The following is a 144,179-nucleotide window of genomic DNA, read 5'->3' on the forward strand; positions in this document are numbered from 1 at the left end:
GTGGTGGTGGTGCTGGCTCGGGTCCTGTCGTCTCTGGGAGCCTCGCGCTGTCCGTCCCTGTTTCCTTACTCCTGGGCGGGCCTGGGAGGAGAACCGATCCCCCCGGGAAGGGAGTGGCTGTGGGATGCACCGGCGGGAGTGAGGGGATGCTTGGTGTTGGGGGGGTGTGGGGAGCACCAGCGGGCGCCAGGTCCCGCAGGGAGACCGTGTCCTGTCGGCCGTCGGGGTACGCCACGTAGGCGTACTGCGGCTTTTCGTGGAGGAGATGCACCCTTTCCACCAACGGGTCTGCTTTGTGCGCCCGCACATGTTTCCGGAGCAAGATGGGTCCAGGGGCTGCCAGCCAGGTCGGAAGTGACGTTCCAGAGGAGGACTTCCTAGGGAAAACAAGGAGGCGCTCGTGAGGCATTTGGTTAGTCGTGGTGCACAGCAGGGACCGGTTAGAGTGAAGGGCATCCGAGAGGACTTCCTGCCAGCGGGAAATTGGGAGACTCCTAGACCATAGTGCAGTAGGACGGTCTTCCAGATCGTTCCGTTCTCCCTTTCTACCTGCCCGTTCCCCCGGGGGTTGTAACTGGTCGCCCTGCTCGAGGCTATGCCCTTGCAGTTCGTCACTCATGAAGGAGGACCCCCTGTTGCTATGGATGTAGGCGGGGAAACCAAACAGTGTAAAGATGGTGCAGAGGGCTTTAATGACTGTGGCCGCGGTCATGTCGGTGCAGGGGATGGCGAAGGGGAAACGGGAGTATTCGTCAACGACGTTTAGAAAGTACGTGTTGCGATCGGTGGAGGGGAGGGGGCCTTTGAAATCCAAACTGAGGTGTTCAAAGGGTCGGCAGGCCTTTATCAGGTGCGCTCTATCTGGCCTGAAAAAATGCGGTTTGCACTTTGCGCAGGTTTGGCAGTTCCTGGTGACTGTTTGGACCTCCTCGATGGAGTAAGGGAGGTTGCGGGCCTTTATGAAGTGGTAGAAATGAGTGACCCCCGGGTGGCAGAGGTCCTCGTGGAGGGCTTGGAGACGGTCCACTTGTGCGTTGGCACATGTGCCACGAGATAGGGCATCGGACGGCTCGTTCAGCTTTCCGGGACTGTACAAGATCTCATAATTGTAGGTGGAGAGTTCGATCCTCCACCGCAGGATGTTGTCGTTTTTTATCTTGCCCCGCTGTGCATTATCGAACATGAAGGCTACCGACCGTTGGTCAGTGAGAAGAGTGAATCTCCTACTGGCCAGGTAATGCCTCCAATGTCGCACAGCTTCCACTATGGCTTGGGCCTCCTTTTCCACTGAGGAGTGGCGAATTTCTGAAGCGTGGAGGGTACGGGAGAAAAAGGCCACGGGTCTGCCCGCTTGGTCAAGAGTGGCCGCCAGAGCTACGTCGGATGCGTCGCTCTCGACTTGGAAGGGGAGGGACTCGTCGATGGCGCGCATCGTGGCCTTTGCGATATCCGCTTTGATGCGGCTGAAGGCCTGGCGTGCCTCTGTCGACAGGGGAAAAGGAGTGGACTGGATTAGTGTGCGGGCCTTGTCTGCGTATTGGGAAACCCACTGGGCGTAGTAAGAAAAGAAGCCCAGGCAGCGTTTCAGGGCTTTGGCACAGTGGGGGAGAGGGAATTCCATAAGGGGGCGCATGCATTCGGGGTCGGGGCCGATCACTCCATTACGCACTACGTAGCCCAGGATGGCTAGACGGTAGGTGCTAAACACGCATTTTTCCCAGTTGTAGGTGAGGTTGAGGGCGTTAGCGGTCTGGAGGAATTTGCAGAGGTTGGTGTCGTGGTCCTGCTGGTCGTGGCCGCAGATGGTGACGTTGTCGAGGTACGGGAGCGTGGCCCATAAACCGTGCTGGTCAACCATTCGGTCCATCTCCCGTTGGAAGACCGAGACTCCGTTCGTGACGCCAAATGGAACCCTTAAAAAGTGGTATAGCCGCCCGTCTGCTTCGAAGGCAGTGTACTTGCGGTCACTGGGGCAGATGGGGAGCTGGTGGTCGGTGGACTTAAGGTTCACGGTGGAGAAGACCTTGTATTGTGCAATCTGATTGACCATGTCGGATATGCGGGGGAGAGGGTACGCATCTAGCTGCGTGTACCTGTTGATGGTCTGACTATAGTCTACGACCATCCTCTGTTTCTCCCCGGTCTTCACGACTACCACCTGGGTTCTCCAGGGACTATAGCTAGCCTGGATTATGCCTTCCTTCAGCAGCCGCTGGACTTCTGACCGGATAAATTTTCGGTCCAGGGCGCTGTATTGTCTGCTCCTAGTGGCGACGGGCTTGCAATCCGGGGTGAGGTTCGCAAACAAGGAAGGCGGTTCAACCTTGAGGGTCGCGAGGCCGCAGATAGTCAGTGGGGGTATAGGGCCTCCAAATTTGAATGTTAAGCTCTGGAGGTTGCATTGGAAATCCAACCCCAGGAGGGTGGGAGCGCAGAGGTGGGGGAGGACATACAGCCGGTAATTTTTGAACTCTCTCCCCTGTACCGTTAGGTTTGCGATGCAGAACCCTTTGATTTCAACGGAGTGGGACCCCGCCGCCAGGAAAACTTTCTGGGTGCTTGGACGAATTACAAGGGAACAGCGTCTTACCGTGTCCGGATGAATAAAACTCTCCGTGCTCCCAGAGTCGATCAAACACAGCGTCTCGTACCCGTTCACCAGCACTTTCGCCGTTGCTGTCTGGAGCGTCCGGGGCCGCGACTGGTCCAGGGTCACCGATGCCAAACGTGGTTGCTGCATCTGGTCATTGTCTTCAGACAGCGTGAAGCCGTCCATGCTGGGGTCCTTGCCTGTCAGCCAAGATGGCGGCGTCCATGGATCGCACGCGGTCGGGGGTGGACAAAATGGCCGCTCCCATGGATCGCACGGGGCCCGCGGGTAACAAGATGGCGGCGCCCATCCCCCCCTTGTGGCGTCCGGGGTCCAAAATGGCGGTGCCCGTTGGCCGCACATGGGTCGCTGGGGGGGTGGAGTCCGTGGTCCCGTTTCTTCCCCGGAGATTGCGGCGACCCCCCGGGACTGGCACACCGCTGCGTAGTGCCCCTTTTTGCCGCAGCTTTTACAGGTGGCCGAGTGGGCCGGGCACGCTGCCGGGGGTGTTTCGGCTGCCCGCAGAAATAGCAGCGGGGCCCCCCCGGGTGGTCTGGGGTTCTGGCCGCGCAGGCTTGCGGGGGTGTTGGGGGTCCCGGGGAGTCGATCGCGGCGGGGGTCCACGGAGCCCAAGGGGCTGTAGTGCGGTCGGGGGCGTAGGCGCGGGCATTTTGAGAGGCCACATCGAGGGAGGCCGCCAGGGCCCGAGCCTCCGTGAGTCCGAGAGAGTCTTTTTCTAAAAGTCTCTGGCGAATTTGAGATGATGCCAAACCTGCTACATAAGCGTCTCTGATCAGGAGGTCCGTGTGCTCATTCGCCGTTACTGCCGGGCAGTTGCAGTTTCTTCCCAGAATCAGTAGAGCACTGTAGAATTCGTCCAGCGATTCCCCGCGGATGTCGTCTCGTCGCGAGCTGGTGGTGTGCGTAGACCTGGTTGACGGGCCAAATGTAGATCCCTCTCAGCATGGTGATCGCCCCTTGGAAATCTTCCTCGTCCTCGATGAGCGAGTAGATCTCAGGACTCACCCTGGAATGTAGGACCTGGATCTTCTGGTCTCCTGTTGGTCTGCCGGGGGCTGTTCGGAGGTATCCCTCAAAGCATGCCAGTCAGTGCTTAAACGTAGATGTTGAGTTAGCTGCTTGGGGGCCGATTCGCAGGCACTCCGGGGCGATCCGGAGCTCCATAGTCCTTTTTAAGTGTGCTCAATAAATTGTGGCACCATCGATAACACACAAGGCGAGATGTAGTGAACTCAATCGAGGCTTTATTGAGCAGACTTGTTCCCCAGCAGCTCAGTTACAGAATGCGGCTGCTGGGAGAACCTGTGTTCTTATACCCCGCCTTTCTGGGTGGAGCCCAGTAGGCGGCAGATCCAATCAGGACCCAGTATCTATCCACCAATAGCCTCTCGGCATCATGGTGTACCGTATTACCCCTAATACATAACACCACACCTATATGCCATTGCAGTCCCACACCAATTTGGTTAACTGTTAAATTTGGATTTAGATTTGTTTTATTGTCACATGTACCGGGGTACAGTGAAAAGTATTGCTCTGTGTAAGGTCCAGGCAGATCATTCCACACATGAACAAAAAACATAAGACATACATAAAGGGTGGCACGGTAGCATAGTGGTTAGCAGTGTTGCTTTGCCGCGCCAGGGTCCCAGATTTGATTCCCGGCTTGTGTCACTGTCTGTGCGGAGTCTGCACGTTCTGCGGTGGGTTTCCTCAGGGGCTGGTTTAGCACAGGACTAAATCACTGGCTATGAAACCAGACCAAGGCAGGCCAGCAGCATGGTTCAATTCCCGTACCAGCCTCCCTGAACAGGTGCCGGAATGTGGCAACTAGGGGCTTTTCACAGTAACTTCATTTGAAGCCTGCTTGTGACAATAAGCGATATTCATTTCATTTTCATTCATTTCTCCGAGTGCTCCGGTTTCCTCCTACAAGGCCTGAAAGACATGCTGTTAGGTGAATTAAACATTCTGAATTCTTCCTCTGTGTACCCGAACAGGCGCCGGATTGTGGCGACTAGGGGATTTTCACAGTAACTTCATTGCAGTGTAAATGTAAGCTTACTTGTGATAATAATAAAGTTTATTATTATTAAATACACAACGTAAATATATAGGCACAGGCAATGGGTGAGCATACGGAGAGCTACTCAGTAGAGATGTGCAAAGAGATCAGTTCAGTGCATATGATAGTCATTCGGGAGTCTGGTAACAACGGGGAAGAAGTTGTTTTTGACCCTGTTAGTGCGTGTCCTCAGACCTTTGTATCTCCTACCCATGGAAGAGGTAGGAAGAGAAAATAACCCAGGTGGGAGGGGTCTTTGATTATGCTGCCCGCTTCCCCAGGCAGCGGGAGGTATAGACAGTCAATGGATGGGAGGCAGGTTCGTGTGATGGACTGGGATGTGTTCACGACACCGACGTTTCTTACAGTCTTGGGTCAAGCAGTTGCCATACCAGGCTGCGATGCAGCCAGATAGGATGCTATCTATGGTGCATCTATAAAAATTGGTAAGAGTCTGTGTGGACATGATGAATTTCCTTAGATTCTTGAGGAAGTATCGGCGCTGTTGTGCTTTCTTGGTGGTAGCGTCAACGTGGGTGAAGCAGGACAGTTGCTCCCTGAAGTGACATAGCAAGTTAATCAAGGGTAACCCAGGAGGGGCAATAACTGTTCTCCTTGCCTGAGACCCATATCCTGAGATTGAAAATTAAAAGTAACACAATGGGCTGAATTCTCCATAGCCCGACTCTGAAATCGTGATCAGCGATCAGGTGGAGATTGGATTGCGACGGCGGATTCGGAGCAGGCACCGGTTTGACGCCAGTCCGTCATGCTCCATGCCCTCCAAACCGGCGTCATCGTGACGCGCACGGTTGGTGCATCATCGGCCGGCCCTCCCGCGTTGCTCTGTCCCCGATGGGCCACGTCCCCGACGGCCTGTGCCACATGTAGTCCCAGCGGTCGGGAACCTGGCATGCCAGCTACGGAGAGTGTCCAGCGCCGCCATACTCGTCTGGAATCCATGCTGCTGGGGGGACTGTTGTGGGGTGGCCAGAGAGTGGGCTGCGGTTGGCGGGTTAGGGTTCGAGCACGGCCGGCTACATGTTTTACGGCGCAACCGGTGCAGGTCGTCAGCCCTGCACATGCGCAGCCGATTCTCCGGCTGTTTTCGGCATGATCCCCAGGAGTTTCACGGGACGCCGGCGCTAGCCCCTCACCGATACCGGAATCGGTGAGGGGTTTGCGTTGATTCTCCTGTCGTGACCCTTCCGCAGATTCTCTGTTCGTGCTGGCACTCAGCCTCAAAAACGGAGAATCAGCCCACTATGCATTAATTTTACACATCATTGTATACCTGGTGGCCTTGTTTTATGGGCAGCTGGAGGTCAGGTCAGGCCACCTGTATGATGACAGTTTAATTCAGCCAACAACTGAACGCTTAAGACTGTGTTTTATTGTGTTGTACATGTGATAAAACGTGTGGTGTGAATAAATGAAACAGACCATTTCAGTGGTTACTTACAGAGATGAATTGGCATAAATCCAATGGTACAAAGTCTTTTCTGCCTACAATCGCAATAAGTGGCCAAAGTTATTTTAGACTGAACACAAGCCAAAAGTTGCTGTGTGGATGGTATTGATATGATTGAGAAACATGAACACCCACAAGTACAGAAGTTGCATGTTTACCATTCATCAGACCAAAATATATCTGACAAGCTGCAGGAATACTAAGATATGCGAATGTAACTTACAAAGTGACACAATAAGAATGAATCCATTGTGGTTGGATGGATTTGTTTATTGTCACTTGTACCGAGGTACAGTGAAAAGTATTGTTCTGCGTGCAGCTCAGACAGATCATTCTATACATGTAAAGTAAATTAATAGGGCAAACATGAAATGCACAATGTAAATATATAGACACAGGCATCGGGTGAAGCATACAGAGTGTAGTACAACTCAGCAGAGAAGATGAATGAAGAGATCAGATCAGTCCATAAGAGGGTTGTGCACACTGGCACCTCTGACAACCCAAAGGGTCCTTTGTCATCCGAACTCCCACAATCCCCAACAGGCTCTTGAACACCGCTTCCCAGAAACTGTCCAATTTCGTACATCCCCAGAACTCGTGGACATGGTTTGCTGGCCCCCTCCCACACCTCTCACACACATCCTCTACTCCTGGAAGAACTCACGCATCCGGGCCCGAGTCATATGGACCCCACCCCCCCATCGTCGCATATTTTTGGCATTTGCCGTCCAATTGTAATGCAACAATCTGTTAACAGCAGGCAAGAAGCTGTTTTGGAATCTGTTTGTGCGTGCTCTCAGACTTCTGTATCTCCTGCCCGATGGAAGAAGTTGGAAGAGTGAGTAAGCCAGGTGGGAGGGGTCTTTGATTATGCTGCCCGCTTTCCCAAGGTCGCGGATGGTGTAGACAAAGTCAATGGTTGGGAGGCAAGTTTGTGTGATGGGCTGGCGGGGTTCGTGACTCTCTGTAATTCCTTACGGTCTTGGGCCGAGCAGTTGCCATACCAGGCTGTAATGCAGCTGGATAGGATGCTTTCTATGCTGCACCTGCAAAAATTGATAGGAGTCAATGTGAACAAACTGAATTTCCTTGTCTTCCCTGTACAGGTCAAATAATTCATGCTTAATGATTTCTTCCTTCAGTTTCCCCTGTTTTCCCCACCTATTATCATTTTTAAACTATGTTTCTGCCCCTTTTATGTTCCACTGTGCCTTTGTGCATCTATTCTTTCAAACCTCTTTATCATTTTAATATGATCACACCTCAATTTGCTAAACTCAGAAAAATACAAACAAATTTACACAACCTGTCTTCCGAAAGCAAACCATCAAACTCTGGTTTCCTGGTGAATCTGAGCTTAAGACATAAAGATCTGTACGATAACATCAGATGGGATCTGACCAAGTCTCTCTCGCACCCCTGAAGTATTACTTTATCTCCTTTGTATTCCAACTCCCTTGAGATAAGGGGCAATATTATAATGGTCTTTTAAATCTTTGCTAATCGTTTACTGTTTACATACATACCAAAGCTGTTGTAGTTCATTTTTATGTTTCTCGCTATTTATTTTCATATTCCATTTTCGAATTCTTCATCAGATTTTTGAGCCTGAGGTTTTCAGGTGGCGGAGTCTCATTTCCAACCAACTCGAGAGTTCCTTGCCAATGCCGAATGCCTTCCAGGCATTTCTTTTTTTTACATATATTTTATTCCAAACACATGCAACAAAACATCCACATACCACCAACAAAGCACAGTAACATCAGATGCCGTTTGTTCAATTTCCCCCCTTTCTAACCCCAATTTAACAAAATCCATCACCGGGCAATCAGAGAGGCGAAGGCCACAACATTGGCCCCCTTCCTCTCCTGCACACTGGCAATCTGACACCCCACAGGGTCCTTTGCCATCTTAACCCCCACAATCCCCAACAGACTCTCGAACACCGCCTCCCAGAATCTGTCCAATTTTGTACATCCCCACAACATGTGGACATGGTTTGCCAGCCCCCTCCCACACACAACCTCTGCTCCTGGAAGGACCCACTAATCCGGGACTGGGTCATATGGACCCCCCCACCCCCACCACCACCACCACCACCCACCCTCTCCCCATCGTCGCATATTTTCAGCATTTGTCGTCCGATTTTAATGCCACAAATTTGGGAGCGCCAGTCCCCCCCCCCTTCCCCCCCACCTCCGCCTCTGCAACAGAGTCCTGCTAACCCTTGGCAACCTGGCTGCCCAGACAAACTCCGAGATCATCTTGTCCACCCTCTGAAAAAAGGTCCTCGGAGAAAAATTGGGAGGGACTGGAAAATAAACAGGAACCTTGGCAGTACATTCATTTTTAATCACCTGCACCCGTCAAATGTGGGGTGTCCCACCTTTAATGGTTCTTTCCAACCTCCTCTTCCAAGCCCGTCAGATTCCACTTGTGCAGAGTGGCCCAGTCCTGCGGCATCTAAATCCCCAAATACCGGAACCTTTAAACGGCAGGGCTCCCAGATTTACCCACCGAGCAGAGGCATTTACCAGAAATATCTCACTTTTCCCGACATTCAACCTGTACCCTGAAAAGTCACCAAACTTCCCCGACAGTTCCATGATCCTCCCCATACTCTCCAATGGGTTTGCCACAAACAGCAATAAATTGTCGGCATACAACAATACCCTGTGTTCAGTGCCTCCTCTCACAATCTCCTGTCACTCAGTGGAAGCCCGCAAAGCTATCGCCAGGGGCACAAACGCAAACGTGAACAGCAATGGCGAAAGTGGACTTGTCTCATTCCCCCTATGCAGTGCAAACTATCGCAAATTCTTTTAATTAGTTTCCACACTTGCCATGGGGGACACATACAGTAGCCACACCCATGCCATAAATTTCAGTCCAAACCCAAATGTCCCGAGAATCTCGAACAGGTACTCGGACAAACGACCACCTCCAGCTCTCGCCCTCCCGAGGGGGTCATCACTACATTTAACAACCTCCTGATGTTACTGGGGAGCTGCCTCCACTTCACGAACACTGTCTGGTTCTCGGAGACCACATCCAGCAAACCCCCCTAGAACCGTCTCACCAACAGCTTGTCCAAGACATTAACATCCATATTCAGCAACGAGATGGGTCTATAAGACCCACACTCCATTGGGTCCTTTCCTTTCTTTGGAACCAGCAAAATGAATGTCTGCGCCAACTCACCCTCTCCACCTTCATTAAACATACTCAGAAGATGGGGAGCCAACTCGCAAATTGCTTATAAAACTCCGGCGGGAGGCATCCAGCCCGGCGCCTTCCCCGACTGCATCACGCCAATGTAGTCCATTACCTCCTGCAACCCCAATGGCTCCTCCAATGCCTGCCGCTTCCTCTCCTCCAACTCCAGGAACTCCAACCTATTCAGTAACTGATTCATGCCGGCATCTTCTCCTCCAGGCTCGGATCTATACAGCCCTCGATAGAAGGCCTCAAACACCTCATTAATTCACTACGGCTCCGACCACCTTTCCCCCTGCTGCCCTCACCTGCACAATTTCTCGACGCTGCCTGCCGCCGCAACTGGTGGGCAAGCAAGCGACTCGCCTCCTCCTCTTACTCACATTGCACTGCTCATGCTCACTGTAGCTGCCCCACCGCCTTCCCTGTTGTCAACCGATCAAACTGTCCCTGCATCTTCTTTCTTTCTGCCAGTAACTCCCTAGTTGGGGCCCAAGAGTACCTCCTATCAATCTCAACTATCTCCTCCAATAACCTTTGCCTCTCTTCTCTCTCAGTCCTTTCTCTGTGGGCCTTAAACAAAATGACTTTGTCCAGAATCACTGCCTTCAAAGTCTCCCAAAATATGGCTGCCGAGACCTCCCCATTTTGATTGAGCTCCACATCGTTCCTGATAAACCCTGCCACCTTACCACAGAACTCCTTATCCACCAATACATCAAATCCATCCTACAACCCAGTCTCTGCACCCGCTTTAACCTAAGCCTCACGTCCAAAATATGAGGCGCGTGGTCCGAGATCACAATCCCCACATACTCCGCCCCCACCATCCCCAACAAAACCACTTAACACACCACGAAAAGGTCAATACGGGAATATCCCAGAAGAACATGTGAGAAGAGGAGTACTCCCTCTCCCCCGGGTGCCTAAACCCCCTCAGGTCCACCATCCCCATCGGCTCCATAAACGCTCACCACTCTCTCGCCTTTTCCGATCTTCCCCTTAGAGAATCCCTGCAGTGGACAGAAGAGAAATTGCATGAGGTGTCTAAATCCAGACACCAAAGGCCACCATGGTAAGTTCAAGGGATCCCAGAGCAGAGAGGGTAGGGAAGGGCTGGGGGTGCAAAGGGGGGTGATCTGCGTCTCTGAGAAGAGTGGGGTGGAGGTGAAGAAGCTCTGGAGGGGGGACCTTAAGAGGACGGTGCCTGACTTTAGAAGGCGGTTCTGATGGAGGGGCCCACCCACTTCCCACACAAAATCTAAGTCTGTTGCTTTTTGTGTTTCCCCCATGCAAGGCCAATCATCTCGCCATCTAAAAATTGATGACGGTGGGAAATGGCCCTTAGGTGGCCAATTGTTGTTTATTTGTCTGCCTCAAAAGGGGCAAGGGCAGGATTCCCATCCAAGGCCTTGTCCAGCCCAGCGTACAACTGCTGTGTGGTCGGAGTGGGCAAGAACCCGGGAGGGAATCCCGTTCCTTAATTTCACGCACCACGGGCGTCATTCTCCGACCCCCCGCCGGGTTGGAGAATCGCCGGGGGCTGCCGTGAATCCCGCCCCCGCTGATTGCCGAAGTCTCCGGCACCGGAGATTCGGCGGGGGCGGGAATCGGGCCGCGCCGATTGGCGGGCCCCCCCGCTCGATTCTCCGGCCCGGATGGGCCGAAGTTCCGCTGATAAATTGCCTGTCCCGCCGGCGTGGATTAAACCACCTTTTGAACGGCGGGACAAGGCGGCGTGGGCGGGCTCCGGGGTCCTGGGGGGGGGGGCAATCTGGCCCCGGTGGGTGCCCCCACGGTGGCCTGGCCCGCGATCGGGGCCCACCGATCCGCGGGCGGGCCTGTGCCGTGGGGGCACTCTTTCCCTTCCGCCTCCGCTACGGTCTCCACCATGGCGGAGGCGGAAGAGACTCCCTCCACTGCGCATGCGCGGGAATGCCGTCAGCGGCCGCTGACGCTCCCGCGCATGCGCCACCCGGGGATGTCATTTCCGCATCAGCTGGCGGGGCAACAAAGGCCGTTTCCGCCAGCTGGCGGGGCGGAAATTCCTCCGGCCCCGGCCTAGCCCCTCAATGTTGGGGCTCGGCCCCCAAAGATGCGAAGCATTCCGCACCTTTGGGGTGGCGCGATGCCCGTCTGATTGGCGCCTTTTTGGGAGAATTTCGCCCCACATCTCCGACCTAAAAATCTGGGGGAGTGTAAAATTCTGGCCTTGGTTCCCCTTTGCTGAATTCTAAAAGGCTCCCAAATCTCCGGCTTACCACAATGTCTTGTGTCTTGCAACTTTATAAGTCTGTTCCTTTATCTAATACATTTTTTAACTGCCATAAACAATTCCAGCTAATGTTTGTTGCTCCTCGCTGTTTCTTAGTATCACCCAAACTGATTCTACATCTTGGGCACGATTCTCCCCTACCCGGTGGGGCGGGGGGTCCCGGCGGGATGGAGTGGCCGGAACCACTCCGTCGGGCTGCCCCAAAGGGTCTAGGCCCATGCCGGAGTATTTTCTGCTCCGCCGGCTGGCGGGAAAGGCCTTTGGCGCCACTCCAGCCGGCGCCGAAAGGTCTTCGCCGGGCGACGCATGCGCGGGAGCGTCAGCAGCTGCTGACATCATTCCCGCGCATGTGCAGAGAAGGGGGTCTCTTCTGCCTCTGCCATAGTGGAGACCATGGCGAAGGCGGAAGAAAGAGAGTGCCCCCACGGCACAGACCCGCCCGCGGATCGGTGGGCCCCGATCGTGGGCCAGGCCACTGTGGGGCACCCCCCCCCCCCCCCCCGGGGCCAGATCGCACCGCGACCCCCCCCCCACCCTAGGACATCAGAGCCTGCCCGCGCCGCCTTGTCCCACCGTTCAAAAGGAGGTTCAATCCACGCCGGCGGGAGAGTGTTGACAGCAGCGGGACTTCGGCCCATCGTGGGCCGGAGAATCGCTGGGGGTGGGCCCTCCGATCGGCGCGCCGCGATTCCCGCCCCCGCCGAAACTCTGGTGGCGGAGAATTTGGGACACGGCGGGGGCGAAATTCACTCCAGCCCCCGGACGGGTCAGAGAATCGCGCCCCTGGTCCTTCCAATCTATTCTGCCCTACCCGGCGGGGCGGGGGGACCCGGCGGGATGGAGTGACGTGAACCGCTCTGGCGTCGGGCCGCCCCAAAGGTGCGGATTTCTCCGCATCTTTAGGGGCCAAGCCCTCACATTGAGGGGCTAACCCCGCGCCGGAGTGGTTGGCGCGCCGCCGACCGGCGGGAACGGCCTTTGGCGCCACGCCAGCCAGGGCCGAAAGGACTTCGCCGGGTGGCGGAAGACCGCGTATGCGTGGGAGCGTCAGTGGCTGCTGACGTCATCCCCGCGCATGCGCGGTGTCCTCCGCGTCGGCCATGGTGAAGACTGTGGCCCATGGAGGCGGAGGGAAAAGAGTGCCCCCACGGTACAGGCCCGCCCGCGGCTCGGTGGGCCCCGATCGCGGGCCAGGCCACCGTGGGGGCACCCCCTGGGGCCAGATCGCTCCGCGCCCCCCCCAGGACACCAGAGCCTGCCCGCGCCACCTTGTCCCACCGTTCAAAAGCAGGTTCAATCCACGCCAGCGGGAGAGTGTTTACAGCAGCGGGACTTCGGCCCATCGTTGGGCCCTCCCCAGGACCCCGGAGCCCGCCCGCGCCGCCTAGTCCCGCCGAGAAGAGAGGTGGTTTGATCCTCGCCGGTGGGACAGGCATTCCAGCAGCGGGACTTCGTCCCATCGCCGAGGGGGGGTGGGGCTCGCCGACCGGCGCGGCGCGATTCCTGCCCCTGCCGAATATCCGGTGCCAGAGAATTCGGCAACCAGCGGGGGCGGGATTCACGGCAGCTCCCGGCGATTCTCCAACCCGGCGGGGGGTCAGAGAATCCCGCCCCCATTTCACTACTGTACTGATTTAACCTGATATTAACTGTGCAAACCCATTGTCTTTTCCTTTTTGCCTAGTCTGCCTACATTTCAAATACTATTGAATATACAGTTCCCAACCTTGGTCATCCTGCAGCATGTCTCCGTAATGGCAATTATATCATACTCGTTTACTTCTATTTCTAACATCAGTTCATCTACCTTGTTGCGAAAGCTCTGTGTATTCACAGAGTGCCTTTAATTTTATGTCTTTAATCATTTTTAGAAGAGTCATGTGACTCTTTAAATCATTTTTATATTTTTCCGCCATTTGATGCTGAGCTTAGTTCCTGCTGCTTTCCAATTTCACTATCGTTGCCAACTTTGCTTCTTTCCTATCTGAGCTCCTCCTCAGGTGTCCACCTCCCCCTGCCAAGTCCCCCTGCAAGGATATTGGTCTCAGTTCTGCTATGGTGTCATCCATTCCCCTGGTGTCAGCCCCACCTGCCCCAGAACTGATCCGAATGCCTCTGAAATCTAAAGCCTTCCCTCCTGCACCATCTCTCAAAGCTCATGTTCATTTGCTGTACTCTTCTATTTATGTGACTCACATGACACAGAGTAATTCTGAGATTACTGCCTTTGAAATATTGCTTTTAAACTCTTTTCCCGCTCTCTAAAATATTCTTTCAGGACCTCATCCCTCTTTCTGCTTATGTTGTTGGTACTGATATGGACCATGACATCTGGATCTTCATCCTCCCCCATAAGCATGTCCTCCAGCAATTTAACAACCTCCTTGACTCTGAGACTTGGAAGGCAAAGTACTGTCTTGGAGTTATGTCTATGGTAACAGAAATGCCTGTCTATCCCCCTAACTATTGCATCCCTACTACTCTTGCTTTTTTACTCTTCTTGCAGAAAGAGGAATGGCAGGACAGCTCCAGCCCCTGGAGTATATTTCCTGTTCCATCTGGGAATTCCAGGTTGTTTTCGGTGTCCAGAATGATGATTTGTGTAGGAGGTGTTATCAGCTGCAGCAGTTGAGCTCTGGGTTTCAGAGCTTAAGCAGCAGCTGGTGTCACTGCGGCACTTTCGTAAGATTGCGAGAATTGTGCATGGCAAATTTATAAATGGGTCATCCCACAGTTTAAGAGTGAGTAGAGAGAAAGAGAATGGAAGATCACCAGACAGTCAAGATGAAATAATCCCCTGATTGCCTCTCACTCTCCGACCAGTATTGAGTTCAGAATACTGATGAAAGTGATGATTGACCTGGGGATTGCAGCCAGGGTTGAGTCCTTGGCACCATGACTGGCTCAGCTGTAAATCAGGCACAATGAAAGACTGGAAGAGCAATTTGATAGTTAGGAAAACAGACAGGTGTTTCTGCGGCCACAGATGTGAATCCAGGATGGTATGTTTCCTCCCTGGTGCAAGGGTAGAGAATGTCTAATGTCATAGGTCAACGTATGTTTCAGATGAACAGTTTTTGAAATTGAATTTTAAGTGTACGTTTACTGGGAAAAGCCCAGGTAACAATCTAGAAGCCAGAAAACCACTCAGAATTAATTACAATTCAAACGCTAACCGGACTACAAAAGGTAGTCTTACTTAGCTAAAGAACTGGAGACATGGTGGGCGGGATTCTCCGACCCTCTGCCAGGTCGGAGAATCCCCGGTGAGAGGTGTGGGGCGAAATTCTCCCCAAACGGTGCGATGTCCGCCGACTGGCGCCCAGAACGGGGCCAATCAGACGGGCATCGCGCCGCCCCAAAAGGTGCGGAATGCTCCGCATCTTTGGGGACCGAGCCCCAACATTGAGGGGCTAGGCCGGCGCCGGAGGAATTTCCGCCCCGCCAGCTGGCGGAAACGGCCTTTGTTGCCCCGCCAGCTGGCGCGGAAATGACATCCCCGGGCGGCACATGCGCGGGAGCGTCAACGGCCGCTGACAGTTTCCCACGCATGCGCAGTGGAGGGAGTCTCTTCTGCCTCCGCCATGGTGGAGACCGTGGCGGAGGCGGAAGGGAAAGAGTGCCCCCACGGCACAGGCCCGCCCGCGGATCGGTGGGCCCCGATCGCGGGCCAGGCCACCGTGGGGGCACCCCCCGGGGCCAGATCGCCCCGCGCCCCCCCAGGAACCCGGAGCCCGCCCACGCCGCCTTGTCCCGCCGTTTTTTGGGCGGGGCAGGATCGCCGCCACGCTGGGCGGGGCCGTTGGCAGCGGCCCCCCCCGCGATTCTCCAAGCTCCGATGGGCCGAGCGGCCGTCCATTTTTGGCCAGTCCCGCCAGCGTGAATCACTTAACTCACGCACCGGCGTGACCTGGCAGGTGAGTATGCGTCGGCGGTCCTCAGGGGGGTGCGCGGGGTGATCCGACCCCGGGGGGCCCCCACAGTCTGCGGGCGGGCTTGTTCCATGGGGACACTTCTTCCTTCTACACCGGGCCCCTGTAGGGCTCCGCCATATTGCCCAGGAGCCAGCGCAGAAAAGTGAACCCCTTGCGCATGCGTGAGAATACGCCGGCCGATCCGCGCATGCGCGAACCCGTGCCGTCCCTTCGCCACTGGCAAGAGCAGCGCCAACCCCTCTGGCATCAGCCTAGCCCCCTAGAAAGGTGAGAATTCCTCACCTTGGGGGGCCATTGACACCGGAGTCGTTGGCGCCGGTTTTCCCGCCGGCGTGGGGACTACGTCCCCAGAAGGGAGAATCCCGGCCATGACTTCTCCCATTATTCCTGTAAAAGATATATAATTCACATGGTTTCCCAGAATTAAGGAAAACTTTGGAATTAAAAGGTAGTTACTTTTCCACATGGAATGGGCAGTGTGTGTCGCGTTGCCATGGAGATAGAAGGAGCTTAGTGAGATTCTTCATTTTACATTTATCTCTGTGAAGTCTGTTAGATATAGGCAGCAAGCAAAGCTGGTTGACGTTGGAATGCAAGAAAGACAGTGTCAGCTTTGGGTCTAATGTAATTTGTAGCTCCTTGGAAATCAAGAGATCAAGCCAGGCCTATATCTGAAGTAGAATAAATTTTAGATCTTTCATCCATGACACAACCTGCAATTGGGAGCTGGCATTCAGTATGAGACATGAAGTTGATAAAGGAAGAAAAATGACTGGAAGATTTGTTTAGCTGGAAAAGAAGAAATCGACAGTAATCCTCAATAAAAGGCAGTGAACCTTGTTGCAGTTTGAGTTCTGGAAGTGGGCTATTAAAAACCACGAGTGTTTTCTGATGTATTGAGTCACCATGCAGCAGTTACAGGGAGGCCCATGCTTGTCCTGTGAAACCCAGAGTCATGACATTGATGAAGTAATTGGAGGATCGTTGACCAAAATGGAAGGATCTGCATGAAATTTTGCATCTTGTTGAACGTCTGGAACATTTTTTTTTAAATTTCTTCACGTATACACTAAAGTTTGCTTTTTTTCACATTTTTTTTTATTCTCCTCCTTTTTCACATTTTCTCCCACATTTACATCCATCAACAATAAACAATAATCAGCAAGATATGTCAGTCCCCATAATAACAACGATCCCATCTACCCACCAACCCCCAAACCTCAACCCGCATGTTTACATAAACAAATGGCAAAAAGGAATCAGGGATTACCCGTATGTAAAACTCCTCCTCCCAACCTCGGTTCCTTCCCCCCAACTTTCCACCCCGGCTAGACCACTCGGACCCTGTTCTGCCAGGCTCCGATGGCCGCAGCCCCTCCCCCCACCTCACACCCGTTCACTGGCCGGCACACACCGGCCAGCGTGGAGGCCCCCGCCCGGGTCCCTTTCCCACTTGCCCGGCCCTAGGAAAGCCCAAAGATCCCCTTTTAGCACACAAACCCCACATATCCAATTACACCCCAAAGAACTCTCATTTCGAGTGAAAGTCCCGTCCCTTCCCTTGTCCAAATATATACCACATTGGCTCCTTTAATCTCTACACCCGCGCGCAGTGATACAAAAAAGAAGAAAATACAGTCATGAGGTTACATCGGCACATGGCCATTCCTCAATTTGTCAGTTCTGCCACAGTCCTTCTGATTTCGCAAACTCCTCGGCTGCTTCCGCCGTTCCAAAATAAAAGTCCCTGAGCTTGTAAGTCACCCTCAGCTTCGCTGGATATACAATGCCGCACCACACCTTGCTAATGTACAGAGCCCTCTTCACCCGGTTGAAGGCAGCCCGCCTCCTTGCCAGCTCCACTGTAAAGTCCTGGTATACACGTATACCAGCTCCAGCCCACTGCACCACCCGCTTCTGCTTGGCCCAGCTCAGGACCTTCTCCTTCACCCTGTACCTACGGAAGCACAGAGTCACTGCCCTTGGCGGCTCACTCGCCTTTGGTATAGGCCTCCACGACCGATGAGCCCGATCCAGTTCATATCGGGAGGGATCCTCCCCCTCCCCCAATAATTTTGCCAGCATCGCGGCAAAGTACTCAGTCGGCTTCGGTCCTTCAACTCCTTCGGGCAGCCCCACAATCCTCAAATTCTGTCGCCTGGATCTGTTTTCCAGGTCTTCCATTTTTCCTCGCAGATCCTTGTTAGTATCCATCACCTTCCGCATCTCTTTCCCCATCGAGGCAAGTTGATCACCGTGCTGCAATAACGTCTCCACTTCCTTCAGCGCCTCCCCTTGCTCTCGCACCTCCGCCACTGCGCTCGCCACCTCTGTCCTCACCGGGGAAACCGCCTCCTCCACCAGCACACTCAAAACCTCCCTCATCTCCTTCCTCACCGTCTCCATGCATTTCGCAATCTGCGCCAACTGCTTTTCAAATTCCGCAGCCATCACCTTAGTTATATCTTCAGCCGTAAGCAGTGCAGCCTTCCCTGGTGCTCCAGCCTCCATTTTTCCTGGTGACCCCGCGGTGACCTTTCCACTCCCCGATGGACATCCAGCTGTTTTTTTTCGGCCGTTTTCTTGCTCACCCTCGACATTTTTTTTTGTTCCTTTTTTCCTCCTGTATCTCCACTGTGCCTCCTCCGTGCCTTCTCCCTTCTTCTGCCGCCTCCGCGGACCCTGGGACCGGGCTTAAAGCCCCGAAAATGCCGTTGCCGATCGGGAGCCCTCCATTGTGCGGCCGCCTCCCGCCCGCCGCCACCGGAAGTCACACTAAAGTTTGCTTTGTTAAACATCATGAAATCTAGGGCAGCACGGTGGTGCAGTGGTTATCATTGCTGTCTCACGTTGCCAAGGACCCGGGTTCAATTCCCGGCTTGCGTCACTGGTCTGCACGTTCTCCCCTTGTCTGCGTGTGTTTCCTCCGGGTGCTCCGGTTTCCTCCCACAAGTCCCGAAAGACGTGCTTGTTAGGTGAATTGGACATTCTGAATTCTCCCTCTTTGTATCCGAACAGGCGCTGGAGTATGGCGACTAGGGGCTTTTCACTGTAACTTCATTGCAGTGTTAATGTAAGCCTACTTGTGACACTAATAAAGATTATTAGATTATTATAACTATTAATTTAACAGTAAGAACATAAGAACTAGGAGCAGGAGTAGGCCATCTGGCCCCTCGAGCCTGCTCCACCATTCAATGAGATCATGGCTGATCTTTTGTGGACTCAGCTCCACTTTCCGGCCCGAACACCATAACCCTTAATTCCTTTATTCTTCAAAAAACTATCTATCTTTATCTTAAAAACATTCAATGAAGGAGCCTCTACTGCTTCACTGGGCAAGGAATTCCATAGATTCACAACCCTTTGGGTGGAGAAGTTCCTCCTAAACTCAGTCCTAAGTCTACTTCCCCTTATTTTGAGGCTATGCCCCCTAGTTCTGCTTTCACCCGCCAGTGGAAACAACCTGCTCGCATCTATCCTATCTATTCCCTTCATAATTTTATATGTTTCTATAAAATCCCCCCTCATCCTTCTAAATTCCAATGAGTACAGTCCCAGTCTACTCAACCTCTCCTCGTAATCCAACCCCTTCAGATCTGGGATTAACCTAGTGAATCTCCTCTGCACACCCTCCTGTGCCAGAGGAGGGTCCTTTCTCAAATAAGGAGACCAAAACTGAACACAATACTCCAGGTGTGGCCTCACTAACACCTTATACAATTGCAGCAGAACCTCCCTAGTCTTAAACTCCATCCCTCTAGCAATGAAGGACAAAATTCAATTTGCCTTCTTAATCACCTGTTGCACCTGTAAACCAAATTTTTGCGACTCATGCACTAGCACACCCAGGTCTCTCTGCACAGCAGCATGTTTTAATATTTTATCATTTAAATAATAATCCCTTTTGCTGTTATTCCTACCAAAATGGATAATCTCACATTTGTCAACATTGTATTCCATCTGCCAGACCCTAGCCCATTCACTTAGCCTATCCAAATCCCTCTGCAGACTTCCAGTATCCTCTGCACTTGTTGCTTTACCACTTATCTTAGTGTCGTCTGCAAACTTGGACACATTGCCCTTGGTCCCCAACTCCAAATCATCTATGTAAATTGTGAACAGTTGTGGGTCCAACACTGATCCCTGAGGGACACCACTAGATACTGATTGCCAACCAGAGAAACACCCATTAATCCCCACTCTTTGCTTTCTATTAATTAACCAATCCGCTATCTATGCTACTACTTTCCCCTTAATGCCATGCATCTTTATCTTATGCAACAACCTTTTGTGTGGCACCTTGTTAAAGGCTTCATGTAAGGGCACCAGTTTGGGGGCGTTGGTAACTGCGCCGCTGCCATTTCCACCGGCACGGTATTCCACCAGTCGAGTGGTGGTGGCGGCCCTGAAAGTTTGGGGCCAGTGGAGGTGGCATGTGGGAGCAGTGGGAGCATCGGTTTGGGCCCCAATCTGTGATAATCACTGGTTTGCCCCAGGGAGTATGGACGGGGGTTTCTGGTTATGGCGGAGAGTGGGGTTTGAGAGGATGGGGGATATGTTCATAGAGGAGAGCTTTCAGAGTACGAGGGCGTTGGAGGAAACGTTTGGGTTGGCGAGGGGAAACAAATTCAGGTATCTGCAAGTACGGAACTTCCTTCGTAAACAGGTGTCAACCTTCCCGTTCCTACCGCTAAGGAGGATTCAGGACAGGATAGTTTCCAGAGGGCAGGTAGGAGAAGCGAGCGTCTCGGACATTTATAAGGAGCTTATGTGGTCGGAGGAGACGCAGACCGAGAAGCTGAAGTGCAAGTGGGAGGAGGAGCTGGGAGGTGAGATAGAGGATGGTCTATGGGCAGACGTGTTGAATAGAGTCAACACGTCCGCAACATGTGCCAGGCTCAGCCTGATACAATTTAAGGTTGTTCACTGGGCCCGGATGAGCAGATTCTTTTGGGTTGAGGACAGGTGCACAAAATGTGCGGGAGGACCAGCGAATCATGTCCTCATGTTTTGGACATGTCCAAAGCTTAGGGGATTTTGGCAGGGGTTTGCGACATCATGTCCACGGTGTTAAAAACAAGGGTGGCGCTGAGTCCAGAGGTGGCGATTTTCGGGGTATCAGAAGATCCGGGAATCCAGGAGGAGAAAGAGGCAGACGTTCTGGCCTTTGCTTCCCTGCTGGCCCGGAGACGGATACTATTGGCATGGAGGGACTCAAAGCCCCCGAAGTCGGAGACCTGGCTATCGGACATGGCTAGCTTTCTCTGTTAGGAGAAAATTAAGTTTGCCTTGAGAGGGTCACTGTTAAGGTTCACCCGGAGATGGCAACCGTTCGGCGACTTCTTTGCGGGAAATTAATCGTCAGCAGACGGGAGGGGGGTGGGTGGTGGAGTACTTTAGATTAGAGTAGGGGGTCAATAAGGGTGGGACCTGTACGAGAGGTAAATGGCTTTTGTACTATGTTTATGGTTTCATGTATATTGCTTATTTTGTTGTTGTTACTATACCGAAAATACCTCAATAAAATGTTTATTAAAAAAAAAAGAATTTGGAATGCACTGCCAGAGAGCATGGTGGAGGCAGGGTCAATTGAGATTTTCAAAAGAAAATTGAATTGTAACCTGAAAAAGAAATAATTGCAGGGCAATGGGGAAAAGACAGGGGAGTGACATTAGGTGAATTGTTTCTTCGACTACCAAGGCAGATATGATGGAACAAATGGCTTCCTTCTGTGCTGTAACCATTTTATGATTCTATAATTCCAAAAGCAATCCAGTTTTTGACATCAGTTTACATTAGGCCCCAATAATTCAACAGTTTGCAGAGAGCACTCTTCAGTTTGACCAAGTTTCTTTCAACTATATATAACATTATAATATAAACACATTTTTATTAATGTCATCGATATAAATGGTTTGCAGTTAGGCAGAAGATTTTCAGGACAATTCCTGGCTGTTCGAGAGATATGCACTGCATTCCCCATCTCCTGGGGAACTCTATAAGAGTAGAGTATATTTGGAGAAGAGAGAACACACCCATTTTTTACAGTACTGTCTGCAGTATTCAGGGAAGAATAAAGTATATAAGGAGGCTGCAAATAGATACATAGAACATACAGCGCAGAAGGAGGCCTTTCGGCCCATCGAGTCTGCACCGACCCACTTAAGCCCTCACTTCCACCCTATCCCCATAACCCACTAACCCCTCCTAAACGTTTTGGACACTAACGGCAATTTAGCATGGCCAATCCACCTAACCTTGCACGTCTTTGGACTGCGGGAGGAAACCGGAGCACCCAGAGGAAACCTACGCAGACACGGGGAGAACATGCAGACTCCGCACAGACAGTGACCCAGCGGGGAATCGAACCTGGGACCCTGGCGCTGTGAAGCCACAGTGCTAGCCACACGTGCTACCGTGCTGCCCATATAGATATAAATAGGTTAAGTGAATGGGCAAACACCTGGCAAATGGAGAATTAAGTCAGAAAATGTGAAATTGGCCATTTTGGCAGGAAAAGTGAAAAAGAAACATATTGGGCGAAATTCTCCATTATCGGCGGAAAGTACGCCGATCGGCGCAAAAAACGGCGCAAATCCCACTTGCGTCACGTCATAAAAATGGGCCGATAATCTGCGGCCCGAAATGGGCTAGCAGCGGCGTAACGGGATCCGCGCTTGCGCAGTGGTTCACGCCGTGCAGCGTCATACGCGCTGCACGGCGTGACGGCTCATAAGGCCGCGCAGCTCCCCCCCACCCGACCGGAACAGCCGACCGCAACACCCGACTTGATGGCTGGCCGTCGCTCAGCCCCGAGGTTCGAGTCACGCGATGTGGAGGCGCTCCTGGACGCGGTGGAGCAGAGGAGGGACGCCCTGTATCCCGGGCACGGCCGCAGAGTTGCCCCACGCCACAGCCGGCGTCTGTGGAGGGAGGTGGCAGAGGCCGTCACCGCTGTGGCCCTAACACCACGGACAGGCACCCGGTGCCACAAGAAGGTGAACGACCTCGTCAGAGCAGGCAGGGTGAGCCTCCCCCATATCCCCCCTCCCCCAAATCCCCCCCTCCCCCATATCCCCCATATCCCCCCTCCCCCATATCCCCCCTCCCCCATATCCCCCATATCCCCCTCCCCCATATCCCCCCCTCCCCCATATCCCCCCCTCCCCCATATCCCCCCTCCCCCATATCCCCCATATTCCCCCCTCCCCCATATCCCCCCCTCCCCCATATCCCCCCTCCCCCATATCCCCCCTCCCCCATATCCCCCCCTCCCCCATATCCCCCATATCCCCAAGTGAATCCAGCCCTAACCTTAACCTCTGCAATGCACGCGCAACCGATGGCGTGCATTCATATACCTGCCTAACACTGTTGCCTTTTACCCCTGCCACCACCTCCCCCCCCCCCCCCAACAGGAGAAGCGCGCACACAACAATAGGGAGCATGTGAGGACTGGAGGAGGGCCCACTGATGAGAGGCCACTGACCGTACACGAGGAAAGGGTCCTGGAACTGGCTGGCGGACCTGAGGACCGGGAGGTTGCTGATGCAGAGGTCGGGGCCCCACGAGCAAGTGAGCCACCAACAGCCCGTCCCCATATCCCCCCTCCCCGTATCACCTGATCACTGCCTGATGTCTAACCATGCATGCTTCATTGTGTATCGCAGGACCAAATGTCCAGGCACCCATCCCCACAGATGCAGACCGCCCGCAGGATGCCCCTCGGAGACCACAGGAGACGGAGAGACCCGCACCCTCCAGCATGCGACGCCCGCAGGATGCCCCTCGGAGACCACAGGAGACGGAGAGACCCGCACCCTCCAGCATGCGACGCCCGCAGGATGCCCCTCGGAGACCACGGGAGACGGAGAGACCCGAACCCTCCAGCATGCGACGCCCGCAGGATGCCCCTCGCACACCACGGGAGACGGAGAGACCTGGAGCAACAGGGAGACGACACCCCCGTCACGTGCGGGAGCGACCACCCAGCGATGAGGGGGGCAGCCACAGGCCCCCGTCACATCCGAGCCAGGACACCACTACCCAGGACACCACTATCCAGGACACCCCTACCCGGGACACCACTACCCGGGACACCACTACCCGGGACAGCACTATCCAGGACACCCCTACCCGGGACACCACTACCCAGGACACCACTACCCGGGACAGCACTACCCGGGACAGCACTACCCGGGACAGCACTACCCGGGACAGCACTACCCGGGACAGCACTACCCGGGACAGCACTACCCGGGACAGCACTACCCGGGACAGCACTACCCGGGACAGCACTACCCGGGACAGCACTACCCGGGACAGCACTACCCGGGACAGCACTACCCGGGACAGCACTACCCGGGACAGCACTACCCGGGACAGCACTACCCGGGACAGCACTACCCAGGACACCCCTACCCGGGAAGACGAAATACCGGACAGTGACGGTAGGGCAGCACGGTAGCACAAGTGATTAGCACTGTGGCTTCACAGCGCCAGGGCCCCAGGTTCGATTCCCCGCTGGGTCACTGTCTGTGCGGAGTTTGCACGTTCTCCCCGTGTGTGCGTGGGTTTTCTCCGGGTGCTCCGGTTTCCTCCCACAGTCCAAAGACGTGCAGGTTAGGTGGATTGGCCATGCTAAATTACCCGTAGTGTCCATAAGGGTTGGGAGGGGTTATTGGGTTGCGGGGAAAAGGTGGAAGTGAGGGATTAATGTGGGTCGGTGCAGACTCGATGGGCCGAATGGCCTCCTTCTGCACTGTATGTTCTATGTAATCTATGTGACTCAGAGTGGATGGGTGGAGACGAACCCCCACCCCAAAGTGCCATGGACTCAGAGTGGGACGAAGAGCACGACACAACGCCACTGCTGTCACCAACACCCTCCACCATCGCAGAAACTTTCACCACGGTTGGGCACTTTAGTGATGAGGCGTCTGGTACACTCACTGGTGCGCACAACACAGCCGTCCCGGTACAGCAGGTGGAGGTAGGAGCAGCAGAGGGACCGGGCGGTCGGAGGGCAGCCCAGGCCAAGCGAACATCTGCCGCCCAGATGGATCCCGGGTTCCTGCAGTTACCACACCCACACATAGATCCGATGCAACCACCGACACGGAGACGAGCGAATAGGGTGACGGGTGGCTTGCGGCGGCTGCGGTCGCAGGTGGAGGAGTCCACCCGCGTCCAGGAGCTGCGAGTGGTCCCGGTCATGCGTGCCACCCAGGCTGACACCGCACGGGTGGCGTCCGCGGTGGAGGCAATGGGTGCGACGGTGTCAGACATGGGGAACGGTTTGCGAGGCCTGGGGCCTTCCGTGCAGACGGCGTCTGTGGCCCAGGAAATGGCTGCCCTCTCACAGGAGGCCATGAGCCAGTGCCAGCGCCAGATGGCAGAGGCGCTCAACGCCATAGCCCAGTCTCAGCAGGCCATGGCCCAGTCTCAGCAGGCCATGGCCCAGTCTCAGCAGGCCATTGCCCAGTCTCTGCAGGCCATAGCCCAGTCTCTGCAGGCCATGGCCCAGTCTCTGCAGGCCATGGCCCAGTCTCAGCAGGCCATCGCTGAGGGCATCGGCGCCAGTGGCCATGTGCGAGCCGGCGTCGCACTGTCACAGACAGGGTTCGACAACCCCCTGGGCTCCATGGCTGCAAACCTGCAGACCCCTGTCGATACCAGCACGGGCCTCCAGGACTGGCAGCGCCAGATGTCGGGGGCGCATCGGATGGCCAGTCCGTTCGCATCCCCCACCCATGTAGAGGCCTGGGGGCCATCGGGCACCCCGAGGGAGGAGGAGGTGGTGTGGTCCGTCCCGGCTCCCTCTGTAGGGGAGGTCCCGGTACACCGCGACACCTCGGACTCCCCCCCTTCCGTCCCAGGTGCATCGGGTGGGCAACGGGCAGGACAGGCTGGCAGCTCGCCATCCCAGTCGCCCGGGCCGCAGCCTGGCCCATCTAGGCCAGGACGCCCCAGGAAACGGCCGCCAAAGGGATCCAGTGTCAGAGGGCAGGAATCACAGGAGTCCACCTCCAGTTCTGCTGTACCGTCTGGGGAACCACGTAGACGTAGTCAAAGGGCCCGTAAGGCCAAACAATTAGACACTGAGTAAGTTGGCACGGGTGCAGGGCACAGATGAGTTTTAGGGGCTAGGGCACGTGCATGAACTCCTTTGGTTATTAAAGTCAATGTTACACCTACCGAAGCTGCCTTTGTGCTCTGTCCAAAGTGTGCGGGCGTGTCATGTACGTTGAGCGCAAGTGTGTGTGTGAGGGGTGGTCTTACCTCAGCCCCAGGTGAGTCTGCCCCCTTCCCCCTGGGCCGCCATCAACATCCCCCGGGCAGAGGACGGGACCGTGCGCTGCAGTGTCACAGCCGCATGCAGGGATGGTCCGGGTGGATGGTGGTACTGTGGCCATGGGTCAGACATAGTCCAACGATGTAGAGCCAGGAGCTCATCGGAGGCGGGTTGTCATCATTCTCCATGGCCTGCGATAGACACGCGTCCACCCGCAACTGGGTGAGCCCGGCCCGTTGTGCCGCCGGTGGATCGGCAATTGGGGGTGGGAGGGTGGTGTGCATGCGGGTGGGGTGTGTGGGGTTGGGGAGGGGGGTGAGGGTGCTGGGTGGGTGGATGGGTGGAGGGTGTGGGTGGTCGGCTGTTGTCATGGTGTGCGGTCTGTGGCCATACTACCCGATTCCCACGCCCATCTAGTCAGTGAAGCGGGCGGCTATCAGTCTGTCCCATGCCCGCTGGGCCAGCCGGTAACGGTGGACAGCCACCCGCCTGTGTCTACCCAGTCTGCCCTGACCATTGCCCCCATCCCCCTCATCTGGGGAGGACTGGGCCTCTTCCTGCTGCTCCTCCACTCCGCCCTCCTCTGCCTGCGGCACATCGCCCCTCTGCTGGGCTATGTTGTGCAGGACGCAGCACACCACAATGATGCGGCCGACCCTATCTGACCGATACTGGAGGGCGCCCCCAGAGAGGTCCAGGCACCTGAAACGCATCTTCAGCACGCCAAAGCACCTCTCGATCACTCCCCTTGTTGCTACATGGGCATCATTGTAGCGGTTCTCCGCCTCATTGCGTGGCCTCCGTATAGGCGTCATCAGCCACGATCGCAATGGGTAGCCCCTGTCGCCCAGCAACCAGCCCCTCAGCCGGGGATGGCGTCCCTCGTACATGCCGGGGATGGATGACCGCGACAACACGAATGAGTCGTGTACACTGCCTGGGTGACGGGCGCAGACGTGCAGGATCATCATGCGGTGGTCGCAGACCACCTGTACGTTCATTGAATAGGTCCCCTTCCTATTAGTGAACACGGCCCTGTTCTCTGCAGGTGGCCGCACGGCGACGTGCATCCCATCGATCGCGCCCTGGACCATGGGGAACCCGGCAACGGCAGAGAAGCCCACGGCCCGGGCATCTTGGCTGGCCCGGTCCACGGGGAAGCGGATGTAGCGGTGCGCCATGGCATAAAGGGCATCTGTCACTGCCCGGATGCACCGATGCACCGATGTCTGCGATATGCCGGACAGGTCCCCACTCGGTGCCTGGAATGACCCCGTTGCATAAAAGTTCAGGGCCACCGTAACCTTGACGGACACGGGGAGAGGGTGTCCCCCGCCAGTGCCACGCGGTGACAGGTGTGCCAGCAGGTGGCAGATGTGTGCCACGGTTTCCTGGCTCATCCGGAGTCTCCTCCTGCATTCCCGGTCCGTGAGGTCCTGGTATGACTGCCGGGGCCGGTACACACGGGGCGCCCTCGGGTGCCTCCGTTGCCGTGGGGCCGCGACGTCCTCCTCCCCCTCCTCGTCCTGTCGGTCAGGTGTCCCTCCAGCCTGGGCGGCTGCCGCCTGCCCCTCTGCGGCAGCCTGCGCCGCCTCTCTGGCACGCTCCTCCTCCTCATCCAGGGCAACATAGACATGAGCGGCTGCCACCACGGCGGCCAACATCGCTGGATGGTCTGAAAACATGACGGCCTGGTGGGGGGGGGAGGGGAACGACGACATGTCATCATTGCCCATATCCCCTCCTCCCCCCAGCCAGGTGGCATGGACCGCATGGGTCCAACTGTTGGAGGCTGGCATCTGGCCAGGTGGACTAACTCATTTGCCCTCCCATCACCCAGCCCGGCACGGACCCCCTCCCCAAACTCCACCCCGGCACGGACCCCCTCCCCAACCTCCACCCCGGCACGGCCCCCCCCCCCCCCCCAACCTCCACCCCGGCACGGACCCCCCCCCCAACCTCCACCCCGGCACGGACCCCCTCCCCAACCCCCAACCTCCACCCCGGCACGGACCCCCTCCCCAACCCCCAACCTCCACCCCGGCACGGACCCCCTCCCCAACCTCCACCCCGGCACGGACTCCCCCCCCCAACCTCCACCCCGGCACGGACCCCCCCCAACCCCCAACCTCCACCCCGGCACGGACCCCCTCCCCAACCCCCAACCTCCACCCCGGCACGGACCCCCTCCCCAACCTCCACCCCGGCACGGACCCCCCCCCAACCTCCACCCCGGCACGGACCCCCCCCCAACCTCCACCCCGGCACGGACCCCCTCCCCAACCCCCAACCTCCACCCCGGCACGGACCCCCTCCCCAACCTCCACCCCGGCACGGACCCCCCCCCAACCTCCACCCCGGCACGGACCCCCCCCCCAACCCCCAACCTCCACCCCGGCATGGACCCCCTCCCCAACCTCCACCCTGGCATGGACCCCCTCCTCAACCCCCAACCTCCACCCCGGCACGGACCCCCCCCAACCTCCACCCCGGCACGGACCCCCTCCCCAACCTCCACCCCGGCACGGACCCCCCCCAACGCCCAACATCCACCCCGGCACGGACCCCCCCCCCAACCTCCACCCCGGCACGGACCCCCCCCCCAAACCTCCACCCCGGCACGGACCCCCTCCCCAACCCCCAACCTCCACCCCGGCACGGACCCCCTCCCCAACCTCCACCCCGGCACGGACCCCCCCCCAACCTCCACCCCGGCACGGACCCCCCCCCAACCTCCACCCCGGCACGGACCTCCCCCAACCCCCAACCTCCACCCCGGCACGGACCCCCTCCTCAACCTCCACCCCGGCACGGACCCCCTCCCCAACCCACAACCTCCACCCCGGCACGGACCCCCCCCCCAACCTCCACCCCGGCACGGACCCCCCCCCCAACCTCCACCCCGGCACGGAACCCCCCCCAACCCCCAACCTCCACCCCGGCACGGAACCCCCCCCCCAACCTCCACCCCGGCACGGACCCCCCCCAACCCCCAACCTCCACCCCGGCACGGACCCCCTCCCGGCACTCCCCCGGCGCCCAGCCTACTCTAACCACCCCCCCCCCCCCCGCCGCACACACACACACACACAAGCCAAGACACACCTCTCCTCACGCAATCAGTCTGCGGCCACGCCATTTCCTGCCCAGAGCCAACCCCCCAGGCCGTCACTCACCTCCTCGCTGGTCGGCGTGAGCCTGGAGCACCGGGTCACGCCGATGAAAAGGAGGTTTGATTCACGTCGACGTGAACGGTCATCACGTCGACGGGACTTCGGCCCATCCGGAAGGGAGAATATCGGCAGGCCGAAAATTGGCTGCCTTGCGCAGACCCGTGACATTTTCCGCGGCAGCGGCGCCATTAACGCCCCGCCGACTTTTCTCCCTTCGGAGACTTCGGTGGGGGCGGGGGCGGGATTCACGGCGGCCAACGGCCATTCGCCGACCCGGCGGGGGGTCGGAGAATGACGCCCATTATCTATCTGATGAGAGATTGCAGAGCTCGGAGGTGCAGAGTGTCTTCATGCATAAATTACCAAAGTATACAGTACAGCAATTAGGAAAGCTAATAGAATGTAATTATTGTGAAGGGAATTGAATGCAAAACGTAGGGAGGTTATGCTTAATTTATATTCACCGCTCGTGAGGCCATATTTGGCGTACTGTGTACAGTATTGGTCACCATATATAAGGAAGAATGTCAATTCACTGGAAACAGTTCAGAGAAGGTTTACCTGACTAATACCTGGAATGGGTGGGTTGTTTTGTGAGGAAAGGTTAGACAAGCTAGGCCTATATCTGTTGGTGTTTAGAAGACGAAGAGGTGAGTTGATTGAAACACAAGGGGCGCGATTCTCCACTCCCACGCTGAATTGGCCATGCCGTCGTGCACGCCGTCGAGGTTCACGGCGGCGCGGAACGGCCCCGGTCCCGACCGATTCAGGCCCTGACAATGGGCCAGTATCGGGGCCGCGTCATCTACCTGCGCCAGGCTTGTCGCCCGCGTAAAAGCAGCGCCTAATAGATGATGCGGCCGGCGCCGCATAACGGACGTCATCCGCGCATGCGTAGGTTGGCCGGCGCCAACCCACGCATGCGTGGTTGCCGTCCTGTCCAAATCCGCCCCGCAAGAAGATGGGGGACGGATCTTGCGGGGCCGCGGAAGGAAGGAGGTCCTCCTTCAGAGAGGACGGCCCGACGATCGGTGGGCACCGATTGCGGGCCACCCCACATTCAAGGTGAAGCCCGGTGCAGGATCCCCCCTCGCCCCCCCACAGGCCACCCCCCCCCAGCGTTCACGCACCGCCCATGACTGTAGCGACTAGGTGTGGACGGTGCTGGGGGGAACCCGCCGTTTTGGCCTGGCCGCTCGGCCCATCCGGGCCTCAGAATCACAGGGGTGCCGGAGAATCACCATTTTGGGTATCTCCGGCGATTCTCCGGCCCGCGAAACTCGACTGGCCCATTCTCGCTGCTCGGGAGAATCGCGGGAGGGCGTCGGACCGGCGTCCCCGGAAATTTCGGCGGCCCAGGCGATTCTCCCAACCGACGAGGGAGTGGAGAATCGCGCCCAAGGGGCGGGATCCTGCGAAAACCAGCGAGGCGGGTAACTCCGGCGCAAAGGAGTGGCATGAACCACTCCGGCATCGGACCGCCTGAAGGTGCGGAATCCTCCGCACCTTCAGGGGCTAAGCCAGCGGCAGAGTGGCTTGCGGCGCGCTGGCCAGCGTGGAAGGGGCTTAGCGCCATGCCAACCGGCGCTGAAGGGCCTCCGCCGGCCGGTGCGAGTTGGCGCATGCGCGGGAGCGCCAGTGTGTGCTGGCGTCATCCTAACGCATGCGCAGGGGGGTTCATCTCCACGTCGGCCATCACGGACTGTTGCAGCAGCCGACGCGGAGGAATAGAGTGACCCCACAGCACAGGCCCGCCCGAGGATCGGTGGGCTCCAACCGTGGGCCAATCCACCATGGGGGCATCCACTGGGGCCACATCCCCCTGCTCCCACCCGAGGACCCCGGAGGCCAGGTCCCGCCAGTAAGTACCTGGTGTAATTTACGCCGGCGGGACTGGCCAAAAACGAGCGGCCACTCGGTCAATCGCAGGCCGGAGAATCGCCGGGGGGGGGGGGGGGCGCTGCCAACGGCCCCCGACTGGCGCGTCGCGATTCCCACCCGCGCTAAATCCCCGGCGCTGGAGAATTCGGCAGCAAGCTGGGGTCGGATTCACGCCACCCCCCCCCCCGGCGATTTTCCGACCCGATGGGGGGGGTCGGAGAATCCCGCCCAAGATCCTGAAGGGGCATTGACAGGGGGTGGATGTAGAGAGAATCTAAAACTCAGGGTCACTGTTTAAAAATAAGACAAGTCACCTATATAAAATGGAGATGAGGCAAATTTATTTCTCTCAGGGGGTTGAGAGTCTTTGAAACTCTCAGTGGGCAGTGGAAGCAGAGTCTTTGAATATTTTTAAGGCAGAGATGGGTAGAATCTTGGTAAGCAAGGGGGTGAAAGGTTATTGAGGTTACTATCAGATCAGGATGCAGATTTGAGGTTTCTATCAGATCAGCCATGATCTTATTGAATAGCGGTGCAGGCTCAAGGGGCTGAATGTCCAACTCCTGCTCCTTGTTCACATGTAACATATGTATTTAACGAGTGGATGAATGAGTGAATGAGTAAACATAGGTGGGTCAGGTGAATAAGTGGGTGAGGAGGGTATGGTGGCCTGGTAGATGGGTGGATAGGTGGGTGAGGTGGGTAGGTGGATGAGGAGTGTAAGATGGGTGAGGTGGATTTTCTTTTGGAGGAGAGTGAACAGCTAGAGGTTGTTTTCCACATTAGCATCAATGACATAGGTGGGAAAAGGGATGAGGTCCGAAAAGCATATTTTAGGGAGTTAGGAATGGAATTATAAAGCAGGACTTCAAGAGCAGTAATCTCAGGATTACTCCCAGTGCCGCATGCTGGTGAGCGTAAACATAGGGCGATTTGGCTGGAGAGTAGGAGAGAGGGCTTTAGGTTCCTGAGGTATTGGGACTGGTTCAGGGGAATGTGGGGAGTTATACAAGAAAGACGGGCTACACCTTAACAGGACTGAGACTACTGTCCTCACTGGGAGGTTTGCTAATGCTGTTGTGGAGGGTTTAAACTAGATTGGTAGGGGGATGGGAACCCGAGGGGAAACACAGAGAGAAGAGAAGAGAATAACTGGCAGTGGGAAGTAGAGAAGTATTAACTGGTAAAGTGGAGAGATCAAATTGTAGTATCAAGATAAATAGAATAATGGGAGAGTTTGATAGAATTGGAGTTGGGAATAGTTGGTCATTAGATGGAGTCAAAGTAAGGCAGCGGGGGAACCTAAATCAGGGTTAATGTGCATGCATGTTAATGCACGGAGTGTAGTTAATAAGATTGGTAAGTTAGGTGGATTGGCCATGCTAAATTGCCCCTGAATTGGAAAAGAAAAATAATTGGCTACTCTAAATTTAAAACAAAAATGGTAGTTGCTCAGTGAACCCTTCCTCTGGAAGGTGCACACATGTGGATATCAGGCAGGAATAGGGTCAGACTCAGTGTGAAATTTCTCACAGTTGAAAATCTGTCAATTATCAATACTCAAGTATGAAGAACAGCCACTGGTGAAGTAAAGTGCCTTTCAAACCAGACTTGCGGACATTACCACCATGGCCTCCTTCTGTGCGGTAACCATTATCAACATCTGTATCAAACAGGCAAACTGAAGTAATAAAGGTGCTGTAAAGTTCATGAAAGTGACATGTTGAGGCTTATATTCCAACCCAGTTCTACTCCCGCACCTAATGGGGCACTGTTTCTATGGCTAGTAACGCCTGGAATAAGTTGTTAAGGCGCTTTAGGGGTACCACTTCACATCAAGTGTGGCAGACCAGGGCCGGAGTCCTCTGGCTGTTCACTGGTGGCGGGATTCTCAGGTCCTGCCAGTAGTGCACCCACACCCTTGGCCATCAACTCCTGGGGTGGTACTTGTACCCAGAGCTACTGTCTCAGAGGCAGGAACACTACCAACTGAACCACAAGGCCTCCTATAGAGGCTTGTATGCCAAAGCTAAAATCATAAATATTTCAGGGATTGCAAGACTGGATCTAATTTTAAAATCATTTTAATTTTAACTTGCAGCAGTTTGCCTAAAAATACATTGCCCATTAATCGTTTTTAAATCAATTCTCCAGGTTAATTACCCCATTAGACATTTATTAGGACACTGCACTGACACTTCCATACTGAAGGATTGTTGAAGGTGCCACATTTCAAATGAACTGTTACCGATGCCTTGTTGAGCTGGTTGTAAAAGACTTTGTAGTAATTTTTGTAGAATAACATATTTTTCCTGACATGCTAGCTAGCATTCCTCCCTCAATCTGCATCATCATGACATAGACAGCAGGTCATTTATTTCATTAATTGTTTGCGGGACAGATCGCTAAGAGCACATTTGTTGCTGTATATTTGCATTACAACAGCAACTGAACGTCAAAATTTTGGGGTTGCCTGGCTATGTGATAAAGATGTTATAAAGGCAAGTTAGAGTAGAGTTTCCATTTGTCTGCATTAATAATATCAAAGTAATCCAGGTGGAGTCAGTTGGAGCAATTCAAAAGATCAAGGAATTTTAAATGTAAGTCAACATACGCAAAATACTTACATTTGTGTTTCTTGATTCTTATTTAAAATAAATTTAGGGTACGCAATTATTTTTTTTCAATTAAGGGGCAATTTAGGTGTCCAATCCACCTACCCTGCACATCTTTGGGTTGTGGGGGTGGTACCCACGCAAACACGGGGAGAATGTGCAAACTCCACATGGACAGTGACGCGTGGCCGGGCTCGAACCCGGGTCCTCGACGCCGTGTGTGTTTCTGGGATCTTTAATGTTGGCTCAAGATTCAATCTTTCTGGATGAGAGTGGCACGGTGGCACAGTGGTTAGCACTGCTGCCTCACAGCATGAGGGTCCCAGGTTCAATTCTCAGCCTTGGGTCACTGTGTGCAGTTTGCACATTCTCCCCGTGTCTGCGCGGGTTTCATCCAAGTGCTCCTGTTTCCTCCCACAGTCTAAAGATGTGCAGGTTAAGTGGATTGGCATGCTAACTTGCCCCTTAAGTGTCCAGGGATGTGTAGGTTAGGTTAAGGGGTTATAGGGATAGGGTGGGGAATTGGGCTTGGGTGAGTAGGGGCTCAATGGGTTGAATGGTCTCCTTCTGCACTCGAGGGATTCTATGATTCTACATATAAGGCCTCCTGCAAAATGGTCCAAGTCCCCTCCTGTTACGGCTCCCTACTGGGACAGAACTGTGCTGCATCCGATTCCCCTCCTACACCTCTGAGCATGAGCTATCCAGGTGATTACCCAGGTGATTAGGGGGCGGAGCCTCCTCCCAATTGGAGGAACTCCCCACGGGATATAAATCCCAACCTGGGAGCAGGTTGGAGAAGGTGATTGTTGTATCTAGTGTGAGAATAAAGAGACTTGTATCCTGTCAGCCTGGCCTCTTGAGAAGTCCTTGCCTCCGCCTACAACACCCCCAGGTCGAAATTGCAACATTCCACTAACTGTCCTGGTTGGGAACGTTCTTTAAATTGCATTCTTTCTTAAAAGCAATGGCGCAGGTGTTTGGGAGAAATTGGAAAAAAAAGCGAAGGAGAATGAGAGAGACACCAAAATGTTCAGATGACATGTTTCCTGACACCATCACACTCTGGGCACCCTCATAACATTGGAATAGATTACACTTCTTCCTCCTTTTCAAGACAAGATTTTAAAAAAATAATCTATTTACAATTACACTAACTGTGCAACTTAAAAATCAAATAAACAAATCTCTGTGAATATGCATAACATACTTGCCATGAATACAACAGACCCCAAATTATCTTTTAAAGCTATCGCTATAAATCAAATCTAACTACCGTTTTACAAAGTCTTCCTATGTTCGTCTCACAGGTTTTGCTATGCAGTCAGGTCTTGGACTGTCGGATTTCAGTTCAGGACTTAATAATATATCTTGAGCTGCATTTTTGTTTTGTTCTGGTCCTTGTCATCCATCTGGTTAAAAGGTCGGGGAGATCCCAATGGCTGCCCTGCAAAATCCCTGGTTTCTTTTTCTGAAACTGATACTGCAGGACCGAAGTCTAAACAGCTTAACACTCAGGCATAAGTTTGTTGTCAAGTAGATCATGCTCAACAGCGCATAGTGGTAAATTGTTGTTTTTCAGACGAGAGGATAGTAGACAATGCTGTTCCCCAAGGGTCAGTGTTAGCAACACTGCTTTTTTGCTATAAATAAATGACTTGAATTTTGGAATTCAAAGTAAAATATCAAATTTTGCTGATGGTACCAAACTTGGGAGTGTGTCAAACAGTGAGGATGATACCAATAGGACTTAGATAGGCGAGCAGAATGGGCAGACCAGTGAGAGATGGAATTTAATACAGAGAAGTGTGAGTGATCCATTTTGATAGCAGTACCCAGAGAGGCAATATAGCCTTAATGGTATAGATTTAAAGAGTGTTCAAGGACAAAATGTCCTGGGGGCTCGTGTTCATAGATCTTTGAAGATGTCAGGACATATTGAGAGAGTAATTAGCAAAGCCAATGGGATCTTGAGCTTCATAAATACAGGCATTGAGTACAAATTTTAGCAAATTAATTTCTAATTTATGGGAACTAAAATACGAGAAATGGACTACTTGAAAGCAGAGCAGGAACATAAATTAGAAATGAATTTGATAGGGGTGGCACGGTGGCACAGTGGTTAGCACTGCTGCATCATGGCACTGCGGACCCGAGTTTGAACCCGGCCCCGGCTCACTGTCCGTGTGGAGTTTGCACATTTTTCCTCGTGTCTGCATGGGTCTCACCCTCACAACCCAAAGATGTGCAGGGTAGGTGGATTGGCCATGCTAAATTGCCCCTTAATTGGAAAAATAATGATTGGGCATTATTAGTTTGGTAACATTTTCCTTGCAGGAAAGGACCTCAACTTTCCAAGGAAGAAAACAAAAATATATAATGGGGAAACCTGGGCAAGGATTGGAAGAACCAAATTCTGCACATAGTCCAAGAAAGTGCAGGAAAGTAATAACCCAGTCGGGGCCCATAACATCATCTTTTTAGCGTTGGGATGTGTCAATGTGTCATGTGAGAGTACCTTTAAGAACTGGGTGTTTAGCAAATAGCTGTAGTGGATGTACCTTTAAGAAATGGGTGTTTATCAAATAGCTGCAGTGATGTCAGAGTGTGGGTGGAGCTGGGCTGTCTTACTTTCACTTTCGTTTTAGAGCAGGCAGCTACAGTGTGTTTTAGTTTTGTTTTCAGAGCAGGATAGCTGCGGCAAAGCAAGCAGCTGTTTAATGATCTCTCTCTACAAGCTACAGACTGTCTTCAGCTCATTTGAGGATTTCAAAGTAATCCCAGTTTCTGTAGAGAATTTAAACCTGCTGTCTTTCTGTAAAAAAGGGTATTTTGAACTTATGAATGTTGTTAGGAAAGTTGTGAAGGGTTACTTATCGAATATTATATCTGTGGGGATTATTGGTGTTGATAGTTGTTAAGATGTTTACTGTGGGTTTATAAAGTGATAACTGAATTCATAAATACACATGGTTTTGCTTTAAAAGTACTTTAGATCTCTGTTGCATCACGCCTGTAAAGTAGGCCTTGTGCTCCCCATAACCACAATCTATTAAAAGTTGTAGGTCAGGCGAACTCCATGATACACTTTGGGGTTCTCTAAACCCTGACCCATAACAAATGTTCGTACCCGTAGCTTTGCAGGAGAAGCACTGCACGGGTATCAGATCCAGAAAGTTGCAATACTTTTCATTCTTAGGCCAGCATTGATGAATCATCATAGAATCATAGAATTTACAGTGCAGAAGGAGGCCATTCAGCCCATCAAGTCTGCACCGGCTCTTTGAAAGAGCACCCTACCCAAGCCCACACCTCCACCCTATCCCCAGTAACCCCACCCAACACTAAGGGCAATTTCGGACACTAAGGGCAATTTAGCATGGCCAATCCACCTAACCTGCACATCTTTGGACTGTGGGAGGAAACCAGAGCACCCGGAGGAAACCCACGCACACAAGGGGAGGATGTGCAGACTCCGCACAGACAGTGATCCAAGCCGGAATCGAACCTGGGACCCTGGAGCTGTGAAGTAATTGTGCTAACCACTATGCTACCGTGCTACCCCTTTTAAATTATATATATTTTAAATTTTTCCAATTAAGGGGCAATTTGGCGTGGCCAAGCCACCTACCCTGCACATCTTTGGGTTGTGGGGGTGAGACTCATGCAAGCACGGGGAGAATGTGCAAACTCCACATGGCCAGTGACCCAGAGCCCGGATCGGCCCCGGGTCCTCAGTATGTTAGGCAGCAGTGCTAACCATTGCGCCACTGTGCCGCCCGTAAAAAAATATTCTGTAAGATAGTTCAATCAGAATTATGCACTAGGTGTTGCCCTGTCAAGACTTACTGAAACAGAAAAAATTGATTTTGCAATTAGCTTCTATGGTATGAGCATTTCGGGCGGGTTATCCTTCCAGCGGGGAACCAGGAAACGCGAACGGACAGACAATCATGCCAGCTGAAAATCGACTGGGTGCCCGACAGAATAACATGCTCTGGAGCCTCGACAACTGTGTGAGTGGATTTCACTCCGCCGTCAGCGTGGGCATGCAAATTGTACAGTAAACACCCTTGGCATATCATTAATGGGCCCGACTCAGCATTTCCCAGACCCTTCACGATGCTCCGCCTCCGACGGCGAGGTTCACTTGCGGTATTTAAAATTGGGACACAGGCACCGTGGCTGCTGAGAGAGAGGGGGTATGAAAATCGTTCAGCATTGCTATAATGTGCTGACAGTTGTGTCGCTGGCCGGCGGCTTCTGTCAGGGCCGGGGGGAGTAGCAGGGGGTGGTCTGATGGTGGGCCGTGGGGTTGGGGTGCAGGGGCCTGGATCACCATTTCCGCAGGCTGCAAAGCAGCCATGCAGTTGTGCAAGCTGCTGACTGCCCACTGTGAACTTAGCGCCATGGGTTGTATGGGTGCCTCCCCAGGCAGACGCCTCTGGCCCCTGCCGACCCATTAATTGGTTGAGTGTGCTCCAGCGCAACCTGTGCCATCTTCTTGGCTGGGATGAGGGTGTGCAGGGATCCCGACCCCAGCGAATCACATGCCAGCGTTGGTTGGATTTGTACTGGCTCCCGGAGGAAACCCATGCGCACATGGGGAAAATGTGGGGAGAACATGCAGACTCCACACAGACAGTGACCCAAGTCGAGAATCGAACCTGGGACCCTGGAGGTGTGAAGCAATTGTGCTAATTGCTGTGCTACCGTGCTGCCCCTGAAAAGGAGAGGAGTTCCGACAGTGCTGGTAAATGGCAATAACTGGACACATCGGCTGGGATTCTCTGCTCAGGGGTCTAAATGCTCCTGCCAGTGGAGGTTCAGGCCTGGTCTCCGCTGGTGCTGGGAACACGCCGTGCGGGATTCTCCCTTCCCCGACGCCCATTTGGTAATCGGCGATCGGGCGGAGAATCTATGTTGATGTCGAAATCGGGAGCGGCGCCTGTTTGAAGCAGGTTCTGTATGCTCCGCCCTCTTCAAAATGATTGCATCGTGTAACACGCCGCATGCATTTGGGACGGCCTTAGCGTGTCACCTGGAGGCCGATGGGCTGAGTTCCCAACCTCGCGGTTGACGAGTGATCTCAGCGGTTGGAAACGCTGCGTGGTGGCTGCAGACTTTCTCCACGCCGCCATAGTCGGGCGGGAGCCATGCTGCTGGCCAGGGGTCTTCTGCGAGGGCTGGGGGTACTGGTAGGAGCTGGCCAGGGGAACACTATCTGGCAGGTTGGTTTCGCACATGGCTGGCGCCATGTTTTAAGGCGGTTGCGCTGTAGGTTGTCGCCTTGCACATGCACGGCCACGGACCTGGACATTTTCCGACCGTTTATATAGTGGGAGCTGGGGTTTTACGTGGTGCAGCTGGTCGCCCCTCACCGGTCGCAGGATCGGTCAGGAGGCGCCGCAGGTTTTTTACACATAAAATGCCACAGGTTTCCGCACTTAAGCTCAAAATTGGAGAATCCAGCCCTAAGTGTTGATGCCAACGCAGAATAAGTGGACTCCCCACACGCACACTCATCCCAACAAACAAGATGGCACTGGTTACGCTGGACACTATACAATCCATGGCACTAAGTGCAAAGTGGACTGTTTGCGGTGTGCGCAGCTGCCTGGCTGCCTCGCCAGCTGCAGCAATGGTGTTCCCTACCCTTCCACCCCGATCTCACTGCCCACCTCCTGGCCACTCCCCACTACTTGCCCAAGCCCTGGGTGGCACAACTGTCAGAAAGCTATGGTGATCTTGGACACCTTCTGCACGCCATCTCTCTCCCTCAGCAGCCCCCACGCCGGTTTCATGATTTTTAAAAGCACAAGTGAACCACGCGGTCGGGGACTCGGCCCATCAGAGGCTGAGAATAGTGGAGCATCCGGAGAATACCGGGTCGGGCCCACTAATGAGATGCAAATGGGTCCACTGTAATTGTGGTTTGGAACGCATTTACATTGCTGTCAAGGTGCTGGAGCATTGCAATTTGGTGTCAATATTGGCGCATGCCGTTATTTTGTGTCAGAGCCAATTCTCCGCCCAATCGCCTTTCCCAATTTCGACATCGGTAACAGAGTATCCCGCCCCCCAACTTTTGGGCGACCACCATTCTCCATCTGATGGGAAATCCTGATACCGGCACCAAACCATAAAGAATCTACTCCATAAATTCAAAATGTGTCCTTCCGAAAGCATTTCCTGGATGATGGAAATGTTCCAGACCACTGGCTGCAACTGTTCATCAGCTAAACCGGAGCTGCCCAAACATGGCCTTCCTGAGCTCCATGCGCACTATTCCACTTTTAAGTTCAATGAAAAACGCCGGGTTTTTTGATTAGTCAAGTTATTTCCTGCTGTTTTACAATTTCTATGACATAACCCTGAATTACCCATTGGAATGTTCGGCAAATGATATATGGCTAAACCAGAGCAAAGCAGATGTGGTTTGGTGTTTGGGTTGGTGATTTCCTTCTCTATGTGTGGCCAAAGGGCTGCTCAACACACCCAGCGAATATCCACCTTTGTCTGTTGCATTCCTGGACAATTGGAGCAAGATTGGCAAGATCTCCCAATGACCCTTCCAATTTGTTAGTTCCCATTGATTGTTCTGTCCCCTACATCCCACCTCCCCTGGTTTGGTCATTTGTTCAGCACTGTCAGTGTCCAGTCCTGATGAAGGGTTAACACCCCGCAACATTTACTCTACTGTTTCTAATCCTGTTGAGTATTTGCAGCATTTTGTTTTTTAAGAAACAATTTTATTGAGGTATTTTTGGCATTGTAAACAGTTACAGTGTACAGTAATGTGCAAATATCAACACAAAGCAGAACCATAGTGCAAAAGACCACTCCTCTCTCATAAACAGTACCCGCCTATTTATCCCTCCTATTCTACTCTAATCTACCCCCTCCCTCCCCCCCCCCCCCCCGCTGACATTTGATTCCCCGCGAAGAAGTCGATGAATAGTTGCCACCTTCGGGCGAACCCTAATACAGATTCTCTTAAGGCAAACTTAATTTTTTCCAGCCCTAAAAAGCTTGACATGTCCGAGAGCCATGCTTCGGTCTTTGGGGGCTTTGAGTCCCTCCATGCCAGCAATATACGTCGCCGGGCTACCAGGGAAGCAAAGGCCAAGACGTCGGCCTCCCTCTCTCCCTGGACCCCCGGGTCTTCCGAGACCCCAAATATTGCCACCACTGGACTCATCACCACCCTAGTTTTCAGTACCTGGGACATGACGTCCGCAAATCCCTCCCAGTATCTCCTTGTTTTGGGCATGCCCAGAACATGTGACGTGATTCGCTGGCCCTCCCGCACACCTAGCGCATTTATCCTCCACCCCCAAAAATTTACTCATCCGGGCCACCGTCATGTGGGCCCGGTGGACGTCCTTGAACTGAATCAGGCTGAGCCTAGCACATGGTGCAGTTGAATTTACCCTACTCAGGGCTTCCGCCCATACCCCCTCCTCCATCTCCTCGCCGAGTTCCTCCTCCCACTTAAGCTTCAGTTCCTCTGTCTGGGACTCCTCCCCTTTCATAAGTTCACGGTAAATATCCGAGACTTTCCCCTATCCTACCTCTCCCCTAGACACTACTCTGTCCTGGATCCCATTTGGCGGGAGATGTGGGAAGGATGGGACCGGTCTACGTATGAAGTCACACGCTTGCAAGTACCAAAGGTCATTCCCTCTGACGTCCGAATTTCTACTCCAAGGCCCTCATTCTCGAGAAGCTCCCCCCCAAGAACATATCGCCCATCCTTCCCACCCCCGCCCGCCGCCACGCTCGGAATCCACCATCCATACTCCCAGGGGGCGAATCGGTGGTTGTCGCATATTGGAGACCAGACCGATGCTCCCACCTCCCCTACATGCTTCCTGCACTGGCCCCAGATCCGCAGGGCTGCCACCACTACCGGACTGGTAGAGTACCTGGCCGGCAGGAGCGGTAGGGGGGCCATGACCAGGGCTGCCAAACCGGTGCCCCTGCACGAAGCTGCCTCCACTCGCCCCCAAATAGACCCCGTACCCACCATCCAACTCCTTACTATGTTGGCCGCCAGTAGTAGTTGCTGAGATTCGGCAGCGCCATCCCCCCCTCGCTAAGGTTCCTCTCAAGCATTGCTTTCTTCACCCACGGGGACTTCCCCGCCCAGACAAAGCCCATAATAATCTTGTTGACCCTTTTGAAGAAGGACCGCGGGATGAAAATCGGGAGGCACTGAAAAATAAACAGGAATCTTGGGAGGATTGTCATCTTTACCGTCTGCACTCTTCCCGCAAGTGATAGCGGGAGTGCATCCCATCTCCTGAACTCGCTCTTCATTTGTCCCACCACTTTAATTAAATTTAGCTTATGCAGCCTGCCCCAGTCTCGTGCCACCTGTATCCCTAAGTATCGGAACCTTTCTCCGACCATCCTAAATGGCAGCCCCTTCAACCTGTTCTCCTGGCCCCTCACCTGCACTACAAACATCTCACTCTTAGCCATGTTCAGTTTGTACCCTGAAAACCTGCAAAATTCTCTCAATATTCCTAGTATACTGTCCATCCCAGCTAGCGGGTCCGATACGTACAGGAGCAGGTCATCCGCATACCGCGATACCCTGTGTTCCACCCCTCCCCACATCATTCCCTTCCACCCCCTCGAGCTCTCAGGGCAATCGCCAGAGGTTCTATGGCCAGTGCAAACAGCAACGGGGAGAGTGGACATCCCTGTCTGGTCCCCTGGTGTCGTCTAAAGTACTCTGATGTTGTCGGATTCGTCCTCACGCTAGCTTTTGGGGCCTGGTACAATAGTCTAACCCAGTCAACAAGCCCTCCCCAAACCCAAACCGTCCGAGAACCTCCCACAAATAGTCCCACTCCACCCGGTCAAAGGCCTTCTCGGCATCCATTGCCACCACTGCCTCTACCTCTCTGCCCTCCGGGGGCATCATGATCACATTGAGTAGTCTTCTCAAGTTGGCTACCAGCTGTCTGCCTTTCATAAACCCTGTTTGGTCCTCCCCGATCACCTCCGGGACACAGTCCTCTATTCTAAGCGCCAAGACCTTAGCGAGGAGCTTGGCGTCGACGTTGATCAGGGAGATTGGTCTATATGACCCACACGCTTCCAGGTCTTTATCCCATTTTAATATCAGCGAAATGGTAGCCTGTGACATCGTCGGGGGTAGCATCCCTCTGTCCCTCGCCTCATTAAATATCCTAGTCAGCACCGGCCCCACTATCTCCGAGAACTTTTTGTAGAACTCCACTGGGTATCCATCCGGCTCCGGGGATTTACCTGACTGCATGGCCTTCAAGCCCCCCGGTACTCCCTCAGCTCTGATTGGGGCCCCCAGTCCATCTACCAGCCCCCTACCCACTTTTGGGAAGGTCAGTCCGTCTAAGAAACACTTCATCTCCTCCGGCTCCCCAGGGGTTCCGAGGTATAGAGCTTGCTGTAAAGCTCCCAAAACACCCTGTTCAACCCTGACGGGTCATCCAATCTGTTCCCCATACCTTCCACTATCCTGCCTATTTCTTTGGCCGCCTCCTTCCTCCTGAGTTGCTGCGCAAGCATTCTACTCGCTTTCTCCCCATGCTCATAGACCACACCCTTTGCCTTCCTGAGTTGTTCCACTGCTTTGCTCGTGGACAACACTCCCAACCCGGCCTGCAGTCTCCGTCTATCTTTAAGTAGGTCCTCCCTCGGGGCCTCTGCGTATTCCCTATCTGTCCGGTGGATCTCCTTGACCAGTCTGTCCATCTCCGCTCAGTCCTTTCTATCTCTGTGGGCCCGAATTGAAATCAGCTCCCCCTTACCACCACCTCCAGCACCTCCCACAGGGTCGCTGCTGAGACTTCCTCTGTGTCATTAACCTACAGGTAGTCCTGCATGCACTTCCGCAGTCTCTCGCACACACCCTCCTCCGCTAGCAATCCTACGTCCAACCTCCATTGCGGGCGCTGGTAGTTCCCTTTGCAGACCTGCAGATCAACCCAGTGTGGGGCATGATCCGAGATGGTGATCGCCGAGTACTCCGTGCTTTTTACCTCGCCTACACAGTCCCTGCTCATGATGAAACAATCGATTCTAGAGTATACTCTATGAACATGCGAGTAGAACAAATATTCCCTTCTCGTCGGCCGTCTAGCTCTCCATGTGTCTACCACTCCCCTTCCACCCCTCTGCTCCATGAACCCCCTCAGTTCCCTTGCCATCGCTGGGAGCCTACCCGTTCTGGAGCATGACCTGTCTAGTCCGGGGTCGAGGACCGTGTTGAAGTCCCCACCCATGATCAGCTTGCGTGAATCTAAGTCTGGGATTTTCCCCAACACCCTTTTAATGAAGTCCGCGTCAACCCAATTTGGAGCATATACATTCACCAGGACTACCCTCACCCCCTCAAGCGTACCCCGGACCATAAGAAATCTACCCCCTCCGTCTGCAATTGTGCCCCCCACCTCAAATTGAACCCATTTATTGATCATGATTGCCACCCCCCTGGACTTAGAGTCCAAGCCCGAGTGGAAGACCCGGCTGATCCAGCCCTTCCTTAGTCTGGTCTGGTCAGTCACTTTCAGATGTGTCTCCTGCAGCATGAATACGTCCGCCTTCAGAGCCCGCAAATGCGCGAACACAGGTGCCCTCTTGACTGGCCCGTTTAGTCCTCTGACATTCCAGGTGATCAGCCTGGTTGGAGGGCATCCCCTTGCCAATCAACCATCCCCCTTCTTGGACCCGCCCCCAGCCCATGTGCCGCACCCCTCCCAGTTTGCCTCCTGGCAGCTCCCACCCCCAACCTCCACTCTGTTACCTACTTTAGATCCCACCCATGTCAGCAAAATAACTTCCTCCCCCCCCAACAACAACACCCCTCTGTAACCCGACCCCTGCCATATATTGGCTGTATGCATCCCCCCCACCAGACCATCTTGACTAGCTTCCCGTGAGCCCGGTGACTCATCCCTCTGGCGCCCACTTGACTCGCTCCCATTGTTCCCCAGAGCCCATCCCCCCACCCATCCCCCTGATGTGTCCTGCTCGAGCAGTCTCCCTGCAGTAAGGGAGTTCAAACAAAAAAGGGCAATCAAACAAAGACCCGAGACCGCTCTAGCTGTAATGCTGTTCCAGCTGTGTAAACAGATGAGTGATGAGTATTTGCAGCATTGAATAGTTGCAGCATTGGCTGATCTTATTTTTATCAGCGTTACATTGGATTAAGTACATTTTTTCCCTCAATTTGTTTGGCAAGAATATTAACTAGTTTGTTTACTTAGATTGGTTTGGAGTTTCAGATGAGAATGTTTTGTTTAATTCCTCAGAGTTCCTCATTTTGTAGCCACCTGGGTTGGCCACTTCCCGACTTAAAATGGAGGTCCGCAAAGACTACAGGGAAATTCAGACAACACAGGCAAAAACTAGCAAGTGCAAAAGTCCTGTGTATTAGAACTTGCAAAAGCCCAGACAGCACTGAAACTCACAGCCATCTGCATACTAATGAGCGATCCCCAGGAACAATCGAAACATTTAAGGTGAATAAGGCCAAGCCAGACTCCTCGGCGCCAGCAGGAGTCAAGGAAGGCCAATGGACATTCAGGGACCGCTCAGCGATCAGGGAACAACTCCAGTATTGGAGAAATCGATCCAAGTGATCGAAACGTAGTCCAATCACTTGGAACCAGATACGGGGTCTGCCCCGAATGGCGCGAAGCCTCTGGGGACTATAAAGTAGAGTCCCCAAGTTCAATTTGTCCTTCTTGGCAGGGTTACTCAGCAGCGAATCAACCCTCGAGAGTGAACTGCCCAAGCTGCCGCATCAACCAAGTAAGTCTCCAGTCAACGCACGCTATGAGATAGGTGCTCTTAGCTACCAGTCCATACCAGCTTTTGAATCCTGCAGACTCAGATTGGACGAAAGGCCATTTGTTCCCCTGACCTGGTGGGCCAATTCCGAAGCTAAGTATAGGCCTTTTAGTGATAGAGAATAGTCTAGAAAGTGGAGTTTATGCATGAGTAGCGATTTACTGTGTATAATAAATGTGTTTTGATTTGAAACTTACTAACTGGTGTGTTGAGTTATTGATCAGTACTTGAACTTGAACCTCGTGGCGGTATCATAAAGATACCTGGCGACTCTAGAGCAAAGGTTATAGAAACAGAGCAAATTAAGTAAAGATACAACGGCAACATTTAAGAGCCAACCAAAAGTTAGCAACATTTACTGGAGACATCCTGACGGAACCCGAATTAGAAGTGGCCTAACCACTCCGGGAGAACCCAAAATTTGAATTAGAATCCAATTGGGAACAGAAAAACCACAAGTGTTCAAGCAGTTCTGATCAATCCTCGTAATTCGGAAGTGTGTTACTGCATGCGTAACTAACAGGGCTATAAGATAAAACTGATAGATTTTTGTTGTGAAAAACTGTCGGGAGTTTGTATTCCGGAAAATAGCGAAAGCCGTACCGGTAATTACAGCACTGCCTTAGTACCCCTCGTTCCAAATTTTAAGAGAGTATTTAGAGAGGAAAGATGGCAATGCAGGCAATGGAACGCCTCATGAACCCTGAAGAATTTGTGGTCGCAGCGACCAGCAGCAGAGTAGGACAGTGTCCCGTTTGGGAAGAAGAGATCAGGAAATATCTCAAAGGGAAGGGATGGCCCCTTTGGAGTGAATTCTGTGACAATGAGGAAACAGGACCCGGGAGTATAGGACATACTTGGTGGGAGAACCTGTCAGAGATCCATAAGAAAAGCTTGGGAAAAGCTCGCAAGCCGATGGCAATCTTGTCCTGTCTGGCACAATTGCGAGGCACAGAGGAGGTCGTTCGGACGCTCCGCAAAGAGATAGAGGAGACACATCGAATGAGCAAGGTCGATGTTAGCGAGATCGAGAAAGAGAATATAGATTTAAGAAGGAAGTTGGCAGCAAATGACAGAGGGGTGGATGATGCCAAGTGGGCAAACCAGTCTTGTCTAGCGCATCTGAGCAGCTTCCAAACCCAATATGAGAAGGCCTATCAGGACATGCAACATGCAGTCCTGGTAAGAGAAGAGACAGAGAAACAGGTAGAGGCATTGCAAAGGCAGTGCAGTGATCTAAAAGCAGCGTTAAGAGCACCCCATGCTGCCACCACGGAGCACAGACAAAGCTCATTAGATCATGCGAAATGCAGGAAGCAGATTGCGGAACTGCAGTTTTTGCTTTCAGTACAAAATAGGTTTCAGAGCACCTTTGGATCCCAATTAGATGAGGAAGACGGCCCTGATTAGCAAGAATTAAATGAAACCGTGCATAGGTATGTTCAGGGAACATGTGCGCAAGGAAAACCCCAAAAGAGAAAAGCACCACAACCCGCCATAGAGCAGATAGATCAGGCACCCATGAATCCAGTCACTACCACCGTACAGTCAAATCGGAAGGAGATGCAGAATTCCTTTACACCACCCCCTTAACCGTGACCCAATTACGGGACGCGAAAAGATCACACCGTTCCTCCCACCTCAGACCCCCACCACATCTTTGCTAGAGTGAAGCAGCAGGCGACCATGTACGGCCTGGATGAGCGTGAGCATGTGAAGCTCACAGTTTTAAGCTTAGACCCCTTGGTTGTAGCAGCCCTTCCCGACCCGCAGATTGTAGGAGGAGGCACCCTTGCAGAGATGCACACGGCGATCCTAGACGTGATCGGTTACAACAGAGGTGACCCAGTAGAAGGCCTGAATAAGTACAGACAGAAAAAGACAGAACACCCCGCAGCGTTTGCTGAACGTCTGTGGATCCATTTTACAGGCGTTTTCGACAATTTAGTCCCAAGACAACATGGCCAAATGGACCCGCACCCTTATCTCCCATGCCACAGAGGCAGGACAAAAAGCCTGTACCAATTATGACCCCTCGGAAGAAGCGCACAACGAAAAGTGGGTTTTAAAAAGATTATCCCGCCCCTGGGAGCAGTCTGTCCAAAACAAAACCGCATTTATAGCACCCGATGAAGAGCAGGTAGAAATGAACCCAGTTAAAGCACACCAGAACCGCGCATGGGTAAATGAGGGCAGGAACAGCCAACCCCAGCCCAAAGCTCAAGAATGTTACAATTGCGGACAATTAGGACATTACGCACGAATTGCGGACAATTAGGACATTACGCACGAATGTCAAGCCCCCCTGAAACAGCAACGGATTCAGCCCACAAATGCCCCCCGAACCAGCAAAGACACCAACAGCCCCGACCCCCCACCCACCCAGGGAACCATACCCAAGGGAACAATGCACCAGAGAGCCTACTCCACCTTGTGTGCCCCAGGGGTCATGTTACAACTGTGGGCAGTCAGGACACTTCGCCCGAGATTGCAGGAGACCCCCACCAGCTAGACTAGCCCTCAGATATGAAAGAGAACACCACCCACAGCAGCTACAAGGTTCCAGCTGCCCCATGCAAACTGTGAGCACTTACCCACCATTTCTCCTGGCAGGGACACCTCAGCAAGGCCACTTCATTTTTGTTTCACTCCTCCTTCCACTCTTCTTCGGCCACACTACACTGCCTCCATATGCTAGTTACACCCCAGACCAAATGTGATTTACGATGTCCTTGCTGATGGAACCTGCAGCATGTTGTTCAATGTTGTTTGTTAGTGTTATTGTTAAGTGTTGTTTGTACACTCGGAAGTTCCACGGCCACATGCCATATTTGTCGGCAGAAACCTGTGAAAACTTGCCAGCATGCTTATCGGCAGAAACCGCTGAGAGCTTGCCAGCACCGTTCATAACTGCTCTTCTGGTTCGACGGTAGAACCTTTACAGCAACCCCCCACGATGACTACATTTTTTGCCCTTTCTTGCCGGTTGCACAGGCAATGGAGAACCGGCATTGGTCTCCGCCCTGCCTGAGGACCCCCCCTCTGATCAGCTACACTCGGGTAGAGCACATACGGCATTGATCACCATCCTACCCAGGGATTCCATCCAACTCTTACCTGTCGCGGCCCATACGCACCTCATTTCGGCACTCTTGGTTCAAAAAGTTGTGTTTTGTTTTCGGGCAACCCTTAGGTTGCAATCCCTATGCTATTTACATCCTCAAGCATTTGGATGGTAAATCGCACAGCCTGCGAGACGGCTCGCACTGTTTCAGTATATATTTTTTTAAGTGTGTCTCGTCCAAATATTTGGGGTGGGGGGGGGGGGGTTAAATGAGGGAGTCACACATGGTGACCAATTATAAAGGGAAATTGGCACTAAAAGACAGACATGCTGACATTCAAGATATTAAACAAGATAGTAACAGAAACTATGCTTGATTTACAGAATTCCAGAAGCTCCAGGAAGAGAGAAGAGACAAAAAGGAAGAGAAGAAAGGAAAAGAAGAAGACAACAATGAAGACATCATACGTGTTTTTCGGCGTTATTGTAATTTGTATCCGGTTCCACGCGAACGCAAACCCCTGACCCCAAACCCCGTGGCCGTCAATGATTCACTTCCCCATAGCACACAGAGCCCAGTGACAAGTAACAACACACCATCATGGTGTGATACATTTACAACCTGGTATTCACTATCATACGTAATTGAATCCCTTTTAGTATTGGCGATATTCTGCAGCATCGTGCAGATTATCCGTATGAGGAAATGGCGAAGGAGAGCCTACCGATCTCGCACCCCGGTATACAGGATAAGATCCCCTATTATCGGTTATCACCAGGACCCCAAACCCCTTGATCTACAATAAAGAACATTTGTGTTGCATCTTTTGGAAATAAAGTAATGTGTTTCGTTTACAACGGAAATATTGTACACCTCTGTGCTTGACTGCCAAGCCAGAGCAAAAATGTGAATGCTGCTATTGTTTTTGTATTGTTAGGAAGTTAGTATGATTGAATGTTTGAGTGAGTGTAGTTTATGAGAGTTAGAGGTACCATTTTTTGTTGTTGTAATGCATGTCCCTATCTGACATAGCGCCACTTAGAATTGTTAGTTAAAACATTTTTATACATAGTTATGGTCAGTGTAGAGGCCATGGAAGAGTGCTCGCTGGTTCAAGAAGTGAAGACAACGCAGTTATGTGATCCTTCACGTTTCGCGTTAAGGATCACAAGGAGGGAGTGTAGCCACCTGGGTTGGCCACTTCCCAACTTAAAATGGAGGTCCGCAAAGACTACAGGGAAATTCAGCCAACACAGGCAAAAACTAGCAAGTGCAGAAATCCTGTGTATTAGAACTTGCAAAAGCCCAGACAGCACTGAAACTCACAGCCATCTGCATACTAATGAGCGATCCCCGGGAACAATCGAAACATTTAAGGTGAATAAGGCCAAGCCAGACTCCTCGGTGCCAGCAGGAGCCAAGGCAAAGGAAGGCCAACGGACACTCAGTGACCACCCAGCGATCAGGGAACAACTCCAGTATTGGAGAAATCGATCCAAGTGATCGAAACCTAATCCAATCACTTGGAACCAGATACGGGGTCCGCCCCGAATGGCGCGGAGCCCCTGGGGGCATAGTCCCCAAGTTCAATTTGTCCTTCTTGGCAGGGTCACTCAGCAGCGAATCAACCCTCGAGAGTGAACTACCCAAGCTGCCGCAGCAACCAAGTAAGTCTCCAGTCAACGCACGCTATGAGATAGGCGCTCCTAGCTACCAGTCCATTCCAGCTTTTGAATCCTGTAGATGCAGATCGGACGAAAGGCCATTTGTTCCCCTGACCTGGTGGGCCAATTCCGAAGGTAAGTATAGGCCTTTTAGTGATAGAAAATAGTCCAGAAAGTAGAGTTTATGCATGAGTAGTGATTTACTGTGTATAATAAATGTGTTTTGATTTGAATCTTACTAATTGGTATGTTGAGTTATTGATCAGTACTTGAACTTGAACCTCGTGGCGGTATCATAAAGATACCTGGCGACTCTAGAGCAAAGGTTATAGAAACAGAGCAAATTAAGTAAAGATACAACGGGCAACATTTAAGAGCCAACCAAAAGTTAGCAACAATTTGTCCTTGAATATTTCTGTGTCAGAAGGTTAGCCCACTTATAGTTCAGGCTTTGGCTGCAAAGGATTCTGGAACAGGACGCAGGACTAGGGTGCTCCAAAATATATTGAAGTAATGTGAGGGCTCTGTCCAATTCAGGGAGTTTCCAATCTCTGACCCTAGGTCGGCACCACAGGGTTTCTCACCATCGCTGATGGAATGGTCCAATGTTCGATACCCAACCTCGAAAGTGGGGAGAAAAGGTAAATTCTGCTCTTGCTCAGATGAAATGACATAGTGCAAATCTGGGTTATAATATCCTCCTTGATGAAGAGACTCAGCTCACAGTGGCAGACCCAAATGTCACATTGCCGTTAATGGTATGATGCTGCTCACAGTGGGTGCGATTTAAGCCCCAAATCCTGAGACCCGTTTTGGGGGGTGTATGGCGGGGTCTTTCTCAGTGGTCTTTTCTGGCCTCGGTGAGGAACGGCTACTGCGGCCATACTTATTCACTTCCTGCATTAGTGCCGCACCAATCTCTCAACCCCTCCCGAAATCCCCACCGCAGCCTCTGGAGTCCCCCAACGACTCTCAAGGGGTTCCTCGAGCCACTCCTCACCCCACTTCTTAAAGGCAATGGACCCTCAGATTCAATCCCTTGCACAGGCTACTTGGCACCTGGGCACCTAGGCACTGCCAGCCTGGCACCCTGGCAGTGTCCCTGCCAGCCTGGGGGGCATTGTCAGTATGCTCAGGTGACAGTGCCAAAATGCCCAGGTGGCAGTAGCAAGGTGCTGGGCTGGAAGTGCCAAGATGCCCGGGTGCCAATGGGGTATCAAGGTATGAGCCTGTCCTAGGCCCGACCACCCGGGCCTTTGATGGCCTGTGAGACCACCTCCCCAGGTGCCATTACACCTGGACCAGTGCTAAATGCTGCCATGGCGAGATTTCCCAGGCACGGGCATTCATTCCGAGCCTTGGGAGACTCTGGCGCTGGCAAATTTAAATGAGCCATAAATATGTTAATCGGGATCTCGCCCAGCAAGGGTGAGATCCAGATCGCGACGCCTTGCAAGATCTCGTTAGATCCAGCGAGGCATTCGAGTGTCACAAATCTTGCAAGAAGCCTCGCGCTAGATTTAACAGCCTCATCCCATCGCCGAGTCGGGTTTGACGAGGTCGTTCAATTGCGCCCAGTATTTCCTTCATTTATGAACCTCCAGAATGAGAAATGTGAACTTATAAAGAAACTGAAAACAATAAAAAAATTTAATGGAAAACACTTTTAAATTGTGTACATTTTGAATTAAATTATTGGGTATGATTAACTCAAAAAATGACTGGACCATTTTGGCGGGGTGTTTTGCACCGGTTGTAATGACGTGGGGCTAGATTCTCCAATTTTGAGGCTATGTCCAGAGGATGGGTCTGGTTTTACGACAAAGACATTGGTTCTGTACCCGCACTGACCCTCCGACCGGTGAGGGGCTAGCAGCCGCGCCATGAAAAACGCACATCCTTCCCGATATAAACGCCTGGAGAATTACCAGGTCCATGGCAATGCATGGCTGCTCAGACCCGACCTGCCTCCCTGGACTCCCCCTCGCCACCCCGGGTCATCCCACACCAGTCCCCCCAGCCCTCCCCGAAGCCTCCGCGGCCAACAGCACGGCTCCCGCCTGACTGTGTCCATAGTGACATAGTCCGCAGCCGCCACGCCAGATTCACGAAAACTGAAAGCACACGTGCCCTGCGCAGTCGGGAACTCGGCCCATCGGGGGCGGAGCATCAGGGGAGGGCCTTCATGTAACGTCCTGAGGCCGTCCCAACGGTGTGCGGTGTACTGCTCAATGATGCTGTTTTGGAGGGGGCGGAGCATCTGAAAACTGGCGCTACCCCAGATTCAGTCGTAAACAGGGATTCTTCGCCCGATCGCCAATTACGATATCGGCATCAGGCAATGGAGAATCCCACCCGTGGTATTCACCACACTTAGTGCAATAAATGACCCCAATATGAAACTCGCTGTGCCTGAATCCCCAGGCATTTGATTCGCCAGACTTGCGCCTCAGTTTCTTGTCATTTCTGGTCTGCTTTTAAATGCTCCCTCAGCACTCAGTCTTGCAAGTCTTCTGATCCGATCTGTGCTGTGTGTAGTTGTTGAAGAATATCATGTCACAAAGCAAGCAATGGAACTTAAACTGTAGGCCAGTTAGCCTATCTGTCATCGGAGTATGTTAGACACTGTGAGTAAAGATGTTATAGTGGGAAATTTGGAAAAATTCAAGGTAATAGGTTGAGTCAACATACTTTTGTGAAAAGGAAATCATGTTTAACCAATTTATTGGAGTTCTTTAAAGAAATAACATGTGCTGTGGATGAAGAGCAACCGGTGGATGTACTGTACTTCGATTTCCAAAAAGCATTTGATAGGTGTCATATCAAAGATTCTTGTGGAAAATAAAAGGTAATGGTGTACAGGCTAGAAGATTGGCTGACTAACAGGAAGCAGTTGTCGGCATAAATTGGTCTTTTATGCCACAGGGATCAGTGCTGAGGCCTCAGCTTTTACAATTTATAGAAATGTCTTGGATGAGGGCACCAAAGTTTTGGTTACTAAATTTACTGATGGCACAAAGATGGTGGAAAGTAAGTTGTGAAAAGGACATAAGGAGACTGCAAAGGGATATGGATAGTTTCAATGACTGAACTAAGACCTGGCAAATGGAGTGTGATATGGTAAAATGTGAAAATGGTGAAAAATTGCACAATTCGGAGGTGGCCTAGTGCATGAATCACAGGTACAGCAAGTAATTAGGCAAGCTATTAGAATGTTGTTGTTTATTGCAAGGGGAATTAAATATAAAAGTGGGAAGGTTATGCTTCAGTTATACAGGGCACTAGTGAGACCACACCTGGAGTATTGGGTAAACCACTGGCCTCCTTATTTTATATTAATTTTTTCCAATTAAGGGGTAATGTAGCGTGGCCAATTCACCTACCTTGCATATCTTTGGGTTGTGAGGCTGAGACCCACGCAGACATGGGGAGAATGTGCAAACTCCACACAGACAGTGACGTGGGGCTGGGATCAAACCCAGGTCCTCAGCGCCGTGAGGTAGCAATGCTAACCACTGCACCACCATGCCGCCCATCTGGCTTCCTTATTTAAGGAAAGGTGTGAGTCCAAATCGATGTGAATGAGAATCTGAATCGATGTGAATTAGAATCTGAATCAATATGAATGTGATTCTTAATAATTCTGAATGTGATTCTGAATGCGAAACTGAATTAATCTGAATGAAAATCTGAATAAATCCGAATGTGAATCTGAATCAATCTAAATGCGAATCTGAAATCGATCTGAATGAGGCTCTGACTTCTCCTGAATGAGAATATAAATCGATCCGAAAGAGAATCTGAATCGATCTGACTGAGAATCTGGGGTGGGATTCTCTCAGCCCACGCCGAGTCGGAGAATCGCCGGACCGGGTGCGAATCGCGCTACGCCGCCTCGACGCTGGTCCGCCGATTCTCCAGCCGGGATGGGCCGAATGGCCGCCCAAAAACACCCGGGTCCTGCTGGCGCCGCTCACATCTGGTCTTACCCGGCGGGGCGTCGGCATCCATCCTGTGGGGGGGGCGACCCCGGGATGGGCGCCCGCGATTGGGGCCTACCGATCGGCAGGCTGGTGGTCTCTTTTGCTCCTTGCCGGCCCCTGTAGCCCTACGCCATGCTACGCCGGGGCCGGCGCGGAGAAGGGAGCTGCTGCGCATGCGCAGACCCGTGGCGCCCATTTGACGCCGGTATCGGCAACTGGAGTGGCGTGGGTCGCTCCAGTGCCGTTCTGGCCTCCTGTAGAGCTCAGGATCACTGCTCCTGGGGGCCTGTTGACGCTGTCGTTAAACGCGACGGCGTTTACGACGGCGTCAACACTTAGCCTCAGGATCAGAGAATACCGCCCCTGATTTGATCTGAAAATGAATCTAAGTGAATCTGAATGAGTATGTGAATCATTCTGGATAAGAATCTGAATCAATCTGAATGAGAATCTGAGTTATTCGGAATGAGAATCTGAATCAATCTGAATGGGAATCTGAATGGATTCGAAGGAGAAACCGACTCGATCGGAAAGTGAATCTGCATCAATCTGATGTGAAACTGAATCTATCTGAATGAGAATCTGAATCAGTATGAATGTGAATTTGAAAGAATATGAATGTGTAACAGAATCAATCTGAATACGAGTCCAAATCGATCCTAATGACACTACCAGACAGATTGATTGATTCATATTCTCATTCGGACCGATTCAGACTCCCAGACAGATTTAGGAATTTTTTTTCTCTTTCGGGTAATTGAAACTCCACAGGTCTACACCTCCATCTGCTCTATAAAAGCATTCAATTCTTGTGCCATACCTGACATGCTCCCTCTCCTGGGGTTAGATCTGTCCATTGTCTGGTCCTATACCCAGTTAAAGTCTCCCAGCCCCCCATGATAAGTCGGTAGGTGTCTAAGTCCAGGATTTCAGCCAACCTTTATTTTGATGAATTCTGCATCATCCCAGTTCGGGGCGTATATATTTACCAAGACTACCGGGGCCCCTTCTAGGGTGCCGCTGACCATAAAGTATCGCCCCCTGGGTCCGTCACTGTGCCTGTCATCGTGAATGAAACTGTCCTGTTGATTAGTATGGCCATCCCCCTTGACCTGATGTTGAAACATGAGTGAAACGTTTGTCCCGCCAGCCCTTCCTTACCTGCAGTCGGTCCCTAAAGTATCTCCTGTAGGAAGGCTACGTCCACCCCCAGACTCTCGAGATGGGCAAGAACTCTGGATCTTTTCACCGGCCCATTGAGACCCCTCACCTTCCATGTTACAATCTGAATTGGAAGGGGGTGGGCTGCACCTCCCCCCACCCCACCTCCCCCACCCTTGAGGGGTCAACCATACTCACCCTCGGTAGCCCCACGATTCTCAGGTTGTGTCAATGCATTTAGTTCTCCTAGTCATCGACTTTAGTCTTCAACCCATTCTGGGTTTGCTACCTCGGCCTCAAGTGCAGGGATCCGGTCCCATTGGTCCGTGGCGGCTTTACCTGGACCTCTGGCCTCCGTTCCATATTGTCCATTTCCTCTCTTAAGGGGGCCATTTTGGCTGCCAATGCCACCTCAACAGCAGTTGCCAGGAGCTCTTTTCTCATCTCCTCCCTATGTCGCTAGATCTCGGAGGTGATGAAGTACGTCCATTTGGCCTTCAGCACCTGTGTCTGTGCTGGGAACTCTGCGGGGTCGACCCTCACCGGCTCTGTGCCTCCTCGTGCGGTCGTTGGTCTTCTTCCGACATTGGACTCCAGTCCACCTCGTCATATTACCTGCACTGCCAGCCGCTGCCAATGCCTCTTCGGCGTCATTGCTGACCCTGCTGCTTGTCATCCGACTCCCTCAAGGAAACAGGATGGCCTGCTTCTCATCCACAGTGTCGAGAGGCTTGGCCAGGTCAGCATCACCAAAGCAGGAAGCAGGTCTGCGCGCTGCCATGCCTGTGAGTTAACGGAGTGATGAGGGAACAATTAAATACAGCTTCCTCGTGTTAGCGGTAAGAAGCTGAGGCACAAGTCGGGCAAATCAGACGGCGTGGGAGCCAGTGCAGGCGAGAATCCCGTAAAGGCTCCTGACACTAAATGCTGTTGAATATGGGTCACGATCTCACCAACGTGGCCGTCACGAAACATCCTGCTAAATGCACCCAAAATGTTAAATGTTTCCGTTAAATAATAATAATCTTTATTATCGCACTCTATGGCCAGGATTCTCTCCCAACCGGCGGGCGGGCTGTATTGGCACCAAAGAGTGGCGTGAACCACTCCGGCATTGGGGCCGCCCGGAATTTGCGGAATCCTCCGCACTTCCGGGGGCTAGGCAGGCACTGGAGTGGTTGGCGCCGCGCCAACCGGCGGTGAAGGGCCTCCGCCAGCCGGCACGAGTTGGCGCATGTGCGAGAGTGCCAGCATGTTCTGGGGCATGCGCAGAACCGCTGGCATAATCCCTGCACATACGCAGGGGGTTTCTTCTCCGCGCCGGCCATGGCAGAGGTTTACAGAGGCCGGCATGGAGGAAAAGAGTGCCCCCACGGCACAGGCCCGCCCGCAGATCGGTGGGCCCTGATCGCGGGCCAGGCCACCGTGGTGGCACCCTCCGGGGCTGGATCCCCCCGCGCGCCCCCGAGGACCCCGCTAACTGCCCTCAGAGCCAGGTCCCGCCGGTATGGACCTTGCGTATTTCACGCCGGCGGGACTGGCCGAAAACGGGTGGCCGCTCAGCCCATCGGAACCCGGAGAATCGCCGGGGGGGGGCCACTGCCAACGGCCCCCGACCGGCGCGGCGTGATCCCCGCCTCCGCCAAAAAACCGGCGCCGGAGAATTCGGCAACCGCCGTCGGAGCGGCAGGGTTCACGCCGCCCCCACCCCCCCCCCCCCCCGGCGATTCTCTGACCCGGCGGGGGTCGTAGAATCCCGCCCTATATCTTTTGGTAATGCTTTAGCTCTTCTTCCTTGTTTATCTGGTTGAGACACACCTAATTCAGGAAACCATGAGCATGGTTCAGCGGTCCTGTTGCGCCCAACTTGGTGTCGGGTCAAGGTTTGCTGTGGCATGAGGCAAGATCCAGGCGCGCATATTTAAATGACCCATTAGACTTGAAGCAAAAATGAAACTAAGACTGGATCACATCCCTTCGAGTGAGGTCATGCATAAAACCATATTACAACAGAGGCCAGCAGGAATGCTCATCGGTTGGCAGGTCCCTGAACTTTGATCGTATGCATCCTACGCCTTCTCGGAGGTTCACTCTACATATTTGACAAACACGACGAACAGTCACTGTTGTACTGGATGATCAGTCAGCCAGAGCAAGAGATAGGCAGTCTCCCCCCATCACAGTATTTGCCTGTGCCTCCTGCTGCCTCTATCCCCATCATAGACTCTATCCCCCGACTTTCCCTATAATAATAATCTTTATTAGTGTCACAACTAGGCTTACATTAGCACTGCAATGAAGTTACTCTGAAAATTCCCTCGTAGCCAGACTACGGCGCCTGTTCGGGTACACAGAGGGAGAATTCAGAATGTCCAATTCACCGAACAAGCATTTTTGGGGAGACTGGGGAGGAAACCGGAGCACACGGAGGAAACCCACACAACCACGGGGAAAACATGCAGACTCTGCACAAACAGTGACCCAAGCTGGAAATCGAATCCGGACCCTTGGCACTGAGAAGCAACAGTGCTGACCACTGTGCTACCGTGCCACCATGCCCCCCCCCCCCCCCCTCCCCGTCGCCCCCCCCAACAGCCTCTCCCCTCATCGCAGGCTCTCTCCCCGTTGTAGCCTCTCTCTCCTCAAACAGTCTCACCCCTCATCACAGCCTCTTACACCTCTTTCCCCATTGCAGCCTCGCCCCACTGACGTTTCTCTCTCCATCGCAATCCTTCTCCCGTGCAGTTTCTCTCCCCCTGCAGGCTTTCCACCACCTGCCCCAGATCCGCTCACAGCCTCTCTCCCCACTGCAACCTCTCACCCCACCTGCAGCCATCCCCCTCCCAAGTCAGCCAGCCTCTCCCAAACCCTCCCCCAGCCTCCCACTCATAGGTATGTCGTGCTTTCAAAATTACTGGGAATTCAAGAGATCACTTAATTGCCCAGAGCTTTGGGTTCTTACAAACTCTCTCAATTTATTCTGTTTTTAAATACAAATTATGCTACGAAATAAGTAAGAATTATTTAATAATAATAAATCAAAGTCCCCTTCATTAAAAATGATGTTAATAAATAAATTAAATTGGCCTCAGTCGTCACTATGTGCAAACATTCCAGCAATTTCCGTGGTAAGAATAAAACCTACTTGGGCCATATTAGTGGGATAGAGCATGACAAAGAACTTGATGCATTTTAGTGTTCCATTTGTAGTGCTCTGGTGCTGCAAGATAACCTAGAAACAAATTATATATTTGTTACAAAGTCAGAAAGTGTGTTAAATTTTTTAAAATCCCTTTTATTAATATTTGATAAACACCAAAAGCAACATTATGCAAGCTTGTGATTTTCCTTTTTGTTGGGCTCCACAATTGCTGCAGCACTATTCAAAAGGCTCAGTGGTTCCCATGATGTGAAACAGGAATAAGACAAGAGAGATAAAGAGGAAACGGAAAATAGCATGTTTTCTCCTCTTCAAGGCTGCCATAAGATTGACGTGCTCGGAGTGGTCATCTGCTCCCCGCTTAAAGCACAGTTGTACCATGAAGCAGCACAATGAAAAGTGAGCAAATGGTATTCACATCGTAAGGTACTCTGCTGAATTCCATTAACGATATTTTGGCGTGAAATTTGAGAACTTATAACTCATAACCACTAAAGGCAATTTGCAGGATTGTCTATTTATAAATCTCAGTCCCTGTCTCAGGACTGTTGCCACCAGGTGGCTTTCTGAAGGCTAGCTTTGTCCGCCAGCATTAACTGTTATTCCCTCAGTGGGAATATGCGCCGAGCCATTCTCCTGCAGAAGCTTTTGTTTCCAACCCCCTCTTCTCTTTGAATGGTTTCCATGGCACCCGGGTCATTTGCATATGAAAAAAACAAACACAAAAAGGTTGCAGCATAGACCATGAGCTGTTTCAATAGAAAAGAGGGGGAAATGTATAAGTCGAGCAAAAAAAAAGTTGGGGGAGGAGGGGTGCAAAGGTTTTTAATCACGAAATACTATACCAAAAAATATTTTAAAAGGTTTGCTGTGGCATGAGAACACCTCAGTGCATTATGTATTAATGCATGATGGTTGTGCAGAGGCAAATGAAAGGCAATAATTACCAGATGAGTCATAAGCTAAAAATGCATTATATTCATGCAACCATATTATAACTTAATTCTGCTTGAGCTGGTACGAGGGTTTCAACTATCAAATTCCCACGGTCTTGCTTCAAAATAAGATATCAGACAGAGATACAAGTAACCCGTACACTGCTGAATAAAGAACAGGCTGCAAGCATTGCGACTGTTCAACAGGTGCTTTGAGGCTTAATGTTTCTATATATCTCATCTGTTTCAGGAAATCTGCACTGGAGTACAGTGTGAAATGGTAATATCATTCTTGCTTGTCGCCAGCAGTACTTGTACTGCACCTGTAGATGATGTATGCACTTGGACTCCTAATACAGATTAGGACAACTGCTCCTCATTCACAATGGGACACATTGTAATTATTATTTTATCCAGGTAAAAATGGTACAGCACATCATCTGGTTGATTTTTACATTACTTTTAGTGGGATTTGCAAATTGGCTGCTGCAGTTCCTGACATTACAACAATAACTCGACTTCATACCTCTGAAGGGCTTTGAGACATCCTAACAGAGATTATCGAAATGCATGTTGTTTCTTTTTTAATATTTTGCATGCATTGGAGTGTTGGCCCACATTTGCTGATACCAGAATGTTAGGAATGAAGTTGTGACAGGGATAACTGTCTTACAGGAAAGATCCTGCCTTCCTGGGCCAACAAGTTATCTCGGTTTTCACCTCGGTACCGTAATCATAATCCAGAAACAAACCTAAACATTCTCATACAAACACAACTCAAAAATCAATTTATCATTGTATCAACCTTAAAATATAACAATAAATAGCACGAACATTTGATGTAAAACAAATAGAACATTCATTTGTGCGCAGAAAAAAATTTAAAAATGAAATTTTTACATGCCTTTCTCATCATTTGTGTTAAAATATAACAATTAATAGCAAGAACATTTTATGTAAAAAAAATAGAACATTCACATTCATTTGTGCGCATAAAAAAAAAATGAAACTTAATTTTTACGTGCCTTTCTCATCATTCATTTTTTAAAATAAATTTAGAGTGCCCAATTCTTTTTTTAAATTAAGGGGCAATTTAGCATGGCCAATCCACCTAGCCTGCACAACTTTTTGGGTTGTGGGGGTGAGACCCACACAGCCACAGCGAGAGTGTGCAAACTCCACATGGACAAACTCCACACGGATAGTGAACCTGCTCATCGCTCATTTAAAAAAATTTGAATAGCTAATTATTTTTAAAGCTTAAATCTTACCTTATCCTCCTGGTTGGTTATAAATTGGTTTGCGAGATCAGAATTTCAACCGATTAGGGATACAGATTCATTATGTGCTTCTTGCCATCAAATATGAAACAAATATACTTTTATAATTCCATAATAATGCTAACATTTAAAGTGCATTTGAAATTAGTTTACTTTTATAAGTGTATTGATTTGGGACAACATAAATTGCCTTGTTAAATTTAGATCTCAGTAGGTATTGTGCCAGTTTGACACAATTGGGAGAAATTGGGATATTTATCCCATCTTCTCTTTATTATTCATTCTTGGGATGTGAATATCACTGGTAGGGTCAGTACTTACTTCCCATCCCTAAATGTCATTGTGAAGGTGATGTTGAGTTACCTTCTTGAACTACTGCAGTCCATGTGGAGTAGATACATCCACAGTGGTGTGAGGGAGTTCGTTCCAGGATTTTGACCCAGGAACAGTGAAGGAAATGCGATATAGTTCTGAGTCAGGATGCTGTGTGGGCTCGAAGGGCATTTCCAGGTGGTAGTGTTCCCATGTATCTGCTGCCAGTGTTTTTCTAGATGATAGCAGTCGATGGCTTGGAAAGTGCTGTCTACGGCATCTTGGTGAGTTGCTGTAATGCATCTTGCACATTATAAACACTGCTGCCTCTGTGCAGTGGTGGCAGAGCGAGTCAATGATTACGATGGTGAACGGATTGCGAATCAAGCAGGCTGCTTTGTCCCAGATGGTGTTGAGCCTCTTGAACACAAGACGTAGGAACAGGAGAAGACTATGCAGCCCATATCGAGCCAGCTCTGCCATTCAATATGACCATGGCCGATCTTGGGCTTCAACTCCACTTTCCTGCCCCTCCCATTATCCTTTGATTCCCTGAGAAATAAAAACTATGTCTATGCCAGCCTTAAATATATTCAGCAATGGAGCATCCACAACCTGACAAGTGGCAAGTTACATTCGCGCCACACAAGTGCCAGGCAATGACCATCTCCTACAAGAGAGGGTCTAACCACCACCCCTTGACATTCAGTAGCATGACCATCACTGAATCCCCCACAATCAACATCCTGGGGGTTACATTGATCAGAAACTGAACTGGACTAGCCACATTAACACTGTGGCTACCAGGGCAGGTCAAAGACTAGAAATTCTACGGCGAGTAACTTACCTCCTGATGCCCCTCAAAGCCTGTCCACCATCTACCATCAAGTCAGGAGTGTAATGGAATACTTGCCACTTGCCTGCAGCTCCAAGAACACTGAAGAAGCTCAACACCATCCAGGACAAAGCAGCCCATCTAATTGCTCCCCATTCCACAAACATACAAACCCTCCGAAAAGTGGCAGCTTTGTGTACCATCTACAAGATGCACTGCAGTAATTCACCAAGGTTCCTGAGACAACAGCTTCCAAACCCACGACCACTACCATCTAGATGGACAGGAGCAGCAGATACCTGGGAACCCCAGCACCTGGAGGTTTCCCTCCAAGTCACTCACCACCCTGACTTGGAAATTTATCGCCGCTCCTTCACTGTCAATGGGACAAAATCCTGGAACTCCCTCCTTAACAGCACAGTGGGTGTACCTACACATGAAGGACTGCAGCGGCTCAAGAAGGCAACTCATCACCACCTTCTGAAGGGCAATTAGGGATGAGCTGGCCCAACTAGCGACACCCATATCCCGTAAATGACATTTTTTAAAACCCACCTCGGGTAGAGAATTCCAAAGATTCACAACCATTTGAGTGAAGTAATTTCTCAGCATCTCAGCCCTAAATGATTGGCCCTTTATCCTGAGACTGTGGCCCTGCATTTTAGATTACCCAACCAGCTAAGAAATCTTTGAATTTCTACCCTATCATGCCCCTTCAGAATCATGTACATTTCAAAGAGATCGCCTCTCATTCTTCTAAACTCCGGAGCAAAAGAGATGCAATTTTCTCAGCCTCTCATCATAAAAAAAAACACTCAGCCTGTCATCATTAAAAAAAAGGACTCATCCTAAGTAACAATATAGTGAAGCTCTGCTGCATCACCTCCAATGCAAATATCTCCATCTTAAATATAGAGACCAAAACTGCACACTGTGCTCCCGATGTGTTCTCACCAAAACCCAATAAAATTGTAGCAAGCGTTCTCTATTCCTGTTCTCCAATCCCCTTGCAATAAAGACCAACATGCTACTTGCTTCCCAACTGCTTGATGTACCTGTACAACTAACTTTCTGTGTTCCTTATATGAGTATATCCGAGTGTTTTTGAACATCAACATTTGCAAGTCTCACCTTTTAACAAACATTCAGCTTTTCTGTTCTTTCAACGGAAGTGAATAACCACACTTCACTACATTATAATCCATCTGCCACCTTGAAGTCCATTCACTTAAACAGTCTTTGTGTGTCCTCCCAACCGCCTACCTTGCCACCTGGTTTTATATCATCAGCACTCAGATCTCCACATTATCTGATGAGATATCAGATACTGGCCTCTCCCCTTGAAAACGACCATTATCATTACCTCCTCAAAACGCACACTTGACCACTATCCTTTTTAATTATTGCTCTACTTCAAACTATACTTTCCTCACCAAGATCCTTGAAAAAGTTTTTGCCTCCCAAATCCACATTCAATCTTCCCTGAAAGATATCCAATATGCTTTGTTAGCAGGTTTCTCAATCTGCTACTTCAAAGATTTATGTATGAAGGGGAGACAATGTCATGGTGGCCATGTCGTTGGACTAGTAATCCAGAGGTCATAGAATCCCTACAGTATAGAAGGAGGCCATTTGGCCCATTGAGCCTGCGCCGATCCTCCGAAAGAGCACCCTACCTAGGCTCATTCCTGTCATGATATTCAGGTGAACATCATAGCACATATATACATACATACATAATGATGGACAGATCAACGGACCAATCAACACACACAACACGACAGCCAATCACAGACAAGAGCATACACAGTACAAAACAGGGAACACGACACTTCCTGGGCACTCGAGCAGGAGACGGCTCAAGGCACAGACCTCATTGCCAGCCACTCAGACATTCACCATGTGCTGAGTACCAGAGTTTACTATGTTAATAGTTGTTTGAAATAAAACTACATTGTACCATTTGCAACCGTGTTGGTTCGTCTGTGTATCAGAATACCCAACACTTCATGATACCAGGAGTGATTTGAAACCTACCCACAAATCTGCCATCCTGCGCCATGGACACCGTCAACACACCGCAGCCGTTGCAAGTTGCTGGGAACCTCGGCGTCAATTGGAAGCTGTTCAAACAGCACTTCCAGCTCTTTCTGGAAGCCAACGAAAAAGAGAGCGCCTCGGACACCAGAAAGATCGCCATCCCCCTCACCACTGCAGGTCAGCACGTCATCCATGTCTACAACTCCCTGGTGTTCGCGGAAGGCGAGGACAATCTAAATACAAGACGGTCCTTCTCAAGCTCGACCAACACTTCAACGTCGAGGTCAACGAGAGCTTCGAGAGGTATCTCTTCCAGCAGCGCCTGCAAGGTAAGGATGAGCCCTTTCAGTCATTCCTTATGCATCTCCGCATCCTTGCGCAGTCCTGCGGTTACGACACCACCTCAGATTCCATGATCCGGGACCAGATCGTTTTTGGGGCTGCCTCGGGCACCCAACGCCAGCAGCTTTTAAAAATAAAAGGCCTCACCTTAGTCTCTGCAATCGAAGCCTGTGTCCTGCACGAAAACGTGACTAGCCGCTATGCCCAATTTCAGGCGACCGAATCGGCGCAGTGGGGGTCCTACGTGGCCGGATCGGCGAGCCAGGTGCCCCATGAGGCCGAACGGGTCCAGGCGATCGAGTTCCTCCCGGCCCACGGCCCGGACGTGGGCGGCCATCTCGCGTGCTTTTCGAGGCCTCCTGCGCTTGTGCGCGCCAAAACCTACGGCAACACTGAGGAACGTGAAGCGCAAGACCGAACTGCGCATGCGCAGTGGTGCAACGAACGCCATGACGTCACGATGTGCGGCAACTGTGGAGCTGCACATTTAAAGCGGCAATGTCCCGCAAGAACCCAACAATGCCTATGCTGTGGCAAGGTGGGCCACTACGCTGCTTACTGTCGAGCAGCTCAACCTGTCAATCTTCCACAGCCCCGACAACCTCGCAGGGACATGCGGACCATTCAGCCTCCCCATTACGGCTGCGGTGCCCAGACGACATCCAGACCGGTGACACAGATGACCGAGACGCCTTCAGTGTTGCAGTCATTGATGGGAACCGAGTCAACACGATCAATCCGGGTGATGAATGGTGTGCCACCCTGATGGTCAACCGATCGCCGATAACTTTCCGCCTGGACACTGGCGCCTCCGCCAACCTCATAGCATGGTCAGCCTTCTTCGCCATGAAGGTCAGACCAACATTCGACCATCCCGGTGCAGGATGGTCGACTACAACGGGAACGTTATCCCGGCTATGGGATCCTGTCAGCTCCAGGTGACACACAACACACACACGGCCACACTCTCGTTCGAGATAGTCGGCTCATCGAAGGACTCCCTGCTAGGCGCACAGGCATGCAAGGCTCTCCACCTCGTGCAAGGAGTCCACTCTCTCTCTCCAGACGGCACATTTGACTTCCCGGATGCAGAGTTCAACGCACAGCTCCAATCGCTCCTCGCCCACAACCAGGAGGCATTCGAGGGCATGGGAACGCTGCCATACACCTACAGAATTCGGCTCAAACCAGACGCCACCCCGGTCATTCACGCACCTCGCAGAGTCCCTGCGCCACTCAAAGACCACTTCAAGCAGCAGCTACAGGATCTCCAGGATGAAGGGGTCCTATCCACGGTCACGGAGCCCACGCCATGGGTCAGCTCCATGGTGTGTGTCAAGAAGCCCTCCGGCGAGCTCCGGATCTGTATTGACCCAAAAGACCTCAATGACAATATTATGAAGGAACATTACACCATACCCAAACAGGACACCATACCCAAACAGGAAGAGATCACGAGAAAAATGGCCCAGGGGAAAATATTTATGAAACTGGATGCCTCCAAGGGTTTTTGGCAGATCCAACTCGATCCATCCAGCCGAAAGCTGTGCACCTTCAACACCCCTTTCGGCAGGTTCTGCTACAACCGAATACCATTTCGCATCATCTCGGCATCCGAGGTCTTTCATAGGATCATGGAGCAGATGATGGAAGGCATCGAAGGGGTGCGCGTATACGTGGATGACGTCATCATCTGGGCCACCACACCGCAGGAGCACATCTATCGTCTCCAACGCGTCTTTGCACGCATACGTGAAAACGGCCTGCGCCTCAACCGAGCCAAGTGTTCTTTCGGCCAAACTGAGCTGAAGTTCCTGGGGGACCACATTTCCCGGTCAGGGGTCCGTCCGGATGCAGACAAGGTGAGCGCCATCACAGCCATGCCGCAGCCGGCAGACAAGAAAGCAGTGCTACGCTTCCTAGGCATGGTCAACTTCCTGGGGAAGTTCATTCCCAACCTTGCCTCCCACACGACAGCTCTGCGCCACCTCGTCAAAAAGTCCACGGAGTTCCAGTGGCAGCACACACATATCAGCAGGAATGGGAGGAGCTCAAACTCAAACTCACCACTGCACCGGTATTGGCGTTTTTCGACACGTCTCGTGCCACTAAAATCTCGACTGATGCCAGCCAGTCCGTCATTGGAGCAGTGCTCCTGCAGCGGGATGACACTGCGTCATGGGCTCCAGTCGCCTATGCATCGCGGGTCATGACCCCCACAGAGCAGCGCTAGGCGCAGATCAAAAAGGAGTGCCTGGGCTTGCTAACCGGTTTAGACAAGTTCCATGACTATGTGTATGGTCTTCCCCGGTTCACTGTTGAAACTGACCACCGCCCCCTGGTCAGCATCATAAACAAGGACCTGAACGAGATGACCCCTCGCCTCCAGCGCATCATACTTAAACTTAGGAGGTACGACTGCCAATTGGTCTACACCCCAGGGAAGGACCTTATCATTGCGGATGCCCTATCTAGAGCAGTGAGCACGCTGCCAGATTCGGAGGGGTTTGTATGTCAGGTCGAGGCGCAGGTGGCCTTCACATCGGCAAATCTGCCAGCTGACGACTCCAGTCTGGCCCGCATTCGCCGAGAGACTGCGGCCGACCCCCTTCTACAAAGTGTGATGCGCCACATGACAGGAGGGTGGCTCAAAGGGCAGTGCCCGTAGTTCTACAATGTCCGAGACGACATGGCCGTCATTGATGGTGTCCTTCTGAAGCTGGACCGGATTGTGATTCCGCACAGCATGCACAAGCTGGTTCTCGACCAACTACACGGGGGCCACCTGGGGGTCGAGAAGTGCAGACGGAGGGCCCGAGAGGCGGTATACTGGCCGGGCATCAGTGATGATATTGCCAATATGGTGCTCAACTGCCCCACCTGCCAAAAGGTTTCAGCCGGCGCAACCTCCTGAAACTCTTCTGCCCCATGAGCTGGTGACGTCCCCCTATGCGAAGGTGGGTGTGGACATCTTTCACACGCTCGGCAGGGACTATGTCATCGTCGTTGACTACTTCTCCAACTACCGAGAGGTCATACGCCTGCACGATTTGACGTCGTCTGCTGTCATCAGGGCCTGCAAAGACACCTTCACTCGCCACGGCATTCCGATGACTGTCATGTCGGACAATGGGCCCTGTTTCTCCAGCCAGGAATGGCCGTCGTTTGCTGCCTCGTATGGCTTCACACACGTGCTAGCCCTCTGCAACGCCAGTCCAATGGAAAGGCGGAGAAGGGCATTCACATTGTCAAGCGGCTCCTCTGCAAGGCTGCTGCTGCCGGATCGGATTTCTGCCTCGCCCTGCTGGCCTATTGCTCGGCCCCACTAGCCACTGGTCTCTCACCAGCCCAGCTGTCGATGGGTTGTGCCCTCAGGACCACTGTGCCTTCCATTCTGGCACCCACAATCGACCATGTGCCGGTACTGCACAGGATGTAACTGCAGCGCGGTCGCCCGTAGAGGTCATGTGACACACGGGCAACTGATCTTCCTGCCCTGGCCCCTGGAGACGAAGTCCGCATCCACCTACCAGAAGGTGGCTGGTCAGCACCTGCCGAAGTTCTCCGACGCGTGGCTCCCCGCTCGTTCCTGATTCGCATGCCTGATGGATCCGTTCATAGGCGCAATCGCCGAGCTCTTCACCTACTTCCATGCTCGCTACGAGACCTTACACTGACACCGTGCCCTCCTGTTGTTCCTGATATCGACTTTGTGGAGCTGCCTGCTACCATGCCCCTTCCGTTGTCGCCCGTGGCCAGGCCCGTTCCTCAGCCGGTGGTTCCAGACCTACCCTTGAGGCGGTCAACCCGAATTCGTCGCCCACCTACTAGACTGGACTTATGAGACTGATTATACATTGAACTCATGCAACCACTGTGTTAATATGTTTATGTTCTTATCGTTACAGGAATTTGTTCTTTCGTTCAACATTTCCCTGTTCTTTGTTCATGGTACAACCTTGTTATTATGTCGCACCCGCCATCGCCCCTTGTATATAGCTAAGCCCCATGTACATGCTGTAAATATTACACACACACACATTTAGCTGCACTCAGTACACATCTCTATTTATAACCACGTAGGCACATAAAAAAGGGGGATGTCATGATATTCAGGTGAACATCATAGCACATACGTACATACATAATGATGGACAGATCAACGGACCAATCACCACACACAACACGACAGCCAATCACAGACAAGAGCATACACAGTACAAAACAATGAACACGGCACTTCCTGGGCACTCGAGCAGGAGATGGCTCAGGGCACAGGCCTCATTGCCAGCCGCTCAGACATTCACCATGTGCTGAGTACCAGAGTTTACTATGTTAATAGTTGATTAAAATAAAACTGCGTTGTACCATTCGCAACCGTGTTGGTTCGTCTGTGTATCAGAGTACCCAACACTTCAATTCCTCCATACTATTCCTGCAACCCAGTAACCCCACCTAATGTTTGAACACTAAGGGGCAATTTAGCACGGCCAACCCACCCAACCTGCACAGCTTTGGACTATGGGAGGAAACCGGAACACCCAAAGGGAACCAATGGCGACACTGCGAGAACAGACAAATTCCACACAGTCACCCAAGGTCGGAATTGAATATGGGTCCCTGGCGCTGTGAGGAAACAGTGCTAACCACTGTGCCTCCGTGGTGTCCTGGCCGATGCTCTTGGGACATGAGTTCAAATCCCACCATATCAGCTGGTGGAGTTTAAAGTCAATTAACCTGAAACATAAAGCTAGTCTCAATAATGGTGACCATTAAACTGTCATCGATTGCTGCAAAAACCCACCTAGTTCAATGAGATCCTTTAGGAAAGGAAATCTGCTGTCTTTACCTGGTCTGGCCTACATCTGATTCTCGGCCCACAGCAATGTGGTCGACTCTTAACAGTGCTATGAAATGGCCTCGCAAGCCAGTCATTTTGTATCATTGGATACAAAATTGGCTTATGGATATAAAATTTGCTTGGTGACTGAAGCCGAAGGGTGGTTGTGGAGGGTTGCTTTTCAAACTGGAGGCCTGTGACCAGCGGTGTTCCTCAGGGACCAGAGATGGGTCCACTGTTATTTGTTATATATAATATATAAATAAATGATTTGGATGAGAATATAGGAGGCATGGTTAGTAAGTTTGATGACACCAAGATTGGTGGCATAGTGGATAGTGAAGAAGGTTATGTAAGATTGCAACAGGATCTTGACCAATTGGGCCAGTGAGCCGATGAATGGCAGATGGAGTTTAATTTGGATAAATGTAAGATGTTGCATTTTGGTGGATCAAATTAGGGCAGGACCTACTCAGTTAATGGTAGGGAGTTGGGGAGAGTTACAGAACAAAGAGAGCTAGAAGTATAGGTTCATAGCTCCTTGAAGGTGGAATCGCAGGTGGACAGGGTGGTGAAGAAGGCATTCAGCATGTTGATTTTATTGATCAGAATATTGAATACAGGATTGCGACGTCTTGTTGAAGTTGTACAAGACATTGGTAAGACCACACATGGAATACTGTGTTCAGTTCTGGTCACCCTATTATAGAAAGGATATTGTTAAACGTTAAACTAGAAAGAGTGCAGAAGAGATTTACAAGGATGCTACCAGAACTTGATGGTCTGAGTTATAAGGAGAGGCTGGATAGGCTGGGACTTTTTTCCCTGGAGCGTAGGAGGCTTAGGGGTGATATGGAGGTCTATAAAATAATGAGGAGCATAGATAAGGTAGATAGTCAACATCTTTTCCCAAAGGTAGAGGAACCTAGAACTGGAGGGCAGAGTTTACGGTGAGAGGGAAGAGATACAAAAGAGACCAGAGGGGAAATCTCTTCACACTGAGAGTGGTGAACATCTAGAATTTGCTGCCAGAGGCAGTGGTAGAGGCAGGTAAAATTTTGTCCTTTTGTAATCAGTTAGACAGTTACATGGGAAGGGTGAATATAAAGGGATATGGGCCAAATGCAGGCAAGTGGGACTAGCTTAATGATAGAAACTGGACAGCATGGATAAGCTGGGCCGAAGGGCCTGTTTCCATGCTGTAGACATCTATGACTCTATTTCAAGGGAAATTAAGGCTGGGCAACGAAGGCTGGACTTGCCAACAACATGCTCATCCATGAAAGAATAAAGGGAAAAAAGCATATACACATAGGTCTCTCTGTTCCGACATCGCCTTTAAAATTTGGGCAGCACGGTAGCATTGTGGATAGCACAATTGCTTCACAGCTCCAGGGTCCCAGGTTCGATTCCCTGCTGGGTCACTGTGCAGAGTCTGCACATCCTCCCAGTGTGTGTGTGGGTTTCCTCCGGGTGCTCCGGTTTCCTCCCGCAGTCCAAAGATGTGCAGGTTAGGTGGATTGGCCATGATAAATTGCTCTTAGTGTCCAAAATTGCCCTTAGTGTTGGGTGGGGTTACTGGGTTATGGGGATAGGGTGGAGGTGTTGACCTTGTGTAGGGTGCTCTTTCCAACAGCTGGTGCAGACTCGATGGGCCAAATGGCCTCCTTCTGCACTGTAAATTCTATGATAATGTTACCATATATTTAATGTTGGCATTTTCCCTCCCAAAATGCATCACTTGAGACTTGAATACATTAATTTGTGTCTGCCCATTTCACCAGCCTATCGGAAATGGGCAGCATGGGTGCACAGTGGTTAGCACTGTTTCTTTACAGTGGCATGGTCCCAGGTTCAATTCCCGCTTGGGTCACTATCTGTGCGGAGTCTGCACTTTCCCCCTGTGTTGCCGTGGGTTTCCTCCGGGTGCTCCAGTTTACTCCCACAAGTCCCAAAGACGTGCTGCTAGGTAATTTGGACATTCTGAATTCTCCCTCGGTGTACCCAAACAGGCGCCAGAATGTGGTGACTCGGGGATTTTCACAGTAACTTCATTCCAGTGTTAATGTAAGCCTACTTGTGACAATAAAGATTATTATTATTAATTATTAGGACAGCATGGTGGCGCAGTGGGTTAGCACTGCAGCCTTGCGGCGCCGAGGTCCCAGGTCGATCCCGTTTGTCCGTGTGGAGTTTGCACATTCTTGCCGTGTTTGCGTGGGTTTCGCCCCCACAACCCAAAGATGTGCAGGGTAGGTGGATTGGCCAGGCTAAATTGCCCCTTAATTGGAAAAATGAATTGGGTACTCTAAATTTATTTTTAAACATTTTTAAAAAATTATTAAATGTGTTACTATCGTCCCCAATGTTTTCCACATTTCCAGGTTCTGTATAATCTGAAAACTTTGTAGTTACACTCTGTACCCATGTCCAGCTCATCAGTATGAACCAGAAAGAGCAGTGGTCCCATTAGCAATCCCTAGGGATCTCACTGTATACTTTCTTCCTCTCTGAAAAAAAGCTGTCCTCCATATTTTCTGCTCTGTGCTTAATAGCCAACTTTACATACATCCTGTCACTGCCTCATTATTTAGTTCAATAGTTACCTTTGGTGTTTGGCATCTTCTTGAACTGCTGCACGCCATGTGGCAAAGGTACTCCCACAGTGCTGATAGGTAGAGATTTACAGAATTTTGATGCAGCATTGCCAATATTGAAACTGTTGGTATTGAGGATTTGGGACAATAAGGGACTCGTCATCTAATTTCAGAAGCATCCATATTTAAGATTGGGTTAAAGTGGTTGAGCATATGGGGGAAGTAATTCAATTGTCTGAAGAAAAAAAGTTCTGACATTGCAGAATTCTTTTTATCTAAATGGTGCGCTCAAGCCCTAATGTGGAGTTGAAACCTGTAGCATTCAACCCAGTCATAAGGGCTCAGTTGATGTAACTCAATTAACAGTATGAGCATTGTAATAATAACTGGTTTTACTATCTAATGGCTGTCATAATATGCACCGATGCACATCATGAGGCAAAAACAGGCAGTGACAGACACCCACGTTAGCCAATCAACATACAGAACAGAACACAAGCAATCACCAGACAGAAAACCAGAGGGGGGCTTCCAACTATAAAACACACGAGGCATCAGCACTCCGCCTCTTTCCACTGGTGACAACTGTAGTGACAGTCAGGGTGTATATATCAGTCAGCACCTTCTGCACGTGGATCAGAGCTAGCCTGGTCTAATAAGTTAGAGTTAGTACACTTAAAGTAGTAGAGTGTCAACCCACAGCCAGCTGTGTGCATTGTTACAGAAGTTCAATAAATCGTATTGAACCAACGCCTACGTTTGGTGTATGCTTTACAGTTCATCTGCATCCTGTTGCAGTCTGTGTTACCCCAGGGTGAATAACACAACAATGGCCATGGCTATTCCAAACTATTCCATTAACAAAATAAAAAAATCAAGGGGTCTATCAGAGGACAAAGGGCAGTTCTTCATCCATTGACTATGGACTGTCATATGGACTTCTGCCTTGTTAGTTAATAATAATCTGTATTAGTGTCACACATAGGCTTGCATTAACACTTCAATGAAGTTACTGTGAAAAGCCCCTCGTCGCCTGTTCGGGTACACTGGGGGAGAATTCAGAATGTCCAGTTCACCTAACAGCACTTCTTTCGGGACTTATGGGAGGAAACCGGAGCACCTGGAGGAAACCCATGCAGACACAGGGAGAATGTGCAAAATCCGCACAGGCAGTGACCCAAGCCGGGAATCGAACACGGGACCCTGGCCCTATGAAGCAACAGTGCTAAGTACTGTACTACCGTGCCACCCGTGTAGTTGACATTGTGTGTGATTGTGCATCTTTTCTGGTTGCTTATTCAGATATCTGTTAGTAAATATAAGCTGCTTTTTACATAGATCTTTTTTGGAAGGATCCATTAAAAATCGGTCAACCCATTCAAAATCACACTATTCATACCATGGGTAAGAAAATCATAGCAGTCCATTCTTTCAATTTCAAAGCAGGTTGGCACCGTCATGCCTTGATTTATCTCGCTTGTGTTTGTCACTGACTTGGGACTGGTTGAATAAACATCTGTTAAAAACAATGCAACTTTAATACTTTGTGAGCTATTGCCATTGTGGTGTTAATTTGCTAAATAATAAAATCGTGCCTCTTTTATGGCTAGTTGTTTTTCACAGCTGGATTATGTATAGTCCTTGACTCTTGATTGCATCTACTGGGAGAGGGTTGATAGGAAAAGGACGTGGGGTGTTGTTCTTGTGCAGATCAAATTTAAAGTAAAATTTCTCTGCACATGAATCCCTTTGGATCTGGGAGCCCTGATCTCATACTGTTGTGATTATCAGTTATGTGCCTGATCAACACATTCTGGAACTCATCAAATGATGTAACCTATAAAATGACAAAGAACAGCAGTTTGATATCAGTTTTTTTAATTTCACAGTTATTAATTACATCATTTCATGTTTCTAAGGCTGTGGAAATATTGTTAACTTCTAGATACTAATCTGATTTTCCCCATGGCTGTGAATAATCGTTTTACTGCCTTCAGTGTGATAATTCACCACACCAAAATTAACAAACAATCAGGAATTCATTGAGAAAGATTTATGGGTAACCCAAAGTCATTAGAGTTAAATCTTCAATTGGCCAAGGTCACGTATGGATGGTTGATACCATATAACAGAGGCAGATAAGGTGTGGTCAGTAATTAAGGGCTACATGGGAGTTGAACTAAATGTGGAGGTGGTGGCGACCACATTCAGGAGGCATTGAAGGTAATGGTTTGGGGGGAGATTATCTTTTTTTTAAAAAAAAATTTAGAGTACCCAATTATTTTTTTCCAATTAAGGGGCAATGGGTTGTGGGGCGAAACCCACACAGACACAGGAGAATGTCCACACGGACAGTGAACCAGGGCCGGGATCGAACCTGGGACCTCGGTGCCGTGAGGCAGCAGTGCTACCCACTGCGCCACCGTGCTGCCCTGAGTTGTATTAGTTATTATGGACAAGACTGAGATAAAGCCAGTGATGGAATATCACTTTTAAAAGTTAAAAGGACAGATTCATTATCGTATGACACCTATATCATGTTCATTCTTCAAAATTGTCTACCAAAACAGTAAGTTTAACGGCACTCACCCTGTATTGATTCATTTCTTGTATTTATATGTGAAAATTTCCTCGGGTTGGAATTTGTGTCAAAATTGTAAATGCAGTACAATTGTCTACAAATTATTTTAGAAATATTGAACAGAGGAAATCTTGCCCCTACAATGTCAGTACACACACCGAGTATAGGAACACATCCCCAGTCAGCTCAGCTATCTGTTTAGGAGATTCATTTTTGACTATTTCGAATGGCCAATTCAAACCTTCTGTTCTTTGTAACAAACTAAAGCGTGGCAGTTCTTCAGTCAGATAACATTATACCCTTATCAAGCAAACAAACATAAAAGTGTATAAATATTGCAAAATTGTGTTCAGCTCATGTCATATGCTTCTCTGAACTGCTTGAATCGCTGTTATGCAAGTTTTGCCTTCATGTCAAAAACATTTAGTTGACCCTCATGAACACAGGACTATAAGAAATAGGAACAGGAGGATATCATTTGGTCCCTCGAGCCTGCTTCGCCATTTAATAGAATCATGGCTGATCCAATGTTCCTCACGTTCACTTTCCTGCCCTTTCCCTGTAACCCTCAATTCCCTTACTGATCAAGAATCTATCAATCTCAGTCTTAAATATACACGAGGACTCTGCCCCCACAGCTCTCTGTGGCATAGAATTCCAAAGACTCACAACCCTCTTAAAGAAGAAATTCCTCCTCATCTCAGTCTTAAATTGTCACCCCTTTATTCTGAGACTACGCCCTCTGGGCCTAGACTCTCCTATGAGGGGAAATATCCTCTCAGCATTTATTCTATCAAGTACCTTAAGAATTCTATATGTTTCAATGAGATCATATTAATGAAGTGCTACTATTTTTCCTTAATTCAATAGCTCCAAGACTTTTGTGGATTTACACCGAAGTAAGATTGCACAAACTACAATCGAACTGCAATCAGCATAGCATCTTGCATTTAATTACACATATTGTAAGCTCATGTGGTTGCTGGTACCACTATTGTGTTTTTATCTGATTGAAAGGATTTGACAGTTCAGTTAAAAACAATAGGGATTGGCAATTTGCTTCCAATGAACATTGCAGTGCAATGAATGCATGCAGCAGTATTGTGTAAACAGGCCATTATTTAGTATAATGGCAGTTTAGTAAACCTTGGCCTTTTCCTCAGTAAAAGGTAACAACTTTAATCACCATTAAGGAATGTTCTCAGAACAAAGACAATGTTACCTGGAAATCTCTTAGGGTTTGAAACAAGAAGAAGGTTTCAGGCATTGCAGTACCTTATCCCATTTTACTGTTGTGCTCAACAATGTACACATGGTTGCCAAATGTGCCAAGGATGTCTGTAATGCTATAATAAAAACAAAAGCAAACAATGCTGAAAATACTCAGCAGCTGCAGGCACCAACTATGGAGAGAAACTGAGTTGATATTTTAGGTCAAGGTGACCTTTCATCAGAACTGAAGAAAGATAGAAATGCAATAGTGGAAGAGGGAGGGAGCAGGAAGAACAAAAAGGAGTGTCTGTGATAGAAGTAGGAGTGATTTAATAACAAAACATTCCATGCTGCAAAAGCTAAAGAGAGTAATACTGTAATGGGAATAGATGTGTCCAAATGAGACATGTATGGCTACATAGCAACCATCTGAATGCAACATGATGGGATAAAGGAAGAAACAATACAAGGTCAAAACAGCAAAAACAAAATATACAGAACAAGATGAAGGCAGAGGTTCAGATCTAAAATTGTTCAACTCAATGTTGAGTCCAGGAGGCCTCCATCTTGTCGTATATATTTCATTTGCTGGGTTGACCTTGTCTTGTTTCTTTCTTTGTTCCCTTATGTTGCATTCAGATGACTGCTGTTTAGCTATTTGCACCTCCCCTGAACAGATCTTTTGTGGCAAGTAACATTCACATTACACAGCACCAGGCTCTGACCATCTCTAAGAAGAGAGAATCTAACCATCTCACCTTGACATTCATTGGCATTACCATCGCTGAAGCCCCTACTATCAAAATCCTGGGCGTTATCAATTATCAGAAACTTAACTGGAGGTAGCTTAACTGTGGCTACAAGAGAAGCTCAGAGGTTGGAAATTTTGTGATGAGTAACTCACCTCTGGATTTCACTAAGCTTGTCCATCATCTACAAGGCACAAGCCTGGAGTATGATAGAATGTTCACCACTTGACAGTGTTGGGAATGGGTTAAGAGACATTCCAATTACATGTTAAATTGATGTTAAGAATCCAACAATTGACACTGATATGTAAAGGGGTTGCAGGTGGCACTTGTGGTGTGATGATAGAGATTTACATAGAGTGTGTTGAAAGAAAATAAAGGTGTTTAAAGGAGCAGAACGCTTGACTCTACTCAACAGCAGCCAAAAGCTAACAGACTGGATCAGTGCAGTTCTAATAACATTCAAGACGTTTGACACTACCCAAAACAAGGCACCCCACTACCATAAACATGGGCTCCCTCCACCACCAGTGCACAGTGACTGCAGTTTGTACCATCTGCAAGATGCACTGTCAAATTTGCCAAGAAACCTTCAATCGTTCCTTCCAAAGTATATCTAGCACCGAGAAGAAGAAAAAGAGCAGACATGTGGGAAAACTACCATCTGCAAATTCCCCACCAGGTCACTCCCCATCCTAACTTGGAACTAAATGACCATTCCTTCACTGCCGCTGGGTCAAAATCTAATAGCTTTGGAGGTATACCTACACCCCATGGACTGTAGTGATTACCACATTCTCAAGGGCAATTGGGAATAAATGCTGGCTTTGCCAAGTGATGCCCGCATCCCAAGAGTAAAGTTAATACAAGCAACCTTCACCAACATCACTGGAATTTAACAGGTGGACACCCTTTGGCACCTAATTTTCTGCAGCCCTCTAACAGCGTTGTTTCTGAAGGCAGGAGGATTTAACTGCCCTCATTTCCAAAAATGTTGCTCTTTTCAGCATCATACTGAATTACTTATACCTTTAAGATTGAACCTGTTGCGTTAGATGAGTAGTGTGAGTAAATATTTGAGTTCTGCTGCTGTCCCAATTCTCTCCTGTGCAATATTAATAGGTTGAACTCATTTTTCATGCACAAGGCATCTATTCGAGCAAAGGGCATGGGGCTGTCTTGCAAAGTTTGGAGAGGTAATTTTTCCCTGATACCAGCTGGGCCACATCTATTTGATAGGTAAGCATTGCTCTGATTATTTAAAGCGAAACATAAACACTGCTTTCCTAGTCAAGCATTATGGTTTTCAAAAATCCAAAATAAATGATTAAGAACATTCTACAACAGAAAGATAACCAACTAGAAATTCAGTTTATAAGAATGTAATTTAGAAATGCAAAACTCGGACTAAGCATAATAATGATTGCTTATTGTCACAAGTAGGCTTCACTGAAGTTACTGTGAAAAGCCCCTAGTCGCCACATTCCAGCGCTGTTCAGGGAGGCCGGTACGGGAATTGAACCCGTGCTGCTGGCCTTGTTCAGCATTACAACCCAGCTGTTTAGCCCACTGTGCTAAACCAACCCCTTTTACTTGAGGTATGTTCATGGACTGTTTGCGCTTGATTGAGGAATTCTCTTGGTTAGAGAAGGGAGAATATGCACTCCTCAGGTATTAATTTCAATATAGGATCACATTTTGTAGAATACGAATAGTTGTTGCAGAATTTGAGGATTTTATTTACCCACGAGATGTTATTTTGACTGCAATCTAAGATTTAGCATTGATTAGAATGTTTCTATAAACACAAATACAAATGATTTTTGAAATGGTTTGGAAGCTTAAACTCATGTGCTGCTTGATACATATTGGACTCCTTCCGAAAGACTATTGCAAGGATCATTGAATGTTCCCTTTTGAGATTCCTTTATTCTCTATGTTTAAGACTTTAAAAATAGGATTGATTTTTTACTTGATTTTAAGGGCAGTGAAGCACACAGACTGTAGGCTACACATTTAGATTGACTTAAATTAATCCACTTTGCTTTTGGTCCAATCATGGATGGATTCAGATATACAAACTGCTGAAAAATAGCTATTCCTTATTTATTTTCCATCTGTTCAGTTACTCGTTGAGAAATCCATTAGCCACCCTATACTGAAATAATGTAGGTCCACACATAAAAACATTATGCATGAGAAAGACTCAATTGGAATTAGTGCTGTATTGTATTTCATCTTAAACTTCAGGGGCAGGATTCTCCATTTCAGAGATTAACTGCGGGATTCTTCGTCTGCGGGATCCTCCGCTTCACCAGCAGCGCACGCACGCCCGCGGGTTTCCCGACGGCGTGGGGTGGCCACAATGGAAACCTCATTGGCCGGCTGTAGGAACAGAGAATCCCACTGCCGGCGGGGACACTCCGTGCAGGAAAAAGGGGCTGGAGGGATGGAGAATCCCACTTCAAGTGTTGATGCAGGGACAGAATCGATGAACTTCTACGATAGCAAAATGGACACTGCTCCCGGACCAATTAATCAACTGTTAATAGGCTAGCACCGGCACCACATGGAACATGATTGATTCCAATGAAAAACAGTGTTGGATTCACAGGGGACTGGATTGACACTCGAGAGGCTGATAAGCTGTAGCCACACATAAGCACGCCATTCCTCATACACACCATCACAGCCAACAAGATAGCAGCATGAAGAGCAGCTCCCCAGTTCATGGACCCTGAATTGTTTGAATCAATTATCAAGGACGTAATATCAGGACATTTGGAAAGCCAAAGCGTTATCCATCAGAGTCAGCATGGTTTTATGAAAGGCAAATCATGTTTGACTAATTTGCTTGAGTTCTTCAAAGATGTAACAAGCAAAGTGAATAATGGGGATCCTGTAGATGTAGTATATCTGGACTTCCGGAAGGCATTTGATAAGGTGCCACACAGAAGATTAATTCACAGGATGAGATCACATGGTATTAGGGTCAACTTATCAGCTTGGATAGAAGACTGGCCGACGGATAGGAGACAGAGAGTTGCGATAAATGGGTCTTTTTCTGGATGACAAGATGTAACTAGTGGGGTGCCACAGGGTTCGGTTCTTGGGCCCCAGCTATTTGCAATCTATACTGATGACTTGGATACAGGGATAGAAGGTTCGACAGCCAAATTCACAGATGACACAAAAATAGGTGGGACAGTAAGTTGCAATGAGGAAATAAGAACCTTACAAATGGATATAGATAGGTTAGGTGAGTGGGCCAAAATGTGGCAGATGGAGTTTAACGTGGATAAGTGTGAGGTCAAGCATTTTGTTCGAAAAAATGGACAGGCAACTTATTTTCTAAATGGAGAGAGACTTTGGGCTGCTCCGACGCAGAGGGATCTGGGTGTCCTTGTTCATGAGTCACAGAAAATGAGCAGGCAGGTGCAGCAGATAATAAGGAAAGCAAATGGAATGTTGGCATTTATAGCAAAAGGAATTCAGTATAAAGGTAAGGAAGTGTTGTTGCATCTATACAAGGCATTGGTAAGACCGCACGTGGAGTATTGTGCATAGTTTTGGTCCCCTTATTTGAGGAAAGATGTAATTGCATTGGAGGAAGTTCACTAGATTGATTCCAGAGATGAAGGATTTATCATTTGAGGAGAGATTGAACAGTTGATACACTCTAGAGTTTAGAAGAATGAAAGGAGATCAAAACGAGATATATAAGATGCTAAAAGGTAAGGATAAAGAAGACGTAGAGCAGATGCTTCCCCTTGTGGGGCATTCTAAAACAAGAGGTCTTAATCTTAGAATAAGAGGTAGCAAATTTAAAACAAATTTGAGGAAAAGCTACTTCTCCCAAAAGGGTTGTGAATCTGTGGAATTTGCTACCCCAGAATGCGGTGGATGCTGGGACAGTGAGTAAATTTAAGGAGTTAGACAGATTTTTAATTGGTAATGGGTTGAAGGGTTATTGAGAACGGGCAGGACGGTGAAGTTGAGGTCAGGAGGGGATCAGCCATGATCACATTGAGGGTGTTTACTTTTGGGAGGCTAAATTGCCTGCTCCTGTTCCTAGGTCATGTGTACTAGGGAGGGGCTGGTCTAGATGATTTCACAATCCAGCTTTTGGTCTGTAGCATTGTAGGTAGCAGATGAGGAACATATCAACCATGATAGAATGGTGGAGCAGACTCGATGGACCGAATGGCCTAATTCTGCTCCTATATCTTATGAAATTATGAACTCGAGAGTCTGCTAGACACTGTGGAGGAGAGGCGGGCTACCTTATATCCCAGGATGGGAAGGAGGTTGCCACCTTCCCCCATACAACGGACCTGGGTATAGTTGACAGAGGTCGTGAGCGCCATGGGCCACGACGCCACTGCCAGACAACAGCGCCGGAAGAAACTGCACAACCTCCTCAGGGTGGCCAGGGTGAGTGGGCAGCACTGTGCCCCTCCCGGCTGCAGAGTGAAGGGGCGCCGGAGGCGGGTGGGTGGGAGGAGGGCGGGGGTGTGTGTGGGAGATGAGCAGATATTGAAGGTAGGCATGGGCCAGGGACTCTAGTTCAATCCCCACCATCACTCTCCCCCTCCCATCACTCTCCCTACCCCCACCACCGTCTCCACCTCTGCCACTCCAAGGGTTCAGTGGAATCGTGTGATGTAATGGCCAGCTCGCCGTATGCGAGGTGGACGGTGAAATGTGCTACCGTGGGCAGGACTCAGACATTGTCAAACGATGTGGAGCACCAGAGTTCATTCCAGAATGGGCCGTTATCACCCTCTATCCCATGAACCATACCCACTGTTACTGCCAACCCAGGGCCGCACAGCACAGTGAGGCAATAGGAATCTCGGAGGGAATTGCAAGTGCGGGTGGGGGGGTGAGGGCGGGGTTACAGTGGTGCAGGGGAGGTGTTCATGGGAAAGGGTGGTCAGTCGGGTGGGGGGGGGGGGTAGGAGGTTTGAGGGTGGGATGGGATGTCTGTGCCAATGGCTAAACTCCCTAGTCCCTATGCGATTAGTGCGTCCTGTGCGCACACTTAGACAACTAGCGAAGCTAGCCAATAGCTTCATAGAAGACCACTCAAAAACTGCTCTCAATAGACATCTGGGGCGGGATTCTCCCCTACCCGGCGGGGTGGGGGGTCCCGGCAGGATGTGGCGGGAACCACTCCGGCGTCGGGCCGCCCCAAAGGTGCGGGTTTCTCCACACCTTTAGGGGCCTTGAGGGGCTAGGCCCACGCCGGAGTGGTTTCCGCTCCACCGGCTGGCGTGGAAGGCCTTTGGCGCCATGCCAGCCGGGGCCTTAAGACCATAAGACATAGGAGCGGTAGTAAGGCCATTCGGCCCATCGAGTCCACTCCACCATTCAATCATGGCTGATTTCAACTCCGTTTACCCGCTCGCTCTCCATAGCCCTTAATTCCTCGAGAAATCAAGAATTTATCAACTTCTGTCTTAAAGACACTCAACGTCCTGGCCTCCACCGCCCTCTGTGGCAGTGAATTCCACAGACCCACCACTCTCTGGCTGAAGAAATTTCTCCTCATCTCTGTTCTAAAGTGACTCCCTTTTATTCTAAGGCTGTGCCCCCGGGTCCTAGTCTCCCCTGCTAATGGAAACAACTTCCCTACATCCACCCTATCTAAGCCATTCATTATCTTGTACGTTTCTATTAGATCTCCCCTCAACCTCCTAAACTCCAATGAATATAATCCCAGGATCCTCAGACGTTCATCGTATGTTAGGCCTACCATTCCTGGGATCATCCGTGTGAATCTCCGCTGGACCCGCTCCAGTGCCAGTATGTCCTTCCTGAGGTGTAAGGCCCAAAATTGCTCACAGTATTCTAAATGGGGCCTAACTAATGCTTTATAAAGCTTCAGAAGTACATCCCTGCTTTTATATTCCAAGCCTCTTGAGATAAATGACAACATTGCATTTGCTTTCTTAATTACGGACTCAACCTGCAAGTTTACCTTTAGAGAATCCTGGTCTAGGACTCCCAAGTCCCTTTGCACTTCAGCATTATGAATTTTGTCACCGTTTAGAAAATAGTCCATGCCTCTATTCTTTTTTCCAACGTGCAAGACCTCGCACTTGCCAACGTTGAATTTCATCAGCCATTTCTTGGACCACTCTCCTAAACTGTCTAAATCTTTCTGCAGCCTCCCCACCTCCTCCATACTACCTGCCCCTCCACCTATCTTTGTATCATCGGCAAACTTAGCCAGAATGCCCCCAGTCCCGTCATCTAGATCGCTAATATATAAGGAGAACAGCTGTGGCCCCAACACTGAACCCTGCGGGACACCACTCGTCACCGGTTGCCATTCCGAAAAAGAACCTTTTATCCCAACTCTCTGCCTTCTGCCTGACAGCCAATCGTCAATCCATGTTAGTACATTGCCTCGAATACCATGGGCCCTTGTTTTACTCAGCAGTCTCCCGTGAGGCACCTTATCAAAGGCCTTTTGGAAGCCAAGATAGATAACATCCATTGGCTCTCCTTGGCCTAACCTATTTGTTATCTCTTCAAAGAACTCTAACAGGTTTGTCAGGCTCGACCTCCCCTTACTAAATCCATGCTGACTTGTCCTAATCCAACCCTGCACTTCCAAGAATTTAGAAATCTCATCCTTAACAATGGATTCTAGAATCTTGCCAACAACCGAGGTTAGGCTAATTGGCCTATAATTTTCCATCTTTTTCCTTGTTCCCTTCTTGAACAGGGGGGTTACAACAGCGATTTTCCAATCCTCTGGGACTTTCCCTGACTCCAGTGACATTTGAAAGATCATAACTAACGCCTCTACTATTTCTTCAGCTATCTCCTTTAGAACTCTAGGATGTAGCCCATTTTTAGACCTTTTAATTTCTCTAGCACTTTCTCCTTTGTGATGGCTATCATATTCAACTCTGCCCCCTGACTCTCCGGAATTGTTGGGATATTACTCATGTCTTCTACTGTGAAGACTGACGCAAAGTACTTATTTAGTTCCTCAGCTATTTCCTTGTCTCCCATCACAAAATTATCAGCGTCATTTTGGAGCGGCCCAATGTCAACTTTTGCCTCCCGTTTGTTTTTAATGTATTTAAAGAAACTTTTACTATCATTCCTGATGTTACTGGCTAGCCTACCTTCATATTTGATCCTCTCTTTCCTTATTTCTCTCTTTGTTATCCTCTGTTTGTTTTTGTAGCCTTCCCAATCTTCTGACTTCCCACTACTCTTTGCCACATTATAGGCTTTCTCTTTTGCTTTGATGCATTCCCTAACTTCCTTTGTCAGCCATGGCTGCCTAATCCCCCCCTCTGATAACCTTTCTTTTCTTTGGGATGAACCTCTGTACTGTGTCCTCAATTACTCCCAGAAACTCCTGCCATTGCTGTTCTACTGTCTTTCCCACTAGGCTCTGCTCCAATTCGATTTTCGTCAGTTCCTCCCTCATGCCCAGCATTATTTACCCAGTCCACCTGCATATTGAAGTCTCCCATGATCACTGTGACCTTGCCTTTCTGACATGCACTTTCTATTTCGTGGTGCATTTTGTGCCCCCGGTCCTGACCACTGTTAGGAGGCCTGCACATAACTCCCATTATGGTTTTTTTGCCTTTGTGGTTCCTCAACTCTACCCACACAGACTCCACATCATCTGACCCTATGTCGTTTAGTGCTATTGATTTAATTTCATTCCTAATTAACAAGGCAACCCCGCCCCCTCTGCCCACCTCTCTGTCTTTTCGATAGGTTGTGAATCCCTGGATGTTTAAATGCCAGTCCTGAACCCTCTGCAACCATGTCTCTGTGATGCCTACCACATCATACCTGCCAGTCACAATCTGGGCCACAAGCTCATCTACCTTGTTCCGTACACTGCGCGCATTTAAATATAGCACCTTTAATTCTCTATTGACCGTCACTTTTTTGTTTTCTTAGTGTGGTGGACCTTGGTTTACTGAGCCTTTCCATACACTGTGTCATATTTTGTGGGATGGGGACAATCGTAACCACTCTTGAGTTTTGTCTGTTCGTGTTTTTTTGAATTCCTAAGCAGCTACGTTCCCCACTGATTACTTCACCTCTTGGTTCCCTGACTTTCCCTTCCACCCCAATCTTTAGTTTAAAGTCCTATTGACCACCCTATTTACTCTTTTTGCCAGAACACTGGTCCCAGCTCGGTTCAGGTGGAGACCATCCCAACGGTATAGGTCCCCCCGTCCCAAAACTGTTGCCAGTGCCCCATGAAAAGGAACCCCTCATTCCCACACCACTCTTTCAGCCACCTGTTAACTTCCCTTATTCTTGCCTCCCTATGCCAATTTGCACGTGGCTCGGGCAGTAATCCGGAGGTTATGACCCTTGAGGACCTGTTTTTTAATTTGAATCCGAGCTCTTTATAATCTCTAAACAGGTCCTCTTTCCTAGACTTGCCTATGTTGTTGGTACCGACATGGACCACAACAACTGGATCCTCCCCCTCCCTCTCCAGTATCCTTTCAAGCCGGTCAGAGATGTCCTGCACCCTAGCACCGGGCAGGCAACATACCATGCGGGACTCTTTATCCTGCTCACAAAGGATACTATCTATCCCCCTGATAATAGAATCCCCTACAACTACAACTTGCCTATTTACTCCCTCCCCTTGAATGGCCTGCTGAACCATGGTGCCTTGGTCAGCTGACTCATCCTTCCTGCAGCCCTGTTCGCCATCCACACAGGGAGCAAGTGCCTCATAATTGTTGGACAGAGTCAAGGGCTGAGGCTCCTGAGTTCCTGACTGCTGGTTCCCTTTACCTGCCTGACTTGCAGTCACACCCTGTTGTCCCTGGCCACTGGCAGGATTTGAACTACTTACTCTGACAGGCGTGACTGCCTCCTGAAACAGAGGCACAGTGTCCAGGTAAGTCTCCCCCTCCCGGATGTGCCTCAGTGTTTGAAGCTCAGACTCCAGCTCATCAACTCTGAGCCGGAGCTCTTCGAGCAGCCAACACTTACTGCAGATGTGGTCGCTGCAGCTCGCAATGGGATCTGCCAGCTCCCACATCAAGCAGCTCAAGCACATCACCTGACCAGCCATCACTAATTAATTAATTAATTAATTAGTTTCATTTAAGTTTATGGTGGGGGCAACTTCAGCCAATCAGACACTAATCTACACTAATCTACACTGCACTTTTAACTGAAAAACAGCACAATTAGATTAACCACTTACCTTTCCTGGTTACCTCACTGCACCAAACTACCAAATTCTCACTGTCTGTATCTCTCTCTCAGGCTGTGTCTCCTTGACCTGCGCAATGCTAATAATATAATATAATAATGCTAATAATAATAATATAATATGGCACTTACCTCACACCAATGGGTCTTATTATTAGGTTAGAGGTGGAGGGCGGGTGGGAGACACGACACGTGTAGTGTCTCGGGTTACCTCTCCACCAGAATTTATTGGTTGGGGGAGTGGGGGCGGGGGGGGGGGGCCTTCCCAGAAGTACGCGGGTCGAACTTCCGGTTCCCACCTTATATTTAAAAAAAACAGAAAAGAAGAACAGAAACGGGACCAGGTAAGTGTTTTTAAAGTAAAAACTTACCTCCCAGAAAGCCCTTGCGCACCGCTCCAGCAGAAATCCAAAGGTCTGCTCCTGTAAAGGTAAGTGATTTTAAAGTAAAAACTTACCTCCCAGTAAGCCCTTGCGCACCGCTCCCGCCGAAATCCAAAGGCCTGCTCCTGTAAAGGTAAGTGTTTTTAAAGTTAAAACGTACCTCCCAGAAAGCCCTTGCGCACCGCTCCCGCCGAAATCCAAAGGACCGAAAGGACTCTGCCGGCCGGCGCGAGTCCGCGCATGCACGGGAGCGTCAGCGGCTGCTGACATCATCCCCGCGCATGCGCAAGGGGGGGTGTCTCTTCCACGTCGGCCATGGTGAAGGCTGTAGCCGAGGCGGAGGGAAAAGAGTGCCCCCACGGCACAGACCCGCCCGCCGATCGGTGGGCTGCAATCGCGGTCCAGGCCACCGTGGGGGCAACACCCGGGGCCAGATCGCCCCGCGCCCCCTCCAGGACCTCGGAGCCTGCCCGCGCCACCATGTCCCGCCGGTAAGAGAGGTGGTTTGATTCTCGCCGGCAGACTGGCATGACAGCAGCCGGACCTCGGCCCATGGCGGGCCGGAGAATCGCCGGGGGGGGGGGGGGGCCCTCGCTGACCAGCGCGGCGTGATTCCCGCCCCCGCCGAATATCCGGTGCCGGAGAATTCATCAACCGGCGGGGGCAGGATTCACGCCAGCCCCCGGCGATTCTCCGACCTGGTGGGGGGTCGGAGAATCCCGCCCCTGATGTGAAATCAATACATTTGACTGAAAATCTGGGACATTGGGATGTATTCTCTGCCATCAGCCACTGGTAATAGAATCATAGAATTTACAGTGCAGAAGGAGGCCATTTGACCCATCGATCATGCACCGACCTTTGGAAAGAGCACGCTCTACCCTATCCCCGTAACCCAGGGGTCCGTGATGCAGCAGAGAATTGGGAGCATGGGAAACATTGGGATCGGCGCCCGGGAATTATCTGGATCAGCGCCATTGATGCTCCGGCCTTCCCGCTGGTGGGGGGGATCGGGGTTTGCGCCCCCACGCCAGTGGGAGAATGTAAAAGGACTCTCATGACCCACCTTACATCCACTTAGCGGGCCCGGCACCAGAGTCTCTGGGCCCTCGTGAATCGCCGGTTCTCTGGGCGAGAATCATGTGGGCACAGATTACAACAGATATCGCAAAACGTGAACCTAACATGGTGGTCCTCGTGGTGTGCCGAGGGGGTAACTCCTTACGGGAGTCTACCGGGAAAATGGCTATATAGAAGGCATTGATATGTTCTTCCTAGCTCATCAATCTAGAATCCCTATAATGAAATTGCACCCACCCTCTTAAAGGGCACCCTACCTACACATTCCCCTGTCCTATCCCCATAACCCCACCGAACTTGCACATTTTTGGACTGTGGGAGGAAACCTATTGAGCAGTCATGGGGGGGAGGAGGTCACCCCCATTCATGGGGGGAGAGAGGGCACCCAGAAAATCAGGGGGGGCTGCTTTGCAATGCACAGTGGTTAACACTGTTGCTTGACAGCGCCAGGGTCCCAGGTTCGATTCCCGGCTTAGGTCACTGTCTGTGCGAAGTCTGCACCTTCTCCCTGTGTCTAAGTGGGTTTCCTCTTGGTGCTCTCTGAAAGACGTGCTGGTTAGGTGAATTGGACCTTCTGAAACACGTAGCTGGTGAACCGAAGAATCCCGCCCATGGATTCAGAAATGCCTAAAGGAGGACAAAGTACTGAACACATGAGTATTAGCTTCTTTGAGGCATTTCCTTCCAGAACATATAGATTTTTCCTTGACATTTTGGAGTCTATTGTAATCCTGAGTGTGAAGCTCAAAGTCTATTTTTAATTAAGTATATCACCACTTCTTCCCCACTCCCTATCTTGTGTGAAAACCAATGCAATTACAAAGCGACAGAAATTCTCACATGAAATCAATGAGTGCATTCACATCTATCTTACCTGAAAAAATTTTATCAGCTGCAAAGAGTGTTGAAGAAAATAAACAATCACATAAATCTTGCATGTCCCTTGTGGTGGTGTACAACAGTGTGTGATTAGTATTGGTATTAGAATGACGACAGGATCAGAAGCTTAAAGTACAAGAAGAAAGGGACTAATGAACGAAGGAATGCCAGAAATATGAAGGGACTTCAGAAGAAAGCTAAGGAGAAGCGTCAGCATCTTTTGGCTGCACCAGTGAGATAATTAAAACTTGAAGGTTTACCTTAGGAAGGTCATCGAAAGTGCAGCACAGTGGCGCAGTGGGTTAGCCCTGCTGCCTCATGGTGCTGAGGTCCCAGGTTCGATCCCGGCTCTGGGTCACTGTCCATGTGGAGTTTTCACATTCTCCCCGTGTTTGCGTGGGTTTCGCTCCCACAACCCAAAGATGTGCGGGCTAGGTGAATTGGCCTTGCTAAATTGTCCCTTAACAGGAAAAATGAATTGGGTACTCTAAATTTATAAGGAAAGGAATGAAGGAAGGTGTGATAATTAAACTTTTCCCTGGACTGCAAAAGGTTCCCTGGTTATTAAGGAAGTGGCACTGATTGCTACGGCCACCTCAATCCACATGTTTGATGGGTTTTCAATGCCTGATGGGTTTTCAATGCCTGACCAAATTCCAAATTAGCTTGTCTCTCCACATTTCCATGATAATGTGATGGGTGCATGTCTAATATTCATCTTTAGTTTTATCAACTAGTCAAATGTACATACTGGATTGCTTTGAAAGGACTTTTTTAAATTCTGGAAGTTTCCAATATAGGTTCATGCCAAAGCACACTTGCTGATGTCACAAATTACTTCAAAGATAAACTTCTAATTGGCTCTCATTATTTGCATTTCTATAATTCCACCTTTAAGGAAGGGACTGAAAGTTTACTTCGAAAATGGCTATATAGAATCCATTGATATGTTCTTCCGAACTCATCATCATAGAATTCTTCTGCACTGTAGGGAGTCTATGATTCTATGAATTCCTACAGTGCAGAAGGAGGCGTATCGATCCATCGAGCACCCTAACTAGACTCATTCTCCCACCCCATTCCCGAAACCCCATCTAACCTGCCCATCTTTGGACTGTGGGAGGAAATCTGAGCATCTGAAGGAAACCCATGCGGAAGAGATCGTGCAAACTCTACACGAACAGTCACCCAAGGTCGGAATTGAACCTGGGTCCCTGGTTCTGTGAGGCAGCAGTGCTAACCACTGTGCCACCGTGCCGGGAAGATTGCGAAGAATAGGAACATGGTGGTCTATTCCGGCATGATGGTTCAGATATTAGAGAAATTATTTACCTAGGTCATAACATAGTAGCAAAGGTCAGTCCAGACATGGGCTAATCAATTACCTTCTGTAGAATTTCCATTATGGAGTGAGAGATCATGTGACCAGAACAACCATTTTGAAATGCCTTCTATTACAACACCCTGGTTGCTTTTGGGTCACTCAGAAGAAGAAGTCCAATGGAGTAGTAACATTATTTCTCATTCCTCTGTTCTTAAATTCAGAGCCCACCACAGAGACCGAGAATTTCAGTTGAAAGGAACCTCAGGTACAATAGCATTGACTTTTTGAAAAGACAGTTTACAGTTTAAAAAGAGTCTGTCTCCAGATGTTGTAGTTTACATTGACGTCAACCCAATTAGAGTTTCAAGACCATCAAGGAATCTGCCTCATTCGTGAATACAGTAAAAATATCATAAACTGAACTCTCTGTTTTTTAATAATTGAATCTTAATTTGGCCAAAAGTTAACCTCATCTACTGTATAACTTGTAATTTTGCATGCTTGCATATGTCTGTGTTACAAAGTCTGGCCGTAGGTTTACCTTTTAAAATATCTTTATATCTTTACCTGGGTGGGCTTTAAGCTCAATAAAAAAAATACCCTTTGTGTTTAATCTCAAGAAAGTCTGTCAGACTGAATTACTTGCAATCAGCACGTTGATCATTAAGTACAGACACTGAATTAAGACTTTCATCTTTATAAATGTAAAAAAAATCAATCGAGGAGTGAGAAAGAAATGCCCAGTTGACACCTGTTCTCACTAGTCATAACAATATCTTCATAAGGAACACATATAAGTCCCTCCAAGGGTGTTGCTCTTCTTTTGGCCCTGGCCAGTCAGGTTGTCTGCTTCCTCCAGTAAACCCTTTGCCCGGTTAAATAGCAGCAGATCTTTTATCCTTCTGCCACGTCAGGTCGATTGCCTCTCTCCCATCCATTTTTTGATCCCCCTTCCATCTGGTAATCATTAAAATTCAACTTGGGACCTAGCTTCTATCCCCTCCACCCAATCCCTGCCGGAACACTTGGCACGCCTCTGTTAATGTAAATGATCTGATCCTACATTTTATGGCAAAAGTCAACATGAGGGCATCCAATTCCCTAACAAGGATGAGGAATTCAAAGAAGGCAAATATTGCCTTTCAGATAACCAGCGTAAAAGTTACATTTTGATCTGCGTTCAAACATTATCAGAATGGAACTTGCCTCATAATGAGTAACCACCCTTTTTTTAAATCACTACAGTAACTAACATGCTGACACATACGGCACCAATTATTTCTGGGTTTCAAAAGTTATTGAACATTTATTTATGCTCATATGTCAATGGGTTAGCAAATTATTAACTGAATTTGGCCAAACTGGTTTTAGAAGAGGAAAACCAACACAATAGGATACAGAAGCACAGGTTCACTACGCTATACTTTTCCTCTTTTTAATGCATTCTGAACACTTGTCAAAAATTAATCTTTTGACTTTTGTTAGATGTTAAGGGTCAATGCAGTACAACGTTGCTGTCGTTGGTGATGTAGCATTTGGACATCCACACTGGATTGCCAAAAATAAATGGATCAGGTATCGTGTGAGTTACACATGTTGCTAACTTTTGGTTGGCTCTTAATTTGGCTCTGTTTAATCATGTATCGATTTTCCTCCAATAGAGGGGTGGTTCCCTGATCGCTGGGCGTGTCCTGGTGACTGTTAGTCTGCTTTGTCTTAGCTTCTTCTGGCGCCGGGGAGTCTGTCTTAACATTGTGTATCTAAATGTTTCCCTTTTGTCCCCAGAGATAGCTCATTAGTATGTAGATTGTTTGGTGGTTTCTGTCCTGTCTGAGCGTTTAAGGTTCTAATCAACAGACAGAGCTTGCACCTGCTTGTTTCTTAGCATTGTCCAATTTTCCCTGCATTCTTTGCAGGTGTCCATTTTGTAACCGGGACGTGGCCATCCCAGATGGCTACACTCCCTTCTTGTGATCCTCAACGCGAAGCGTGAAGGATCACATTACTATGTCATCTTCATTCTCTGATCAACAGGGCACCCATACTTAGGCTCTACACTGTCCTATCCTATGCAACACAATTTTACCGAAACCATTTTAAATACATTCATTATCATAAAACTCTACGGGACGCTATGACATTAATACATGCATTACAGAAAAATAAAAAACTGGAATCTCTAACTATTCTCAATAAACTATCCTCATTCAAACAACCCAAAAATACAAACAATCCAAAAATAACCTATACATCTTAAACTGTACAAAATAGCAGCACACAAATTTCTCTGGCCTGGCAGTCAGACACAGAGGTTTACATCTCTTTATTCCACAGAATACATAAAACAAAATGGATGCTCTTTAATTGTCCCAATGGGTTCGGGGGTCTGGTGAAATCCGAAAATGGTGGACCTAAATCTGTATACCGAGGTGCGAGAGCGATATGCTCTCCTTCGCCATTTCCTGACTCTAAACGTTTGCACGACACTGCCAAGTATCGACTACATATGAGAGTGAGTACCAGGTGACAAACCTATCACACCCGGTCAGGATATTGCCAGCTGTCGCTGGTCTAGTTATTTCGGGGTTCCATGTATTACAGGGGTGAGAATCATTTATGGTTTGTGTGGTAGGGGTCAGGGGGGTAGCGTCCGTGCGCAATTGAAGGGATCCCGCTCAGATCCATGTGAACACGAAGGCTGTCTTCATCTTTGTCGGACTTCTTCTTTGTCTTCCTCTGTGGTTCCTGGGGTTCTGAGTTCTGTGAACACAAGCATAATTTCTGTTATTATCTTGCTTAAGATCTCGTATGTTTGTCTGTCTGTCCTTTATTGCCAATTTCCCTTTATAATTGGTCACCATCTGTGACTCCCTCATTTTAAAAAAAAACGAATATTGGACTAGACATCTAAGAAAAATACTGCCGTACTGCGAGCCATTTCGTAGCCTGTGTGATTTACCATCCCAGTGTTTGAGGATGTAAATAGCATAGGGAAGCAACCTAAGGATTGCCAAAAACCAAACAAAAGAATTTCGAACGTAATGAGCCAAAATGGGCTGCGGAGGTTAAGAAATGGGTGTAGGACCGTGATCAATGCCATATGTGCTCTACCTGAGCTTAGCTGACCAGAGGGGGGGTCCTCAGGCAGGGCGGGGACCAATGCCGTTTCTCCACTGCTTGAGCAACCGGCAAGAACGGGTAAGAATGTGGTCGTCGTGGGGGGCTGCCTCTCGAATTAGGAGAGCAACTATGAGTCGTGTTCTTTCGACAAACTAGTTCCTCTGAACTATCGTCTGGGGACAAACTTGTACCTTTAACAAGTTTCTGGGGACAAACCAGTTCCTCTGAACTATTGTCTGGGGACAAACTTGTTCCATTAACGGCCGGGGGGCATTAAAGGAGTGGTGACGTGGGCCCGTGAAAACTTTCGAGTTTACGAACAACACTTAACGATAACACTAACGAACAAACATGGTGCAGATTCCATCAGAAAGGACACCGTATCTCTCCATCGGTTCCTTTTTTCTCCATCATCTGGACACCTCACTGCTCAATAGCGAACAGGGTCGCAAAGGGATTCGTTTGGTGGGAGTCAGACTCTAAGTCATCATCTTCTCCCGGCTGCCAAACTCTTGTCTGTAGTAACCGTGCTAAAGCTGCTTGGGGCGAATTGGGGTCCATCTCATCATTCCGGATGAGCCTGAACGAATTGTCTCAGTGCCAGAATCGTGTGTCGAGGTTGGAGCTACTATGCTTCAATCCGGAATTGTCGGGCGGTGGGTCTGGGTCGGGGGCTTTGATATATGTGATCTCGAATGGGTCAGTAGAATCAAGCTCAGATTCACTGGGAGGTGGGCCTGGTGCAGGGGTGTAGTCGTAACGTGGTGTGCTGCGGCTGTCGTCATTGTGATCGCTATCACTGTCGTTGTCGCTGCTGGTTGAGGGAAGGGAGAGGCGGAGTCGTGCCTCTGGGGGCGGAGTTGAAAGTGTGTCTGAGGACAGGCTGGAGTGGTTGGGGGAGGATAGGAATACGTCATCTGTGGGCGGGGCGTGATCGTCTGCTGCCCTGAGCAGGATGTGGTGTATGTAGTTATTCTGTGAGCCATAAGCCTTGAGCTGGTTTATATGAAACCAGGCAGACTTACCATTGGGATAGGTTATTTTGTATACTGAGGGGCTGACTTTGTCCGAAATGGAGTAGGGTCCGGAAAATCTGGGGGAAAGGAATGAACTGGGATTGGGAAAGCATAACTTGTTGCCCGACTGTAAACTCAGTGGCGTATACTGTTTTGTCGAAACAAGCCTTGCTCTGTTTCTTCCTGGTTCCAAGTCTCACTGCTGCGGCGAGTTGGGCTGCCTTTATGTTCTGTACCAGTTGTTTAACCGCGTTTCAAGCGTGAGGGCTGTAACTTCGGGGCTGGCCAAATCCAGTCCTAATGAATACTCAATGCCTTTCATGGGGCGTCTGGTCATGAGGGTGTGGGGGGTGTATCCTGTGGACGTGGATACCGTGTTTCTTAAAAACATTAAAGCAAATGGGAGTACTGAATCCCAGGTGCTATTGTTTTGCTGTACCATTTTCCTGAGGGTGGCTTTTAATGTCCTATTCATTCGTTCTACAATACCACTTGACTGGGGGTGGTATGCGATATGGAACTTTTGTCTAACGCCGAAAATCGCGAGGACATTTTTCATTACACGTCCGGTGAAATGGGAGCCTTGATCAACTCTATACTGCGTAGAAGGCCCCTTCTTGTAAAGATGTGGTGTGTTAATATTTTAGCCGTCGTCTTGGCCGTATTAGTTCTTGACGGAAATGCTTCCACCCATTTTGTGAAGGTGTCTATGACCACCAACACATACTTGTAACCATTTCTGCACGGGGGTAGGGGTCCTATATAATCTATCTGGAGATTTGTCCAGGGTCCATTAATGGGGGGGGGTATGGCTAAGTTGAGCCTTTTTAGCATATCTGTCCGGATTGTTCTGGGCACAGATTAAGCAATTCTCTACGTAGTGTGTGACATCGATTATTAAATCAGGCCACCAGCAGAGCAGTCTGAGGTGGGCAAGGGTGGGTTCAATTCCTTGGTGTCCATGATTGTCATGGAACTGACAAATGATCTGGTTCCTGTCCTTGCTGGGAACTATATAAAGGCCATCCTTTAAAATCACACCGTTGTGTGGTGATTGCGTTTTTAAACTTGTCATACGGGCTGGGAAGGTTCCCTTTAAAACCTCCCTGAGTTTCTCGTCCTCTTTCTGGGCCTTTGCTAAATCCTGAATGTTGGTCTGTGAGACTGATGCACGATCAATTGCACAAAGACTAAAGTTGGGTACAACTGTGGCTTTATTACAGTCAGATGCATGGCCTCCTGCTGCAGCTGGCAAAATGGCAGGGCACTGGAGGTCATGCATATTTATACAGATGTTAGTGGGCGGAGCCAGCCGGCAGGGACTACCGGCGAACCTGTAATGCAGATCCTACCTTACATCTCCTATTACAGTGGTTCACCACATTTACCCCCTGTTAAAAATGAGTCCGGTGGGGGTGACGTGAAACTATATACAATTAGTCCAATTATGTACAGTGGTAGGGAAAGAAAAGTCCACGTTGACGGTCCGGAGTCCGTCAAAGGTTCAGCCGGTCCGGCGCTTTGGTGCTTCGTTGGGAGAAGCATAACAGTGGCAGCGAAGTCGGTGCTGGTGGTGGTGGAGGTGGCACCGATGGCGGTGGTGGTGGTGCTGATGCTGGCCAGTCATCGGGGAACTCCAGGAGCGTGCTGAAGTCCTCTTCGTCCTCTTGTGCGGAAAAGGGGAGGGGCGGGGGGTGGTCTGGTGGGGTCAATATTGGCGGCGCGGTGGGAGGTGGGGGTATGTGTTGGGGTGGAACCTGACGGTGCCAGGTCCCTGAGTGAGACAGTATCTTGGCGGCCGTCGGGAACTCAAAGTAGGCATATTGAGGGTTGGCGTGGAGCAGGTAAACCCTGTCCACCAAGGGGTCCACCTTGTGGAGTCGGACGTGCCTACGGAGAAGGACTGGTCCTGGAGCAGCGAGCCAAGTCGGGAGCGACACCCCGGACGTGGACTTCCTGGGGAAGGTAAAAACACGTTCATGGGGTGTGGTATTAGTGGCGGTGCACAATAGTGACCGGATGGAGTGTAGAGCGTCAGGGAGGACCTCCTGCCAGCGGGAGGCAGGGAGGTTCCTGGACCATAGGGCCAGCTGGACAGCCCTCCAAACTGTCTCATTCTCCCGTTCTACTTGCCCGTTTCCCCGAGGGTTGTAGCTGGTCGTCCTGCTGGAGGCGATACCCCTGCTGAGCAGGAACTGACGCAGCTCATCGCTCATGAATGAGGTTCCCCTGTCACTGTGGATGTAGGCGGGGAAACCAAACAGAGTGAAGATGGTGCTGAGGGCCTTGATGACGGTGGCAGACGTCATATCGGGGCATGGGATGGCGAAGGGGAATCTGGAGTACTCATCGACCACACTGAGAATGGCCGTGTTACGGTTGAAGGAGGGGAGGGGCCCATTGAAATCCACGCTGAGGCGTTAAAAGGGGTGGCAAGCCTTCACCAGGCGCGCATGGTCTGGCCGGTAGAAGTGCGATTTGCACTCCGCACAGACCTGGCAGTCCCTGGAGACTGCCCTTACTTCCTCGACGGAGTAGGGCAGATTGCGAGCTTTGAGCAGATGGTACAATCGAGTGACCCCCGGGTGACAAAGGCTGTCGTGTAGGGCCTGGAGTTGGTCCACTTGTGCGCTGGCTCATGTACCTCCAGAGAGGGCGTCTGTGGTCTCGTTGAGTTTACTGGGGTGAAACAAGATCTCGTAATTATAGGTGGAGAGCTCGATTCTCCACCGCAACATTTTATCATTTTTGATCTTGCCCCGCTGTGTGTTATTGAACATGAAGGCTACCGACCGTTGGTCCGTAAGGAGAGTGAATCTCTTACCGGCCAGGTAATGCCTCCAATGCCGCACAGCTTCAACGATAGCTTGGGCCTCCTTTTCGACGGATGAGTGTCGAATTTCAGAGGCATGAAGGGTGCGGGAAAAGAATGCCACGGGTCTGCCTGTCTGGTTTAGAGTGGCGGCAACGGCGACGTCTGAAGCGTCGCTTTCTACTTGGAAAGGCAGTGACTCGTCCACTGCGTGCATCCGGTCCTTGGCGATGTCTGCTCTGATGCGGGCGAAAGCGCGTTGTGCCTCGGTCGCGAGGGGGAATTGGGTGAACTGAATGAGTGGGCGGGCCTTGTCTGCATAGTTTGGGAGCCACTGAGCGTAGTAGGAAAAGAACCCCAGGCAGCGTTTGAGGGCCTTGGGGCAGTGGGGGAGGGGAAGTTCCATGAGGGGGTGCATGCGGTCGGGGTCGGGCCCGAGAAGTCCGTTTTGGACTATGTAGCCGAGGATGGCTAACCGGGTCGTGCTGAACACACACTTCACTTTGTTATAGGTCAGGTTGAGAAGCGTGGCAGTGCGGAGGAATTTATCGAGGTTGGCATCGTAGTCCTGCTGGTCATGGCCGCAGATGGTGACATTATCTAAGTACGGAAAGGTGGCCCGCAAACCGTACTGGTCGACCATTCGGTCCATCTCTCTTTGGAAGACTGAGACCCCATTTGTGACACCGAAAGGGACCCTAAGGAAGTGGTAAAGGCGACCGTCCGCCTTGAAGGCAGTGTATGGCCGGTCCGACTTCCGGATGGGGAGCTGGTGATAGGCGGATTTCAGGTCAATTGTTGAGAAGACCCGGTACTGCGCAATCTGATTGACCATATCAGATATGCGTGGGAGGGGGTACGCGTCGAGCTGCATGTACTGATTGATGGTCTGGCTGTAGTCCACAACCATCCTGTGTTTCTCCCCAGTTTTAACCACTACCACTTGGTCTCTCCAGGGGCTGTTGCTGGCCTCGATAATACCCTCCTTAAGCAGCCGCTGGACTCCGGGCCTGATGAAGGTCTTGTCCTGGGTGCTGTACCGTCTGCTCCTAGTGGCAACAGGCTTGCAATCTGCAGTTAGATTGGCAAAAAGGGAGGAGGGATCGACCTTGAGGGTCGCGAGGCCGCAAACGGTAAGGATCCGCCAATTTGAGGGTGAGGCTCTGGAGGTTGCCCTGGAAATCCAGGCCCAACAGGAGTGCAGCACAGAGATTAGGAAGGACAAAGGGGCGGAAGTTACTAAATTCTACACCCTGGACTGTGAGGGTAACTGTACAAAAGCCTCGGATCAGGACGGAGTGGGATCCGGAGGCTAGGGAGATCCTTTGATTGGCAGGGTGGACCGCGAGGGAGCAGTGCCTTACCGTATCTGGGTGAACGAAGCTTTCGGTGCTCCCCGAGTCCAGCAGGCACGAGGTCGCGTGGCCGTTGATTTTAACCGCCGTCGACGCAGTGGCCAGGTTGTGCAGGTTATTACGGTCAGATGCGTGGCCTCCTGCTGCAGCTGGTGAATTGGCAGGGCACTGGAGGTCATGCATATTTATACAGATCTTAGTGGACGGAGCCAGCCGGCAGGGGCTACCGGCGAACCTGTAGTGCAGGTCCTGCCTTACATCCCACAGAGACCTGAACTGCGTGTACTGGGGTGCTTTCAGGGGGGGGGTTCCCAAAAATAACCATGCCTGGAGCCTGCCTTCGCTAGGGCGTCTGCTTTAACGTTACCAGGGGGGGAAGAACGGTGATGACTGCGAACCTTAATTATTCCATATTCTCTATCCTTCGCTGTCTCTAAGATATGGCGGAGTAATGGGGCTGAGGGTAGGGGTTTACCGTCCGCAGAAACAAATCCTCTTGTTTCCCAGAGTGGTAGGAACTCTGTCACACAAGCTGTCCGAATAGATGTCTGCTGGGGTCGGGAACGAGTCTGGGTAGTCTACAATATACGCAATTGCTGCCAGCTCTGCTGCCTGCGAGCCTAAGTGTCCTGGCAACTTTAAGGAAATTTCATCTAGGGCGCGTCCCTGCGCGTCCTCTACATATATACCGTAACCGGTAATTCTCTCTCCGTTTAACACTGTGGATGAGCCATTCACATATATCTTCAGGGGTGCGCACGTGTCTGTGGGCTGGGGTCTCTGGGGTGTACTACCTGTTTTCCTGGGGGGTGTTTTGGGAATAAATGGGCCTGTGTTCTGTTTTGTGGTGATGATCTCACACTCCTGCGGAGTGGTGGGCCAGATGATGATATCGTCCACATATACGCGTACCCCTTCGATGCCTTCCATCATCTGCTCCGTTATTCTGTGGAAGACCTCGGATGCCGAGATGATGCCAAATGGCATTCGGTTGTAGCAGAATCTGCCGAAAGGGGTGTTAAAAGTATATAGCTTTCGGCTGGACGGGTCCAGTTGGATCTGCCAAAATCCTTTGGAAGCATCCAGTTTGGTGAATATTTTGGCTTGGGCCATCTCACTGGTGATTTCCTTTTGTTTAGGTATGGGATAGTGTTCCCGCATAATGTTATTATTTAGGTCTTTAGGGTCTATACAGATGCGGAGCTCGCCAGAGGGCTTCTTGACACACACCATGGAGCTGACCCATGGCGTGGGCTCCGTGACCCTGGATAGGACCCCTTGGTCCTGGAGATCCTGCAGCTGCAACTTGAGGTGGTCTTTAAGTGGCACAGGAACCCTGCGAGGTGCGTGAACGACCGGGATGGCGTCCGGTAGAGGCAAATTTTGTATGTGTATGGCAGTGTCCCCATGCCTTCAAATACCTCCTGGTTGTGAGCAAGGAGGGATTGGAGATTTGCGTTGAAGTCAGCATCCAGGAAGTCGGATGTGTCGTCTGGAGAGAGAGACATAATTCGCTCTACAAGGTGAAGAGCCTTGCATGCCTGTGCGCCCAGCAAGGAATCTTTCGATGAGCCAACAATTTCAAAGGGGAGTGTGGCCGTGTGCGTTTTGTGTGTCACCTGGAGCTGGCAAGATCCCATGGCCGGGATGACGTTCCCGTTATAGTCAACCATCTTGCACCGGGATGGCTGGATAGGTGGTTTGACCTTCATGGCATAGAATGCTGAATACGCTATGAGGTTGGCGGATGCACCAGTGTCCAGGCGGAAAGTGATCGGCGATCGGTTGACCGTCAGGGTGGCACTCCATTCATCGGCCGGATTGATGGTGTTGACCCTGTTCACATCAATGACTGAAACCCGGAAGGCACCTTGGTCATCTGTGTCATTTGACTGGATGTCCTGATATACGGGCTGGACGGTCCTGACGTGTCTGCGAGGTTGTCGGAGATGTGTAGGATCCATCGGTTGAACCGCTCGACAGTAGGCAGCGTAGTGGCGCATCTTGCCACATCGTAGGCATTGTCGGTTTTTAGCAGGATATTGCCCTTTTAAATGTACAGCTCCACAGTTGCCGCACGTCATGACGTCACGGCGTTCGTTACGCCACTGCGCATGCGCAGTTCGGTCTTGCATCGGGCGCGCCTGCGCAGTGCGTCCCTCGATGTTGCCATTGGTTTTGGCGCGCACAAGCGCGGGAGACCGCGGGAAACGGCCGCCCTCGTCCGGGCCGCGGGCCGGGAGATAATCAATTGCCTGGATGCGTTCGGCCTCATGGGCGGCCTCCGTGCCGATTCGGTCCCCTGAAATTGGGCAAAACGGCTGGTTGCATTTTCATGGAGGACACAAGCTTCCACCGCAGACGCAGGCCTTTAATTTTAAGAAGCTGCTGGCGTAGGCCACTGGAGGCAACGCCAAAAACAATCTGGTCCCGGATCATGGACTCTGAGGTGTTGCCGTAACCCCAGGACTGCGCGAGTATACGGAGGTGCGTCAGAAAGGGTTGAAAGAGCTCATCCTTACCTTGCAGGCGTTGCTGAAAGATATACCTTTCAAAACTTTCATTCACTTCAACGTTAAAGTGTTGGTCTAGCTTGAGGAGGACCGTGTCATACTTGGATTGGTTCTCGCCTTCCGCGAACACCAGTGAGTTGAATACATCGATGGTGTGCTGACCTGCGGTGGTGAGGAGCATCGCAATCTTTGTTTCGTCCGAGGCACTCTGTTTCTCGTTGGCTCGCATGTACAGTTCAAATCGCTGCTTGAAAAGCTTCCAATTGGTGCCAAGGTTCCCAGCGACTTGCAGCGGCTGCGGTTTGTTGGTGATGTCCATATCTCAGGACGGCAGGTTTGCAGGCAGGTATCGATCCACTCCTGTACCATGTAGTGTTGGGTGTTCTGATGTACAGATGAACCAACACGGTTTTATGTGGTACAACGCTGTTTTATTTCAGCTTGTTATTTACAGTTCTGTCTTGATACTTTGCACGTGGTGACTCCCTGTGTGTGATGTTAATCAGGTCCTGTCCTTGTCCTGGTCTCCAGATCTACTGGCCACCAGGTGTCGTGTTTCTTCTCTTATACTGTCTCTGTCCTTGTCTATGATTGGTTGTCATGTTGTGTGTGTTGATTTGTCTGTTGGTGTGTCTATCATGGTGTGTGTGTTTGAATATCATGACATAAATCACTTTTTCTTTCAGAATCTGGGCCTTCTTGGGGTTGACTTTACAACCAATCTCTTTTAGGAGTTCTAGGAGCTCGGCGACAAGCGAAATGTGCTCTCCCTTTGTGTCTGTCTGCAGTAACAAGTCGTCTACATACTGGACCAGACAATCGGGGCGGGAAGATTTTGCTAAACCATTTGCCAGCTGTCAGTGGAAAATGGAGGGGGAGTTGTGGAAGCCTTGTGGAAGGCACGTCCACGTATATTGTTGCCCTTGGAATGTAAAGGCGAATTTGTACTTGCACGCTTTAGCCAATGGAATGGACCAGAAGCCATTACTGGGCCAGATGGGATTTATCCTCGGATTCTCTGGGAAGCTAGGGAGGAGATTGCTGAGCCTTTGGCTTTGATCTTTAAGTCATCTTTGTCTGCAGGAATAGTGCCAGAAGACTGGAGGATAGCAAATGTTGTCCCCTTGTTCAAGAAGGGGAGTAGAGACAACCCCGGTAACAATAGACCAGTGAGCCTTACTTCTGTTGTGGGCAAAATCTTGGAAAGGTTTATAAGAGATAGGATGTTTAATCATCTGGAAAGAAATCATTTGATAAGAGATAGTCAACACGGTTTTGTGGCGGGTAGGTCGTGCCTCACAAACCTTATTGAGTTCTTTGAGAAGGTGACCAAACAGGTGCATGAGGGTAAAGCAGTTGATGTGGTGTATATGGATTTCAGTAAAGCGTTTGATAAGGTTCTCCACGGTAGGCTACTGCAGAAAATACAGAGGCATGGGATTCAGGGTGATTTAGCAGTTTGGATCAGAAATTGGCTAGCTGGAAGAAGACAAAGGATGGTGGTTCATGGGAAATGTTCAGACTGGAGTCCAGTTACTAGTGGTGTACCACAAGGATCTGTTTTGGGGCCACTGCTGTTTGTCATTTTTATAAATGACCTGGAGGAGGGCGTAGGATGGGTGAGTAAATTTTCAGATGACACTAAAGTCGGTGGAGTTGTGGACAGTGCGGAAGGATGTTACAAGTTACAGAGTGACATAGATAAGCTGCAGCGCTGGGCTGAGAGGTGGCAAACGGAGTTTAATGCAGAAAAGTGTGAGGTGATTCATTTTGGAAGGAATAACAGGAAGACAGAATACTGGGCTAAGGGAAAGATTCTTGGCAGTGTGGATGAGCAGAGAGATCTCGGTGTCCATGTACATAGATCCCTGAAAGTTGCCACCCAGGTTGAGAGGGTTGTTAATGCGTACGGTGTGTTAGCTTTTATTGGTAGAGGGATTGAGTTTGCAGCTGTACAAAACTCTGGTGCGGCCGCATTTGGAGTATTGCGTGCAATTCTGGTCGCTGCATTATAGGAAGGATGTGGAAGCATTGGAAAGGGTGCAGAGGAGATTTACCAGAATGTTGCCTGGTATGGAGGGAAGATCTTATTAGGAAAGGCTGAGGGGCTTGAGGCTGTTTTCGTTAGAGAGAAGAAGGTTAAGAGGTGACTTAATTGAGGCATACAAGATGATCAGAGGATTAGATAGGGTGGACAGTGAGAGCCTTTTTCCTCGGATGGTGATGTCTAGCATGAGGGGACATAGCTTTAATTTGAGGGGAGCTAGATATAGGACAGATGTCAGAGGTAGGTTCTTTACTCAGAGAGTAGTAAGGGCGTGGAGTGCCCTGCCTGCAACAGTAGTGGACTGGCCAACACTAAGGGCATTCAAATGGTCATTGGATAGACATATGGACGATAAGGGAATAGTGGAGATGGGCTTTAGAGTGGTTTCGCAGGTCGGCACAACATCGAGTTCCGAAGAGCCTGTACTGCGCTGTAATGTTCTATGTTTTATTACTAATGTCCAAAACCGAAAAGAATTTTGACTGGAGTCCCTGTTTGGGCAAGGTCTCGGGACTCGTGGCCATGGTGGGGGCTGCTGCTGGGGTTACTTTGTTCAGTTCCCGGTAATCAATGGTCAGTCGCCATGATCCATCCGATTTCCTGACGGGCCAAATCGGTGCGTTGTTTGTGGAGGCTACTGATCTGAGTACGCCTTGATCCAACAAACTCTCTATTACTTTGGACATTTCTCCCTCTGCTTCCTGGGGAAATCCATACTGCTTCTGGGGTTTGGGGTCGGGACCTGTAATGTTCACAAAGCCAGCCAAACTGCCACAGTCGTGCTTGTGCTGTGCAAATGCTGCTTTATGTTCCTGCAGGACTGCCCAAACCTGTTTGTCTGCACTAATGGCTCGAGGGTCGAACCAGAAGTCTCCTACTGAGCTAATCCTATTTACGTATTCTCCTATTGTGAGCGTGGCGGGGGCTCGTGCTGCCTTTGCCATTTTCCAAACACACTTGTTAACTGGATCAAAAGAAAGGTTATGGGAGCTCATGAAATCGATCCCAAGGATATGTTCTGCTGTCTGGGGCAGATCAACTAAAACTACAGGGTGCTTGGTTGCGATGTTACCTATCTGTATTGCTTAGGGGCTGTGATGTGTCCCTGTTGTAGATGGCCTGTAAAGCCGCTGAGTGTAATGGTGTCTGTTGTGGGCCACATGTCTCGCTGAAACATCGTGAAGGAATTGAGTGTGGTGCGGGACCCTCCTGTGTCCCAACGATATTCTACGGGTTGTCCCGGAACTTTGCCTGCTACTACCGGTCTACCGGACTTGTCCCAAAGGGTGTCGCAGACCCAAGCTGGGGAGCCCGAACACCGTCAGTCGGTGCCGTTCATGTCTGTACTCTCTGAACAAGCGCTAACGCTATGGAGCGGCTTTGTCCTATTCTTGTTTAGGGTGCCTGTCTGTTGGTTTCTCTGCTGCTTCTGGGGCGCGTTGCACTCTCGTGCAAAGTGTCCCAGCTGTCCACAATTATAACATTCTTGAGGTTTTGGCTTCGGTTGGCTGTTCCTGCCCTCATTTACCCATGCGGGGTTCTGGTGTGCTTTAACTGGGTTCATTTCTACCTGCTCTTCATCATGTGTCATAAATGCGCTTTTGCGTGCAATTGATTGCTCCCAAGCGCGGGACAATCTCTTCAAAACCCATTTTTCATTGTGAGCCTCATCTGAGGGGTCATAATTTGCGCAAGCTTTTCGTCCTGCTTCTGTGGCGTGGGAGACTAGGATTCGGGTCCATTTGGCCATATTATCTGGGACAAATGGGCGCGGGCTAACTCTCCAAAACTGTGGTAAAGTGAATCCACAAAGGTCCAGCAAACGCTGTTGGGTGCTCTGTCTTCTTTTGCCTACACTTAGTTAGGCCTTCTACGGGGTCTCCTCTGTTAAAGCTGATCTCATCAAGGATCGCTGTGTGCATCTCTTGGACTGTGCCTCCTCCTACATTCTGTGGGTTGGGAAGGGCTGCTACGACTGAAGGGTCAAGGCTTAAAACTGTGAGCTTCACTTGCTCCTTTTCGTCCAGGCTGTACATGGTTGCCTGTTGTCTGACTTTCGTGAAAAATTGGTGGGGGTCTGAGGTGGGAAGGAACGGTGTAATTTTTCCACACGTGTCCCATAATTGGGTCATGGTTAACGGGGTTGTGTAAAGGAAATCTGCTTCTCCTTCTCCTGGGGCCCTGCGGTGTGTGTTCTGCCTGTTCGGTTGGCGCTTTCCTTTTCTGGGGTTTTTCCTGCGTACATGTCCCACGTACGTATTTATGGGCAGTCTCATTCAATTCCTGCCAATCGGGGCCATTTTCTTGATCTAATTGGGATCCGAATGTACTCTGAAATCCATTTTGCACGGACAGCAGAGATTGCAATTCTGAAATTTGCTTCCGGCACTTTGCATGGTCTACGGAGCTCTGCCTTTGTTCCGTTGTGGAAGTATGGAGTGCTTGTAGGGCTGCTTTCAAATCATTGCACTGTTTCTGCAATTGCTCAACTTGCTGTTCTGTTTCTTGCCTTACCAAGACCGCACGTTGCGTATCCTGGTAGGCCTTATCATATTGCGTCTGAAAACTGCTCAAATGCGCGAGACAAGACTGATGTGCCCACTTGGCATCATCCACCTCTCTGTCCCTTGCTGCTAACTGCTCTTTTAAATCTCGATTCTCTTTCTCTACTTCACTCACGTCTACCTCACTACTTCTGTCTCTCTCCTCTATCTTTCTACGGAGCGTCCTAACGACCTCCTCTGTGCCTCACAATTGTGCCAAACAGGACACGATTGCCATCGGCTTGCGAGCTTTCCCTAAGCTCTTCTTGTGGATCTCTGACAGGTTCTCCCACCAAGTATGTCCTATACTCCTGGGTCCTGTTTCCTCATTATTGCAGAATTCGCTCCAAAGGGGCCATCCTTTCCCTTTGAGATATTTCCTGATCTCATCTTCCCAAATGGGACACTGTCCTACTCTACTGGTGGTCTCTGCGAGCTCGAATTCCTGGGGGTTCATACGGCGTATCATTGCCTTCATTGCCATTTTCTCTATCTTGGATCTCTACTGAATTTGGAACAGGGGCGATAAAGTGGTGATGTAAACATGGGTACGGCTTACGCTAATTTCCGGCCTACAAAATTCCCGACAGTTTTACGCAACAAAATCTCTCAGGTTTACCTTATATCCCTGTTTTTGTTTTTTTATTCTACATTTTCACATTTTCCTTCAAAAATTTACACGCCACCCACAAACAGTAAATGGTAACAAATACAAAATCAATCCCCTTAACAATACCAATGATCCCATCCGCCCCCCCACCCCAAACAACGGCCCACCTGTCAATATATGCATCCAATAAACCAAACCCTCCCACGGTGGAAACAAAAAACAAAGGAGAAAAAGAAAAAGGAGTCCGGGACCGCCCATGGTCAACATTGACCTATAGAGTCCACTCCCCCTCCCCCCCCCCCCTACACTCAACGCCATCCAGCCTCTGAAAGAGTGCCGTACATGATACTCAAGAGTTGTACCTTATATCCCTGTTAGTACGCATGCATTAACACACTTCCGAATCTCAGAAGCTTGATCAGTACTGTTGTGACGCTTGTGGTTTTTCTTTCTGTTCCCAATTGGATTCTCAATTCAGATTTTGAGTTCTCTCAGAGTGGTTAGGCCACTTCTCAGTCGAGTCTCGTCAGATGTCGCCAGTAAATGTTGCTAACTTTTGGTTGGCTCTTAATTTGGCTCTGTTTAATCACGTTTGCTCAAGAGTCGGCAAGTATCTTTCGACACCGCCATAAGGTTCAGAACCGAATACTGATCAATGACTCGATACACCAGTTAGTAAGTTCAAAAGCAATGGTCATTTATTTACGCACAGTCAAATCTACTCATGCATAAACTCTACAAACTAAACTACCACTATTACTAAAGCCTATACTTAGCTTCGGGCGCCCACTCAGTCAGAGGAACAATTGCCCTTGCTCGGTTCTGAGGCTGCTGGGTTGAGCTGTTTACAGGGTAGCAACTAGGAGCGTCTATCTCGTAGCGTGCGTTGACTTGGGATTTACTTGGTCTGATGCAGCTGCTAGGCAAGTCTCTCGCTTCGGTGAGAGCCAAAGCCAAAGGAGGAAGATTCTCCCTTGGGGGATACCTTTTATACTAAAAAAGGGCTTTGCGCGCTTTTGGGTGGGCCTTGAACTTGGCCTCAACTAATTGGGTCTTTCCCAATCATCTGTATCGATTTTCCTCCAATAGAGAGTTGGTTCCCTGATCGCTGGGCGTGTCCTGGTGACTGTTAGTCTGCTTTGTCTTAGCTTCTTCTGGCGCCGGGGAGTCTACCTTAACATTGTGTATCAAAATGTTTCCCTTTTGTCCCCGGAGATGGCTCATTAATATGTAGATTGCTTGGTAGTTTCTGTCCTGTCTGAGAGTTTAAGGTTCTAATCAACAGACAGAGCTTGTAGATACTTGTTTCTTAGCATTGTCCAATTTTTCATTTCATTTCATTTCATTTCATTTTTCCCTGCATTCTTTGCAAGTGTCCATTTAGTAATCGAGACATGGCCATCCCAGATGGCTATACACAGTACCTGAGTCAGACCAGCAATGAGAAATAAAGTAAAACACAAACAGCCCAAAGCAAACTGTGATTCACAATTGAAACCAGGTCAGTGGGATTTTTCATTGCTGCCGCAGCCCACATGAATTAGCTGACTAAGTAAGATGTCTGTGGCAAGATCAGGCATGTAGGGAAATGCAGTATCAGCATAGTAGCTCTAATGCATGCCAGCAAAATGTGTAATTTAATTTCCACAATGCTGGCACATTTACCTGGGCTAACCACGAAAGATTATTACGGGTAACAAATGCTTCACCACAAGCTTTTGTACTAACAGCTTTGGGTAGAGAGAATGTAATTGCTGCATGAATTGTATGGACAAGTTGAGTGTTGCATCATGCATGTCGTTCCTCCCACATTTCTGTTACATTGAAAAGCTGTGGGCTGTCTTGTTGGATGCTGGCAATTACCCAGCATTGGCACGCTGGGCATAGAATGGTGGGCGGGGGGGGGCGGTAAAGCAAAGGGAGCAAGTGCATGCCCAAACCAATGCCAAGTGTAATAGCTAAAGTGCCAAAATTTACACTGGCTGTGATTTTCTTGGATACTCATGGGTCTACTGCTGACGTTACTGTGCACCAGCGGAAGGACTTGCACAAAAATTCAACCTTCACAACAATTCAAAATTCAAAGCATGCAGATTTTGCAGCATTTCCTTTTACACAAAACTTGAGTTAAAAATTCACGTTAAATTTGCTGAAAAGCTGAAGAATATATGACAATAAATATCTTACAAGATCAAAATGTGTATTTTACTTAATAGTTTGAGTAACATCATAACTGCAACATGGAAGATCGAGTAGTCTATTAATGACTGGTAAGTAGTTTTTCTTTTCCCTGAGGTGTGTTGATAAGTAGGGATTTCCTATTTCTATTTTTTTTGTCGTATGATTGGTAACAATTTTTCATTTTTCTTTCATTTATCTATTATTTGATATTATAGTTGGACTAAGTTAAGCTTAAGATTAAAAATGGCAGGAGACCTCAGACCTGTGTTATGCTCCTCTTGCTCAATGTGGGAGCTCAGGGACGTGGCTGATGTCCCTGGCTCCTTCACGTGCGGGAAGTATGTCCAGCTGCAGCTCTCGTTAGACCGCATGACGGCTCTGGAGCTGTGGATGGATTCACTTTGGAGCATCCACGATGCTGAGGAGGTCGTGGATAGCACGTTTAGCGAATTGGTCACACCACAGATTAGGATTGCTGAGGGAGAAAGGGAATGGGTGACCAAAAGGCAGAGAAAAAGCAGGAAGGCAGTGCACGTGTCCCCTGCGGTCATCTCCCTCCAAAACAGGTATACCGTTTTGGATACTGTTCGGGGAGATGGCTCACCAGGGGAAGGCAGCAGTAGCCAGGTTCATGGCACCGTGGCTGGCTCTGCTGTACAGAAGGGCGGAAAAAAGAGTGGAAGGGCTATAGTCATAGGGGATTCAATTGTAAGGGGAGTAGATAGGCGGTTCTGTGGTTGAAAACGAGACTCCCGAATGGTATGTTGCCTCCCAGGTGCACGGGTCAGGGATGTCTCAGATCGGCTGCAGAACATTCTGAAGGGGGAGGGTGAACAGCCAGTTGGCGTGGTACATATAGGCACCAATGATATAGGTAAAAAACAGGATGAGGTCCTACAAGCAGAATTTAGGGAGTTAGGAGCCAAGTTAAAAAGTCAGGCCTCAGAGGTAGTAATCTCAGGATTGCTAGAGTGCCACGTGGTAGTCAGAGTAGAAATGAAAGAATAGGCAGGATGAATGCGTGGCTTGAGAGATGGTGCAGGAGGGAGGGGTTCAGATTTTTGGGACATTGGGACCGGTTCTGGGGAGGTGGGACTACTACAAATTGGATGGTCTACACCTGGACTGGACTGGAACCAATGTCCTTGGGGGTGCTTTTGCTAACGCTGTTGTGGAGGGTTTAAACTAATGTGGCAGGGGGATGGGAACCAAATGAGAAGGTTAGTGGACAGTAAGGAGGTAGTAACTAAAGCCTGTAAGGAACTAGATCATGAAGTCAGCGTGACTAAGGGGAAGAGTAGGCAGGGAGCAGATGATGAACGCAAAGGGACTGATGGTCTGAGGTGCATTTGTTTTAATGCAAGAAGTGTCGTAGGTAAGGCAGATGAACTTAGGGCTTAGATTAGTACCTGGGAGTATGATGTTATTGCTGTTACTGAGACTTGGTTGAGGGAAGGGCATGATTGGCAACTAAATATCCCAGGATATCGATGCTTCAGGCGGGATAGAGAGGGAGGTAAATGGGGTGGAGGAGTTGCATTACTGGTCAGATGATATCACAGCTGTGCTGAAGGAGGGCACAATGGAGGACTCGAGCAGTGAGGCGATATGGGCAGAGCTCAGAAATAGGAAAGGTGCGGTAACAATGTTGGGGCTGTACTACAGACCTCCCAACAGCGAGCGTGAGACAGAGGTACAAATATGTAAACAGATTATGGAAAAATGTAGGAGCAACAGGGTGGTGGTAATAGGAGATTTTAATTTTCCCAACATTTATTGGGATACACTTAGTGTCAGAGGTCTAGATGGAGCAGAATTTGTAAGGAGCATCCAGGAGGGTTTTCTAGAGCAGTATGTAAATAGTCCAACTCGGGAAAGGACCATACTGGACCTGGTGTTGGGGAATGAGCCCGGCCAGGTGGTTGAAGTTTCAGTCAGGGATTACTTTGGGAATAGTAATCACAATTCCTTAAGTGTTAGAATACTCATGGACAAAGACGAGAGTGCTAAATTGGAGGAAGGCCAACTGTACCAATATTTGGCAGGAGCTGGGGAATGTGGACTGGGAGCAGCTGTTTGAAGGTAAATCCACATTTGATATGTGGGAGGCTTTTAAAGAGAGTGCAGGACAGACATGTCCCTGTGAAAATGAGGGATAGAAATGGCAAGGTTAGGGAACCATGGATGACAGGTGAAATTGTGAGACTAGCTGAGAGAAAAAAGGAAGCATCCATAAGGTCTAGGGGACTGAAGACGGACAAAGCTTTGGAAGAATATCGGGAATGTAGGACCAATCTGAAACGAGGAATCAAGAGGGCTAAAAGTGATCATGAAATATCTTTAGCAAACAGGGTTAAGGAAAATCCCAAAGCCTTTTATTCATATGTAAGGAGCAAGAGGGTAACTAGAGAAAGAGTTGGCCCACTCAAGGACAAAGGAGGAAAATTATGAGTGGAGTCAGAGAAAATGGGTGATATTCTTAACGAGTACTTTGCATCGGTATTCACCGAGGAGAGGGACATGACAGATGTTGAGGTTAGGGATAGATGTTTGATTACTCTAGGTCAAGTTGGCATAAGGAGAGAGGATGTGTTGGGTATTCGGAAAGGCATGAAGGTGGGCAAGTCCTCAGGTCCGGATGGGATCTAGTGGGCAGCACAGTAGCATTGTGAATAGCACAATTGCTTCACAGCTCCAGGGTCCCAGGTTCGATTCTGGCTTGGGTCACTGTCTGTGCAGAGTTTGCACATCCACCCCGTGTGTGCGTGGGTTTCCTCCGGGTGCTCCGGTTTCCTCCCACAGTCCAAAGATGTGCAGGTTAGCTGGATTGGCCATGATAAATTGCCCTTAGTGTCCAAAATAGGCCCTGAGTGTTGGGTGGAGTTACTGGGGTATGGGGATAGGGTGGAGGTGTTGACCTTGGGAGGGGTGCTCTTTCCAAGAGCCGGTGCAGACTCGATGGGCCGAATGGCCTCCTTCTGCACTGTAAAAATTCTATGAATCCCAGGTTACTGAGGGAAGTGAGAGAGGAAATAGCTGGGGCCTTAACAGATATCTTTGCAGCATCCTCGAACACGGGTGAGGTACCAGAGGACTGGAGAATTGCTACTGTTGTCCCCTTGTTTAAGAAGGGTAGCAGGGATAATTCAGGTAATTATAGGCCGGTGAGCCTGACATCAGTGGTAGGGAAGCTGCTGGAGAAGATACTGAGAGATAGGATCTATTCCCATTTGGAAGAAAATGGGCTTATCAGTGATAGGCTACTTGTTTTGTGCAGGGAAGGTCATGTCGCACCAACTTAATAGTATTCTTTGAGGAAGTGACAAAGTTGATTGATGAGAAAAGGGCTGTAGATGTCATATACATGGACTTCAGTAAGGCATTTGATAAGGTTCCCCATGGTAGGCTGATGGGGAAAGTGAAGTCTCATGGGGTCCAGGGTGTACTAGCTAGATGGATAAAGAACTGGCTGGGCAACAGGAGACTGAGAGTAGTAGTGGAAGGGAGTTTCTCAAAATGGAGAACTGCGACCAGTGGTGTTCCACAGGGATCCGTGCTGGGACCACTGTTGTTTGTGATATACATAAATGATCTGGAGGAAGGTATAGGTGGTCTGATTAGCAAGTTTGCAGATGACACTAAGATTGGTGGAGTATCAGAAAGTGAAGGGGACTGTCAGAGAATACAGCAGATTATAGATAGATTGGAGAGTTGGGCGGAGAAATGGCAGATGGAGTTCAATCCGGGAAAATGTGAGGTGATGCATTTTGGAAGATCCAATTCAAGAGCGAACTATACGGTAAATAAAAAAGCCCTGGGGAAAATTGATGTACAGAGCGATCTGGGTGTTCAGGTCCATTGTACCCTGAAGGTGGCTGCGCAGGTTGATAGAGTGGTCAAGAAGGCATACGGCATGCTTTCCTTCATCGGAAGGGGTTTTGAGTACAAGAGTGGCTTTCCTTCTTCGGAAGGAGTATTGAGTACAAGAGTTGGCAGGTCATGTTACAGTTGTATAAGACTTTGGTTCAGCCTCATTTGGAATACTGCGTACGTTCTGGTCGCCACATTACCAAAAGGATGTGGATGCTTTGGAGAAGGTGCAGAGGAGGTTCACCAGGATGTTGCCTGGTATGGAGGGCGCTATGAAGAGAGGTTGAGTAGATTAGGATTATTTTCATTAGAAAGACAGAGGTTGAGGGGGGACCTCATTGAGGTCTACAAAATCATGAGAGGTATAGACGGGGTGGATAGCAAAAAGCTTTTTCCCAGAGTGGGGGACTCAATTACTTGGGATCACGAGTTCAAGGTGAGAGGGGAAAGGTTTAAGGGAGATATGTGTGGAAAGTTCTTTACGCAGAGGGTGGTGGGTGCCTGGAACTCATTGCCGGCGGAGGTGGTAGAGGCGGACACGATAGCATAATTTAAGAGGGATCTAGACAGATACATGAATGGGCAGGGAGTAGAGGGATACAGATCCTGAGAAAATTGGCGACAGTTTTAGATAGAGGATCTGGATCGGCGCAGGCTTGGAGGGCCGAAGGGCCTGTTCCTGTGCTGTAATGTTTCTTTGTTCTTCTTTGTTCTTCTTTGTTATCTCAAAACCCGTGATTAAATTACTGCTTTAGATCCATTAAATATGCTTTATCCAGTAAATATCCAGTAAACAGTCCAACTAGGGAAGGGGCGGTACTGGACCTGGTATTGGGGAATGAGCCCGGCCAGGTGGTAGATGTTTCAGTAGGGGAGCATTTCGGTAACAGTGACCACAATTCAGTAAGTTTTAAAGTACTGGTGGACAAGGATAAGAGTGGTCCGAGGATGAATGTGCTAAATTGGGGGAAGGCTAATTATAACAATATTAGGCGGGAACTGAAGAACATAGATTGGGGGCGGATGTTTGAGGGCAAATCAACATCTGACATGTGGGAGGCTTTCAAGTGTCAGTTGAAAGGAATACAGGACAGGCATGTTCCTGTGAGGAAGAAAGATAAATACGGCAATTTTCGGGAACCTTGGATGACGAGTGATATTGTAGGCCTCGTCAAAAAGAAAAAGGAGGCATTTGTCAGGGCTAAAAGGCTGGGAACAGACGAAGCCTGTGTGGCATATAAGGAAAGTAGGAAGGAACTTAAGCAAGGAGTCAGGAGGGCTAGAAGGGGTCATGAAAAGTCATTGGCAAATAGGGTTAAGGAAAATCCCAAGGCTTTTTACACGTACATAAAAAGCAAGAGGGTAGCCAGGGAAAGGGTTGGCCCACTGAAGGATAGGCAAGGGAATCTATGTGTGGAGCCAGAGGAAATGGGCGAGGTACTAAATGAATACTTTGCATCAGTATTCACCAAAGAGAAGGAATTGGTAGATGTTGAGTCTGGAGAAGGGGGTGTAGATAGCCTGGGTCACATTGTGATCCAAAAAGACGAGGTGTTGGGTGTCTTAAAAAATATTAAGGTAGATAAGTCCCCAGGGCCGGATGGGATCTACCCCAGAATACTGAAGGAGGCTGGAGAGGAAATTGCTGAGGCCTTGACAGAAATCTTTGGATCCTCGCTGTCTTCAGGGGATGTCCCGGAGGACTGGAGAATAGCCAATGTTGTTCCTCTGTTTAAGAAGGGTGGCAGGGATAATCCCGGGAACTACAGGCCGGTGAGCCTTACTTCAGTGGTAGGGAAATTACTGGAGAGAATTCTTCGAGACAGGATCTACTCCCATTTGGAAGCAAATGGACGTATTAGTGAGAGGCAGCACGGTTTTGTGAAGGGGAGGTCGTGTCTCACTAACTTGATAGAGTTTTTCGAGGAGGTCACTAAGATGATTGATGCAGGTAGGGCAGTAGATGTTGTCTATATGGACTTCAGTAAGGCCTTTGACAAGGTCCCTCATGGTAGACTAGTACAAAAGGTGAAGTCACACGGGATCAGGGGTGAACTGGCAAGGTGGATACAGAACTGGCTAGGCCATAGAAGGCAGAGGGTAGCAATGGAGGGATGCTTTTCTAATTGGAGGGCTGTGACCAGTGGTGTTCCACAGGGATCAGTGTTGGGACCTTTGCTGTTTGTAGTATATATAAATGATTTGGAGGAAAATGTAACTGGTCTGATTAGTAAGTTTGCAGACGACACAAAGGTTGGTGGAATTGCGGATAGCGATGAGGACTGTCTGAGGATACAGCAGGATTTAGATTGTCTGGAGACTTGGGCGGAGAGATGGCAGATGGAGTTTAACCTGGACAAATGTGAGGTAATGCATTTTGGAAGGGCTAATGCAGGTAGGGAATATACAGTGAATGGTAGAACCCTCAAGAGTATTGAAAGTCAAAGAGATCTAGGAGTACAGGTCCACAGATCACTGAAAGGGGCTACACAGGTGGAGAAGGTAGTCAAGAAGGCATACGGCATGCTTGCCTTCATTGGCCGGGGCATTGAGTATAAGAATTGGCAAGTCATGTTGCAGCTGTATAGAACCTTAGTTAGGCCACACTTGGAGTATAGTGTTCAATTCTGGTCGCCACACTACCAGAAGGATGTGGAGGCTTTAGAGAGGGTGCAGAAGAGATTCACCAGAATGTTGCCTGGTATGGAGGGCATAAGCTATGAGGAGCGATTGAATAAACTCGGTTTGTTCTCACTGGAACGAAGGAGGTTGAGGGGCGACCTGATAGAGGTATACAAAATTATGAGGGGCATAGACAGAGTGGATAGTCAGAGGCTTTTCCCCAGGGTAGAGGGGTCAATTACTAGGGGGCATAGGTTTAAGGTGAGAGGGGCAAAGTTTAGAGTAGATGTACGAGGCAAGTTTTTTACGCAGAGGGTAGTGGGTGCCTGGAACTCACTACCGGAGGAGGTAGTGGAGGCAGGGACGATAGGGACATTTAAGGGGCATCTTGACAAATATATGAATAGGATGGGAATAGAAGGATACGGACCCAGGAAGTGTAGAAGATTGTAGTTTAGTCGGGCAGTATGGTCGGCACGGGCTTGGAGGGCCGAAGGGCCTGTTCCTGTGCTGTACATTTCTTTGTTCTTTGCTTCACACTTCGGATCTTAGGGGCTGAGTTTTAACTTTAAAAGTCAAACAGGTTTAGATCAGATGGCAGGAGGTAAAGTCGCAGAAATTTGTTTTTCGACCTAAACCAGCCTCTAGCCAACCCATTTCTGGATTTAACTGATCCTGATTTAGGCAAATGACCATCTTGACAGTAGGAGGCTGGGAACCTCATTGTATTTCAGCTCCTGACCTATAATTACTGTCAACTGTATGTCTCAAATTTTGGGAAACCTCACAGCTTCATTGAGGTGAGAACTGGGTGGGTTCGAAGATCTAAGTGCCTCCAGGTATCTGTCTGAGGAGTCTCCTTAATCCTACCCTGCCTTTCCCACCAGTGCTATCCATAAGACCTCTGACTTCATTACGCACCTGCCTGCAGGCCTGGCCACCCCACAACCAGGCTCTGATCAACACACCCCCATGTCTTTGATTTCCCCCATACCACAAGGCCACCTAATCCCCTGGGGAACTGGCAACTCGCATGATCACAAACCCCCAATTGCGCCCTTCTCTGAGGTTGATCTCCCTTCAGTTGACCTCCCCCTTTCCTCCTGTTGCCCACCATCAACGTGCCTAAAACTAGGCCAACCTTCTTTTGCTGGTGGTGGATCATTTGTTGCTGTAACTGTCAGCGATCGGATCCTTGCCATGCAGGGAACCAATCTGTGGTGTCAAAATGATGCTGACAAGTCTCCACCAAGCAGACATAAAAATGAGGTGTCAACCTGGTGAAGCTACAACACAGGTCCAAACAGTGAAAGCAGCTAGCGATGACGGAGCTGAGCGATCCCACAACCAACAGATCAGATCTAATGTCTGCAGTCCTACCACATCCAGTCCTGAATAGTGGTGGACAATGTAACAACTCACTTGAAGGGGGAGGCTCGACAAATATCGCCTCAGTGACAAAAATCCTCAATGATGGGGAGCCCAGAACATCAATGCAAAAGACAAGGCTGAAGCATTTGCAAACACAATCAGCCAGAAGTGCCGAGTGGATGATCCATCTCAGCATTTTGTTGTGGTCCCGTGCATCACAAATGCCTGTCTGCAGCCAATTTGATTCACCCCATGGGATATCAAGAAATGGCTGAAGGCATCAGACACTGATCTGGGGCTTGACAATATTCCAGCTAACTAACTCCACTTACAATTCAACGGCATTACCATAGATAAATCTCTGCTTTCAACATCCGGGGATTTAACATTGACCAGAATCTGAACTGGACCAGCCATGTACAAGAGCAGGTTAGGAATGCTGGGTTGAGAAACACACCTCCTGACTCGCCAAAGCAAGTTCAAGGCACAAGTCATGAGTGTGATGGAATATTCTCCACTTAATGGAATGGACCAAAAGCCATTACTAATGTCCAAAACCGAAAATGTTTTTGACTGGCGTCCCAGTTTGAGCATGGTCTCGGGACTCATGGCTACGGTGGGGGCTGCTGCTGGGGTTACTTTGTTCACTTCCCAGTAATCAATGGTCAGTCACCATGATCCATCCGGTTTCCTGACGGGCCAAATCGGTGCGTTGTTTGTGGAGGCTACTGATCTGAGTACGCCTTGATCCAACAAACTCTCTATTACTTTGGACATTTCTCCCTCTGCTTCCTGGGGAAATCCATACTGCTTCTGGGATTTAGGGCTGGGACCTGTAATGTTCACAAAGCCAGCCAAACTGCCACAGTCGTGCTTGTGCTGTGCAAATGCTGCTTTATGTTCCTGCAGGACTGTCCTAACCTGTTTGTCTGCACTAATGGTTCGAGGGTCGAACCAGAAGTCTCCTACTGAGCTAATCCTATTTACGTACTCTCCTACTGTGAGCGTGGCGGGTGCTCGTGCTGCCTTTGCCATTTTCCAAACACACTTGTTAACTGGATCAAAAGAAAGGTTATGGGAGCTCATGAAATTGATCCGAAGGATATGTTCTGCTGCCTGGGGCAGATCAACTAAAACTACGGGGTGCTTAGTCGTGATGTTCCATATTTGTATTGCTACAGGGGCTGTGATGTGTCCCTGTTGTAAATGGCCTGCAAAACCGCTGAGTGTGATGGTGTCTGTTGTGGGCCACATGTCTCGCTGAAATATCGTGGAGGAATTGAGTGTGGTGCGGGACCCTCCTGTGTCCCAAAGAAATTCTATGTGTTGTCCCCGGACTTTGCCTGCTACTACCGGTCTACCGGACATGTCCAAAAGGGTGTCGCAGACCCAAGTTGGGGAGCCTGAACACCGTCAGTCGGTGCCGTTCATGTCTGCATTCTCAGAACGGGCGCTAACGCTATGGATCGGCTTTGCCCTATTACTGTTTAGGGTGCCTGTCTGTTTGTTTCTCTGCTGCTTCTGGGGCGCGTTGAACTCTCGTGCAAAGTGTCCTAGTTGTCCACAATTATAACATTCCTGAGCTCTGGGCTGCAATTGGCTGTTCCTGCCCTCATTTACCCATGCGGGGTTCTGGTGTGCTTTAACTGGGTTTGTTTCTGCCTCCTCTTCATCGAGTGTTATAAATGTGGTTTTGCCTGCAATTGATTGCTCCCAAGTGCGGGACAATCTCTTCAAAACCCATTTTTCATTGTGGGCCTCATCTGAGGGGGCATAATTTGTGCAAGCTTTTCGTCCTGCGTCTGTGGCATGGGAGACTAGAATTCGGGTCCATTTGGCCATATTATCTGGGGACAAATGGGTGCGGGCTAACTCTCCAAAAACTGCAGTAAAGTGAGTCCACAAACGTCCAGCAAATGCTGTTGGGTGCTCTGTCTTCTTTTGCCTACACTTATTTAGGCCTTCTACGGGGTCTCCTCTGTTAAAGCCGATCGCATCAAGGATCGCTGTGTGCATCTCTTGGGGTGTGCCTCCTCCTAGATTCTGTGGGTCGGGACGGGCTGCTACGACTGAAGGGTCGAGGCTCAAAACTGTGAGCTTCACTTGCTCCTTTTCGTCCAGGCCGTACATGGTTGCCTGTTGTTTGACTTCCGCGAAAAATTGGTGGGGGTCTGATGTGGGAAGGAATTTTTCCACACGCGCCCCATAATTGTGTCATGGCTAACGGGGTTGTGTAAAGTATATCTGCTTCTCCTTCTCCTGCGGCCCTGTGGTGTGTGGTCACAGGATTCATAAGAACATAAGAACTAGGAGCAGGAGTAGGCCATCTGGCCCCTCGAGCCTGCTCCACCATTCAATGAGATCATGGCTGATCTTTTGTGGACTCAGCTCCACTTTCCGGACCGAACACCATAACCCTTAATCCCTTTATTCTTCAATATCTATCTTTATCTTAAAAACATTTAATGAAGGAGCCTCTACTGCTTCACTGGGCAAGGAATTCCATAGATTCACAACCCTTTGGATAAAGAAGTTCCTCCTAAACTCAGTCCTAAATCTACTTCCCCTTATTTTGAGGCTACGCCCCCTCGTTCTGCTTTCACCCGCCAGTGGAAACAACCTGCCCGCATCTATCCTATCTATTCGCTTCATAATCTTTTATGTTTCTATAAGATCCCCCCCTCATCCTTCTAAATTCCAACGAGTACAGTCCCAGTCTACTCAACCTATCCTCGTAATCCAACCCCTTCAGCTCTGGGATTAACCTAGTGAATCTCCTCTGCACACCCTCCAGTGCCAGTACGTCCTTTCACAAGTAAGGAGACCAAAACTGATTCATGGGGGGGTGTCCTGCCTGTTCGGTTGGGGGTTGAGGCGCTTTCCTTTTCTGGGGTTTTTCCTGTGTACATGTCCCATGTACGTATCTATGGGCAGTCTCGTTTAATTCCTGCCAATTGGGGCCGAATTGATCGAATTGGGGTCCGAATGTACTTTGAAATCCATTATGAACGGAAAGCAGAGAGTGCAACTTGCGTCCGGCACTTTGTGTGGTCTACGGAGCTCTGCCTTTGTTCCGGTGTGGAAGTATGGAGTGCTCGTAGGGCTGCTTTTAAATCATTGCATTGTTTCTGCCATTTCTCGACTTGCTGTTCTGTCTCTTATCTTACCAAGACCCCACGTTGCGTGTCCTGGTAGGCCTTATCATATTGTGTCTGAAAACTGTTCAAATGCGCGAGACAAGACTGATGTGCCCACTTGGCATCATCCACCTCTCTGTCCCTTGCTGCTAACTGCTCTTTTAAATCTCGATTCTCCTTCTCTACCTCACTCAAGTCTACCTCACTGCTTCTATCTCTCTCCTCTATCTCTCTACGGAGTGTCCTAACGACCTCCTCTGTGCCTTGCAATTGTGCCAAACAGGACATGATTGCCATCGGCTTGCGAGCTTTCCCTAAGCTCTTCTTGTGGAGCTCTGACAGGTTCTCCCACCAAGTATGTCCTCTACTCCCGGGTCTTATTTCCTCATTATCGCAGAGTTCACTCCAAAGGGGCCATCCTTTCCCTTTGAGATATTTAATGATCTCATCTTCCCAAACGAGACACTGTCCTACTTTACTGGTGGTCGCTGCGACCTTGAATTCCTGGGGGTTCATAAGGCGTTCCATTGCCTTCATTGCCATTTTCTCTATCTAGGATCTGTACTGAATTTGGAACAGGGGGTGATAAAGTGGTGATGTAAACACGGATACGGCTTACGCTAATTTCCGGCCTACAAAACACCTGACAGTTTTACGCAACAAAATCTCTCCGGTTTACCTTACATCCCTGTTAGTACACATGCATTAACACACTTCCGAATCTCAGAGGCTTGATCAGTCCTGTTTTGACGCTTGTGGTTTTTCTGTTCCCAATTGGATTCTCAATTCAAATATTGGGTTCTCTCAGAGTGGTTAGGCCACTTCTAAGTCGAGTCCCGGTGGAGTCGCCAGTAAATGTTGCTAATGTTTGGTTGGCTCTTAATTTGGCTCTGTTTAATCACGTTTGCTCAAGAGTCGCCAGGTATCTTTCGACACCACCACAAGGTTCAGAACCGAATACTGATCAATGACTCGATACACCAGTTAGTAAGTTCAAAAGCAATGCTGATTTATTTACACACAGTCAAATCTACTCATGCATAAACTCTACAAACTAAACTACCACTATTACTAAAGCCTATACTTAGCTTCGGGTGCCCACTCAGTCAGAGGAACAATGGCCGTTGCTCGATTCTGAGGCTGCTGGGTTGAGCTGTTTACAACTAGGAGCGTCTATCTCGTAGCGTGCGTTGACTTGGAACTTACTTGGTCTGCTGCAACTGCTAGGCTGGTCTCTCTCTTCGATGAGAGCCAAAGAAGGAAGATGCTCCCTTGCGAAATACCTTTTATACTGAAAAGGGCTTTGCGCGCTTTTGGGCGGGCCTTGAACTTGGCCTCAACTAATTGGGTCTTTCCCAATCAGTCGTATCGATTTTCCTCCAATAGAGGGGTGGTTCCCTGATCGCTGGGCGTGTCCTGCTGATGGTCAGTCTGCTTTGTCTTAGCTTCTTCTGGCGCCGGGGAGTCTGCCTTAACATTGTGTATCAAAATGTTTCCCTTTTGTCCCCGGAGATGGCTCATTAATATGTAGATTGCTTGGTAGTTTCTGTCCTGTCTGAGAGTTTAAGGTTCTAATCAACAGACAGAGCTTGCACCTGCTTATTTCTTAGCATTGTCCAATTTTCCCTGCATTATTTGCAAGTGTCCATTTTGTAATCGGGCATGGCCATCCCAGATGGCTACAGCCTGGAAGAGTCTACCATCCAAGACAAAGCAGCACACTTGATAGGCTCCCTTCCACTAACATTCACTCCCTCCACCACCAACGGTAGCAGCAATGTGTACCATCTATAGATGCACTGGAGGAACTCACCAAAGCTCCTTCAACAGCACCTTCCAAACCCACAACCACTACCATCCAGAAAGACAAGAAAAGCAGATTCTTGGGAACACCACCATCTGGAAGTTCCCCTCCAAGTCACTCACCATCCTGATTTGGAAATATATCACCGTTCCTTCAGTCACTGGGTCAAAATCCTGAAACTCCCTTCCTAACAGCACTGTGGGTATAACTACACCACATAGGCTGCAACGGTTCAAAAACAATGTCCTTCTCAAGGGCAATTAGAAATGGGCAGTAAATGCTGGCTGTCATAATATACACATCAGTATATGATGGTGCAGAGACACACACTGACTGACACACTGCAAGACCAATCAACACACACAACACAGCAGCTAATCACCAGTTAGGGCAAGGTCACTATAAAGACAGAGGGCACTAGTTTTCCCACTCATTCGGGATGCAGCCTCTGAGACAGACAGAGCCCGCAGTCAGTAGCACAAACATCCACCATGTGCTAGCATAGGTCTTCAGTCAATATAACACAGTGTCGACCCACAGTGCAAATATGTTTAACTGCTCTTAGTTAAATAAAATAGAGTTGTACTATTACAAGTGTTGGTAGCCTGTCTATGTTACTGTTAAGGTAAACACAGTCTCCACAGATCCAGAGTACCCAACACATCACTGGCCTATCCAGGGATACACACATCCCATGAAAGAATTTAAAAATCAAGAATCCCAAATTGTGAGCACCTTGAGTGCATGATAATACTGAGCCTTCCCTCACTCCGTTAGCTTTAGTGAGACACCAGCAAACATCTTTGGTGAGCGTGTTAATCCTGGGATGTGACCCTCCCCATGTACTTCTGGGACACAATTGTTTATTTCACTTTATTTTGCTTTGGTGGCAGAATCTCAGATGATCATGGTGAAGATCACTGGTTTCATTGGCAACAAAATCTGCCTATTTGTACACATGGAGCATGTGGTGGTTTATTACCTGAATACTGCAACATTACATTGAGTCCCATAGGTGGTGGAAATACTACTTTCAGAGCTGGTTCAAGCCAAAACAATTCACACTGCACCATTTATCCCAATCATGGCATGGGAGTGAAGGTCACAGCGTCACACAACTGAAAGACTGAAACATTAAATCTTACCGCACCCCCCCCCCACCCCCTCCGCTTCACCCTCCCCGCAGAAAACAAAATAAAGAATAATGCATTCTTTTGTTCCAACTTACCAGAGTACATTGTATCACTACATGTAGTGTATTTTAACTTATAATTGTTGAATGCACTATTGTTGTAGCTAAAGACATGCCACAGCACTTAAAATTAAAACAGAAAGCAAATGTTAATCAGGATCTTGTTGATAAGAATAAACATTGAAATAAGCATTTTGCTAACCTATGACTTAATTTACTCTGTATCCAATTGTGTCTACTGATTAGAAATAATGAAACAGAGGGAACTTTATTTCTTGCAAATGTGTCAGAATGGTCGAATCTGTAATAAGAACAGAGGATAATAAATGATAATAGCATTTAAACCAATTTTAGCTGTTACCAATTTTAGCTGTAACTGATTACTGTATTATCACCAACTCTACAGGGTAATTTTGTAAAGCTGCACTTCTCGTGCACAGATTTGCTCGGCAGAACTGCAGAACAAGAGAATATCCTGTAACAGTTCAGAATCAGTTCTACAAGCAGCTTTCCCATTAGGTGAGATTCCGCACCAGAATTAGAAGCTCAGTAAATTGGTCTTACATATACATTCACGGTGACATAGTGCCTGTTATTTTCGAATGTGTAATCCCAAAGGCTGAGATTTTCCACCACCGCTGCATATTCAAAAACCCAAGGGTTTTTACATCGGTACATTCTACCTATCTAATGTGTGTGCATGCCCTTGCTCCTGCACACTTGTGGTGGTTGAATCTCACAATGTGGTGCATGTCAACATACACTCATCGGCCTGAATTTAATGCCCTTCTCTCTGGCTAATTTGGTGGTGGAGGGCACATAATCAGGGAGGAGGGAGGCAGTTGGGGACCCAGCCATCTTTCTGCCACTATCCCATTTAAGTCCGTGGCAGGAAAGCTAATGGACATCCTTCTCACCCCACCACCAAGTGAGGCCCTTAAAGGGCCTCGTCCTGCTGCTGCTGGTAGTCACCTAGTGGCAGGCGGGGGAATTTACAGGAAGCTTGAAAAGCGAACACAACATGCCAGTGGGCTTCTAGGGAGGTTCCCTCATTGTTAGGCACTCAGTGCCTGATCGAGGGACCCGGCATCAGGAACAGGGAGTGACTGCTGAGAACCCTTTGCTGCCGACCCTCCTCCCCACAAGCCCACCCCCCCTTTACTTCATTCATACTATTCATGTAATTGCTCCAAAACATTTTGTCACAAATTTGGAGGAATAATGGGCTTGATTCTATGGTCGCCGATGGCGAAATCGCGTTCGCCACCGTCCGGAGAATCCAAGTTTACGACACGCCGTGTCACATATTGACGGCCACAGGACATTGCCAGAGGCCCGCCTCCTGATGCTCCCCCCTGACCAGCCGAGTTCCCAACAGCGTAGGAGTCTCATGGTCTCACCCGTTGGGAACTCGGCATGGCAGCTGTGGACTCAGTCCAGTGCCGCCACAGTTGGGGGAAGGCCGATCCGCGAGTGGGGGGGGGGGACATTATTCGGGTCTGGGGACACTGTGGTCCAGGATGCGTGAGCTGGCTGAAGGGGGGGACTATTTCGCAGGCCGGTCCGCGAGCGGCCTGCGCCATGAAGCACGGCACGGCCGTTACAGGCCGCCGCCATGCGCATGCGCGGCCATGGACCTGGCAATTCTGCGGGTGGTATCGGCATCCAGAGCCAGGTGCTCTATGCTGCAGTCCTGCTAGCCCCCAGCAAAATGGGGAATCGCTGGCCGTTTTGCGGCAGTTTCCTTTTTTAAAAATAAATTTAAAAGTACCCAATTCATTTATTTCCAATTAAGGGGCAATTTAGCGTGGCCAATCCACCTACCTTGCACATCTTTGGGTTGTGGGGGTGAAACCCATGCAAACACGGGGAAAATGTTGCGCCAGTTTTCCTAATGCTACCGTTCCCGTGCCGGCGTCGGGACAAAGCACCAGAATCAGAGAATCCAGACCAATTACTTTCATCCCTGTGCTTTGTTGCTCTTATTAGCCTTAGTTTATTGCGTCTAATTCTGTCACCTTTGCTCACGAGTCGCCAGGTATCTTTCTGATACCGCCACATGGTTCAAGCTCAAGTTATGATTAATAATGCAACACACCGCTTAGTAAGAATTAAATCAACAGTCATTTATTATATACAGCAATTAATACTTATACAATAATGCTACTTCTAGACTAATACCTATAACTAACAGGCCAATACTTAACTTTTGGGGATGGCCCACCAGGTCAGGGAAATGAATGGTTTATCGAATTGGGTCTGGCCTGCGGGATTCAAAAGGCTGATACAGGTCGATGGCTAGGAGTCTCTATCGGGTAGCGATCGCTGGAGTCAAACTTACAGTTTCTGGTCGATGTTCTTGCGAAGGTTGCGAGCAGGAAGAGAAGGGAGAGAGAGAGAGATCTGAACTTGGCCCCTCACTTTATAGGGCCCAGGGGCTTCCCGCATCCCGGGGCGGCCCTTGACCCTGAGTCCCAAGTGATTGGACTTGTTCCCAATCACTGGGTTCGATACGTCCAATTGCGAGGCGATTCCCCAACCGGGGGTTGGTCGTTCACCTGCCTTTGTTTCGGCCACTGCAGGCGCCGACAGGTCTGGCCCGGTATTCAATTGCTAATATGTTGCAATTGTTCCCGGGGATAGCCGATTAAACTGCAGATGTCTGGGTGGATGGGCTGTTAAGAGTCCTGAATGTGCTGCAAATGTCTGGGTGGATGGGCTGTTAATAGCCCTGAGTATCGATCTGGGCCAACTTCCCCAGAGCCGAATATGCTATTCTGTCTGCAGCTGTCCGTTTGTGTCTCGTTACCTGCTTTTCCCAGCAGCCTTTCCGGTTAGCCATTTTAAATCGGGTTTTGGCCAAATTAATCGGGAAGCAGCCATTTTATGTGGCTACAGCTTTTAATTCAGGATGTTTTCCTGCTATCCTTCCTTTTAATATTATTTCCAGTACCTTCCCATCACAGGATCATTTCTGGTATGTCTTTGGACTTGAGCTGCAGTCACTGGAACATTGTCGATCCATGCACAGTCAAAAATATTGTCATGACTAGGTGGCATCTGACCAGCTGGTTTAGGCTGAAGTGATCATGTATCAGCATTGGCATCGTTTACAGACTGATGGCATTTGATCTCATAGGAATGTGCAGGTAGTATTAAAGACCATCGTTGGAGTCTGCTTGCAGTCAACAAAGGGATACCTTTGTGTGGCCTGAAAGTAGCTGTTGAGGGCCTGTGGTCCATTGCAATGTGAACTGACAACCATACAGGTGTTGGTGAAATTTCTGTACACCACATATAATACTCAGTAGTGCCTCCTTCCCCAAATGAGTGTAGTGAGATTCTGCACTTGTTAACGTGTGAGATCCAAAAGCTATTGGTCTTTCTTCCCCTTGCCGTCGTGGAGAGGCTTGAACATTCCTTCGATCCCGAGAGCAATGCTGTTGGGAATCTTAATTTCCTGGCAGGGTCACCCATGACTGTAAGGTCGGAGGGAAGGAACCAGACAAAGTGCAATCCAAAACAAGTCCTTAACAGCAGATGAGGCAGAAGATACTCATACGGTATCACAGGCTGTGATGGCGGATGAAGTCTGCAACAGTAGGGAGATCCCCAGTCGTCAAGATTCCCTTGCCACTAGAGCTGGAACTACCCTCTGTCAAGGACGGTGTGTCTGCTGATATCTAATGGCATAGCTACATTAAAAGAGGTCCCGACCACCAGATCGGGGAGAGGTGACGGGGACAGGGCTGTGAGATCCGGACGTCCACACACCTTCAAACCGTCATGTAGGTGGTGGAGTATGATTCAGTTGTCTCGCTCTTGGAATAGGAACAGGAGATCATTTCGGCAATTTCTTCAGGACTGAGTAGTCCTTCTCAGAGTCCACTCTGCTCACCCCATATGGAAAAAGGGCTATAAAAGTTGCCCTAATAGCCTGTTCTGTCCCCAACCTGGCTGGAAAACCGTATCGACCTGCGGTCAGAAAATCAAAGTTAAACTGAAATTCGAAACCTGGAATGTACAAACCCTCATGGATAATAAGCAAGACAATTGACCGGAACGGAGAACTGCCTTTATTGCCTGTGAGCTCAGACACTTCAACACTGGCATCACTGAGAGAACCGAAGAGCAGGTGAGGGCAGCTGAGTCAAGATGGCGGAGAGTGGAGAGGAAAACCCGAAGATCAGCCCAGGACGCACGGAATTGGTTTTGCAATCAAGAATGAACTTGGTAACTGATTCACGGAGCTCCCTATTGGCATCAGCAAGCGGCTCATGACTGTCCGTTTACCACTTTCTAAGAACCAGCACGCAACAGTCTGAGTGCCTAAATGCTAATGTTTGATGCTAATGATGAGTCTAAAGAAAGATTCTACGCCATCCTAGACACCATACTCTCCAACATTTCAGCATCATCCTCCTTGGGTACTTCAAGACTAGGATTGGAAAGGATTCCATAATCTGGAAAGGAAGGAGTTAGGAATTCCAACACCAACCAGATTCTCCTGCTCACCAGTTATGCAAAACACCAGATTGTCATCACTAACACACTGTTTCACCAAAAAGACAAGTTCAAGACTTCTTAGGTGACATCCATGATCAAAGAACTGGGACGTGATAAAATTTGTTATAGTTCGATCCCGAGACCAAAAAGATGCCCTCATCACCAAAGGGATGGCCAGTGCAAGTGACTGTTGGACAAACGACTGGCTCATCTGCTCATCAAACTCCACCAGAAGCAGCGGAAGGTGAAGAAAAAGCTCAGAAAAAAAGATCAACTTGAGCAGCTTCAAGCATGCTAGTGAACGTCCAACAATGTCTTCTTCAAAATCTTCAAAATGTCCAGTCTAATGGAATGGAGGAAAACTGGAAAGAGCTGAAGACAGCAATCATCTCAGGCTGTGAAGAAACCATTGGCTAAAAGACTAGGAAACACCAAGACGAGTTCAACAAGACCATCATCCAAGACCTCATCGACAAGAAGTGGAAAGCTCCGTGCCTGGCAAAACAACATAACCAGTAAGGCAAAGATGAGAGCTCATCAATTATCTGAGATGGAGGTACAAAGAAGAACTAGGGAAATCAAGAATCAATGGTGCACTGAGAAAGCTAAGTAACTGCAACTCCTCGCCGACAAGCATGACACCCAGGGCTTCTTCAGTGCTACCAAGGTAACAGGTGGACTCAATATCCTAGGCCTCAAACCGGTGCGGAGTTAATACGGAGCCCACTTGAGAGACAGAGAAAACATTGGCCTTTGATGGGCAGACCACTTCAAAGAACTCCTAAACCGGGCGGCACGTGGTGCTGTGGTTATGGACTACGGTGCTGAGGACCCGGGTTCAAATCTCGGCCCTGGGTCACTGTCCGTGTGAAGTTTGCACATTCTCCCCGTGTCTGCGTGGGGTTCACCCCCACAACCCAAAGATGTGCAGGGTAGGTGGATTGGCCACGCTAAATTGCCCTCAATTCGAAAAAGAAAATTCGGTACTCTGAATTTATATTTAAAAAAAGAACTCCTAAACCATGAGACAACCATAGATGAGGATATGTTTGAGGAAATCCCCCAACACCCTATCAAAGATGTTCTTGGGCTCCCACCAAGCATGAATCAAGTCAAAGCTACCATTAAACACATGAAGAATGGAAAAGCCACATGATTGGATCGGATCCCAACAGAGATTTTCAAACTTAGAGGAAAAGAGATCATCTGACATCTACATCAGCTGTTGCTCAAAATCTGGGACAGAGAAGGAATTCCGCCTGACCTCAGGGATGCCATCATTGCCACAATCTTCAAGAAAGGAGACAAAGCAGACTGTGGGAACAACCGAGGAATCTCCATACTCTCCATCACTGGGAATATCAATATCTGAATCCTCGCTAGCCACCTTCTCTCAGTCTCTGAAGAAATCCTTCCGGAGAGAGCCAGTGTGGCTTCTGACCAAACCGTGGAACAGTGGATATGATTTTCATTGCTCGGAAATTTCTTTTTTTTTTTAATTTAGAGTACCCAATTCTTTTTTTCCAATTAAGGTGCAATTTAGCGTGGCCAATTCACCTACCCTGCTCATCTTTGGGTTGTGGGGGCGAAACCCACGCAAACATGGGGAGAATGTGCAAACTCCACACAGACAGTGACCAAGAGCTGGGATTGAACCTTGGACCTTAGCGCCGTGAGGCAGCAATGCTAACCACTGTGCCACCATACTGCCATTGTTCGGCAATTTCAAGAGAAATATCACACGCAATCTCAACCATTCTCCGTGACATTCATCAATCTAACCAAAGCTTTCGACTCAGACGATCGGGAAGTGCTGTGAAAGATGCTGTCAAAAGCAGGCTGTCAAGAGAAATTCATCAACGTCCTCCAACTCACGGTAGTACAGTGGTTAGCACTATGGCTTCACTGCGCCAGGGTCCCAGGTTCGATTCCCGGCTTGGGTCACTGTGCGGAGTCTGCACGTTCTCCCCGTGTGTGCGTGGGTTTCCTCCGGGTGCTGCGGTTTCCTACCACAGTCCAAAGACGTGCAGGTTAGGTGGATTGGCCATGCTAAATTGCCCTTAGTGTCCAAAATTTCCCTTAGTCTTGGGTGGGGTTACTGGGTTATGGGGATAGGGAGGAGGTGTGCGGTTGGGTGGGGTGCTCTTTCCAAGAGCCGGTGCAGACTCGATGGGCGGAATGGCCTCCTTCTGCACTGTAAATTCTATGAAAGATGTCGGCGACAGTCCTCACCAACGGAAATAAGACAGAAACCTTGGAGGTCAAGATGGAGTCAAGCAGGGATGTCTCTTTGCCCGCACCCTTTTCTCTATCTTCAGAATCCAGGGAATTTTGAAATATCATAACCAATGCATCCACTATCCCTGCTGCCACCTCCTTTAATACGCTAGGTGCAGGCCATCAGGTCCCAGAGACTTATTTGCTTTTAGTCCCATTAGTTTATTCAATACCTTCTCCCTAGTGATGTTCATTGCATTAAGTTCCTCTGCATTAACTTCAATTCTTGGAAAATTTTTATTATCCTCTACCGTGATGACAGATGCAAAGTATTGGTTCAGTGCCTCCGCCATCTCTGTGTTTCCCATTAATCCCTACTGGTATCGTCCTCTAAAGGGCCAACATTTACTTTAGCTATTCCCTTCCTCTTTTTATACTTATAGAAACTCTTGGTATCAGTGTTTATGTTTTCTGCTAGTTTCTTTTCATGGTTTTTCTTTGCTTGTTTAATTCTATTTTTAGTGCATTTTGCTGTCAGAAGCCATCTGGGATGGCCACTTTCGATATACAAAATGGCCTCTCAAAGAGACTCTAGGAAAATGTGGACAATACTAAGCACAAGCAGGCACAGAGCCTGAATGTATATTTGGGAAGCAGTCAGCAGACGGAATCGAAACTCTGGGTCGATTAACATATTGATGGCCCATCTCCGAGGAACAAAGGACTAATACTCAGGTACCGATACTGTCGCAGACATCCTGGCGCCAGTACCCCAACTGAAAGACACAAACAAAGCAAGGCCAACGGCCACCTACGACACACCCAGCCATCAGGGCACCCACCCCTTTATTGGTTTAGAGCGATGACAATGAACAAGGAACTGCCCAATTAATTGGGACCAAGTTTAAGGCCCGCCTAAAAGCACGCGAAGCCCCTCCAAGTATAAGAAGGAACCCCCATCAGAGATTCGTTCTCTTGGATTCGGCTCTCAAGCGGAGAGACCCAAACACCAGCATCACCAGAAGCAAGTAAGTTTAAGGTCAGCACTCGCTACCAGACAGACGACCTTAGCTGTACTCCTGTTACCTCTTCGAACCCAACAGCCTCATATCCGAACAATGGCCATTGTTCCTCTGATTAAGTGGGCACCCGAAGATAATCATAGAATTTACAATGCAGAAGGAGGCCATTCGGCCCATCGAGTCTGCACCGGCTCTTGGAAAGAGTACCCTACCCAAGATCCATATCTCCACCTTATCCCCATAACCCAGTAACCCCACCCAACACTAAGGGCAATTTTGGACACTAAGGGCAATTTATCATGGCCAATCCACCTAACCTGCACATCTTTGGACTGTGGGAGGAAACCGGAGGACCCGGAGGAAACCCACGCACACACGGGGAGGATGTGCAGACTCCGCACAGACAGTGACCCAAGCTGGAATCGAACCTGGGACCCTGGAGCTGTGAAGCAATTGTGCTATCCACAAGGCTACCGTGCTGCCCCACGTATAGGTGTTAGTGTTAGAGATAGTTTAGTTCGTAGTATTATCGTGCATGAGTAGATCTTACTGTGTGTAAATAAATAGTATTGACTTTGAACTAACTAACTGGTGTATTGGCTCTTTGATCGGTATTCGGGTTGAACCTTGTGGCGGTATCGAAAGATACCTGGCGACTCTGAAAGTACACTCATAATTAGGATTAAGAAAGGCGACCTTATTGACCGGCATATTTATAACCAAATAACCATAGCAACATTACTGGTGACATCTGATGGGACTCGACCTAGAAGTGGCCTTGTCACTCCGAGAGAACACAAATTTGAATTAGAAATCCAATTGGAACAAGAAAAACCACAAGCGTAAAATCAATATCGATCAAACCTCCAAGATTCTGAAGTGTATTATTTGCATGCGTACTAACAAGGGATATAAGGTAAACTTCCGTAAAACTGTCGGGAGTTTTGTAGACCGGAATATAGCTTAAGCCGTGCCTGTGTTTACATCACCACTTTATTCCCCCCTGTTCCAAATTCGATAGAAATCCATAGATAACAGTAGAAATGGCAATGAAGGCAATGGAACGCCTTATGAACCCCCAGAAATTTGAGGTCGCAGCAACCAGTAGAGTAGGACAGTGTCCCGTATGGGAAGAGGAAATTCGAAAATATCTCAAAGGGAAAGGATGGCCCCTTTGGAGTAAATTTTGTGCAATCGATGAAACAGGTCCCGGAAGTATAGGGCATACTTGATGGGAGAACCTGACCGAGATTCATAAGAAAAGCTTAGGGAAAGCTCGTAAGCCGATGGCAATCGTGTCCTGCTTGGCACAATTGCGAGGCACAGAGGAGGTCGTGAGGACGCTCCGCAGAGAGATTGAAGAGAGAGAGAAGAATAGTGAGGGAGACGTTAGTGAGTACAAAGAAGTTAACAGACAACTTAGAGAGCAGTTAGCGGTGAAGGACAAGAAGATGGCTGATGTCAAACAGGCACACCAATCTTGTCTCGCCCACTTAAGCAGCTTTCAGTCACAATACGATAAGGCCTACTAAAACACGCAACGCGCGGTGTTGGTACGCGAAGAGTCAGAACACCAAGTCGAGAAATTAAAGAAACAATGTAACGATTTAAAAGCAGCCCTACGAGCACGCCACATTTCCACGATGGAACAAAGGCAGAGCTCGGTCGACCACGCCAAATGCCGAAAGCAAATTGCCGAAAACAAATTGCAGACCTGCAATCTCTGCTTTCTGTACAAAATGGATTCCAGAATACATTCGGACCCCAGTTAGATCAGGAAAATGGCCCCGATTGGCAGGAGTTAAATGAAACTGCCCATCGATATGTACATGACACATGTACTCGGGACAAACCTCAGAAAAGGAAAGCACCCCCACCCCCGACTGCACAGGCAGAGCACAACCCCATGAACCCTGTCACCACACAGCGCAGGGCCACAACAAACGGAGACCCAGATTTTCTGTCCACCACCCCATTAACCGTCATTCAATTAAGGGACACGTGTGATAAGATAACACCGTTCCTACCCACATCGGACCCACACCATTATTTCGCAAGAGTTAAACAACAGGCGACCACGTACGGCCTGGATGAAAAAGAGCAAGTGAAGCTCACAGTTTTGAGCCTCGACCCCTCAGTCGTGGCAGCACTTCCCGACCCACAAAATGAAGGAGGAGGCACGCTCCAAGAAATGCATGCAGCATTCGGCTACAATAGATGCGATCGGCTACAACAAGGGAGACCCCATAGAAGGCCTCAATAAATATAGGCAGAAAAAGACAGAGCACCCAACAGCGTTTGCTGGATGCCTTTGGATTCATTTCACAGCGGTATTCGGAGAGTTAGCCCGCGCCCATTTGACCCCAGACAATATGGCCAAATGGACTTGAATCCTAATCTCTCATGCGACCGAAGCAGGACAGCGAGCTTGCGCCAATTACGACCCCTCAGACGAGACCCACAATGAGAAATGGGTACTAAAGAGATTGTCCCGAGCTTGGGAACAGTCCATTCAGAGAAAATCAGATTACAGTAAAGCCGAGGAAGAGCAGGCAGATGCTAACATGCATCCAGTTAGGACACACCAGAACCCCGCATGGGAAAATGAGGGAAGAAACAGCCCACAGCAGCCTAAATCCCAAGAATGTTTCAATTGTGGAAAATTAGGACACTACGCACGAGAGTGCAATGCGCCCCAGAAACAGCAGCAAAACCAGCAGGCAAACACCCTGAATAAGAATAGGGCCACGTCAATTCATAGTTTTAGCGCTCGTTCCGATAACACAGATATGAACGGCACCGATTGACGGTGTTTGGACTCACCAACTTGGGTCTGCCACACCCTTTGGGACAAGTCCGGAAGACCGATAGTGGCAGGCACAGTTCAGGGACACCCCGTAGAATTTCTTTGGGACACAGGAGCATCCCGTACCACGCTCAACTCCTCCACAATGTTTCAACGAGGCACATGGCCCACCACAGACACCATTACTCTCAGCTGTTTTACAGGACACTTGCAGCAGGGACACATCACAGCCCCTGTAGCGATTCAGATAGGCAACATTAAAACCAAACACCCTGTAGTTCTAGTCGATCTACCCCAGACAGCCGAACACATTTTGGGGATAGACTTTATGAGCTCCCACAATCTATCGTTCGACCCCATAAACAAATGCGTGTGGAGAACGGCAAAAGCAGCACGAGCCCCCGCCATGCTCACAGTTGGAGACTACGCACACAGAATTAGCGCAGTAGGAGACTTCTGGTTTGACCCTCGAGCCATTAGTCAGGATAGAGATGTTTTACAGCGACACAAAGCAGCTTTTGCCCAGCACAAGCACGACTGCGGCAAAATAGCAGGCTTAGTAAACATTACAGGTCCCGACCCCAAACGCCAAAAACAGTACGGTTTCCCCCAACAAGCAGAGAGAGAAATCGCAAAGGTTATCCAGAGTTTGCTTGACCATGGCGTACTCCGTTCAGTAGCCTCAACGAACAATGCCCCAATTTGGCCCGTCAGAAAACCCGATGGCTCATGGCGACTGACCATCGATTATAGGGAACTAAACAAAGTGACCCCATTAGCAGCCTCCACCATAGCCACGTGTCCCGAGACAATGTTAAAACAGGGACTCCAGTCAAAATCTTTTTCAGTTTTGGACATCAGCAACGGCTTTTGGTCCATTCCATTGGATAAAACGTGCCAATATAAATTTGCTTTCACCTTCCAGGGACAGCAATACACGTGGACGTGCCTACCACAAGGCTTCCACAACTCCCCCTCCATTTTCCACCGCCAGCTGGCGGATGGATTAGCCAAATATTCCCGACCCAATTGCCTTGTCCAGTATGTAGACGACTTGCTTCTACAGACGGACACTAAGGGAGAGCACATTTCACTTCTCACTGATTTATTACGACTCCTTCAAGAAATTGGATGTAAAGTAAACCCCAAAAAGGCACAGATTCTACAAGAAAAAGTGAATTACGTAGGAACAGTGATCACCCATGGCAAACGCGAGATCGAGCAGAAACGCATTGACTCCATTGTCAAATTACCCCCTGCCCCATAATGTCATAGCCCTCCAGTCATTTCTAGGACTGGCTGGCTACTGTAGGAATCACACAGAGAGTTTTGCCACAAAGGCAGCCCCTCTTTCCGAACTACTAAAGAAGCAAGCCCCATGGGAATGGCTTCCACAGCACATGGATGCCGTGCATGCATTAAAACGAGCACTCAGCACAGCTCCCGCATTGCAGGTCCCAGATCCAAGAAAGACACGATCGTTTAGGCCCCATAGCATACGCCTCATGAGTTCTCAACCCAGTTGAGCAAGGATTTTCTGCCTGCGAATGGCATCTGCTCGCAGTTTTTTGGGCTGTTCAGTACTTTGCTTACATAACAGGACTCAACCCCGTCACCATTTTAACAGAGCACACCCCAACCCAACTTCTACTAGATGGTAGACTAAAGGACAGCACAGTCAGCCAAATTCACGCCCCCGATGGACCCTTCTCTTACAAGGACGGGACATTACAGTTAAGAGGACAAAAACACACACAATCCTCGCAGACAATTTACATTACACAGGCACCCCACATGAGTGTGAAATAATCACCACCAGGCGCAACACAGGACCCTTTGTATCAAAGTCAGCTCCCCCGAAGTCAAGTACTACACCCCAGAGACCCCAGCCCACAGACATAGGCGCACCCCTTAAGATTTATGTGGATGGCTCCTCCACAGTTTTGAACAGTAAACAAATTACTGGTTGTGGCATATATGTAGAGGACGTGCAGGGACGTGCGTTAGAGGAGATATCCTTGAAATTGCCTGGAAATCTAGGCTCACAGGCAGCAGAATTAGCAGTCGTAGCATACATTGTAGAGCAGCTCGACTCGTTCCCGACCCCAGCCGACATATACTCCAACAGCTTATATGTCTGCAATAGTTTAACGGAATTCCTACCCCTATGGGAATCTAGAGGATTTGTTTCCACGGATGGAAAACCCCTACCCTCAGCCCCATTACTCCAGCATATTCTCAGGACAGCTAAAGATCGGAAATATGATACCATTAAAGTTCGTAGCCACCATCGTTCTTCCCCCCCCTGGTAACGTTAAGGCAGACGCCCTAACAAAGGCAGGCCCCAGACACGGTCACTTTTGGAATCCCCCCCGAGAGTGCCCCAGTACACGCGGTCCAGGTCTCACAGACCAACATTCAAGATTTAGCTCAGGCCCAAAAGGAAAACGCACAGCGCAGGGAAGTTTTAAAAGGTCACTTCCCAGCCCCCTATGATAAATACAAGAACACTTTGACGACATATGACGGTATAATTTTAAACGAAGGTATTCATGTAGTCCCCACCCAGGACAGAAACCAAATTATTTGACAATTCCATGACAACCATGGACATCAAGACATAGAAGCAACACGCGCCCACCTCAGACCTCTCTGCTTGTGGCCCGAATTGAAATCCAATGTAACGCACTACATTGAAAACTGTTTAATCTGCACCCAGAACAATCCAGACAGACATGCAAGGAAAGGTCAGCTTAGTCACACCCGCCCTGTTAATGGCCCCTGGACGAATTTGCAGATTGATTACATAGGTCCCCTGCCCCCCTGCAAGAATGGTTTTAAGTATGTGTTGGTGGTCATCGACACCTTCACGAAATGGGTGGAAGCTTTTCCATCCAGAACTAACATGGCAAAAATGACAGCCAAGATCCTCACGCAGCACATCTTTACAAGATGGGGACTTCCCCGCAGTATAGAGTCAGACCAAGGCTCACATTTTACAGGACACGTCATGAAAAATGTCCTCACAACTTTCGGCATCCGCCAAAAATTCCACATTGCATATCACCCCCAATCAAGCGAATCATAGAGAGATTGAACAGAACTCTCAAGGCAACCCTCAGGAAAATGGTGCAACAGCACAATATCACATGGGACACAGTTCTCCCCTTTGCACTAATGTTCATAAGGAACACGGTATCCACATCAAGAGGATACACCCCCCCACACCCTCATGACCGGATGACCCATGAAGGGGACAGAATACTTGTTAGGGTTTGATTTGGTCAGCCCCACAGTCACCGCCCTCACCCATGAGAAAGCAGTACAGCAGATTCTCGATAATGTAAAAGCAGCCAACCTCGACACGAAACATTGGCATCGCGACAATTCTTACAGACTCATCCGGAATGATGAGATGGACCCCACTTTGCCCCAAGCAGCTTTCGCACAGCTACTCCAGTCACGAGTGTGGCAACCGTGAGAAGATAATGACTCAGAGTCTGACTCCCACCAGACGAGCCCCTTTACTACTCTGTTCGCTATAGAGCAATGAGGTGTCCAGATGATGGTAAAAAGGAACCGAGGGAGATTTACGGTGTCCTTCTGATGGAGCCTGCCCGATTTTGTTGTGTTTGTTACTGTAAATGTTTGTTACTTTCCATGTTTGTTACTTTAAATGTTGAATGTTGTTTGTGCACTTAAATTTTATTCATGGCCCCATGCCACCACTCTTTTAACGCCCACTAGCAGTTAAAGGAACTAGTTTGTCGGCAGACACCCAATCATAACTACTCTTCTGATTCGAAGGTAATCATAAGAGGCAGTATCAACGATGAACACAAATTCTTTCCGTTCTTGTCCGGTCGCACAGGCAGTGGAATAACTGCACTGGTCCCCGCCTTGCCTGAGGACCCCCATCTGGTCAGCTACGCTCGGGTAGTGCACTTATAGCACTGGTCACCGTCCTACCCGGGGACTCCACCCATTCTTGCCCTGCCACGGCCCATATGCACCCCATTCAGAACTTTTGGTTCAAAACTCGTTTATTTGTTTCTGCCGACCCTTAGGTTGCTCTCCCATATGCTATTTACATCCTCAAACACTTGGATGGTACACTCACCGCATCGATCACACAGGCTGCGAGACTGCTCGCGTTGTGACAGTGCTTTCTTCTCGGATGTCTTGTCCCAAAAATATTTGGTTTAAAAAACAAAATTAGGGAGTCAGATATGGTGAAAATTCTAATGGGCAATTGGTAATAAAAGGACAGACAGACAGACATACGAGATCTTTGTTTGTTCTAATCAAGATGTGAAATCCTGTACTTGCCCGTCAAGATACAGAGTAATGCTGCTGTTGTATAGTTTATACTGTTGTAAATTCTTTTAATTGACTAAGGATAGTTTTGAGAAGAATAGTTAGAGGTACCTGTGTTTTAATTCTAATGCATGCCTGAATGTCATAGCGCCCCTTAGAATTTTATAATAATGTGATGCATAGAAAGCAATTTAGGTAAAAGTTCCAATCCATCGGACAGAGTAGAGTAGAGCCTGTCCTTGATTGCGGGTGCTCGACTTAGGCAGAGTACAAAGAAGATTCAGTAATATGATCCTTCACGCTTCGCGTTGAGGATCACAAGGAGGGTGTGTAGCCATCTGGGATGGCCACTTTTGGTATACAAAATGGACACTCACAGAGACTCTAGGGAAATGTGGACAATACTAAGCAACAAGCAGGCACAGAGCCTGAATGCATATTTGGGAAGCAGTCCGCAGTCGGAATCGAAACTCCGGGTCGATTAGCATATTGATGGCCCATCTCCGAGAAACAAAGGACTAATACTCAGGTAGCCGATACTGTCGCAGACATCCCGGCGCCAGTACCCCAACCGAAAGACACAAACAAAGCAAGGCCAACGGCCACCTAGGACACGCCCAGCCATCAGGGCACCCACCCCTTTATTGGTTTAGAGCGATGACAATGATCAAGAAGTTGCCCAATTAATTGGGACCAAGTTTAAGGCCCGCCTAAAAGCGCACAAAGCGCCTCCAAGTATAAGAAGGAACCCCCACCAGAGATTCGCTCTCTTGGATTCGGCTCTCAAGCGGAGAGACCCATCCACGAGCATCACCAGAAGCAAGTAAGTTCAAGGTCAACGCTCGCTACCAGACGGACAACCTTAGCTGTACTCCTGTTACCTCTTCGAACCCAACAGCCTCAGATCCTAACAACGGCCATTGTTCCTCTGAATAAGTGGGCACCCGAAGTTAAGTATAGGTGTTAGTGTTAGAGATAGTTTAGTTTGTAGTATTATCGTGCATGAGTAGATCTTACTGTGTGTAAATAAATAGTATTGACTTTGAACTAACTAACTGGTGTATTGGCTCTTTGATCGGTATTCGGGTTGAACCTTGTGGCGGTATCGAGAGATACTGGCGACTCTGAAAGTACACTCATAATTAGGATTAAGAAAGGCGACCTTATTGACCGGCATATTTATACCCAAATAAATAGAGCAACATGTCCCCTAAGGTTATCCCAATCCTCCAGTTTACCATTAGCATTTGCAGGATTGCATCCCCTAGTGTTTGCCTTCACGTCCCCGTTGACCTCCTTGTTTAGCCAGAAATATACATTTTAAAATAAATTTAGAGTACCCAATTATTTTTTTCCAATTAAGGGGCAATTTAGCATGGCCAATCCACCTACTATGCACATTTTTGGGTTGTGGGGTGAAATCCACGCAGACATGGGGAGAATGTACAAATTCCACGTGGACAGTGACCCAGGGCCGGGACGAACCTGGGCCCTCAGTGCCGTAGGCAGCAGTGCTAATCAGGGACTATGCTCTGATTGAGAATGTTTAATATCTTCCTGAACATCTGCCATTGTTCCTCAATTGTCATACCCTCAATTATCTGTGTTCAGTCTACTTGGGCCAACTCTTTCCTCAGGCCTCTATAATTACATCTACCCAACGCTAAAGCTCTAGCATGGCACTCTGTCCTCTCTCACTTAATCTGAATTTCAAATTCTAGCATGCTGTGATCACTCCTTCCAAGAGGATCCTTAGCAACAAGACTATTTATCAACCCTTCTTCTTTACATAATACTATATCTAAAATAACCTGCTCCCTGGTTGGCTCCATAACATATTGCTCTAAGAAACAATCCCTCATAATCTTTATGAAGTCTCCCTCGAGGCGATCCTTACCAATTTGAAACAATTAGTCAATATGCATGTTAAAATCACCCATGATTACCATTGTGTCCTTCTCACAAGCCCTCATTCCTTCTTATCATAGATCATAGAATTTACAGTACAGAAGGAGGCCATTCAGCCCATCGAGTCTGCACCGGCTCTTGAAAAGAGCACCCTACCCAAGGTCAACACCGCCACCCTATCCCCATAACCCAGTAACCCCACCCAACCCAACACTCAGGGCAATTTTGGACACTAAGGGCAATTTATCATGGCCAATCCACCTAACCCGCACATCTTTGGACTGTTGGAAGAAACCGGAGCACCCGGAGGAAACCCACGCACACACGGGGAGGATGTGCAAACTCCGCACAGACAGTGACCCAAGCCAGAATCGAACCTGGGACCCTGGAGCTGTGAAGCAATTGTGCTATCCACAAGGTTACCGTGCGCCTCTTAGTTTATACTATGCCGCACTTTGGAAGTATTGCTCGGGGGCCTCTAAATTACTCCTACTAAAGTTCTATTATTATTATTGTTATTATCTAAGGAAAGATATACCTGCATCAGAGGTAGTCCAGAGAAGGTTCACCCAGTTGATCCTGGGTGTGGAGGAATTTTCTTTGAAAAAAGAAGAAAAAAAAAGGGTGGCACGGTCGCACAGCAGTGGTTAGCACTGCTGCCTCACAGCTCCAGGGTTCCAGGTTCAGGTGACTGACTGTGTGGAGTTTGCACTTCCTCCCTGAGTCTGCGTGGGTTTCCTCTGGGTTCTCTGGTTTCCGCCCACAGTCCAAAGATGTGCAGGTTGGGTGGATTGGCCATCCTAAATTGCCCTTCGTGTCCAAAAAGTTAGGTGGGGTTACTAGGTTACGGGGATAGGGTGGAAGTGTGGGCTTAAGTAGAGTGCTCTTTCCAAGGACCGGTGCAAAGTTGATGGGCAGAATGGCCTCCTTCTGCATTGTAAATTCTAGGATTGTTCTATGATCAAGGAAATCCCATCTACTTAAGACCAAAGAATCCACTTCAGCCTCAACGATCAATTGCCATCAATCCAACCAATCAGAATGTATTTGGAACCTGCTTTTGGGCATGATGGAATCTGGAACTGGTGGCCCCACAGTTCAGTGGAGACTCCAGGCATCCCCTCACCCAGGCTATTTGGGCAACGCAGGAGGTCATCTTCCCTCAGGACTGAAGTGAGAAATGTCCCCAACAAAACAAGTAAACCAAATGAAGGTCGTATTACAAGGTTGTGCTTTTTAACAATACAATTTCTATTTTGCTTTCTTCATCTGGTTAGAATTTTAAAAAAACTAGGATCCCATAACAAACAATGGGAAAACTGCCCCAACTGCTACAATATTCAATGTCGCATTTCACCAAGTGGGATGCAGATAGACACTCAGACCCCTGAAAGACCCCATCTCCTGCTGGTTTCACACCACCCTGAGATTGTCTAATGTTTCTGAGATGAGAAATCAAAATGCAATTATCTGTCCTGAAATAGTTACTGCAGAAGACATGAACTAATAGAATTCCAGCAAAGTACTTCAAGGGTGCCTTACCAATCAAAAGAGAGGAATAAGAGGATAATGCTGTACAGAATCCAGGCTGATTGAAACTGTGCCCTCACTATATCCCTCATGGCCGTGCTGTTTCTGCAAAGTAATGATCCTGAGAAGAAAAACTGACTGTGAACTGAGATTTTTTCAGAAAAATAAATGTGGAAATCTGCTCCACAGAACTACACCCTGGAGGGCAGCCACATCGAGCCACCGCATTGAGACTACTCAAGGAGTAGTATATGGCTAACCATATACTCCTTTGTTCAAGCCCTGTTAAAAATCCTATAAGTCTAACCTCTGACTACTGGCACCACATGGAACACAATCAATTCTAATGAGAAATGGTGCTGGATTCATCCGTTTGGCGATTGACACTCAGAAGGCTGACAAGCTGCAGTCGCATGTACACACTTCACTCCCCGCACATACCATTCCAGCCAACAAGATGGCATTAAGCAGAGTGGCACCAAGGTTCACAGACTCCGAGCTCGAGACCCTCTTGGACGCTGTGGAGGAGTCGAGGTTGACCCTCTACCCCAGCCCAGGAAGGAGGCTGGCAGCCGTCGCCATTGGCCGTGCCTGGGCGCAGGTGGCAGAGGCGGTCAGCGCTGTGTGCGACATCATCCGTGCCGGCCAGCATTGCCGCAAAAAAGCACACAACCTACTCAGGGCGTCCAAGATGAGTTGGCAGCACCATGCCCCTGGCACCAACCCCCAGCCCACACACCCGTAAAACGCCCACCGCCGCATACCCCCCCAAACCCCAACACCCATACCGGCTGCCATGGCCGGGAGCTCTGGCCAGTGAGGCCACCAGCAACCCACCCCCTGGGCTGCATGTATTGGACTGTCTCTAATGCTGTCGTTGTCTGCTTCTAACCCCAAGGAGAAGGCCATGCACAACCATCGTGAGCAGAAGGCCTGTGAGCTGAGCAGTGAGGAAAGATAGCCCCTGTGAGCTGAGCAGTGAGGGGAGCAGCTCAGACACCAGCCCTCCGCCCGAGACTCAGGAGACCCCAGAGCTCAAGTCGGAGGATGACATAGATTTCCCGTCACAGCTGTCTCCAACACCCTCCACCATCCCAGAGACACTCACCCCGGTTGGGAACTTTAGTGAAGAGGCTCCTGGGACACTATCTAGTGCACACCACGCAGTTTCATAGTTTCATAGAATTTACAGTGCAGAAGGAGGCCATTCGGCCCATCAAGTCTGCACCGGCTCTTGGAAAGAGCACCCTACCGAAGCCCACACCTCCACCCTATCCCCATAACCCCTTAACCCAGTAACCACACCCAACACTAAGGGCAATTTTGGACACTAAGGACAATTTAACATGGCCAATCCACCTAACCTGCACATCTTTGGACTGTGGGAGGAAACCGGAGCACCCGGAGGAAACCCACGCACACACGGGGAGGACGTGCAGACTCCGCACAGACAGTGACCCAAGCCAGGAATCGAACCTGGGACCCTGGAGCTGTGAAGCAATTGTGCTATCCACTATGCTACCGTGCTGCTCCAGTACAGTAGGTGGAGGTAGTAACACCCGAGGGGGCAGATGGTCGGAGGGCAGGCCAACTCAAGGGACTAGATGCCGTCCAGATGGGTTATGGGCTTTTGGAACGGACAGTCCCATCAATCGTGTAGCTGCAGTCGCAGAGCCAGGGACTACATGAGGGGTTGTCCGTAAGCATCCAGAACCTGCAGGTGCAATTGGAAGTCCAACCGTACTAATATCTGGGGGCTTGTGCCAAAATTGGGAGAGCTGAATCACAGACTAGTTAAGCAACAGCCTGACATAATCATACTTACAGAATCATACCTTACTGACAATGTCCCAGACACCACTACCACCATTCCTATGTATGTCCTGTCTCACTGCGAGTGTAGTGATCTCTATGTGTGCATGTACACAAGGGGTTAATGTGTCATCAGTAGCACCACATGATCACTGGAGGGCCAGACCAACAGGGGGATAAAAGGCAGCCACATTAGGGCTCTCTCTCTCTCTCTTGGGCGCACTATGATCAAAGCAACAGCAAACTAGTTTAGATGGCCAGTGGAGTTACGTATAGTTACCATAGTTAGATCTTGTTAACCTTATCACTAGTATCATAGTTAAAGTAAAGAACTCATGTAAATATTGTTGTAGTTACTCAATAAACCTTTTGTTACTACTGGACGAGTTCAAATCTTCCTCATCGAGATTCAGAATACCTCATCACCAACCAAAGATTGAGTAGCACATGTTACCTACCACACATGTAACAAAACATGGTACCAGTCGAGTGGCTTTAACAGAACTAGTTAGATGAGGTTAGACAAAAAGAGAAGAAAAAGAGAAGATAGGACATTCGACTGAGGAAGTCTTCGCAGCAAATGGATCACAAAACAGGCAGGACAGACCCAGCAGAGGTGGCGGCACAGTGATATAGAGTCAGGAGGGAGTTGCCCTGGGAGTCCTCAACATCGAATCTGGATTCCATGAAGTCTCATGGTTTCAGGTTAAACATGGGCAAGGAAACCTCCTGTTGATCACAACGTACTGACCACCACCAGCTGATGAATCAGTACTCCTCCATGTTAAACACCACTTGGAGGAAACACTGAGGGCGGCAACATCGCAGAATATGCTCTGGGAGTGGCTCGGTAGTACCACCACAGAACGAGCTGGCCAGGCCCTGAAGGACATAGCTTCTAGATTGTGACTGCAGCAGGTGGTGAGGTAACCAACAAGAGAGATAAGCATACTTGACCTCATCCTCACCAATCTGCCTGCTGCAGATGCATCTGTCCATGACAGTATCAGTAGGTGACCACCACACACTTCTTGTGGACTCAAAGTCCAGTCTTCACATTGAGGATACTCTCCATTGTGTTGTGTGGCACTACATGGGATAACTTTGAACAGATCTAGCAACTCAAGACTGGGCATCCATAGCAGCAGAATTGGATTCAACCACAATCTGCAATCTTATGGCCTGGCATATCCCCCAGTCTACCAATAGCTAGGGGATCAACCCTGGTTCAATGAAGAGTGCAGGAAAGCATGGCAGGAGCAACATCACACGTACCAAAAAATGAGGTGTCGACCTGATGACACTACAACACAGGACTACTTGTGTGCCAAACAGCATAAGCAGCAAGTAATAGAGCTAAGTGATTCCACAACAAACACATCAGACCTAAGCTCTGTAGCCCTGCCACATGCAGCCATGAATGGTGGTGGACAATTAAACAACTCACTGAAGGAGAAGGCTCCACAAATATCCCTTCCTCAATACTGGACAAGACAAGCACACGTGCAAAAGACAAGACTGAGGCATTTGCAACAATCTTCAGCCAGATGATCCATCTCGGTCTCCTCCTGAGGTCCTCAGCATCACAGATGTCAGTCTTCAGCCAATATGATTCAGTCCACCTGATATCAACAAACAGCTGAAGGCACTGGATCCTGCAAAGGTGCAAAGGCTATAGGCCCTGACTATCCCTGAAGTGCTGAAGAATCCTGCGCCAGAACTTACCGCACCCCAAGCCAAGTTGTTCCAGCACAGCTACCCGTTAATGTGGAAAGTTGCCCAGGTGTATCGTATACACAAGAAGAAACAGGACAAATCCAATCCAGCTAATTACCGCCATATCGGTCTGCTCTCCATCATCACAAAGTGATGGAAGGAGTCATCAACAGTGTTGTCAAGTGGCACTTACTCAGCAATAATCTGCTCATGGACGTTCAGTTTGAGTTCCGACACGGTCACTCAGCTCTTGACCTCATTCAAACATGGACACAAGAGCTGAATGCCAGAGGTGAGGTGAGAGTGGCTGCCCTTGATATCAAGGCAGCACTTGACCAAGTATAGTACCAAGGAGCCTGAGCTAAACTGGAGTCAATAGGAATCAGAGTCATACCTGGCACAAAGGAAGATGGTTGTGGTGGTTGGAGGTAAATCATCTCAATTCCAGGACATCACTGCAGGAGTTCCTCAGAGTAGTATCCGAGGCCCAACCACCTTCAGCTGCTTCATCAATGAACATAGAACAGTACAGCACAGTATAGGACCTTTGGCCCTTGGTGTTGTGCCAACAACGTATCCTAATCTAAGATCAACCTAGCCTACATCCCTTCAATTTACTGCTGTCCATGTGCCTGTCCAAGAGTCGCTTAAATGTCCCTAATGACTCTGACTCCACCACCTCTGCTGGCAGTGCATTCCACGCACCCAGCACTCTCTGTGTAAAGAACCTACCTTTGACATCTCCCCTATATCTTTCTCCAATCACCTTAAAATTATGTCCCCTTGTGACAGCCATTTCCACCCTGGGGAAAAGTCTCTGGCTATCCACTCAATCCATGCCTCTCATCACCTTGTACACCTCTATCAAGTCACCGCTCTTCCTTCTTTTCTCCAGTGAGAAAAGCCCGAGCTCCCTCAACCTTTCTTCATAAGACATGCCCTCCAGTCCAGGCGGCATCCTGGTAAATGTCCTCTGTACCCTCTCCAAAGCATCCACATCCTTCCTATAATGAGGCAACCAGAACTCGACACAATATTCCAAGTGTGGTCTAACCAGGGTTTTATAAAGCTGCAGCAAAACCTTGCGGCTCTTAAACTCAATTCCCCTGTTAA

General features: G+C 49.5%; 1 long non-coding RNA gene across 1 annotated transcript; it reads right to left on the reverse strand.

The window, feature by feature from the left end:
• Positions 1-6,410: 6,410 nt before the first annotated feature.
• Positions 6,411-75,531, reverse strand: LOC140411712 (uncharacterized). The gene is made up of 3 exons (XR_011940960.1): positions 75,407-75,531; positions 58,408-58,494; positions 6,411-7,196 (listed from the first exon to the last, which is right to left on the reverse strand). It is a non-coding gene; the product is annotated as an uncharacterized lncRNA (long non-coding RNA).
• Between the last annotated feature and the right edge of the window lie 68,648 nt (positions 75,532-144,179).

Source organism: Scyliorhinus torazame, chromosome 4 (genome assembly GCF_047496885.1).
Source record: "Scyliorhinus torazame isolate Kashiwa2021f chromosome 4, sScyTor2.1, whole genome shotgun sequence".
Lineage (NCBI taxonomy): Eukaryota > Metazoa > Chordata > Chondrichthyes > Carcharhiniformes > Scyliorhinidae > Scyliorhinus > Scyliorhinus torazame.